Genomic DNA, 118,797 nt, shown 5'->3' with positions numbered 1-118,797 from the left:
ACGAATCCGACTGGTACCCATGAGGACTTGGGTTCGATTCCTGGCCCCGCTCAGGGCATTAAGGATCCGGCATTGCCGTGAGCTGCGGTGCAGGTCGCAGACGCAGCTCAGATCTGGCGTTGCTGTGGCTCGGATTCAGCTCAGATCTGGCTGTGGCATAGGCTGGCAGCTTTAGCTCCAATTCGACCCCTAGCCTTGGAACTTCCAGATACTGCAGGTGCAGCCCCAAGTAAAAGACAAAAGAAGGGAAAAGAAAGAAGGAGAGAGAGAGAAAGAAAAAAAGAGAAAGAAAAATGAAGAAAAGAAAGAAGACTGAGTCTTGAAATAGTGTGGAAGAGCCTGCGGATGGAATATGCCAGGCCTAGGGGAAAGCCCCCTTCCGTCTGTCCTCTTCCTCCTTGGGCCCCTGGGCTGGCTTCTCTCTCCCAGTTCTCCAAAACTCGAAATGCTGGAGTTCCCCTGGGGCTTTGCCGGGGCTTCCCTTCCTGCTTCCCATGAGCCCGGCCCTCTCCAGGAGGCCTGGTCCTGTCCAGGCCCTTGAGCCCCTGCTTCTCTCACGGTGATGCTCCCATTTTTTTTACCTCCAATCCCCATGCCTCCTCTTAGCACTTAGCAGAATCTCTAAAGCTCTGTGTATCACATTTATTTACTCCTTCCACAGATGTTTATTGAGCACGTACTGTTGGCTGGTACCCGTCCAGGCCCCGCAGACACAGCGGTTAATAAACCCAGACACAAATCCCTGCCTCTGTGGAGCTGGTATGTTAGCGAGCACAATAGACAAGAAACACATACATCGTATCAGGTAGTGTTGCAATAATGACCTGAGATAAGACTCTCGGTCTTTGTTTTCATAAGAAATCTGCAGTCATTTTATGGCCCAAAGGTGTGGGGGAGGATGAAAGTGGCGCCAATCTTCTCCCCTCCCTACCCCAAGAATCCAGAGGGTATGTATACAGTCGAGGAAGTATTGATCATAACATTATTACTAGGGCAACAGGGGATTAGATAAAGCAGTCAACCAGAATTACAGGTTTCCTGGCGCGTTTGTTTTCATAGGTTAACAGCACCGATCTCTGAAGTCTCAGAATCTTTAACAGGACCCCTTTGTTCAAAGCACACTTGCAAAGACAGGCTTCTGTTATCAGGAAACCGTACGTCTGTAATGGACACAAATGTCGACACACCTTATCACCCATAAAACACGACCGATATTCTTGAGAAAGTTCCATTTTAGCACCTGACCAAATCAAATCCGTCTACCTGGTTTTCGTTTGCAGAATGGTGTTCCACCATGGAAGCAGGGGATGTGAGACATTGCCTTCCGAACTTTCTTAGACTCCTTTTTGGTCATTAAAAAGGTTCCCGGAGTTCCCGTTGTGGCGCAGCAGAAACGAATCCAACTAGGGTCCGTGAGGACGCAGGTTCCATCCCTGGCCTCGCTCAGTGGGTTAAGGATCTGGCATGGCCATGAGCTGTGGTGTAGGTTGCAGACGAGGCTCAGATCCTGCGTTGCTGAGGCTGTGGCGTAGCCTGGCAGCCGGAGCTTCGATTCAACCCCTAAACTGGGAACTTCCATATGCTGCAGGTGCAGCCCTAAAAAGCCAATAAAGGGGGGGGGGGGTTCCTGTTTTTAAAGCAGGCTCTGGAGTTTCATTCATTAGGGCTTTTTTTTTAAGGGGGGTTCAAGGGAACCCCCCTTTTAAAAAGGGTAGAGCTCGCTTTTACTTCGTAGAAAATGGGCTGCTTTGGAATTGTTAATGGTAAAATAAGGATTATGAAGAATAGTTTTTTGGAGTTCCCTTGTGGTGCAGCAGGTTAAGGATCCAACATTGCCAGTACAGTGGCTTGAGTCACTGCTGTGGCACAGGTTTGATCCCTGGCTCCACACGCCCTGAGTGTGGCCAAACACAAAAACAAAAACAAAACGAAACAAACAAACAAAAAAAAAAAACAGTTTTTCTACATGAGACCCAAGAAGAAATGGGTCAGGGACTAGAATGATGGCCCTTAAAGTGTGGTCCCCAACCAGCAGCATCAGTGTTACCTAGGCGTTTATTAGAAATTCACATTCATGAGGACTTCCTGTCGTGGCTTAGTGGTTAACGAACCCAACTCGTATCCACGAGGATGCGGGTTCAATCCCTGGCCTTGCTCAGTGGGTTAAGGATCCGGTGTTGCCATGAACTGTGGTCTAGGTTGCAGACGCGGCTCAGATCCCACGTTGCTGTGGCTCTGGTTTCGGCCGGCGGCTACAGCTCCAATTGGACCCCTAGCCTGGGAACCTCTGTATGCTGTGGGTGCAGCTCTAAAAAAAAAAAAAAAAAAATCGCATTCTTGAGCCCTACCCCAGACCTACAGAATCAGAAACGGGTGGGGCCCAGCAATCTGGATTCAACAAACCTTCCAGATGATTCTGATACACACTAAGATTTGAGAGCTGCTGGGCTAGAGAGTGGTGGGTACCCTACAAAGAGGGTAGCTGGGGAAGGCTTCAAAGAGGGAGGTGACACTTGACTGTCTGCTTCTTTTAGAGCATAAACCTCTTGAGGGCCAGGATTTGGGGCTGTCTTGTCTGCTCTGGCCAAGGCCCGGAACGGCACCTGGCAGCCAGTAGCTGCTCGATACATGTTGAATCAGGGTATTTGACAAACAGCACCTGCCGTATGCCAGGCACTAGGCTAAAGACATTTTAACTGGCAATCTTCACAATGTGCTCTTATGATGTAGGGTGTGCGGGGCAGGGGGTGGGGGTGGGGTAGTACCTACCTAAGTTACTTGGTGGACACAGCCAAGCCGGTTCCCTGCCGATCACCCCTTCCTGGAGCCCTGAAGGCATCCCCAGCTGGCCTCTGGGGAAGTGGATATGCCCAGTCCAGTCCTTCTGAATTCTCCTCCCCGCATTCTTACCACTTCCCCTTCTCACTTCCCTTGTGCTGACCTCCCGTCCACATGCTGACCACAAAGAACCTCACTTTTAGGAAAGACGAGGGTGGTGGTGGTGCAGGCAGGATGGGCGATGAAGCAATTACCTCGATGCCCGCTCTGCCCCCACGAGGAGAGACGCGCTGAGCCCCCCACGCTCATCTCACCCTCTTTCGCACCCCCCCCCCCCCCCGCGCCGTGAGGTTGGCCATGATCTCGTCATTGTCGTAATAGAGATGGCGCATTTTACAGGGGAGAGAGACAGAGGTTCAAAGAGGTTCCAGTGACTTGCTCAAGGTCACACAGCCAGGAAGTTCAGCCTGGCTTCCATCTTCCAGGCTCCATTTCCCCTCAGTAAGAATTTGTCCAGGGAGCCGCCCTACTGAGCGCCCAAGGGTGGCTGGGCGGGGCTTGGGGTGCTGGGGATACGGTGGCAACAAACAAAACAGCCCAGAGCGAGGCAGGAGGGAGAGAGGGGAGAGGAGAGGAGGAAGCTCAGGGGCGGAGGTGGCGAGGGAGAGATCGGAGCTGAAAAGACCTGCGCGCCACCCTCCTCCCCCCCCCACCCCCCCCAACCCCTGCTGCCCTTCGCCCTCCCAGTTCCTCCTGGCCCTGGTTCCTCTTTTCCACTGACTCCAGGAGCAGGTCAGCCCACATAAAGCCAGGGCTCCTCTCCGGGGTACAGCGCTCAACATGCCCACCCAAAGGCGGGCCCCTCAGCTACTGCTGCTGCCGCTGCTGCTGCTCACCTTGCCAGCCACAGGTGAGTGGGCGGCCCCTCCCCACCCGGGCCGGCCCCGCCCCCCCCAGGGGTGCCCAGGGGCCCACGACGTCCCTGACCGTGCTCCCCCACCCTCTTGCAGGCTCAGACCCCGTACTCTGCTTCACCCAGTATGAGGAATCTTCCGGCAAGTGCAAGGGCCTCCTTGGGGGGGGTGTCAGCTTGGAAGATTGCTGTCTCAATGCTGACTACGCCTTCCAGGAGACCAGCAGCAAGTTCTGTATGCCGTGCAGGTTAGGGGGAGCCTGGGGTGTGAGGGCAGGCAGAAGGACCGGACTCTTTGAGATTGCCAAGGGTGGCTCCGAGGCCCCGATCGATCGTGGCCATATAGCTCCGGGTGTCTCAGCCTCAGCTCTGTGGACACCTGGGACCAGAGAATTCTTCTTCGTTGTGGGAGGCTGACCTGCGCGTTGCAGGATGTGCAGTCACATCTCTGGCCTCCCACTCGATGGCATTTGCAGCTTGCAACAACCAAAATGTCTCTTGGACATTACCAAACATCCCCTAGCCACTTAGAATCACCCCTGGTTGAAAACTGCCATGGCTTGCATGTATGGAGCACTTCCTGCATACTGGAAGGGTTGCGGGCAGGGTGCAGCTCAGGGATTTCTGAAGGTAGCTCAAGTCCTCTAATGCTGATGCCAGCTCCTATTGAGTGCCTACTGTATACAGACACATTGTGGGAGGGGGGGCGTTTGGGAAATTTCCAGGGCAGCTCCAGACCCCTGATTATGATGCCACATTCATGGAGCACTTCTGGAATACCAGATATATTGCATAGCCGGAGGATGTTCCTTTTTTTTTATATACCTTTTTTTTTTTTGTCTTTTTGCTATTTCTTTGGGCCGCTCCCGCGGCTTATGGAGGTTCCCAGGCTAAGGGTCGAATTGGAGCTGTAGCCCCTGGCCTACGCCAGAGCCACAGCAACGCAGGATCCGAGCCGCGTCTGCAGCCTACACCACAGCTCACGGCAACGCCAGATCCTTAACCCACTGAGCAAGGGCAGGGACCGAACCCGCAACCTCATAGTTCCTAGTCGGATTCGTTAACCACTGCGCCATGACAGGAACACCTTTTTTTATACCTTTTTAAATCAGAGTTGATTTGCAGTGTCGTGCCAATTTCAGCTGTACAGCATAGTGACCCAGTCATACATACATATACATTCTTTTCCTCATATTATTTTCCATCATGTTCCATGCCAAGAGATTGGATACAGTTCCCTGTGCTATAAGCCTGAGGATTTCTGAGTGTGGTGCTATAGAGTCTCCTAATCTTGATATCCCCTTACATGTACTGAGCCCTTTCTGTATGCTAGACCAGACATATTTTCTAACTGCTTACTGTATATCCCAGAATGAGGAGCTTGGGGATTTCTGAAGGCAGCTCCGGGCCCCTCGTCCTCAACAGGTCACATCTGTTTAGCGTTGTGCCGTGCAGGGGGCGTGGGGATAGATCTGAGCGTTTCTTTTCTTCTTTTCTTTTTTTTTTTTTTTTTTTTGGTGGCCCTCCGCGGTGGCTCAATGTGGGATCTCAGTTCCCAGACCAGGGACTGAACCTGGGGCCGCAGCGGTGAAAGTGCCTTGTCTTAACCCCTAGATCCCCCCCCGCCCCACCCAGCAGACTCCCAGATCTGGGGTGTTTCTGATGGGGTCTCTGAGCTCATTGGGATGATGCCTCCCGTTTATTAAGTACTTTGCCTGCTACCGTGCATGGTCGTGGCCTGGTGGGTTTCTGTCAGCAGTTCTGGGCCCCTAGTCCTTACATCTGTTGACTGTGTGCCTGCCACTGTCCTTGGGGGACTTCAAAGGGTAAACTCCAGGTTCCCGATCATGAAGGGAAATGATACGTAAGTATTCCCTGTGTGCCTACTTCTTCCCGTGCAATCCCCCAACATCCCTAAAAGATGGATACTCTCATGGTTCCATTCCACATGCCTTCATCCTGCATCCCACCTGTGCCTGCCCACACTCTATGGTCCCCTACCCCATCCTCGCCAGAGCCCACCAGGATGGGACGTGTGTTCTTCTCTGCAGGCCCCCACAATGGTCACCATGGTCCACATGGGCCCCCTGCTCGGTGACCTGCACCGAAGGCTCCCAGCTGCGGCACCGGCGCTGTGTAGGCTGGGGCGGGCAGTGCCCTGAGAAGGTGGAGCCGGGGACCCTCCAGTGGCAGCTGCAGGCCTGTGAGAACCAACCATGCTGTCCTGGTGAGGAGGATCTGCCAGGCGGGCGGGCCCTGGGAACAATCACAGCACAGAAGCCCTGAGGGTGGGTGTGCCCGATGCTTGTAAGGCACCAAGGAAGAGGCCACTGTGGTTGAAAGGAGAGTGGCAGGATGGGAAGTCAGAGGGGGGCTGATCCTTGTGGTCCACGGTGAGGATGTTGGCTTTTTTTTTTTTTTTGTCTTTTTAGGACCGCACTCGTGGCATATGGAAGTTCCCAGGCTAGGGGTAGAATCAGAGCTGCAGCTGCCAGCCACAGCCACAGCCACGCCGGATCCTGAACTCACTGAGCGAGGCCAGGGATCAAAGCTACCTCACAGATACTAGTTGGGTTCATTACCGCTGAGCCACGCTGGGAACTCCAGGATGTTTGGCTTTTATTCTGAGTGATGGAGTGATGTAGTGATGGCAGAGAAATGTGATCCGACTTGGGTTGTGGCAGGCCCCTCTTGCTGTTAGGAAGACAGACTGCACGTGTTGAGGAGTGAGGCCGGGGAACCCGTGTGAAAGCTACTGCAATCGTCCAGATGAGCAATGATGGATGGTGGGCCACGTGTGGCAGAAGATGTGGGGACAGGGTTAGCTGATATGGGGCACACGAGGAAGCCCAGACCCCTGAATGGCACCACCACCTCCATCTTGTCGCCCTCTTCCCTCCCACAGAGATGGGCGGCTGGTCCAGTTGGGGGCCCTGGGCACCTTGCTCTGCCACCTGCTCCAGAGGGACCCGGACTCGTCGTCGGGCATGTGATCGCCCCACTCCCAAGTGTGGGGGCCACTGCCCAGGAGAAGCACAGGAATCAGAGGACTGTGACACCCAACAGGTCTGCCCCAGTGAGTGAGGGCAACCACAGAGCAATGATTCGGGCATGCGGGGTGGGTCCAGGAGTTACAGCAGGGAACTTCCAGGGTGGGAGGACTTTAGCATGCGTGACCACACTTGGCATCTCCCCACCCCCCACCCCATCACAGCACACGGGGCCTGGGCTGCTTGGGGTCCCTGGGGCCCCTGCCAAAGCACCTGCAAAGGTGGACCCAGCGAACCTGTGGAGAGACGAAAACGCACGTGCACAGCACCTGAGCCTTCCACGAAGCCTCCCGGGAATCCCTGCTCAGGGTCAGCCTATGACCAGCGGATGTGCAGCGGCTTGCCACCCTGCCCAGGTACTTGGGGATGAGGCCTCTGACCCTCTGCTCTTAACTGAAGCACAGATGCTCTGCCATTTCAGGGGACAGAGATCTGAGACCATGTGACCATGTGACCATGGAGCTCTTTGTCTAGGGGCAGTCTGCCTCAGGGGTCTAGGGGCTGAGGGGGGCAACGGAGGTGGCCTTTCCCCTCACTTCCATCCTCCACCAACAGTGGCTGGGGGCTGGGGGCCATGGGGCGCTGTAAGTCCCTGCCCTGTGACCTGTGGCCTGGGCCAGACCCGAGAACAACGGTCGTGTGATCACCCTATGCCCCAGCACGGGGGCCCCTTCTGTGTCGGCGAAGCCTCTCGGACCCACATCTGCAACACGGCTGTGCCCTGCCCTGGTCAGCACCCCAAGATGCCTCATTTCCATGCCTAAGCCCCGCCCCCCATCTCTGCTGCTCAGTTCCTGCTATTAATACCTCATTCCTGCGTCTAATTTCTCCATTCCTGGCCCCGATGCCTTGGTTCCATCTCTGATCCCCCTTTCCCACGTCTGGTCATTCCCACTCCCACCCCAGCCCCCATTCCTTCCTCCAAGCCCTCTCGCTGGCTCCCTTCTTTGGTATGAGCCCAGCTGCCTCATCTCTGCAGTGGATGGAGAGTGGGGGCTCTGGGGAGAGTGGAGCAACTGCGTCCGCCGGGGCATAAAGCACATCAGCTGCCAGGAGATCCCAGGCCAGCAGACCCGCTCGAGGATCTGCAAAGGCCGCAAGTTTGACGGACGGCGATGTCTTGGGGAACAACAGGACATCCGGCACTGCTACAGCATCCAGCGCTGCCCCCTCAGTGAGTGGCCCCAGAGACTATGCTGTGGGGGTGGGGCAGCCCATGCCAGGGATACAGGCTTTCTGATTCTCTGCCTCGGACCCCGCGCGTCCCTGCCGCCTCTCTGTCACCATCCCACTGAGACTTCCAATTCTGATTCGGGAACCCCTCCCCTCATTGCAGAGGAAGCCTCCTGGTCCGAGTGGAGTACCTGGGGGCTGTGCATACCTCCTTGTGGCCCCAGCCCTGTCCGCACCCGCCAGCGCCTCTGCCAGCCCAAGCTCCCCAATTTCCCGTGAGTGAGGGGGGCTGCATGCCTCGGAGGGGGTCATGACATGGATGTGTCAGCGTTCAGGGTTGGAGAGTCGGCTACCCCCAACCAGGGCTTCCACCACTGGGTGCAAGGTGCCTGCCTCGCCAAGGGCCATCTCCTCGCTGCAGGAAGAGGGGAGAAACTAAAAAAGCTGAGGAAGTGGAGGTTGAAGGGAGAATCAGTAGGCTCCAGGCCCTTCACTCATTCGCTCAGCCATTCTCCCATTCACTCCATCCTTCCTGTGTCCATTTGTTCTGCTACCTCAGTTACTCAAGCTTGGATTTGCTCTTTCAGTCCCTCAGTCATTCATGTCTCCATTCACCTTCTCATTCTCTCAGTCACCCATGCCCCGAGGCACTCTAAGGCCTTTTGGGCAACAGTTGCAGAGAAGCAGAACCCAGATCCCGTGGATTCCCCCAAGGGATCCAGGTACACAGGGCCCCGAGAAAAGGCCTCCGAGGAATGGTTGGTGTGTGGAAAAGGCACCGCCATCTCAATCTGGATCCAGGAAGCTGATTGGACCTCCCTGGCAAGAAGGAGTAGGGAAAGGCTTTCCCATCGCCAGGACTGTGTGAGCATAGTAGTAGAAACAGGTGATCAGCTGCTTGAAGTGTTTCCAGGCGGCCAGGGTGGCCCAGGCATTGGAGAAGATTAAAACACTCACTCTTCCCTTCTTTATCATCAGCCCACTAGATTAAATGGCCTGTTCCCAACTTGCAGAAGGCCTGCCATCTGGCCTCTGGGAGTGGGGCTTTGGGGGGGTCTGGAAGATGAGTTAGAGGTGTTGAATGGAGGCACAAAGGACTCAACAGAGGAAGGGAGTGAATGGAGAAAGGACTGATTGAGAGACTCAGGATGGGAGTGAGTGGAGGGCTTGTTGCTTCAGGGGAGAAATAACCCAGCCAAAGACCATTCTGGACATGGGACGTAGTCTGAACAAAGTGGAAGCGAGAGCTAGAGATTGACTTGGGGGCAGGGATTTGGGCCCAACAACAAATGCCTTGAATGCCAGGGCAAGGCATTTGAGTTTTTTCCCGTGGGCATGCGGAAAGATGTAAAAAGGTTTCAGAGGTAAGACGGCTCACATCAACAAATAACAATTCCCAGCATTTACTGAATACTTACTCTGTATCAGACAGAACTCTGAGCACTTTACCTGAACCGACTCGTTTATCCTCAGCCCAGTGAGGTTATTATTCCCATTTTTCAGATGAGGGAACCTGGGGCATGATGAGGGAGATAAAGAAATTGCCCCATATCTTACAGCTAAAAAATAGTGTTGAGGGAGTTCCCGTCATGGCTCAGTGGTTAACGAATCCGACTAGGAACCATGAGGTTGCGGGTTCGATCTCTGCCCTTGCTCAGTGGGTTAAGGATCCGGCGTTGCCGTGAGCTGTGGTGTAGGTTGCAGACGCGACTCGGCTCCTGTGTTGCTGTGGCTCTGGTGTCAGCCGGCGGCTACTGCTCTGATTAGACCCCTAGCCTGGGAACCTCCATATGCCGCAGGAGCCGCCCTGGAAAAGGCAAAAAAAAAATAGTGTTGAGGGAGTTCCCTGGTGGCCTAGTGGTTAAGGATCCAGTGTTGTCACTGCTGTGGCTCATGTGGCTGCAGTGTCGAGAGATCAATACTTGGCTGGGGGAACTTCCGTATGACGTGGGCTCAGTCAAAAAAAAAAAAAAGTGTTGGGCACATAGTAGGCGCTCAGTAAGAGTTTGTTGAATGCATTCTTGCCTTTCCTGAGCTTCTCTTCTCCATTCCCCCTCTAACGCACCAGGTCCACCATTACCCCGGTCGAAGGTCAGGGTGAGAAGAATGTAACCTTCTGGGGGAAACCTTTGGTAAAGTGCGATGTGCTGCAGGGGCAGCACATGATGGTGGAGGAGAAACGGCCATGTCTACACGCACCTCCCTGCAATGAACCCTGAGGATGAGAAGCTCTAACACCTCTCTCTTCCACTCTGACTCCCTGACCTCTCAGATTTAAATAAACCAGCCTCTTCCCCAAGAGTGGGGCTGTAGCATCTTCTCGGCCAAAGAGCACCCCGCGGGCAAAGCTGCAGCGGCCTGTGGTGGAAAACAGTATTTTTCTACTATGGCCACAGTGTGACAAGAGTGAAGGCGAGTATCTGTCCCTGCCATAGCCCTGACGTCTGCCCGCAAACCCGCAGTGCCCTGAAGCACCCAGCACGTACCTCTGCAGAGCGCCGAATTACGAATTACAGGCTTCCTGATTGGCTCCCCGCCCTGGCAGGCACTTTCTGATTGGCCGGCCTGCTTGTTTTCCTTTTCCCCACCTTCTAAAACTCCCTCCCCTGGCAGATTCCGCCTCAATCCCGCAAAGTACCGCGGCAGAGGGGTAGCTGGGGTTGGCCCCCCACCGAGCGAACACCTGCACCCACCCACTCCCAACAGCCCAGCTCCAACACCGCAATTAGCGGCGACAAATAGCTCCGGGAGGCGGGGGGCGGGCTGAGAAAGTGCCTACGAGGTGCTCTGAGCCGGGACAGGGGCAAAGAGAAGCCAGAGTCAGCATCTGCCAGAGGAGCCCCAAAGACAAACCCAGACACATCCCTTTAGAGTTTGTTCATTCATTCAACACTTATTGGCATCTACTGTATACTAGAGCTAAGTCTGGGCATCAGGTGGAGGAGGATTGGTAGGAGAGGACATCTGAGCGAGGGAACAGACTAGAATGGGTGATCCTTTCATTTGAACATTGATTCAACACTTACCAACGCCTACTGTATACTAACAATAGCGCCGGACATCATGGGGGAATGGGAAGAAGAGGCAGAATGGTAGGTGTCTTCACAGTGAAGGGAACAAACCCAGGCTTTGTGCCTGGTGGTATTTTAAGACTTTCCATAGCGTGGATTCGTTTAATCTACAAGGGACACATGAGGTCAATATTATTATCCCCGCATAACCAAGGAGGAAACAGGCACAGAAAGGTAGTGGGCTGAACATTTATGAAACACCATGTCAGGAGCAGAGCTTAGGACTTTGTGCTGTGAGCGAAGGGGGGGACACCTCTGTGTGGGAGGAGACTTCCGATGGGAGATGTGTGACACCCAGAGTCTGTCAGGGTGCTCACTTCCTTGGGTCAATTCTCCCTTGTGTAAAATGGGTCAGTCGATGGGTTGGGATGAAGATGAAATTGATGAATATTTGGTTGTCTTGGGAGGCATGAGCCAAAGTGAGGGGTTCCGGTTGCCTCTACAGGGTATGAGGAAGGCATATGTTTACAAGAAAGTGGACATTTGGCTGTATGTGTGCATTATGAGGCACATATCTTTGTGTATGTGTGATATGCAGCTCTGTGGGTCTGTGCAAGAATTAAGAATGTATTGAGTATATATGGAGTGCGTGTGGAGTTAAAACCGTGTGCACCATAACAATCTGTGAGGGATGTGTGTGTGTGTGTGTGTGTGTGTGTGTGCATGCACATTAAGGTGGCACGGATATGTGTGTGTGAGTTATAAACCCATTATAAACATGGGTACAGTACTGATTACAACGATATGTCAAGGGTGTATGTTTCAGAGTCTTTGCTCATCAATGCACAACAAAGAAAAACATTCTTGGAGCCCCTGCTGTATGTTCATTCCTGCTGGAAATGAAGACAGTGCAGAGGAGCCTTACCTCTACCTCAAGGAGTTGAGACATCCCTGGGGGTGGGGGGTGAAGGGAAATCTTCATTCTTCTGTAATGAAAGAGAGAAGGAAGGAACCTTCCTGGCAGATGTCCCAGCACTCCCCCAACCCCACCCATTTTAGAGTTGGGTCAGGTGGTCATATTTACAGATGAGGAAGCCAAGTTTCAGAAGCATTAAGTCACTTTCCCAAGAGTATAGTGGAAACCCAGTTTGAACCCAGGCACTCTGACTCCAGACCTCACGGCATGACCTTGTTTAAACAGGCCAAAGATTTAATGAAGAATGTACAAATGACTAAGTAGATGATTCACTCGAAAATCCTGCAGGCAGAAGGGACTCCAAATCTGCCTACTTCTTGCCATAGCTTCTTCCACCTCCCTTGGTCCACCATCATCACTCACTATGGCCCACAAGGCCCTACTCCATCTGGTCCCTGCTAACTTCTCTGACGCCCAACTCCAGCCACAATCTCCCTCACTTGCTCTGTTCCCACAATACTGACACCTCTTTCTGGCATATTCTTTAAAAAATGCATGTATCACAAGGTGAACATGACCCTTTGGAAGTGAAGTGGAGTTCGTGGATTCTTTCATCTATAGAGTGGAAATCATATTACCCACACCATAGTATTGTTGTGAGGGTTGGGTACAATGTGTCGATAAATGATTTTGAAATGGATTTGTGTTATCACTGTAGTCAGGATTTTTTTTTTTTTTACTTGTTAGATCACCAGATGATTGTAAAAAGATATAAGTGGAAAAGCCAGAGGGAGGAGATGCATAGGGCAAGGTATGGGAATGAAAATGGACCTTTCATGCCCTCTCCCCAAATCTCCATGAGTTCCTCTATCTGGAAGCTCCATCAGGATCTTATAGGCGCTTCCACAGCCCACCTCTGCCCAGACTGTAAGAATCATTTGTTCATGTGGCAAACATTATTTGGCACCTACTTGTTGCATACCCTAGGATGGGCCTGCCTCTGCCTACGGAAAGTTCTCTGGTGCAGGGGAAGATAGCCATGGGCGTTGACAATACCAGGTGGTTATCATAGCTTTTGATTGTGTCTAGGGCAAAGGGATGGGGGTGTACAGACCAAATGTGTGTGTGTAGAAGGCTGGGGCAAGGAGATGAACACACATCAGAACTAGAGCTTCAGGATATGTGTCTGTGTGGAGATTTAGGTTTATCCATGATCATCTGTGGGTGTGTTTTGTCTGGGTGAGCATGCTCATGTGAGTTTCCCTGGGTCTCCATGTGTCTGTGTCGTGCCTAATGTACATGTGTAGGCGTATGCGCGTGAGTGTAGGCAGGCATGCCCATGAATGTTACCCTAGGCTTCTGTGTGTCTGCACAGATACCTAGATCGCTGTGTTTTCATACATGCCTCCATGTGTTTCCTTACTTTTGTGTGTGTCTATATGTACATCCGCATATGTGTCATTCCCTGTGTGCCTCCAGGCCCCTCCACCCAGGGCAAGAGTGTGCACCTGCCCAAGTGTCCACCTCCGCCTGTCTGATGCTGTCTACGTCACCCCCTCACCCATCACTCTCACTCTACCTACCTGAGCTTGTGTGGACGTGGGAAACTGATCTCCTCGCAGAGTACTGCGTATGACCCCCAGGCCTTGCCGTGAGGGAGTTATTTCTCTACTTTTGAGTTTCCGAGTGTGCCTCCATCCGTCCCCACCCCCCAAATACCTCCTGTGGTGAATATCAACACTGGAAACCGAGTATCTGCGGAGGGTCCTCCGTGTGGGTGCGAATGAATGTGAAGACCAGGATGAGGCGGGGTGGGGGGACTTGCCTGAAGCCCCGCCACCGCGACCCTCCGGACAAGCACTCACCCCGCCCCCACTCCCCAAATTGCGCATCCCCAAACGGAGGCGGGGGAGGGGAGGCGGGAATGCGGCGAGGCGCGTGCGCACTGTCGTCTTCAGCACCGCGGACAGCGCCTTCGCCCCCGCCTGCCGGCGCGCGCCACCGCCTCCCCAGCACTGAAGGCGCGCTGACGTCACTCGCCGCTCCTCCTCAAACTCCCCTTCCCGGTCTCCTTGGTCGCGTCCGCGCTGCCGCCGGCCCAGCCGGACTGCACCACACGGGGCGCGAGATAGGGGGGCACGGGCGCGACCATCCGCGCTGCGGCGGCGGCGACTGAGCGCTGCCTCAGTCTGCAGCGGGCAGCGGAAGAGTCGCGTCGCTCCTGAGAGCGCAGCTGGGCTCCTGGGCCCCGCGCGGTCCGCCCCCGCGGCTCCTGACCAGACTGCTCCTAGGACCCCCTGCCCCGCGCCGCAGCCATGAACTACCTGCGGCGCCGCCTGTCGGACAGCAACTTCATGGCCAATCTGCCAAATGGGTACATGACAGACCTGCAGCGCCCGCAGCCGCCCCCGCCGCCGCCTGCTGCCCCCAGCCCCGGAGCCACGCCCGGTCCTGGGACCGCCACTGCCGAGAGGGCCTCCTCATCCGCCCCCGTAGCCTCTCCGGCTGCCCCTAGCCCTGGGTCCTCGGGGGGCGGTGGCTTCTTCTCCTCGCTGTCCAATGCGGTCAAGCAGACCACGGCGGCCGCGGCCGCCACCTTCAGCGAGCAGGTGGGCGGCGGCTCTGGGGGCGCAGGCCGTGGGGGCGCCGCCGCCAGGGTGTTGCTGGTAATCGACGAGCCCCACACCGACTGGTAAGCCATTGCTGCAGACGTCTCCCCGCGGTTCTGGGTCCCCAGATAGTTCCATAATGAGCAATTATCCAGCGCCGCCTGTGTGCCCTGTGCCTGGCCCCCTCACCCAAACCCTTTTCCTTTAAATTATCGCGCGGAGCGCTTCCTGTGTCCTGCCCTTGCTGCGCCTGCTCCCCCCACCCCCAGGCAGGCCTTCTGGATCCGTACACGGAGCAGTTATCGGGCACCTGCTGTGTGCCTCCTTCCCCAAAGCTTTGACTTCAGTATATCCTGTGACATTCAAGAGCCTGATGTGCCTTGCACCCCCCAACCCGTGCCCCAAAGGCCTTGTCCTCTAGTGGATCTTGTGAGCATTTATCAAGTACCAGCTGTGTTCTTCAGCGGGGAGCCCTTCCTCAAGGCCTTTGACTTACATGTATTCTGTGAACATTAGTTAAGAGTTTGATATGTGTCTTGTCCCCCTCAGTCCTTGCCTTCTCTGATCTCGTGAGCCAGTATCCAGAGGGTGCTATATGCCCCACCTCAGCCCTCACCTCAGAAACCTTTAAAACTGTTTACTGGACATTGATTGAGTGCCTGCTGTGTATCCCACCCCAGCTTCTCTCCAAGAGTGTTGCTTTTAATGGATCCTGTGAGCCTTTATTGAATGCCGTCTGTGTACCCCAGTTCAGTCCCCCTCTCCATGGGCCTATTTCTCCAAAGTATCTAGGAGGAATTTAAGTGCCTGGTGTATGCCCTATCCCCAAGCCCCCTTCTCAAACATATTTTCCTCAAATCAGTTCTATGAGCATTTTTGAACCTTCTGTGTGTGACTCATCTTCAGACTCCCTGCTCCAAATCCTTTTCCTACAGTGGTTCTAGAAAGCATTTATTTGAGTGCCTATCCCCTATTCTCAAGCTACTTCTTCAAAGACCTTTCCTTTGGGGGACCCACCTAGCATTTATCAACTGCCTAGTCTGAAGGTGTGAGCCTTCTCTAAAGGCTCTTTCCTCCAGGGTATTCAGCAAGCATTTATTGAGTGCCTGCTGCTTACCCCAGACCCTCTCCCCAATACCTTTTCCTCCAGTGGCTTCAGTCTGTATGTATTGAGCACCTTCTGCATGACCCAACGTGAGACTCTCTCCATAGAGGTCTTTGCTTCCAAATAATAGTGATCAGGTATCTGCACTTGCTGTGTGCATCATTGCCACCTTTCTTTCCAAAGACCTTTTTTAAAAAAATCACTCCTGGAGCATTTGTGGTGCACCTACTGTGTGCCCGATTCTGTGCCTTCTCCATAACAGCCTTTCCTCACAAGGATGGAGTGTCAGGCTTACATAAGTCAAGTTACTGTATCCCTTTCCCCCAAAGAATTTTCCCCCAGTGGATCCAGTGATTATATGCCCACCTCTAACCTCCCTTCCCCAAAAGACCTTTTCTTTTACTGGGTCCAGTGAGCATTTAGTCATTGTCTTCCAGTTGCTCAGTTCTCATCAACTTCCCCCAAAGGCCTTTTCCTCTGGTGGCTCCTGTGAGTTTTATTTATGGAGTGCCTTCTGTGTGCTCTATACTCACATCTCCTCCCCAGAGTGCCTTTCTCCCATTGAGCATGTATGCAGTACCTGTTGTGTGTAGGGAGTAGGTTCCCCTTCTTTACTCCTAGGATGAACCTGCATCTATTATAAAACCTCTCCCCAGGGTCCTTTCCTTCAGTAAATCTAGAACCCAATTTAGAAGGGTTACCCCTTTCCCACTCCCTTCAGTATCCCTAGGAATCCCTCTCCAAATCTTAAATCCAAACCCCAAAGGGCCATTCTTCTATTTAAGCCAATAAACACATATTGAGCACCTGCTGTATAAAAGCCATTCTCATCTTCCTCTTTTCAAGCCTGGAAGTTCCTGCCCTTGTCTCAAGAACTGTCTCTCCAGGGGTCTCCTTCAGCTTAAATTTATTGAGCACCAGCTCTTTGCTGGTTAATCACCCCTCCCTCCAGGACCCCTTACCCAGCAGGCTTTTTCTCTACTCAAAGCCATTTATCCATTCTCCAGATCGCATACTTTCCATGTATAAGAGTGTGGGAGGCATTTATTAAGCACCACTATATGCTAGGAAGAACCCCCCTTCCGTTCCCTTTTTTAAAATTTTTTACAAAAGTGTTTAATTTTTAAATGTTTTATATTTTAAATTTCGGGGGGATAGTTGACTTACAATATTGAGTTAGCTTCAGGTGTACACAGTGCCCTTTCCTACTAATCCCAGCCATCCGCTGGATTCTCCATACTTTCTCCTCCACTCAGCCCCATCTATCTTTTAACGAGCACTTGTTGTCTCCTATGAAGAACTCCATATTCCAATGCCTCTTCTCCCCCTCCTGTAGCCCTAATTCTCCCTTCAACGATTTCCATCCTGCCTATTCACACTACACAATCCTAAAAGCGCATAATGCATACCTGCTGTGTTCTGGCCAGGTTCCCTCCCCCACGTAGTAGCCGTCTTCCCAACTGCCCTTTCTCCCCAATGAATCCAAAAAGCATTCATCACCTTCTCGCTTCTGTTCCAACAACCACATTCCCATCCCCATGGTAGGCTCCTTCACTCTCTTCTCCCTCCATCCATCAAGCATGAACACATGTTATAATTCCTTCACCAACACCCACTCACACAGATGCCATCTTCCTGGCTCAGTTTGCTCTGTTGAAGGCAACAACCCTTAATAGGGCCCCTGCTGTGTATTGGTAGCCACCGCCCTTTAGACATCCCTTCTCCACTCCAACCCTCTAGGCGGGTCCTTTGCTGCCTTTGCCTTCCTTCCATCAAGCATTTATTAATTACCTACTGAATACTGACAAGACCTTTCCCCTTTCCATAACCACAACTCCAGTGTTTTCCACTTTTTCTTCTAATTTGTCTGGCAAGCATTTATTAAGCACCTGCTAAATTCTTCCCTTCCGCTTCTACATCCCCAAAGCCCTCCATCATCCCAGCAGCTGCTCCAGTCTTTTCTTCCAATCTAGCAGATATTTATGTAGTGCCTACTGTAGGTGGGGTGGGGTGGACAAAGGGAGAGAGCCTGTCTGCACCAGATTCAGTGTGGGGAACAGAGACCTCTGCATCAGCCATTTGCAGACATTCAGAACCACGTAAGCTTTAGGGATTTCGGCCTGGAATAAAGGAGTTGTGCAAATCCTGTAATGGATTGTACACCTAAGTACAATCTGACGCCTTTCAAACCAAACCTCACCACTCTCATTCCTTCCTGAGTCTTGGGTGTCCTGTGTGGTTTAAAGCTGCAAATGCAGAGTCGAAACCCATCTTCTCTTTTTGCAGATAATTTAGTCCAGCTAAATTGTAATAATTTAGTCAAGCTGTGGGTCACCTATTGGCTTGTAACCAACATTTCACTTTCTTCTTGAAATGAAAATAGAAATATGATAAATGATAATAATGATACATGGAAATAGAAAATAGCATATATTGTGCATGGTAAGTAGAATTATTATTTGGCAAAACTTACTCCAATAAGAAATGTAATCAATAATGTGTACCATATATTATATATGACATACATTCTCTAATACATTTGTTATATAGTGGGTTTATAGTATATAATGCATACATAGGTATATGTTTTTCTTCATGAAATGGAATAAAATAGAACATATCAGACTCTATTATACATACTAAATGTGATTTACTGAAACTTTCATACATATATATATATATTCTAGACTTACCAATACATATGTAATATACAATATGTTATATAAGACATCCCATATTTTCTGTATAACATTATATGTGTCTTATATAATATATTATAAATATATGTATATATATATATGGTGGGTTATTATGTAAAGATGTCTATAGCGGGTTATATGTTCCTTATTGTGGCTTCTTTTCTTGGATTTATGTGGAAGCAGACCTTGAGACTCTGAGATTTGTGTGCAAATTTATCGAGAAGAGCTCTTGGGAATAACACCTGTTGCAGAGGAGGAGTGGAGGAAGCAGGATTTGGCAGAGGGAAAGGTTGAGCTGTGATGCAGCCACAACAGATGCCTCAGCCAATCATCTGGGGAGCTCTGGGGCTGGGCTGACCCTTCAGAATTGTCCCAACTGAGATGGGGGGGCCAGGCTTTTGTGTTCCTGCATCTGTCAGTCATCAGCCTCAGGGGGAGGCATAATTTTGCAAAAGGCGAATCCCTGCTGCAGAGGGTAGTTTCCAGTGAGGGACAGCACTGTGAGCCTTCAGCAGAAGATAGTCCCAGAAGCTGGGGGACAGATGCCACATGGAGGAGGGGTGTGAAGATCTGGGCGGAACACACAGTCTGTCTCCCGGACTGCTCAGATTCACTTGCTTTTTATTTTTTCCTCCTTTAATATAGAATTTATTTTTGAGAGCAGTTTCAGGATTCACTTGCCTTTTTTTTTTTTTTTTTTCTTTTTTGGCCACCCTGCAGCATATGGAGTTCCCGGGCCAGGGATCAGATCTGAGTCATAGTTGCCACCTACACCGCAGCTGTGGCAACTATGGATCCTTTAACCCACCATGCCAGATGGGGGTGGAGGTCAAACCTACTTCCTGGCACTGCAGAGACACCAGCTATCCTATTGCGCCACAGCAGGAACTCCTCACTTCTCTGAACTGCTTTTTAGAAGTAAGTTCACCCCATCTGGAAATAGCAGCATTTCCAGGATTCCACTGGTCCTATCTTCTGGGGGAAACTTGAAAGGGCACGGTTAGTCGGACAAACGACAACCTTCATTGCCACAGTTGACAAACGTGGCATAAATAAATGACACATCATTTCCTTCCTCTACGAAACATCCTGGATTCCCTCAGCTAGCACCTGTCTTGGTCTCAGTGGCTTACCTGGTGAGTGATCCATTCCCTCAGCCTTGGGGGATCCCTGAGCTCTTAGTCCCCAGGCTCTCCTCAGGCTGTGGCTGTTGGACTTGTCCATTTGCCATCAAGGTTGAGCAAGGAGTGCCCAAGCAGATCACCTGGGAGCCAAACGATTCCTCCCCACCCCTGTAGTATAGCAGCACCCCATCTCCTCCTGATGATCAGGGTCACGTGCCCCTGCCAAGATAGTGACTGCTCTTCATGTCCATTGGCATATAAAACCTGCAGTGTCCAGGTAGCACTCAAAGCTTAGAATGTCATGGGATTCTTGCCCCGTGCCCTGGTAGCAGTGCCCCCTTGGAGAACCAGGACCTCTAACCTTGCAGAGCCCTAAGGGAACAGGAAGCACACATTCCCAAAGTGGATCCCTGGGATCCATGGTAAGCTAGGCCACTCCTACTTGTGCCTCGCAACTCCCAGACTGGTGTAGCCTACGTGTTAGGAACACAGCACAAACAGTGGCCATGGACTTAGGTTGTACACTGTGTTTTGGAGGACGGTACCCCATCCTTGCACAGCATCACCCCCAAGCTGGGGTCTCAGCTGTGGCGACATCAAGTTGTTCCATCACTCTCTCAGACCAGCAGCTTCTGGGTGGTGTGTTATGTAATGTCATCAGTTGATTCCACGGTCACGGGCTTACTTTTGTACCTCCTTGGCTGTAAAGTGTGTCCTTCAGTTCAACACAGTGTTATATGGGATTCCAAATACTGGTAGATCGAATATGACGTACACCATTGGAAAATGATGCTGGCCAAGGTCCTATAGCCAGGAAAGGCATATCCACATAGAGCATATCCTGGTCAAGGCGTTCCCGTCGTGGCTCAGTGGTTAACGAACCCAACTAGCATCCATGAGGATGCAGTTTGATCCCTGGCCTCGCTTCGTGGATCAAGTATCTGGCATTGCTGTGAGCTGTGGTGTAGGTCGCAGATGTGGCTTCAGATCCCATGTTGCTATGGCTATGGTGTAGGTCGGAAGCTACAGCTCCTATTCAGCCCCTAGCCTGGGAACCTCCATATGCCATGGGTGTGGCCCTAAAAAGACAAAAGACAAAAAAAAAAGAATATCCTGGTCAAAATTAATCATTACTTGGAGTTCCTGCTGTGGCATTGTGGGTTAGGAATCTGACTGCACCAGCGAAGGTCACCACAGAGGCATGGGTTCGATCTCTGGTCCGGTAGGTTAAGGATCTGCTTTGGTGTAGTTGCAGCTGCAGCTCGGATTTCAATCCCTGGAACCTCTGGGCAGGGAACTTCCATATGCCACAGATATGACATAATCATCATCATCATCATCATCATCATCATTACTCTTTCCAGAGTGGAAGGAGCCCGGTGTAGTCAACTTGCAACAAAGTGGCTTGTTGGTCTTCTTGAGGGATTGCTGGGTCAGGGACTCAATATTGGTCTCTGGTCCTGGCAGGTTGGACACTCAGTAATAACGGCCCCACATGTAGCCTCTATCTCTGTTACTCTCGTCACTTCATACATGTGCCCATCTGCCCACACTGGGGTGGCTGATTCTAGAAGCTGGCTGCCATCATCTGGCTGAGTCATTCTCTGTACCTGGTTGCCTAGTGCCACTTTCAGGGTGGATGCTCTCTGGTGGGTGTTAACACGCAATACAAAGATCTTCACTCCTCACTCCATTTCATCTCCATTCCCCTGGGACACATTCTCATTTCTGTGTCCCAGACCCCCTTTTTCTGATCTTCCAATATTTTTTCCTTCAAGTCCTCTGACTAATCAGCCGAGCCACTTACCACTGCCAATCAGTGAACAGATACTCCAATCTCGGCTCACTTCGCTTTTCCCACAAAATAGATGACCAGGTGCAACAGCCCAAAGCTCTGCCCATCGGGGGCTTAGCCACTGTCTTTCAAGGATACTCCGAGTAGGGGTCTAGCATCGCCACTGTCCATTCTTGGCTTCCACCCACATACCAAGCCAACCCATTTATGAAACAAGCTTAGACTTTTTCTTCCTTCATCTACTGGTCGTAAGGATGCCCCTCAGTGAGCTGAGACAGGCACTGGCATGACCGTGTGGACGACACTTGCTCAGGCAGCTCGACTGGTCCTGCCTGGACTTGATCCAGGCTGTAGGCCCATCTGACTTGATCGCTTGATGGGCCAGGCAGGGCCCAGCTCATAATGGGCTCCAGGTTGTATGGTCCCTTGGTGCCCCATGGTCAAACATTGTGTCTCTCTCAGGGCCCAGTACCGCACCAGGACTTGTCTCTCTAAAGTTGTGTAATTCTCTGCTGCAGATGGCTTGGCCCTGCTCCAGAACTCCAGGGGCCTCCCACTCAGGCTTCGCATAAGCTCCACACCGCATCTTCCCCCACTGCTGACACTTCCGGCATCATGGGATCTGCCGGATCAGATGCCATGAATGACAGGACCGCTTGCACCACAGCCTGGACCTGCTCAGGCTAGCAGCCTTATGTGTCGCCTGAAATGTGTATCAGAGCAGTATTTCCCAGGTGTGAAATCTGCTTCCTCTAGAATCTGAAGAAGCCTCCTTTTAATCTTCATGGTGGGAGGTGTGAGATGCAACCCTTTGCCCTATTATCTGGAGGGGCTCTCCCGGCATGCCTTGGACCACCAAATCCCCAACAATTGTCCTAAAGTGGCAGGACCCTGAGTCTTAGTAGGATTTATCTCTCATCCTCTGGAGTGCATGTATCTTATCAAGGCAATGCGCTGACCATCTCTTGCTCCTCTTGCCCAATCAACATGATGTAATCAAGGAAGTTCCTGTTGTGGCACAGCAGAAGCAAATCCAACTAGGAACCATGAGGTTGCGGGTTCTGTCCCTAGCCTCATTCGGTGGGTGAAGGATCCAGCGTTGCCATGAGCTGTGGTGTCGGTTGCAGATGCGGCTCAGATCCTGTGTCGCTGTGGCTATGGTATAGGCTGGCTGTAGTTCTGATTTGACCCCTAGCCTGGGAACCTCCATATTGCCGCAAGTGTGGCCCTAAAAAGCAAAAAAAAAAAAAAAAAAAAAAAGATGTAATCGATCCAGTAGTCCAGCGTCATAGTCTCTTGGATGTCCAGATGGTCCATGTCCCCTTGGACTATGTTCTAACACGAGGGTGAGAAAGATAACATAGCCCTCTGGCAGGACGGTCAGTGTATGTTGTGGTCAGTCCCATGTGAGTATGAAATGTCTCTGATCCTCTCTTCTGATCAGGATAGAAGAGAATGCATTCACTAAATCAGCCACACTTGAGCTCTTATAATTTGCTCCAGCAATGACAGCATGTCCAGTACAGCAGCTTCAAATCAGAGCTGTTCCTTGGTTGAATGTGCGATAATCTACATTCTCCAGGATCCATCTAGCTTCCTCAGGGCCCATATTGGTTAATTTAGTGGAGATATGAACGGACTAACACCCCTGCCTCCTTTAGATCTTTCAGAGAGGCTCTAAATTCCACCATCACCCCTAGCATAGATAAACTGTTGTCTCTTTTTTTTTTCTTTTGCTTTTTAGGAGCACACACGTGACATATGGAAGTTCCCAGGCTAGGGGTCAAATCAGAGCTGCAGCTGCCAACCTATGCCAGAGCTACAGCAACACAGGATCCAAGCCACATCTGTGACCCACACCACAGCTCATGGCAATGCCAGATGCTTAACCCACTGACCCACTGAGCAAGGCCAGGGATCGAACCCACATCCTCATGGAGGCCAGTTGGATTCGTTACTGCTGAGCCACAACGGGAACTCCAATTCACTGCTGTCTTTGACTTACAGGGTTTGTTTGTTTGTTTGTTTGTTTGTTTGTTTTGGCTGCACCCACATCCTGTGGAACTTTCCGGGCCAGGGATCAAACCTGCGCACCACAGCAGTGTCCTGAGCCACAGCAGTGACAAATGCCGGACCTCCAACCGCTAGGCCTGCAGGGAACACCTGACTTACAGTTTTGTTCAGGGTAGGGGGAGTGTAGTTTCCAAGGTATCCATTTGGATTTCCTCACTGTAATAGCTCTTCTCCCCACAGGCCAAAGAACTCATGTAGGGGTTCTGCAAACCACAGATATATATCCCTTCCAGTTATGTATTTGTGAGCTAGGGAGGTGACCACTGGGTGGACCCACCATGGGCAGGACATAGGCCAGGACTTCATTTATGACCTTAACCTACCATGCGCCTCAGCATGGCTGCTGCCACTCTCCCCAGCCTATTCCTCATTGATCTGAGAAGGTGGGCATAGCCTCTGAGCCCTCCTATAGAATATAATCAACTGGTGGGTTTTCTGGACCTAAGTAGTGTATCTACTCTAACACGGCTGCTTCACAGGGCCCTTTGAGCCTTTCCTCCATAATCTGCCACGGAAAGCTGGCATTTCTTGGTGTGGGCTGTTTTTTTTTTTCCCCAAACTTCCCCATGTCAGCCAACCATGTCTCAGCAACATTTCCTCGAGTCCTTGCCGTGGTTTGAAGTTCTGTGTCCTGGGAGAGTGCTCCAACTCCATGTTTCCCTCCCGATACCCATTAGCCAGATTCTTCAGCTGCTGTGTCTCATTCATTTCCTTCCTTTGCTAGCTTAGAACCTCTCCAGCCGGGTCGTGCTAGGATTTGACCCTGATCATTGATCTGGTTGCCACGAGGGGAAGGGAGGTTGATTCTGAAAGGGGTAAAAGTTGCTTTTCATTCTGCTTTTTTTTTGGCTGCCCTGCAGCATATGGAGGTCCTGAGCCAGGGATCAGATCCGAGCTGCAGTTGTGACCTATGCTGCAGCAATGCCAGATCCTTAACCCACTGTGCCGGGCCATGGATCAAACCTGCATCCGGGCACTGCAGGGATGCCACCGATCCCGTTGTGCCACAGTGGGAACTCCAGAAAGGCGTCAGAGTTGTTTTTATAAGGTACATGCGTCATTCATGGCCTCTGTATTCTCTTGAAGCAGAGGGAAGGTCTGCATTCTAACAAGTGGGCTACTCCTACAGGCCCAGCGGGTTCAGGGGCATCCAAGTTCAACGTGGTACATGCCTCTTCCCAAATATCCCCATCCCAAGTCTCAGGGCCCCCACCCCGGTCCTATTAGGGCTCTGAGCATGGCATAGATGTACTGGGCCTGAGGAGTCAACCTTCCCTGAAGTTCCGCCACACTTAGAATTAAGTCCTAAGCCTGATCTTCTCCTCTGTCTCCCCTCTGGTCGCAGGAGATTGGGATTTCCTTAAGTGAAGCCAAGGACATCCTCTGCCTTTTACATTTTACTTCGACTGGCAATTGTTCACCCTGAGCATGTCATATCTTTCTTCAGCTCATCAGTGGCATTTAGCGAATAGTCCCCCAAGACGGGTTACCACTTCCCTTGGACCCCTCCAGTACCTGGGATATTTCACCAGCTGGTGCATTCCCTTCCACCCGTATCACATCACAAGTCCACTATCAGTAAAAGTCACTGCTGCTTCAAAACCCTGTGGGCCTGCCTTGTAATCCTCCCACCCAGGAGACTCAACTCCACACTGCATCTTTTCCCACCACAGCCATCTCTAGTATCATAGGATTGGCCAGATCCTATAGTTCAAGTGGCATCCTTCTTGCACCACAGCCCTGACCTGTGCTTTGTGTTGCTCCAGCATGTCGGGGGCTATCTGTGCTCCACCCCCCACAGATGATGGCTCCTTATTGCCTGCTGGCTGCTGGGTGGCCCAGCTCCAGAAAGGCAGTAGAGTCCTCTCTGTGGTTTGACTTCTCCGGCCCTCCGTTTTCGGTTGCTTCTCTGAAAACAGATTCTGAGGCCGAGATGTGCATGCACAGGCTAATTGGGGAGTGCCTCGGGGATCAAGGCCTGTAAGGAGGGCAGAGTTGAGCCAAGGGAGACGTTGGTTCACAGGGCAGTTGCATCCAAGGATCCTAGGGGGAGCTCTGAGGCTAGGATGGCCCTTCTAGAGGCCAAGCAACTGGCCTTTTGTACTCACTCCTAGACCAGATGTAAGCCAGGGGCTGCCCGAGATAGGCCTAAGCTCGGCCAAGGAAGTGCCCTGGGACAGAAGGCAGTTCTCAATGGGACACAGCTGTGACCTGCCAACACTGCTATGCAGGGTGCACTGGCCCTAAAGAGGAGAGCTGAGCAGAGCATCATAGTAGCCACTACGATTATGGTCCCAAAAGTTGGAAAAAAAATAGTGATACAGTCTACACTCATCATCCTTTTCTAAATGAAAAATGCGCAGGTCTAAGAGATTCTCTTCCAATGCCTGTGAAGCAACCCTGTCAGTGATGGAGTGGCGGTGGGGAGAGGGAGAGAGAGGAGAAAAGGGCTATGCTTGGAGTCTTTAGGGTATGTCAGTGAAATCACCAGGGCCCGGTTGTACAGTGTGTATATCAGAGACCCCAATGTTGTGGAATGGCTCCCTCCGCCTAGCCCCCTTCTTTGAGAAGCCTGATTGGGGATGAGCTGCTGTCTATGGAGAGGCCTGTCCAGTAGGAATCCTGGGCCTGGGGGAGGAGCCTAGCTGTGGATGGGCCCAGGGACAGTGACACAGCAGTTCCATGATGTCTTTCTTGCTGTCCCTACCCCTCTTCCCTCCTGTATCTGCCCCCCTTCCTCAGCTGCATTCCTCCCCACCCCCACCATTGCTGGCCCCGGCTTTTACAGAATCCCAGCCATCCGGCACCCTCAATCTGCTCCTCCTTTTTTTTTTCTTTTCTTTTTTCTTTTTCTTTCTTTCTTTCTTTTTTTTTTTTTTTCTTCTTAGGGCCACATCTGCCGCATATGGAGGTTCCCAGGTTAGGGGTCCAATTGGAGCTACAGCCACTGGCCTACGCCACAGCCACAGCAATGCAGGATCTGAGCCATGTCTGTGACCTACACCACAGCTCACGGCAATGCCAGATCCTTCACCCACGGAGCAAGGCCAGGAATAGAACCCGCATCCTCATGGATGCCAGTCGGGTTCACTAACCACTGAGCCACGAAGGGAACAACCTTCCTCTCCTTTTCCTTTTTATTCTTTTTCTTTTTTTATTAAAGTATCATCGATTTACAGGGGTGTGTCAATTTCTGCTGTACAGTATAGTGACCCAGTCATGCATATATACATATATATGCATTCTTCTTCTCATACTATCTTCCATCATCAACAACAACAATAAACCCAATTGAAAAATCCTCCTCCTTTTCTAATGGAGCTGCCCACTCATGGGTGTTGTGTCCTTCTCAGAATCCACCATGTCCTCCTTGGGATAGGGCTAGAGAGCTGAGAGATGCTTCAGGGCACAGAAACAGTCATGGGCGCTGAGACATACCTAGACACACCCCATAGATGTGTATCTCCTAAGGCTCTTTGCTGTTTACAAACCTCCATGCTTTTTTTTTTTTTTTTTTTGGTCATTTGTCTTTTTAGGGCCGCACCTGCGGCATGTGGAGGTTCCCAGGCTAGGGGTCGAATCAGAGCTGCAACTGCCGGCCTACACCACAGCCACAGCAATGCGGGATCCAAGCCGTGTCTGCGGCCTACACCACAGCTCACAGCGCACGGATCCTTAACCCACTGAACAAGGCCAGGGATCGAACCCAAAACCTGGGTTCCTGGTTGGATTCGTTAACCACTGAGCCACAATGGGAACTCCCCTCCATGCAGTTTTGAAGGATGTTGCAGTTTACAAAGCACTCCTCATTTCACAAAGCTTTTCCGAAACATTTACAACAGCAACGCAAGAGGCAGACCATACTTCGGGAAATGCCTGCTCCCTGTGTTTTGAGGGCTTATTTTATAGTTTGCAATGACCTCTGACAGTTACACACCTCCACAAGAATGACAAAAGGCATCGTTGTTCACAAAGAACTGTTGGGATTTTCAAGGTATTGCAACAAGTATAAATCACTTTCTGGTTTCTCTAGTGGCACCGAAGGGGCCAAGAGGGCAAAGGACTGGCCTGGCTTTGGTCTTCCTGAGATTTGAGCATTGACAGATGTTCTCTGCTTCTCTTCTCTAGGGCGAAATACTTCAAAGGGAAAAAGATCCATGGAGAAATTGACATTAAAGTAGAACAGGTTAGTTGGGGTGGGTGGACCTGGGAGTCCGCTGTCCAGACTGCAAACTGAGTGGTCATTTTTGTGCCATGTGAGTGAATCCCTGATTTTTTTTCCTTCGCAGGCTGAATTCTCTGATCTCAACCTCGTGGCTCATGCCAATGGTGGATTCTCCGTGGACATGGAAGTTCTTCGGAATGGGGTGAAGGTCATGCGGTGAGTATAACAAGGTTTCCTTGCTGTTATGGGAGAGCCATAAATGCTCCCTTAGTGCTGAGGAAGGATCCACACCTACCGTTCTATCCTTTGGGAACAAAAACTTTGGCACATAAAAATAGCCAAGATATGGAAACAACCTAAGTATCTATCAATGGATGAAGAAGTCACACACAGGGAGTTCCCACCATGCCTCAGCAGAAACAAAGCTGACTAGTATCCATGAGGATGCAGCTTCGATCCCTGGCCCCGCTCAGTGGTTTAAGGATCTGGCCCTTCCCTGAGCTGTGGTGTAGGCTACAGACGTGGCTTGGACCTCATGTTGCTGTGGCTGTGGCATAGGCTGGCAACTACAGCTCCAATTTAACCCCTAGCCTGCGAACATCCGTATGCTGCAAGTGTGGCCCTAAAAAGCAAAAAAACAAACAAACAAACAAAAAAACACAAAAACTCACTCACACACACATACACACACACACACTCAATGTTTTTCAGCCATGACAAAGAAGGAAATCCTGCCTTTTGTGACAACATGGATAGATCTTGAGGATATTATGCCAAGTGAGATAAATCATACAGAGAAATATTATATGATATCACTGATATGTGAAATCTAAAAGAGCCAAACTAATAGAAACAGAGAGTAGAAATTTGATAGCCAGAGGCTGGGGGAGGTGGGGGGCGGAAGAGTAGGAGAGATGTTGTTTAAGAGGACAAACTTGGGAGTTCTAGTCATGGCTCAGTGATTAACAAACCTAACCAGTATCCATGAGGATGCGGGTTCAATCCCTGGCCTTGCTCAGTGGGTCAAGGATCCTGCGTTGCTGTGGCTGTGGTGTCGGCTAGCGGCTACAGCTCTGAATCGACCCCTAGCCTGGGAACCTCCATATGCTGCAAATGCGGCCCTAAAAAGACAAAAAAAAAAAAAAAAAGGTATAAACTTCCAACTGGTAGATAAATAAGTCCTGAAGATCTAATCTGCAGTATGGTTAATATAGATAACCATATTGTATCATAATCAGCAAACCTGCTGAAAGACTGGATCTTAATTATTTCTACCATGAAAAAAGAATTGATAATCATGTACCATGATAGAGGTGCTAACTAATGCTACAATGGCAATCATATAATAATATTATGATGTATGAAATCAACATGTTATATACCTTAAAACTTACATAATATTATGTCAATTATATTCCATTTTTGGCCACACTCATCGCCTGTGGGAGGTCCTGGGCCAGGGATTGAACCCACACCACAGTAGCTACTGAGCCACAGCAGAGACACTGCTGGATCCTTAAGCCACTGTGCAATCAGGGAACTCCACAATTTTTATTTAAAAAAAAAAAGAACTTAGGCATAGAATGTAAGGAGATAGCCTCTTTTCTGCAGAAGAGCCAAGGATCCCAGTAGACCACAAGCCAACTTTTCAGTTATTAATTCAACAAACAGTTCTTAAGCATCTGCTGCATACCAGGATATATTCAATATGTTCAACTAATATTTATCGAGCACCTATTGTGTGCCAGGAGTTGTTCTACATGCTGAGGACCTGGCAGCGAACAAAACAGACCACCCCCGCCAAAACATCCCTCTGCTCTCATGAAGCTTACAGTCTACTTGGGATAGACACAGTAAACACATAAAGAATATGTAATAGTGCCAAGGAAAAAAAATAGAAGCAAAGGGATGTAGGGATGGTTGGATGGTGAAGGGTCTGCAGGCTGCTTAGGGTGGACCAGTTGTGTGAGAGGCATTTGAGGAAAGACCTGAAGGAGGTGGAGGAGTGATGCATGCAGATATCGTGGTTGAGGGGGAGATTTTTAGGTAGAGGAAATAGCCCTCTCCATAGAGGTCCTGAGACTGGAATTTATTCTGGGCAGCATCCTTTGTGGACAGTAGTAGTCTGAGAAAGCGTGACCAGGGAGCTGTCAGAGCTGCCTGGGCAAGCTGCAAGCTGACCCTGGTGAGGAGAAGAGCAGGCAGGACAGGCTTGAGGGGGTCAATGGATGAAGAAGGGATAGAACGGGCGGATGTGGTGGAGGGAAGGGCTTGTGCATGTGGCTGAGGTGAGAAACCACTATGCAGCTTCTAGGAGCTGCGGAGATTTGGAGACTTGATCTTTATGGTAAAGGTGGTGGGGAACTCTAAGGGGGGACCCTGAGCCCTTCTACCCTTGCCACCCCAGGTCTCTGAAGCCAGACTTCGTGCTGATCCGCCAGCATGCCTTCAGCATGGCGCGGAATGGAGATTACCGCAGTTTGGTCATCGGGCTGCAGTATGCTGGAATCCCCAGCGTTAACTCTTTGCATTCTGTCTACAACTTCTGTGACAAGCCCTGGGTGGTAAGTGACAGGAAGGGTGCTACTGGCAAAGGAGGCAGCTCACGAATGCCAGTGGGAGCTTGACATCACTGGGATTTGGGGGAACAGAGGAAGTTTGGAAGCCTGGAGTCCCAGCTTGGAGACTCCTTCCAGGTGAAGGATTTACTGACCTGTCTCTCCTGGCTCTCATAGTTTGCCCAGATGGTTCGGCTGCACAAGAAACTGGGGACAGAGGAATTCCCGCTAATCGATCAGACCTTCTACCCAAATCACAAAGAGATGGTGAGTCTGGGGGAAGTGGAGGGGGCAGGAGGGGAAAGTGCCATGCCGACTGCAATAGTATTGCCAGTGGATGGGTTACCAGTGTGCGCTGTTATCAGAGCACATGCATGGGGAGGGTGACCTTGCTTCGTTATAGGCTTTATTAATACTCTGAATTTACTTATGTAGTTACAAATGTGATTTAAATCATTGATCCTATTATAGTATCTATTCTCGCCAGTATTAAAAAACTGACTTCTAGGCGTTCCCATTGTGGCTCAGCAGGTTATGAACCTGACTCATATCCGCTCAGTGGGTTAAGGATGCGGTGTTGTCAGGAGCTGTGGCATAGGCTGCAGACACAAGTCAGACCTGGTGTTGCTGTGGCTGTGGCGTAGGCCAGCAGCTGCAGCTCCAATTAGACCCCTAGCCTGGGAACTTCTCTATGCCGCAGGTACAGCCTTAAGAAGCAAATAAATAAATGAATCAAGTCCTCGTTATTAACATTATCAAACTTTCCTCCTGATAGAAATGTTAACAGTGTTTCAAATTAGGCCTGCCATGGAGTTCCTGCTGTGGCACAGTGGGTTAAGGATCCTGCATTGCTGCAGCTGTGGTGGCCCCCCAAAAAAATTAGGATTGCCAATAAAAATTATCAACAGTAAAGTTTCAAATTAAATTGTATACAAATAGACAATTGGGCTACTATTACCACCCGATATAAATTATAAATTAAAACCAGTACTACAAATTATTATTATTGCTGTAAATCATGGGTACCAATGTTATAAATTAAATTATAGTTCCTAATAGAAGTTAAATAATCATTACTAGTGTCATTGAAGATTATTTCTATTATTACAAATTATTATCAACATTATAAATTATGCTCTAATACAAATAAGTTCCTTTTTGAATTACATTATACTTAATAATAGAAATTATATTATCATTACTAATATCATCAAATGGTATAACTAAGATTACAATTTATTACCAATGTTACACATTAAGATTATCAGGGAGTTCCCGTTGTGGTACAGCGGAAATGAATCCGACTAGTATACATGAGGACGCGAGTTCAATCCCTGGCCTCACTCAGTGGGTTAAGGATCCAGTGTACCAGTGTAGCCCTGAGCTGTGGTTTAGGTCGAAGAAATGGCTCAGATCCTGAGTGGCTGTGGCTGTGGTGTAGGCCGGCAACTGTAGCTCTGATTAGACCCCTAGCCTGGGAACTTCCATGTACCATGGGTATGGGCCTAAAAAAAAAGATTATCGGTGTAAGTGATTAGTACCTCTGTTGTGAATTAAGTTATAATTACTAAAAGAAATTAAAGTACTAGTATAAACATTGTAAAAAACTGTTACAAATTATTGCCAATGTTATAAATTAAGATTACTAATATAGGAGTTCCCGTCGTGGTGCAGTGGTTAACGAATCCGACTAGGAACCATGAGGTTGCGGGTTCGGTCCCTGCACTTGCTCAGTGGGTTGATGATCCGGCATTGCCGTGAGCTGTGGTGTAGGTTGCAGACGCGGCTCGGATCCCACGTTGCTGTGGCTCTGGCATAGGCCGGTGGCTACAGCTCCGATTGGACCCCTAGCCTGGGAACCTCCATGTGCTGCGGGAGCGGCCCAAGAAATAGCAAAAAAAAGACAAAAAGAAAAGATTACTAATATAAATTATGGGTACCTATGTTTTGAGCTATCTTACAGTTACTAATAGAAACCATTAGTAATATGGTTAACATTCCAATTGATATTATAAATAATTATTAATATCAAAGTTATGATTTTTTTTTTTTTTGCTGCACTTAGAGTATGCAGAAGTTCCCTGGGTCAGGGATCGAACCTGAGCCATGGCTGTAACCAAAGCCACAGCGGTGACGATGTCAGATCCTTAACCCACTGAGCCACGAGGAAACTCCAAAGTTATGATTATTGACATAGGTTAATAATGGTTATGAATCAAATTTTAGTCACAAATAGAATACCATGGTTATGAATCAAATTTTAGTCACAAATAGAAATTGAATCACTGCCATAAAATTTTATAACTAATTTTACAAGGTTTTTACAATGTTAATAAATTATGCTTACTCCTATAAATAATAATCTCCAGTTTTATGAATTAAAGTACAATTAAATATCAAATTGACCCAGCTTTACCAACTTAAACTTTCCTATTAATGTTAAAAATGCTTACTAGTATTGCAAATTATGGTCACTGATGTAAGTCAACAGTGTCATGAATTAAAATTTACTTATAGATGAAGATCAGGTATTAGTTCTTAGGAAAACAAGTTTATTCATCATTATTATTATTATTTCATATTCATTGAGAGACAGTGTAGTTGACTATGGTTAAGAACATGGACTCTGCAGTCAGAATTTCTGTGTTCTAATTCTAGCTTCACTACTGCTTAGCTTCCAAGCATAAGAAACCTTAGTTAAATGCTCTTTGCCTCACTTTTCCCATCTGTAAAATGTGGGTAATAATAGTTTCTGCCTCATAGAGTTAGTGTGAGAATTAAACTATTTAATGAATATAAAGTGGTTAGAACAGTGCATCTGGCATATATTGACTGCTAAGTGTTGATGAAGTTCCCTTCCATTTTTAATTCATTGAGTGTTTTTATCATAAAAAGATGTTGGACTTTGTCAAATACTTTTTCTGTGTTATTGATATGATCATGTGGCTTTTGTCCTTTATTCTATGATATGGTATATTATATTAATCGATGGCCACACTTGTGTTCCTGGGACAAATTCCATTTGGTCTCACATATAATCCTTTTCATATGCTGTGAGATTCAGTTTGTTAGTATTTCATGGAGAATTATGTTATCTATAATCATAAGGGATATTGGTCTATAGTTTTCTTTTGATGTCTTCATCTTTTTTTGGCATCAGGGTAATAGTAGCCTCATAGAATGAATTGGACAGTGTTCCCTCTTATTCTGTTTTTGAGAATAGTTAATGAAAGATTGGTGTTAATTTTATTTTAAAGATTTGGTGGAATTCACTGGTGAAGACATCTGGTCCTGGGGATTTCTTTGTAGGAAGGTTTTTTAAATTGTTTACTCAATCTCTTCACTTATTATAGGTCTATTCATATTTTCTATTTCTTCTTGTGACAGTTTTGGGAGCTTGTATCTTTCTAGGAATTTGTCCATTTTCTAATTTGTTGGCATAGAATTGTTCATAGTACTCTTTTATTTTCTTTTTAGGGCTACACTTGTGGCATATGGAAATTCCCAGGCTAGAGGTCAAATAGGAGCTGCTGCTGCCAGCCTACACCTCAACCATAGCAATGTGGGATCCGAGTCACATCTGTGACCTATACCACACAGCTCACAGCAATGTCAGATCCTTAACCCACTGAGTGGGCAAGGGATCAGACCTGCATCCTCATGGATACCAGTTGGGTTCATTTCTGCTGAGCCACAATAGGAACTCCCATAGTACTCTCTTATAATCCTTTTTATTTCTATAAGATTAGTGGTTATCTATTCTTTTATTTCTGATTTTAGTAATTAGTTTTCTCCTTTTTAAAATTTTAGTCTAAAGGTTTGTGAGTTTTGTTGATCTTTTCAAAGAACCAACTTTTGGTTTCATTGATTTTCCTCTATTGTTTTTTTTATTTTCAACTTCATTTATTTCCACTCTGATCTTTATTACTTCTTTCCTTCTACTTGCTCTGGTATTTATTTATTTCAGGTTTTTTTTTGTTTTGTTTTTTTGCCTAACTTCTTAAGAAGATTAGGTTATTGATTTGATATCTTTCTTTTTAGATATAGAAATTTATGACCGAATTTCCCTTTAAGCAGTTTTGATATGTTGTGTCTTCATTTTCATTCATCTCAAAGTATCTTCTAATTTCACTGGCGATTTCTTCTTTGGCCCATTGGCTATTTAGGAATGTGTTGTTTACTTTCCACATATCTGTAAATTTCCCAAATTTCTCTCTGTTATTGGTTTCTAATTTCATTCAGTTGTAGTCAGAGAACATACTTTGTATGTTTCAGACCTTTTACATTTATTGAGATTTAATTTTGTGTCTTAACATATAGTCTGTCCTAGAGAATGTTCTGTGTACACTTAAGAAGAATATGTATTCTGCTATTGCAGGAAGAAGTGTTCTATAGATGTCTGTTAGGTCTTCTTGGTTTATAGTGTTGTTCAGGTCTTTTCTTTCCTTGTTTATCCTCTGTATAGTTGTTTTATTCTTTTTTTTTGTCTTTTTGTCTTATTTATAGGGCCGCATGAACAGCATATGGAGGTTCCTAGGCTAGGGGTCCAATCGGAGCCACCGGCCTACACCAGAGCCACAGCAACACAGGATCCGAGCCACGTCTGTGACCTACACTACAGCTCACGGCAATGCTGAATCCTTACCCCACTGAGAGAGGCCAGGGATTGAACCCACGTCCCCATGGATGTCAGTTGGGTTCATTAACTGCTGAGCCACGACAGGAACTCCTGTTTTATCCATTTTTAAGTGAGATTTTGAAATCTCCAATTGTTGTTGTTGAATTGTCTGTTTCTCCCCTTTAGTTCTGCCTGTTTTTTTGTTTCTGTATATTTGGGGTTTTGTTGTTAGGTGCATATATGTTTATTGTTACTATATCTTATTGATAGGTTAAGCCTTTTATCAGTCTAAAATGTCCCATTTTATCTCTAGTAACAATTTTTGTCTTAAAGTCTATTTTATCTGATGTTTGTGTAACCGTTCCAGCTCTCTTTTGGTTACTGTTTGCATGGTAAATGTTTTTCCATTCATTTACTTTCCACTTATTTGTGTCTTTGAATCTAAAATGTGTCCCGGGTGGGCAGATATAATTGGGTCAAGTTTTTCTATTCTGCTTATCTCAGTCTTTTAATTGGAGTGTTTAATTAATTTACATTTAATGTAATTCCCTATAGGGTAGAATTTGTATTTGTAATTTTGCTATTTGTTTCTTATATCTCTTATGTCTTTTTTGTTCCTGTATTCCTCCATTAATGCATACTTTTGTGTTAAATAAATAATTTCTAGTGCACCATTTTAGTTCTCTTGATGTTTCTTTTCCATGTTTTTTTGAAAAATTATTTTCTTAGTAGCTTCTCTGAGGATTACAAGTAACAGTTTAATTTATATCACTCTCATTTGAGTTAATGCCAATATAATTTCAATAGTATTTTAAAAACTTTGCCTCTTTATAGTTTTATTCCTTCACCTCCTTTGTGGTATTATTGTCATACAAATTACATCTTTATATATCATATGGCCATGAATATAGATATAATCATTACCTGATGCAGTTGTCTTTTAAATAGGGGAGGAGGAAAAAAGCATTATAAATGAAAAAATGCATTCATACTATCTTTTATATTTATCTGTATAGTTACTTTTACAGGTGTTCTTTTTTCCTCATGTGGATTTAAGTTACTGTTCAGTGTCATTTCATTTTAGCCTGAAGGACTCTCTTAGTATTTCTTGTAGGAGAAGTGTGCTGTTGACAGATTATCTCAGTTTATGTTTATCTGTGAATGTCTTAACTTTGCCTTCATTTTTTGGCTACACCCATAGCATGCTGAAGTTCTTGGGCCAGGGATCAAACCCATACCACCACTGTAACCAGAGCCATATCAGTGACGACACCAGATCCTTAACCCACTGAGCCAGCAGGGAACCCCTCATTTTTGAAATGTAGTTTTAAAGAATATGAAATTCTTATTCCATAAGAATGGACAGTCTTTTCTTTCAGTGCTTTGACTATGTTGTCTCATTGCTTCCAAGGCTTATAATGATAAATCAGCTGTAATCTGAGAATTATTTGTATAAGTCACTTCCCTCTTACTACTTTCAAGACTCTGTCTTTGACTTTTATAAGTCTGCTTACGATGTGTCTAGATATAGATCTGTATGGGTTTATCCTACTTTTTTACAAAATTTGAGAGATTATCAGCCATTATTCCTTCAAATATTCCTTATTGCATCTTCCTCTTTCCTCTCTCCTATTGGGACTCCCAGTATGTGTGTATTGACATGCTTGATAGTGTTTCACAGGCCTCTGAGGCTCAGTTCATTTTGTTTATTTTTTTCTTTCTGTTCCTCAGATTAGATAATCTCAGTTGACCTATATTCAAATTCACAGATTCTTTTCTGTGCTAGCCCAATCTACCATTGAGCCCCTCTAGCAAATGTTTCATTTCAGTTATTGTGTTTTTCAATTCCAGAATTTTTGCATTTACTTACATTCTTATCAACAGTGCAGGAGGGTTCCCTTTTCTCCACACCCCCTCCAGCATTTGTTATTCATGGACTTATTCATGATGGCCATTCTGACTGGCGTGAGGTGGTATCTCATGGTAGTTTTGATTTGCATTTCTCTAATAATAAGCGATATTGAGCATTTTTTCATGTGCTCGTTGACCATCTGTATATCTTCCTTGGAGAAATGTCTATTCAGGTCTTTTGCCCATTTTTTTCCATTGGGTTTTTGTCTTTTTTGCTGTTGAGTTGTATAAGTTGTTTGTATATTTTATTTTATTTTATTTTGGTCTTTTTGTCTTTTTTGTTGTTGTTGTTGTTGTTGTTGTTGTTGTTGCTATTTCTTGGGCCGCTCCCGCGGCATATGGAGGTTCCCAGGCTAGGGGTTGAATCGGAGCTGTAGCCACCGGCCTACGCCAGAGCCACAGCAACGCGGGATCCGAGCCTCGTCTGCAACCTACACCACAGCTCACGGCAACGCCGGATCGTTAACCCACTGGGCAAGGGCAGGGACCGAACCCGCAACCTCATGGTTCCTAGCCGGATTCGTTAACCACTGCCCCACGACGGGAACTCCTGTTTGTATATTTTAGAGATTAAGCCCTTGTTGGTTGCGTCATTTGAAACTATTTTCTCCCATTCTGTAAGTTGTCTTTTTTTGTTTGTTTGTTTGTTTGTTTGTTTTACGGTTTCCTTTGCTGTGCAAAAGCTTGTCAGTTTGATTAGGACCCATTGGTTTATTTTTGCTTTTATTTCTGTTGCCTTGGGAGACTGACCTGAGAAAATATTTGTAAGGTTGGTGTCACAGGATGTTTCGCCTGTGTTCTCTTCTAGGAGTTTGATGGTGTCTTGTCTTATGTTTAAGTCTTTCAACCATTTTGAGTTTATTTTTGTGCATGGTGTGAAGGTGTGTTCCAGTTTCATTCATTTACATACATGTGAAATTTTAAATATTTATATGTATGAAATTATATATAATGTGTTCATACTGATACTTTTCATTCTAATCTACCACAACATATAGTTCCTTTTAGCCTTCCCCCATTCTATATTATATTTCTCTTCCCTAACATTGAGACTACCTAGCCTTCAACATTATCAATATATTTACTCATTTGCTCAATCTTACACTACAGGATTTCTAAAATACCGAAAGTATTTTTAGAATTTCAACAGCCTTACCACTGTGAAAAACAAACCTAGTAAGGTATAGCTTAAGATGTGTTTGCCCTTTTTATGTCTTTAGATGAAGATATACAGTTAAAGTACTATATTCAAATGTTACACGGTTTAGCTCATTTTGTCATTCAACATGGTGATGTTACTCATTTTATTTCAAATATAGTTTGTTTCCCTTTGTATTAAATTTTAGGCTTTTCTGAATCTATACTGATTTAATTTTATATATTTCAATGCAATATATTAGCATGATGCCAAAAGTCAAAATATTAAAAGGCACACACAGATAAAATTTTAAACCTACAGGAAATGGGTAGGTTTTCTAGGGAAACACAGTTTACCAAAATTGGCCCCATTTGAGCTTAACAGAACAATTTTCATAAAAGAAATAAAGTTATTGAGGAACTACCCCATAAAAAAGGTCAGGGCCAGATGGTTTCACAGGGGAATTCTACCAAAATGATAGAGACCAGTTAATCCCATACTACATAAATTGTTCCAAAGAATAGAAAATGAAGAGAAACTTCCATATCATTTTTTCTAAGGCAATTATAACATTGATAACAGAAAAAAGAAAAGCAAAGACCATTTTCAATCATATCAATGCAAAAATCCTAAATAAAATATTAGCAAACAAATCCAAAACTACATTAAGAAAATAATATAGCATAACCAAATAAGTAGATTTTCTTCTGGAGTTCCTGCTTTGGCTCAGTGGGTTAAGGACCTAACGTTGTCTCTATGAGGATGTGGGTTCAATCCCTGGCCTCACTTAGTAGGTTAAAGAGCTGGCGTTGCCATAAGCTGTGGCATAGGTCACAGATGCAGCTCACATCAGGTGTCGTTGAGGCTGTCGTACAGGCCAAAGCTGCAGCTCCCATTTGACCCCTAGCCAGGGAACTTCCATGTGCTGCAAGTGCGGCCAATAAAAAAAAAATTTCCACTGAGAATGCAAGGAAGGATTGTTATAAGTGATGTATAAATATAATACAAGATATTAATAGATCTGAGGAGAAAGTCATATGATTATTTTTGTAGATATTTTAAAAGCCTTTAACAAAATTCAGCCCTAATCTAAATGGGTCATTTTGATAAAATCATTCAAAAATAGAAATCAACTGATGCCTTCTTAACATGATCAAACTTGTACACCCCAGTCCTAAAGTGATCATCAAATTAATGGGACAACATGAGTTCCCTTGTGGCACAGTGGGTTAAGGATCTGATGTTGTCACTGCAGTGCCTTGGGTCATGGCCGTAGTGCAGGTTCAATCCCTGGCCCAGGCACTTCCACACGCCACAGACATGCCCTGCCCCCCGCCAAAAAAATGTCATGGGACAACACTGAAAGCATTTCCACTAAGGTCAGAAACAGGGCAAAGTGCCCACTGTCCCCACTCCTTTTCAACATTGTATTTAGAGTTATTAGACCAAAGCAGTTAGACCAAGCGGAACAATTATAGATGTAAGAATGGGTAAAGAGCTTGTAAAAATTATCTCTATTTATAGATGATATGATAGTTGACCTGGAAATCCCCCCAGAGAACCAGTAGCAAAGCTAATTCAAACAATAACGTAATTTAGTATTATAGCAGGATATAAAAACGGCATACAGAAATCAGTAGTTTTCATACCCACAAATAACAAGATAGAAGAAAAAATCCCATTTAAGGTACCAACCAAAAAAATAAAATACTTCAGGATAAATTTAACAAGGAGCGTGCAAACTTATATGAGGAAAAGTTTAAAGCACTCTTGAAAGAGTCAAAAGTTGACTTAAACAAATGGAAAGGCATTCCTTATTTGTGGGGAGGATGAAGTAACATCATAAAGATGTCAGTTCCCCTTCTCAGGTCTCTATTTTTAGTGTATAAATGTAATGTGTTGGGAGTTCCCTGGTGGTGCAGCGGGTTAAGGATGTGGTGTGTCACTGCCGTGGCTTGGATTGCTGCTGTGGCACGGGTTCAATCCTTGGCCCAGGAATTTCTGCATGCTGTGCACACGGCCAAAAAAGAAAAAAAAATGTAATGTGATCCCCAAAAATATATCCATAAGCTGTTCCCTGGAGCTGGACAAGTTGGTAGCAAAGTTCATTTGGAAAAGTAAACGTGCAAGAATAGCCAGGAAAACCCTAAAAAGAAGAGCTGTGATGGGGGGACTAGCCCTACCAGCCTACATGGAGTTTGATGCCTTTGCCAGCAAACATTTTATGAAGCTTTTCTAATTTGAGCAATATGATGCTGACACGTGAATAGACAAACTAATGGACTAAAGGGAAAAAAATCAAAAGTCTAGATAGAGATCTATGTACAAATGGAAAGTTAGTAGATGATAAGTAGCAAGCTCTGTTTTTGACGTTTGTATTCTTCAGCCATCTGAAATTGATTTTCTTTTTAGCACTCTTAGAAACATCTTATGACATGTGTTCTTTTTTTAAATTAAGGTATAGTTGATTTACAATGTTGTGCCAGTTTCTGCTGTACCTCAAAGTAATCCAGTCATACATGTACATACATTCTTTTTCTCATATTATCTTCCATCATGTTCTATCCCAAGATACTGAATAGAGTTCCTGGTGCTGTACAGTAGGACCTCATTGCTTGTCCATTCCAAATGGAATAGTTTGCATCCACTAACCCCAAACTCCCAGTCCATCCCGCTCCTCCCCGCCTCCCTCTTGGCAACCACACATCTGTTCTCTATGTCTGTGAGTCTGTTTCTGTTCTGTAGGTAGGTTCATTTGTGCCGTATTTTAGATTCCACATATCAATGATATCATATGGTATTTGTCTTTCTCTTTCTGACTTCACTTAGTATGAGAATCTCTAGCTGCATCCATGTTGCTACAAATGGCATCATGTCCTTTTTACGACTGAGTAGTATTCCATTGTACATATTACATGTGTTCTTTAACACTTCCCTCCATGCATTACGGAATGGCCATCATCACATCCATCCACTTACATAACACTGTTTTCAACATTGCAATCAAGTAGCGCTCTTGCAAAAGTCTTTATTCCATATGTTCTTTGAAATTTTCATATACCGTGGGAGATACGTAGGGATCCAGCTTCATCTTTTTCATTAGAAGCAACTCTTTTTTCCCCACTGATCTGAAATGCCACCTCTGTCCTATCCTAAAACCCCATGTATAGGGAGGGCAGGTTCAGGACTCTCTGTTCGAATCCATTGGTCACTTTCTCTATGCCTGTTTCAATGTGGTACTGTCTTAATAACTGTATTTGCTCATTATTTCCAGATATCTAGTAGGGCAGATGCACCTCCTGGCTGTTCTGTAGCTGTGCAGAGGTTATTTTTGTCAGGGACAGAAAGAACAGGACTTCAGGGGCCAGGAAGAAGACAGAGTTAATGGTGGATAATGGTGGCAGGCGGTGGCAGAAGCGTTAGACTCCCCGCAGGTCAGCTGGCCTCCCCTATTTCCTCTTTTGTCTCCAACCCCACTGTGCAACATGGAAGGGCAAAAGCTAGGCCTGGATTTGTGGGAGCAGTTCTGCCCCACCCCGTACATTGAAGCTGGGATGGCAAACACGTATCAGTACTCTGGCCGCACCACCCCATCCACTCCTGTCCAGATTGCAGACCACCAGGAATCCTCAGGGATGCTCAGCTCAGTGTCTCTAGTCACCAATGGAGTTCCTGTGTGGTTCAGTGGATTAAGGAGCCAGCGCTGTCACTGCAGTGGCTTGGGTCGCTGCTGTGGCACACGTTTGATCCCTGGCCTGGGAACTTTTGCATGCCATGAGCACAGCCAAAAAATTTTTTTAAATAAAAAATAAGTAGTCACCAGTCAGGGGTGGGGCACATGAGAGGACCTTGTTAAGCATAGTTTGGCTTCTCTTCACCCTGCCTTCCCTAGCCTGGTGATCTACTTACGTCCACTTGGTCATGTAGAGCTAGTGGGCAGGGTGCTGTGGGAATAGGGACTTCCTTCCCTTGCTACCAGCAGTCCAGGTGATTTATGGCTCAGCCAGTATTTGCAGAGGGTTCGCAATATGACAGGTGGATCCAACCCCAAGGCCCCTCTGGTCCAGTCCCTTCCCTGGGCCCAGGATTCATGGTCCTGTGCTGTGAAGAAAGGATGTTTTGAGAGCTCCTGTTATAGCTCAGTGGTTAATGAACCTGACTAGTATCCATGAGGTTGCAGATTCGATCCCTGGCCTCACTCAGCGGGTTAAGGATCTGGCGTTGCTGTGAGCTGTGGTGTAGGTCACAGATGTAGCTCGGATCCCGCATTGCTGTGGCTGTGGTGTAGGCTGGCAGCTGTAGCTCCGATTAGACCCCTAGTCTGGGAACCTCCATATGCCGTGGGTGCAGCTGTAAAAAGACAAAAAAGAAAAAGAAAAGAAAGAAAGAGGGGGTGTTTCTGGGTGAGATTCAACAGGGCCAGGGATGCAGGGATTGTGCGAAAGGGAAAGAGCAGGAGTCAGGGAGGAATTGAAGGAAGGAGCAAGGGAGGTATGTTAATAGGGTGGGGAGGCTTGCTTTTTCTCCCCCAGTTTTTTCTTTTTTCTTTTTGGCCCCCCTGTGGCATACAGAGTCCCCAGGCCAGGGATCAGATCAGAGCTGCAGTTGCGACCTACACTGCAGCTGCAGCAATGCCAGATCCTTTAACCCACTGTGCCAGGCTGGAGTTCAAACCTGCGTCCTGGCACTGCAGAGACACCAGAGATCCTGTTGCACCACAGTGGAAACTCCTTGCTTTCTTTCTTTTTTTTTTTTTTTGTCTTTTTGCTATTTCTTGGACTGCTCCCGCGGCATATGGAGGTTCCCAGGCTAGGGGTTGAATCGGAGCTGTAGCCACCGGCCTACGCCAGAGCCACAGCAACGCGGGATCCGAGCCTCGTCTGCAACCTACACCACAGCTCATGGCAACGCCGGATCGTTAACCCACTGAGCAAGGGCAGGGACCGAACCCGCAACCTCATGCTTCCTAGTCGGATTTGTTAACCACTCGCCACGACGGGAACTCCTGCTTTCTTTTTTTTAACTTATTCTTTTTTATTGAGGTAGAGTTGGTTTCCAATAGCACATTAGTTCTAGGCATACAACATAGTGATTCATGATTTTTCTAGATTATACTCCATTTATAGTTCTTATAAAATATTGGCTACATGCCCTGTGCTATACAATATATCCTTGTAGCTTATGGGAGGTTTCTTTTGAGGGGCCAATTTCTTTTTTTTTTTTTATCTTTTTAGGTCCACACCCGCGGCATATGGAGGTTCCCAGGCTAGGGGTTGAATCGGAGCCGTATCCACCAACCTATGCCACAGCCACAGCAACGCAGGATCCGAGTCACATCTGCCACCTACACCACAGCTCACGGCAATGCCAGATCCTTGACCCACTGAGCAGGGCCAGGGATCGAACCCACATCCTCATGGTTACTAGTCAGGTTCATGAACCATGAGCCACAACGGGAGCTCTGAGGGGCCAATTTCATTGAGGCAGAACAAGTTCAGAAAAGGGAACATATCATAAGTGTGCCACTCATTGAATTTTCACAAAGTGGACACATTCCTGTCGCCAACGCCAAGATCAAGAGATAGAACATGAACCAGATAGATTCCCCAGCACAGTTAGAAGTTGGTGGTCCTGGGAGGCTTGAGGGGATGGGGGAGTTGATAGCTTTCGATTGGTTTGTGAGGTTGAAGAAGGTGGAGCATCCCCAGCTCACTGTGGCTGAGCAGAAGTCTGGGTCCAAGGCCAGAGGCTATTATACAAGAGGATTCAATAGCAGATTTCAGGTGCACAGAGAAGACAGCCAAGTGCATGGCTTCATGTTCTTCTCGCCAGTGCCCAGGCAGACCAGAGTTCCTCCATGGTCACCGTACAAGGTTGGGATTCAGGTTTGCGGCTTTACGGGGGTGGCAGGCAGGTACCTGGCAGAACCCTACTACTCCACATGCTTCTTTCTCTTCATAGCTTCTGCTCCTGGAAGAGAAGGACCACAGGGGCTAAGGATGGGCAGGGGTTGGTGGGGTAGGGACTGTGAAAGGGAACAGTGGACAGCAAGTAAAGGAGGGGTAGGGAACCGAGAAGCAAGAAGAGAGGGAGGAGAGGGTGCTGGAGTGGGGAAGGGGGTAGAACATGGAGAAGGAGCAGGGGCAGGGGATCAGGAGCTGGGGTGAGGAAGTAGGAAGTGGCAAATAGAAGCAGGGAGCAGATAGAACAGGGAAGACCTGGAGCTGTGGCTGCAGGCCTCCCTGAGGGGTGCACTCAAGGCCCGTTGGCATCCTTGCCTGTGGATATTCAGGATGCCTCCCTGATATGCTCCTTCCCTGAGCCCCTTCCAAGGCTCCACTACTCAGTGCCCGTTCCCTTCCCTCCAAGAGCCTAGAGCCCATGCCATGCCCTAAGGGTCAATAAAGTGTGACCAGATGTCCCTTTGCTGGGACAGACTGTGATCCCCAAGTGGACGGGCCTAAAGATTCAGGACACTATGGAACGGGGATGGGATTTTCTGCAGTGGGCTGAAATCGGGAGTACAGTGTCCTGGGGTTGGGAGAACTTGGTGGAAGAATGCCCCAGGGAAGGGACAGAGAAGCCCAAGGATGAGGCGTCCATGCAGGGAGGGGACAGGCTGGCCAACTCATGATGAGGAATTCTCCTTGTGGATGTCACCACAGCTGTTCTTTGTGGGTGTGGAGATATATAACCATGTTGCTCTTTATATTTGAGCTCTTTCATGATGTGGAGTTTGAGGACCCCTTTCAGATGCTGATTATGAAGAAAAGGGAGAGGGACATGGGTCTGAGGAGCATTTGTGGGGCAAGGAGCTGGGGCCTTAGTATCGCATCAGTAATTTTTAGGTTTCAAAAATCCAACGGAGTTCCCTTTGTGACTCAGCAGAAATGAACCCGACTAGTATGCATGAGGATGCGGGTTCAATCCCTGGCCTCACTCAGTGGGTTAAGGGTCCAGCGTATCCGTGAGCTGCGGTGTAGGTTGCAGATGTGGCTCGGATTTCATGTTGCTGTGGCTGTGGCATAGACTGGTAGCTGTAGCTCTGATTCGACCCTTAGCCCGGGAATTGCCATATGCCATACCTGCGCCCCTAAAAAACAAAAACCAAAAACCCGACCTATTCCCTCAGCCAGAGCAAGACCAGGGACTTGTATTTTGGTGAGGAGACAGGTATGGGGAAGAGGTGAGCAGGGTGTCCTGGTGATGTGAGCTCATAGTGCCTCATGGTCTTAATGAGGATGAGTCCCGGGAATCATGCCCTAATCATTTCCTTTGGTGGGTGCTCTACAGTATAAATGGGGTTGGTCCTCAGATTTCACCACTACTGGCATAGAAGGTGTCCAAGACTGGAGAATGAGATATAGGTGTCAGTCACTGCTGATAAAAAGGAAGGACTGGTCTTACAGAAATCTACCTCTTCTTCAGTCACTGGGGAATGTGGAGAGATGTTTCAACATATGGGGTCATATATTGAGAGCTGTTCCAGTAGGAAGATTTTCCAACTAGAGATATCTAAGAATGGGGAAATGGGTCTGGGCAGTGGTGGGGGGTGGGGGGCAGTCGTCAATCAGTAAGGGCTGCATGGATGAATGGGGTTTTATAAATGGAAAATTTTTAAATGGGCTTAACAGTGAGGTAGATACTGGAATTCCCTTGTGGTACATTGGGTTAAGGATTCTGCTTTGTCATTGCTTTGGCTTAAGTTCGATCCCTAGCCGGGAAACTTGCACATGAGGTTGGTGGGGCCGAAAACAAAGTCAGTAAGGTAGATTTCGATGATGGATATTTTTGAATGGGAAGATTTGACAATGGGAACATTTTAATAGGCATAGGAATGGAGAGATATGCCAGTCGGATGCATGAATGGAAAGATTTGTCAATAGAAGTTGTCAATGAGAATTATGTCATTGAAAGGTATTTATGAATAAAGAGATTTATCAGATGAGATCATAGGAGATAGGCCAATGGATTGGGTAATTATGAAGGGAACTGTTAGTTACTGGGGTCCATCAGTGGGTGATAGATTACTCCTGGGTATTTGTGAATGGGGAGATTTGGCAGTCGGGGTCATCAATGGAGATACGTTAATGGGTTATTTATGAATAAGGAGGTAGAGCAACAGAGGTGTTTGTAAGTAGGGTATTTGTGAAATAGGGAATTTGTACAGTGAAGAGGCAGGACTTTTCGAAGGAAAGATTTACCACAGGCTTAGAGATTTGTCACCTGTAGTCTTGGCATCAGTAGAGATTTATAAATGTGATTTGTCCACAGCGAGGACTTCATAGAGGGGAATGTTATCACTGGGGCGGGGGGGGGGGGGGGTTTAGGGATTGTCCTCAGAAGTCTTTGAAAATGTTGGTATTTGGGGGACCTCCTGTCATGGCTCAGAGGTTAATGAATCTGACTAGCATCCATGAGGACGCAGGTTCGATCCCTGGCCTTGCTCAGTGGGTTAAGGATCTGGCATTGCTGTGAGCTGTGGTGTAGGTTGCAGATGCAGCCCAGATCTTGTGTTGCTGTGGCTGTGGTGTAGGCTGGTAGCTACAGCTCCGATTCACCTCCTAGCCTGGGAACCTCCACATGCCACGGGTGCAGCCCTAAAAAAAGCAAAAAGAAAAAAGTTGGTATTTTTAAGTGGAGTAATTTGCGCAGTGGGAAGCAGTGCACAAGTATCACAATAATGAGAAAAAAATAACATACGAGTGTAGTAAATATTTGTAACATCTCCAGGGGAGCTTATCAGGATCACAAATTAAACTAAGGTTTCTGGGACGCATTTAATCATTACCACTGACATTATACATTATTTCCAATATTGTAAATTATTCCTCCTGACATTACACATGATTTTCAATATTGCAAATAATTACTCATGATAAGAATGATCACTGCTAACGTTATATATTAAATTACATTTATCATACTACTACTAATTAATATTTATAAGTGCTATGTGCCAAGCACTGTTCCAGGCAATTTACATGTAAAGTCACATCATCCCTATGAATTAAGCATTCTTTTTGTGCCAACTTTACAGATGTGGAAACTGAGTCATAAAAAGGTAATGTGGGAGTTCCTTTGTGGCACAATGGGTTAAGGATCTGGCATTGTCACTGCAGCAGCTCTGGTCACTGACGTGGCATGGGTTTGATCCCTGGCTTGGGAACTTGCACAGGCTGTAGATGTGACCAAAAATAATTTTTTTTTTTGTATTTTCTAGGGCTGCACCCATGGCATATGGAGGTTCCCAGGCTAGGGGCCAAATCGGAGCTATAGCTGCTGGCCTACACCACAGCCACAGCAACGCGGGATCTGAGCACATCTTCGACCTACACCACAGCTCATGGCAACACCAGATCCTTAACCCAGTGATCAAGGCCAGGGATTGAACCTGCAACCTCATGGTTCCTAGTCGGATTCATTAACCAAGCCATGACAGGAACTCCAAAAAAAGTTTGTTTTAAAGAGGTAATAAGATTTCCCCAAGGACTCAGAGCTGGTACATGGAAGGGGCGGGGTTTAAATGCAGATGATCTAGAGTTCCAGTCCTGGCTCAGCGGAAACGAATCTGACTGGCATCCATGAGAACGCAGGTTCAATCCCTGGCCTCACTCGGTGGGTTGAGGATCCGTCATTACCGTGAGCTGTGGTGTAGGTTGCAGATGCGGCTCGGATCCTGCGTTTCTGTGGCTGTGGTGTAGGCTGGCAGCTACAGCTCCGATTCAACCCCTAGCCTGGGAGCCTCCATATGCCGTGGATGCGGCCCTAAAAAGACAAAAAAAAAATTGCAAATGATCTGACTCTAGTGTTTATGCTCTTAACCACTATACTACACTGCCGGTCTAGAAATTAAAATCACTGTTAGTAATATTACCCAGGAAGTTGTTACGAGAGCTTCATATATTTTTACCGCCCCCCCCAATACCCAGTGGGCGAATACACCCATTCATCATCCTCCAACCCTAGCACAGACCTCAGGAGGATTCTGCATAGAGACTGCGAGGCCCTTCTTTAGGGAGAAGTCCTGAAGCTCGGGTGAGGGAACAGCCAGCTTCCAGGCTACCTGTGGGGCTGGACCCCACGCATCACACCTTACAGGGCTGCCACCCCCGTGTGCTTCCGCTCAGCCATCAGAGTCTCTTGCAAGCAGAGGTTCACACACAGACACATGGAATACTGGTGGGGGGGGGAGTAACTTATTTCCCTCACTTTAGTGAAGTTTCTAGAAGAGCGATGGGGGATGTAGTGAGCCCAGGACTACAGATATCCCACCAGAAAGCCCTGCTGGGGACTGGGAGAGGTGGCCTTGGATGCTATTCTAGACTCTGTGGAAAGGGCTGCAGTAGGGCCGGCTGGTCAGCCCCACGACGCTTTTTGGTCCTGATCTACGTGGGCAGGTCGGCAGGAGAACGGCCCCCCCCACACTAGGCTCCATCCTTCTTCTGCCACTTTCTACTTCACCTTTTCCCCAGGGATTAAATAGCCAAGCACTCAGGGAACAGGCCCTGGGTTCAGGGGCCAGGGTAAGAATGTGGGAAGCTGGCACTAGCGTTTGGTGAATTGTCAAGAGCTGCCAAACTCCTGCTGGCAGCTGAGCCAATACCAACAGGGCCACCGGGGCCTAAGTCCTTGCCTTATATGTGGACCCTTCAGCATAGGCTGCCATTTGCCCCTTTTGGTGGACAGGGCTCAGATCCTCCCAGGGCATAACATAAGCAAGGTGTAGACGTTGACATAGAAATTGTTACTGGACGTATCTGTGTAGGCAACCACTGGGTGCTCAAACTCTCAAAATTCACCCATCCAGAGTTCCCATTGTGGCTCAGTGGGTTATGAACCCAGCTAGTGTCCCCGAGGATGCAAGTTTGATCTCTGGCCTCGCTCAGTGGGTTAAGGATCCGGCGTCGCTGTGAACTGTGGTGTAGATTGCAGATATAGCTTGGATCCCATGTGGCTGTGGCTGTGGTGCAGGCCGGCGGCTACAGCTCCAAGTCAACCCCTAGCCTGGGAACCTCCACATGCCGTGGGTGCGGCCCTAAAAGGAAAAAAAAATCCACGCATTCCTGGAACATACCATGGGCCCTGGGGGAACCTCCCAGGAGTGCAAAAGGACGGGCCCACAGAGGATTCAGGGGGCCATGCTCGATATCCCAAAATACCCTGGAGGAGACCTTGTTGGTAGCATCAGTGGGTAGCCTGAAGGGAATTTAGGAGGTCTTTTCCTTCAAAAAAGAAGGTGTATGTAAAGCCGATGCAGGTCGACAGGACACTTGAGCGCTCCACTGAATGTTTGTGCCAATTTGAAAGTCCAGTGCCCAGGGCCTCACTTGAGTCAGGATGTTTGGATGGTAGGGGGCAGGTACCAGGCACTGGCAAGGGCCCAGAGGAGCCTGGGCCCGGCTGTAGAAGCAGGAAGGTCTGAGGAAGGGAGTGTTTGAAGGGTCTCCCACTCAGTTTTTATGGGGGAAGAAGAACCGGGAAGGGAAGGCTCCCATCTAGAGGCCTCAGTTTTTTGGTTTTGTTTTGGGTATTTTTTGTTTGTTTGTTTTTTTAGGGCCACACCTGCTGCCTATGGAGGTTCCCAGGCTAGGGGTCCAATTGGAGCTACAGCTGCTGGCCTACACCACGGCCACAGCCACACAGGATCCCAGCCACATCTGCGAGCTACACCACAGCTCACGGCAATGCCAGATCCTTAACCCACTGAGCGAGGCCAGGGATCGAACCCGTATCCTCATGGATGCTAGTTGGGTTCATTAACTGCTGAGCCACAACAGGAACTCCTAGAGGCCTCCGTTTTGCTGAGGGGACAGCTGTGTAGGGGAAGGCGCGTGTGTTGGGGGGCGCAGTGGGGAAAGGTGGGGTGAGGCACCTGGTTGGTCCTGATTTGGAGCCTGCTCCTCTTCACTGCTGTCGACATGTCCTTCAAAGCTGGTCGGAGGAGTGAAGGGAGAGGTCGGGGAGCAGGGAGAAGGGCAGAGTTTGGGGATTTGCAGATCACACCTTCTTCCCCATCCCTCCTTTTTCCCCCAAACACCTGCTTCCAAGGAATCTCCCGCAGGCCATGGGTGGGGGACCAGGGCTACCCTTTACTTCCAGAGTCCCTGGCTGGGTTATGTTGTGAGGGGGCCTCTCAGCCTCCTGGGGAGTCTCCCCCTTTCACTCAAGTCAGACCCACAGTGCAGAACCTAAGAATGGGGACATTAACACCCCCAGGTTTGGATGGGGTAAAACGTCCTAGCTGGATGACATTGGGACAGTGCCTGAGGCAAGGAGGAAAGCTGTGTACCAATTGATAGGGCATTTGTCAATGAGCTTTTCAACTGGAGGGATTTATGAATGAGGTATTGGCCAATGAGGTAGTGATTTGGCAGCAGTGGGATAATTTCTGAACTGGAGAGCCCACGGTGCAGACAGGAGCTGCACAGTAATCTACTCAAATGTTTAAAAGTATCGAGTAGAGAGATGATCCAACGAGTCGCGGCTAATAAGGCAGGCTGAATGGTCATTACTGATGGTGCAGACACCAGCGCTAATGCCAATGGAGAGACTTATTCCCAGTGCCTCAAACTTTATGTAAAATATAAAAAAGCATCTGACACCCCCCCCAACTCCCCCCAGCCTTGGTCCCGGGGTGTTCCCCCCTCCTCCCCGGGGTCCTCAGTGGCATGAGTTTGTTCGCAGATACGATGCAGGGACACTGCCTGCTGGGTGGTAGTTCTTTATTTCATCATCTTGGAGAAAGACAGGTGGGAGCGGGAAGAGAGGTGAACACTGTGCAGGTTTCGGCTTCTGCTGGGCGCAGGATTCAGGCCACCCGGGGCCGCAAGGACTGCCAGGTGCACATTCCTGGCTCCCGGGGCATGCAGGCAAGGTGGCGGCTCTGGAAGCCCTTGTCAGAGCCTGTGAGGAGCTGGTCCGTCCACAAGCAGTGAGTGTCACTCTGCAGTTTGCAGGGGATGGATGTGCAGGGAAACACCTGGAGGAGGGGAGGGGAGGCGCATCTCTGAGGGCTTCTCCTGCCCCTGCCTCCCCTCCAGAGAAGACCTTTCCTCTCCCCAACTTTTAACATGGAGCTGCTGGGAGACTTAGTGTCACCCCAGGTGACTCAAGAACAGTCCCTCCCATCGAGGGGAACAGCCAATTGGGCTTGGCGAGATTGACAGTAATCCAGGGAAAGGATCAGTTTTCTGGAATGGTGGCGGGGGGGGCGGGGGGGAGCGGTGGAATGCGGGCAGACAGTCAGGTGGGTCTCCCTCCAGGCAGGCAGAAGAAGGAGCCGTGGGGCTCAGAGCCAGCCTCTGGGGTCAGGGCCAGCTGTCTTGAAACAGTCAGAGCAGCAGAACAGTCACAAGGGGGAGTTAGAAGGACGGGAAGCAGCCAGGAGGTCCAGGGAACAGCGAATCCCCAGGTATCAGACACAGGGCAAAGGAACAAGCAGAATGTCCAGAGGGAACAGTCTCAGATTTGGGGGAACAGCAAGAGATCAGGGACATCCCTAGGGTTTCGGGAGCAGCCTTAGGGACAAGGAATAGAGAGAGCAAGAAACAAGCCACGGTTTGGGGGAAGAGCCCAAGGACCGCCCTCCAGGTGGTGGGTAGGGTCCTGGCACTCACTGTGCATTCCTCACAGCCAGCAGCATAGATCTCGGTGAAGCCCTGGCGCTGAGCTGAGCTCAGACTGTTCCAGGGAGCCACGAAACTGCAGGTGGTGATGTGCAGGTGCCCGTTCCACAGTTGTCCTGGGTGGGAGTGAGGGTGGGGGAGAATATCAACAGGCGGCTTCTGATTGGCTGAGCCAGGGGCAGGGTGGCTCCCGATTGGTGTTCCCAGGAGTACAGACACCCCTCCCCCCCGGTGGGCAAAGCCCCAGCCTTCTGATAGGCTGAGATTGGGGCGGTTCCCATTTCAATTGGGACCCTTCCCTCAGAGCCTCGCCTCCCTTGCGGTTGCCAGGCAAAGGGCGAGAGGGCGGTGCCTCACCAGCTATGAGAAACTCCTGGCTGCGGTTCTGGGACCTGTGGAAGTATCCGCAGACGCTCTCCATGGCGGGGGTGTAGATGAACCGGATGTCAGGGGCATCCCCCAAGGCATTGAACCCTTTGAACATCTGTCAATGGATGAGGGGAAGAGTCTTTTACTGACATAACCCTCCTGCTCCACATTCTTCTCTGAAGCCTTAGAGCATCCTGAGATCACGGCTAACTGCCTCACCAAGGCTAACTGCCTCACCAAACCGGTGGCCAGAGGCTTTTATTCTGACGGGGAGGGAGATGCTGGGAACTGCTGGGGAAAGGGTAGGAGGAATAATACCTTGGTCATCTTGATCTCATAACGCTTGTACAAGGCGGTCTGGTTGAACTCTGGGGCTCCCACAAACTTGGCCCTGATGACTGCAGGAGAGAAGGGGCAGAAATGAGTCAAGTGTGTTCCTGTCGTGGCTCAGGGGAAACAAATCTGACCAGCATCCATGAGGACACAGGTTCGATCCCTGGCCTCGCTCAGTGGGTTAAGGATCCTGTGTTGCTGTGGCTGTGGCGTAGGCCAGTGGCTACAGCTCCAATTCGACCCCTAGGCTGGGAACCTCCATATGCCGCGGGTGTGGACCTAAAAAGACAAAAAAAAAAAAAAGAGAGAGAGAGAGAGAAATGAGTCAAATGCGCTGTGTGAGCCAAGAAAATAAAATAATCACAATAATGCTAGCAAAGCACATACTTAAATAGGGATTGCTGGATGCCAGACAGCACACATTTACACATGGTTTACACATTTGTAAATGGCTCCGTCTGTATATTGAATGCCTACACTTCACCAGGCACTGCTTCAAGCCCTTTTCATATATTCATCATGTGTTCATTCAACAAACATTTTGGAGCCCTTGCTCTGTGCCAGGCACTATTCTGGGTGTTAGGGACACAACAGTGAACAAAACACAGACGATCTCTTCCCTCGTGGAGCTCACATTCTAGCCAGGAGGGGACAGACTAAACACAAGCAAAATAATTAAGTGTGTGGAAGGTTAGGAGATATTCCGTGAGATGGGGAACTTCAGAGCTGAATGAGGAGGATTAGGGGTACTAAGGATCAGAGGCTCAAGCTTTGGGGTTTTTTTGTTTGTTCATTTGTTTTGTTTTGCTTTTTAGGGCCACACCTGCGGCATATGGAGGTTCCCAGGCTAGGGGTCTAATCAGGGCTGTAGCTGCACACCTACACCACAACCACAGCCACTCGGGATCCGAGCTGCGTCTGCGACCTACACCACAGCTCACGGCAATGCCAGATCCTTAACCCACTGAGCAAGGCCAGGGATCGAACCCGCACCCTCATGGTTCCTAGTCGGATTCGTTTCCACTGCGCCACGACGGGAGCTCCAGGGGCTCACGTTTTGAACAGGGTGGTCAGAGAAGGCCACCCTGAGAAGGTGACATTTAAAGCAGCCACCCACGTGGAGACTGGCGAGGACGACTGGCCAGTACAAAGGCCCTGAGGTGGGGAGAGGGCCTGGAGTAATCAAGAAAGCGTGCGGATGCCGGAGCGGCTAAAGCAAGAGTCAGCGTGGGGCAAAGTGGATTTGTTCTGGAGGCAGGCACCACAGTGAACGCCCCTGGGGACTGAGGGAAACCGGAGCACAGGGTGTCTGGGCAGGATGGGAACACTCACCCAGGTCGGAGCTGCAGAAGGCCGTCTGTGGGTGGGGTGGGACGCAGGTACAGGCTCGGCTGGGGGCAGTCAGCCACAGCAGCAGCAGGATGCCAGAGGCCAGGGGTGCAAAGGGGGCCATGATCTGTTCTGCGGGGGTGGGGAGGAGGGTTCAGAGGGCCCCCAGCCCAGCCAATCCACAGACCTGGGCAGGCCTTGCACCCCATCCTACCCTTGCCCCGCAACACGGGGTTGAAGAGTTTGGGAACTTTAAGGGCCTTTTGGATTTGAGCGCCCAGGGGAGTTTAGGGGGCCAGGGTCTGGGGTGGTAGAGTTTAGGGGTTGTGGAATTTGAGGGGATCAAGGGGAACTGGGTGAGTGGGGAGTTCTGGGATTGTAGTGTTTGCAGGAAAAGGAGGGCTGGGGGAGTTGGAGGATTTAAGGATATTGAAGACGTTGGAAGGTTGAGGAGCTGGGATGAGGAATTTGGAGTTTGGGGGAAAGTGGGGCGTCTGGGGTTGTGCATACTGAGAGGTCGAGGAGGCGAGGGAAGTTGGGGAGTTTGGAGGGGAAGGGGGGTTTAGGGAGTGGAGCCTGAAGGATTAGGGAGCAGAGGAAGCATTGAGGTTTAGGAAGTTGAAGATTTAGGAGCCTTGGCAAGTTTAGAGAGCTTCAGGGGTTTGGGTGGGGGGACCAGAAAGGAATTTAAGGGAGTTGGCAGCATGGGAGGCATCTGTGACATTAGGGGCTCCTGGGTTTGCGGGAGCTGGGGATGGATGTCAGGGCTTCAAAGGAGTTTCGAGTGTCAGGACTGGGGGAGCAGTTCCAGACACCCCCACCCCAGCCACCCTCTTCCCCTGGACCAGCCTAGGGTCCCGGTACCCGCTGGCCAGCCTGAGCGGCCGAGAATCTGGCAGGAAAGCTCCAGCCCGGTTCCAGGCCTCGCGGGCCGCCTCAGCCCCTGCTTACCTCTGGTGTAGCTTCTCTGGACGCTGAGTCTGTGGCGATGGCGGCAGGGCCTGAGCAGCGGAGGATAAATGTCCACGGCGAGGGGCGGGGTGGCAGCGGGAAGGGAAACCACAGGCCTCCAGGCTTCCTGGATGCATTACTCATCCGCCCACCATCCGTGAGGCCAAGGGGCGGGCCGGGGCTGCCGAAAAGGAGATGCGCCCTCCCTCTCCCCCCTCCCCCCAAGCCTCACCCTGACCACCCCTCCCCCATCTCCACGTCAGGCACCGGCCGGATTCCACTCCGTGCAATGCCCGAAAGTCTCCCAAGTCTGTCCCATCGATCGCCCCCATCTCCCAAACTCCCTGTGGCTGAAGCCTGAATTAGTGCATTCCTTCAATAAACGTTTCTTGGGCGGGGGAAGGCAGAAAGCAAATTAAGTAGAAGCAGTGGAGGGAGATGGGGCAGGTGAATGGTGGAGAGATACAAAGTGGGGAAACTGAAGCACAGAGAGGTTACATGATTTCTCCAAGGCCACTCAGGGGCAGGACTGGGATTTGAGCTCAGGTGGCCTGGAGCCAGAGCCCGGGCCCTACCCCTTCTCACAGAATACACAGGCAAATAGCACTTATATAGCACCAAGTGTGGCCCGGGCTCTCAGCATCATTTATCTCACTTAGAGCGCACTCTAAGCCTCTGAGATGGGTACCAGTATTATTCCCATTTTAGAGATGAGACGTAAATGAAATGAACCTTCACGGGATGACAGGGCACAGCTGGAATTGGAAGCCAGGGTAACTGGCACCAGGATCTTAACCCAGGCGTGGCAGAGTCCTGGCAAGCGGGAAAAGTCGCCGGTGAATTAATGAGCATTGGGGTGGGGGGGAGTCGAATGGTGGTGAAAGAGGCTAGTGAGTCAGTAGAAAACTCATCCCCTCCCATCCTGCCCTACCCCTTCCCCACCAATCCTCCCACGCCCCTGGTGGAGGGCGGGGTGAAGCAATCCCTGCCCACCAGCTTCCAGATGCTGCCTGAATCTTCCCTGGGGTCCTGGGAAAGGGCTCTGAGGGCGGATCAACATCCTTAGTTAGTTCGGGGAAGACAAACCAATAATAATGATGATGGTAGGGATGCTAACAGCCACTTACGGAGCACTGACTGCCTACTGCACCCTGAAGCCTGCGTGTGATTCTCTCATCCAGTCTCCATCCCCCCCCCCCCCGCCCCCGCCCCAGCCGATTAAGCTTGATGAACTCAGGGAGGTTAGCCCCAGTCGACACCAACAGCAAGATCACCGCTGCAGGAACTACCGCCCGCACTGCGGAGTGCTTACTGCGCATCAAGCACCTCTCTAAAATCTTCGTACTTTATCTGTCGGTCAATGCCGAAGACTTCCTCGGTAATTAATATCGGCTCACCTAGGGATGTTAAACCCATAATAATAACAGTGCCCACCACTTTTTGAGGAGGGAGGCTTCCTGTGTGCCAGATGCTGCGCTAAGCATCTTTCCCAAAATGCCCAGTGTGTTCCTCACGCCGTCTGGGAGTGCGTTCATGTTGTCATCACACAAGATGAGCAAACCGAGACACACAAAGGGGTCGAGTGACCTGCCCAGGAATGGCAGGGAAGAAATGACTCTGTTGTGGGGCGGCGGCGGAGGGGGGGGGACCAGATAAGAGGGAAGGGAAGTCAACCAAGAATTTGGAGAAGCTGGTTGTGAAAGTGGGGAGTGAGAGTGAATGAGACGGGGGCTGAGTAAGTCAGTGGTGGGGCAAAGGGAGAAGTGAGGGCAGGGAAAGTCCTGCCGCGGCCCCCCACTGAACCCTGCTTCTGACACCAGCTCTGTAACTCTGAAACCCGAGTCAGCACGGTTTTGCGGCCTGTCTACACGTGGGGGGTGGGGAGTCTGGGTTATCGTGCAGGTTTGGAAACTGGTGGGGTTTCGTGGAGGGGTATCTAGCTGTATGGCCATCTGGGAAGCTGGATGCGTGGGGGGGCATGTGGGGTCCAGCTGGGTGTGCAGGGGGGGCGTTACCAGGCAATTCCCCCTCCCCACAACGAGTGCTTGGACCTGAGGGTGCCCTTTGTACAGATCAGGAAACTGAGGCGCCGAGAGGGTTCAGTGGCCCTCCTGGGGTCGCACAAGGCCTTAGGAAGAGGAGAGGCCAAGATTCAAACCTGGGGCTCACCACGGGATCCCAGTGTTCAGAGCTTCCTGGACGCACACATGTGCGGACACACAAATACACATACACATACACACAGTGTGGTGTTCAGGCTCACGTCCAGAGGAAACCAAGAGGGTTGCTGAAAAGGGCCCGAAAACCTCACGGTGTGTACCTGTGCGCTTGGGCACAGCTCCCCGCTGTCTCCGCCTCTGTGCATGCCTTTAGGTGATGTGTGCCTCTCTGTGTGTCAGGTGTGTGTGCTTGCGTGTGTACTCAAGGGTTCTGGGCAGCCCAGTGTGTTTTGTGTTGCTTCTGGAGTCGTGCCTTCCTCTGTACCGCGCGTCTGGGCATGCATGTAATTGAGGGATGTGCTGTCACCTCTGTAAGCTGTGTGCGCGCCTGCGTTACGTCACTTGCAGCGTCTGCCTCGTTCTCGCTGGAACGCTACCTGGAGGCTCCCAGGAACAACTTGGCGCCCGTCAGCACCCCATCCTGACGCCAGTCATTTGTGAAAGGAGGGAAGTCGGGGGGGGGGGCGGGGGGGAGCAGAGGGAGGGTGAGACCTGAAGGTCAGTCGGTCACTGGGTCACCCTGACCCCACGGGTTTCCTGTGCCTGTCGGGAACCAGGAACCGCTGCCGCCCCAGCAGCCCCTCCCGGAACGCCATCCTCTACCCGGTCGCCTGTGGGCACAGCGGAGGGAGGGCATGACCTTGCACATGCATCCCCTCCATGGTGGGGCTGGGGTCGGCCCACCGGGTCCCCTCTACCCCGCCAAGGAGACTTGTATCCCCATGCCTGAATGGGTGTGAGTGTGTGCGCACGCACACACCCTGGGGTGTTGTCCATATACTTAGGAGGTTGTGGGTGTCTCTGGTTGTGTGCATGCCTCTCCATTGGTATATACAGCAAGGCACTTTGTGTGTGTGTGTGTGTGCGTGCGCGTGTGCGCACACGCGCGCCCTTGTGCGCCCAGGGGTGTGGTGTGAGTCTCTGTGTCGTGAGTCTCGGTGGTTGTGTGAATGCCTAGAAGTGTGTGTGCCTCTGTATGCAGCGTGGGTCCTTCTGTTTGTCGTGCCCATGCCCAGGAGGGTTGCATGTGTATCTGTGAATCTTGAATATGTGCCCACTTCTGTTGTGTGTGCCTGTGAGAGTTGTGTGTGTCTCTGCATTCTGTGGCTGTGCCTCTGAGGGTTGTTCGTGTGGCATGGGTAAACCCTTCACATTGTGGGTCCCTCTGTTTTGTGGATTTGGGTGAGAGGAAGGCTGTGTGTATGCCTGTGCCCCAAAATGTTGATTGCGTGGCTGTGAGTGCTGAGTATGTGCTGCGGGGCTGGCTGACTGTGTGGGTCTCTGTGCAGCCAGAGAGCAAGGCGCACTCTGGAGCCTGTGTTGGTGGTGGGTCTTTCTTAATTTTTTTAAAAAAGTATAGTTGATTTAGAATGTTGTGCCAGTTTCTGCTGTACATTTAGAACGGTGGTGGGTCTTTTCGTCACTTGGGTCTCAGCGGGCGTGGGAACCTCTGGTGTGGCTGTGCAGATCTGAATTCTGAGGGTTTGTGTGTCTGGCTGAGGGGTCCAGTTGCTACATGCTCACCACCACACCCCCACGCGCACATTTGCACACATTCACTTCTTTATCATCCATTCACTGTAAAAACAAACTTTCCCTTTTCCGGAAAAGTCCCCCACCCTTACCCCCTGCCTCTGCCCAGGAAAGCAGAGGCGGGAAGTCTGGAACTTGGGGGTGGTGGAGGGAGGGACAGGCAGGCAGGGCTCTGGGTTCGATCCTGGGCTCAGAGGTGCTGTGGGAACCCCAGCTGCTGACTCCTTATCTCTGACCCACCTTTTCTGGGAAAGTGGCTCCTGCTGGATGAGCTCCCCCCCCAAGCACCACCCACACTCCGGGCGGTTGGCCCTGCCCCCCCCCCCTTGACCAGGCTCTGCCTTTCCACCCTACCAGCTCAGCAGCACAACGTACCCTGTGGTTGTGAAGATGGGGCATGCGCACTCTGGGATGGGCAAGGTAAGACCCCCGGTGGGGTGTGTATGTGTGTCTTCGTAAATGATGCATGCCCCTGGCATTGTGCGGATGTAAGTCCAGGCAGACCTTGTCTTACTGCACTTCGCTTTATTGCGTTTCACAGGCACTGCATTTTTTACACATTGAAGGTTTGTGGCAACCCTGTGTTGGCAGGTGATGGTTAGCATCTTTTAGCAATAAAGCATTTCAATTAAGGTGTATACATTATTTTCTTTTAGACATTTAGATGTCTCACACACTTATAGAATACAGTATAAACATAACTTTTATATGTACTGGGAAAGCAAAAAATTCATGTGACTTGCCTTATTGTGACCTCCACTTATTGTGGTGGTCTGGGACGGAACCCACAATATCTTGGAGAAGGTACACCTGTAGAGATGCATTGTGCATTCAGCACACACACAGTAATTCTGTATGATTGTATGTCCTGGGGTGTCTTTATCTATGATTTTTTCCTCATGTTCTTAGATTTTGTTGGCCCAATTTTCTATCATGCGTTCAGCCAGTTTTGTATGTCTTGTTATTTTGTGAGTGTATCCAGCATTGCGTCTATATATAGGCAGGCCTCTGTATTAAACACACATGCATCATTTTTTTTTTTCCCCGCTTCTCAGGGCCGCACGTGTGGCATATGGAAGTTCCCAGGCTAGGGGTCGAAGTGGAGCTGCAGCTGCCAGCCCACACCACAGCCACAGCCACACCAAATGTGAGCTGGGTCTGCGACCTACACTACAGTTCACAGCAATGCGGGATCCTTAACCCACTGAGTGAGGCCAGGGATCAAACCCCCATCCTCATGGATACAAGTCACGTTCCTTACCACTCAGCCACAATGGGAACTCCACACACTACATCGTCTTTTATGTTCAAGGGTCTCAGGGTCCTGCATACTGTCCATCCATCTGATTTTTTTTTTTTTTGTCTTTTCGCCTTTCCTGGGGCTGCTCCTGCGGCATATGGAGGTTCCCAGGCTAGGGATCTAATCAGAGCTGTAGCCACCGGCCTACACCAGAGCCACAGCAACGCTGGATCCGAGCTGCATTTGCACCCTATACCATAGCTCATGGCAACGCTGGATCCTTAACCCACTGAGCAAGGGCAGGGACCGAACCTGCAACCTCATGGTTCCTAGTCGGATTCGTTAATCACTGAGTGACGACGGGAACTCCCATCCATCTGATTTTGTCTCTGTGTCAATAGAAAGCAGACTTGAGGGAGTTCCCCTTGCGGCTCAGGGGCTACAAACCCAACTCGTATCCATGAGGATGTGGGTTCGATCCCTGGCCTTGCTTGGTGGGTTAAGGATCCGGCGTTGCCGTGAGCTGTGGTGTAGATCACAGATGTGGCTCGGATCCCGCATGGCTGTGGCTGTGGTGTAGGCCAGCAGCTGTAGCTCCGATTGGACCCCTAGCCTGAGAACCTCCATATGCCGCTGGTGCGGCCCTAAAAAGCAAAAAAAGAAAAAAAGAAAAAGAAAGCTTGAAATTTGTATGTTTGCATGTGTCCATGATTCTGTACGTTTATATATTGTGTGTCCAACTGATTTTGTGTCTGGGTGCTGATACGCATATATGCACACAATTTCCCCACAGCTTTATTGAGATAGAATTCACATGCCATACAACTTGCCCATTTAAACAATTCTAGATAACCATTTTTAGTGTATTCAAAGAATCATACACACCCGATTTGGTGTCTGTGTGTACGTGTGAAAACCAGGAGACCCACAATTAACACATGCTTGAGTGCCTTGGGGTGGCCACCAGATTTTTATGCTTTCAGCTCGCCTGTGTCATGTGCCCCAGGGTGACCCTGCTACCCATTGCTGCTCCATCCTGACCACGCCCTGCCCCCTGCCCTGCCCCGCACAGGTCAAGGTGGACAACCAGCATGACTTCCAGGACATCGCAAGTGTCGTGGCTCTGACCAAGACATATGCCACTGCCGAGCCCTTCATTGATGCCAAATACGATGTGCGTGTCCAGAAGATTGGGCAGAACTACAAGGCCTACATGTAAGTGGAGAGACCAGGGTCTGCGTAGAGGACCCCTGCCCGGCCTTGTGTGGCCCAGTCCCCCCTGAGCCTGTCTCCCCTTGTTCTCCAGGAGGACGTCGGTGTCAGGAAACTGGAAGACCAACACCGGCTCTGCGATGCTTGAGCAGATTGCCATGTCTGACAGGTGGGCGGCCTGAACTGGGGCAGGCGGGGAGGAGGAGAGTGGAAGCGTGGCCGCCTGCATCAGGCACTGACAGGCTTCCTTGCCTCGTGTCTTGGCAGGTACAAGCTGTGGGTGGACACGTGCTCGGAGATCTTTGGGGGACTGGACATCTGTGCAGTGGAAGCGTTGCATGGCAAGGACGGAAGGGATCACATCATTGAGGTGGGAGCCCCCGGAATTGGTGGGGGCACAGAGGGGGGAGCAGGTGCAGGGCAGCAACACTCTGTCAACTGTGAAGCACGCCAGGGCCAAAAGGCCCTGCGAGAATGGCAAGATGTTTAGCAAAGTGCCTGGTGAACTAGGACACTCTTGGCAAATGGCAAAAGACTGAGTAAACTCTCAGCTGCTCTGTGAGTTGGGACATCCTTAGTGAAGAACAAAACACTTGTTAAATTGTAATGTCCTCTAGAAACTGAGACTTCTTGGTAAATGACCAAGCGCTTAGTAATCCTTAAAGTGTTCTGTGAACTGACAGGTCCTTGGCCAACAGCAAAGTACTTTGTAAGCTATGAAGAATTTTACAAGAGTTCCTGTTGTGGCGCAGCAGAAACGAATCCAACTAGGGACCATGAGGTGGCGGATTCGATCCCTGGCCTCGCTCAGTGGGTTAAGGATCTGGCGTTGCCGTGAGCTGTGGTGTAGGTCGCAGACATGGCTCGGATCTTGCATTGCTGTGGCTGTGGCGTAGGCCAGCAGCTGTAGCTCTGTAGCCTGGCAACTTCCAAAGAATCTTACAAAGAGTAGTGGTTGACATGAAAACATTCTGGAAACAAGTATTTTAGGAAGGTACAGCTTGGTGAATAGCAAAGAGCTTTATAATTTTTTTTTTTTTTAAGAGCTCTGTAAACTGGGAAGTCCTTGTTGTTGAAACAAGGCACTTTCAAAATTCTAAAGCTCTTTCTAAGGAGCAGCGCCCCATGTAAAACCGTAAAGCAATTTGTAAACTGTAAGATACCTTGAAATCTGGAGTGCTTGGTAAGTGGTGGTGCTTGCACATGGCAGAGCATCTTGTAAACAGTGGTGCCCTTTGCCAGGCACTTTCTAAAGTAAAACACGCTGTATATGCAACCGTCCTTTGGAGAGGGCCAGGAGCTTTGTAAACTGTAAAGTACCACATAAATTACAAAGTTCTTTGTAAAGGACAAAGCACCTAGCAAACTATGAAGCACTGACTGGCAAACTTGTTCCATCAAGGGGCAGACAGTTCGTATTTTCGGCTTTGTAGGCCACTGCAGTCTCTGTTGTGGCTCAATTCTACAGAAGCAGCCACAGACAATAAAAAAAAAAAAAGTACGGGTGGCTATGTTCCCATGAAACTTGGTGTATGGAAGCTTTGAAATTTCAGTGTCATATCATTTTCACATGTCATGAAATCCTTTGATTTTTTTTTTCCCCCAACCATTAGCAAATGTAATAGCCATCCCTGGCTCAGGTTGCAGGGGCGGGGGTGGGAGGAACTGACAGAAACAGGTGCCGGGCAGGATCTGGGCAGCGGTTGGGGGGTGCTCATTTGCCCACCCCTGCTGGTCCCATCCAAAACTGTACAAGATGAGCCCTCCTCACGCTGCATAATCGCCGCCTCTCGAACTGAAGCTGGTTTTCTGGGCAGCTGCCAGTCGTGCCTTTTCCCAACTTAAAGCACTTTGTCGTCCGTCGGTCACCCTCACATGCACTTCCTGCTTCTCTCCTCACTGGATCCCTTCTCCCCCAGGTGGTGGGCTCCTCTATGCCGCTCATCGGAGACCACCAGGATGAGGACAAGCAGCTCATCGTGGAGCTCGTGGTCAACAAGATGGCCCAGGCCCTGCCCCGGCAGCGGCAGCGGGATGCCTCCCCCGGCCGGGGCTCCCACAGCCAGGTCAGGCCCCTGGCTCTGGCCCTCGGGGGCTAGTGGCGGGGGCTAGTGGCGGGCAGGCCAGCCCTTGGTCATGCTGATAATCAGCAGGCTGAGGGGATCGCCAGCCCTGACACCCCGGGGTCACGGCAATTACTATTTAAACACTTGATACGGAGCTGCTACCCTGACTTCCCTGAGTGCCTCCTGACCCCTCCCCTGGGAAGGAGTCCCCCACCCCACAACCTGCCAGCCCCTCAGCTCAGCGGGCCCCGCCGCCGCAAATGTGGCAACACCCAGCACACAGGGAACCCGTGTCATTCTGATTGGCTGATGCTGCGCCGGCTGGTAACTATTTTTAACCTTTACTGCTCCACTCCTCTGCCGCAGACGCCGTCCCCAGGGGCCCTGCCCTTGGGCCGCCAGACCTCCCAGCAGCCCGCGGGGCCCCCGGCTCAGCAGCGACCCCCACCGCAGGGTAAGTGGGGGGCCGGCCACCAGGCCCCCCGCCCCGATCGTCCCGGCATCCCCCCACCCCCGGCCCCCACCTCTCACTTGCTCGCTCTCACGTGTGCCCTCTCTCTGTCCCTCAGGCGGCCCTCCACAGCCGGGCCCAGGCCCTCAACGCCAGGGACCCCCGTTGCAGCAGCGCCCGACCCCGCAGGGCCAGCAGCACCTTTCAGGCCTTGGACCCCCAGCCGGCAGCCCCCTGCCCCAGCGCCTACCAAGTCCCACATCAGCGCCCCAGCAGCCTGCATCCCAGGCCACCCAGCTGACCCAGGGTCAAGGCCGCCAATCCCGGCCAGTGGCGGGAGGACCCGGGGCACCTCCAGCAGCTCGCCCGCCCGCCTCCCCATCTCCCCAGCGCCAGGCGGGCCCGCCACAGGCTACTCGGCAGACATCTGTCTCTGGTCAGGCTCCACCAAAGGCCTCGGGGGCTCCACCGGGTGGTCAGCAGCGCCAGGGCCCACCCCAGAAACCCCCAGGCCCCGCCGGCCCCACACGCCAGGCCAGCCAGGCGGGTCCCATGCCCCGCACTGGGCCACCCACCACGCAGCAGCCGCGACCCAGTGGCCCAGGCCCTGCTGGACGTCCCACCAAGCCACAGCTGGCGCAGAAACCTAGCCAGGACGTGCCACCGCCTGCTGCTGCTGCCGCTGCTGCTGCTGCTGCTGCTGCTGCCGGGGGACCCCCACACCCCCAGCTCAAGTAAGGGGACCCCACAGCAGCCTTTGCCTCACTGCTCACAAAACGGGCTTCTGCACCACCAGGAGGGCAGCCCCAGTGCCCAGGCTGCTCAGCACCAGATCCCGTAACAGGGGTCCGGAGAGCTCGCTCTCCAGTTCCAGTCGGGGCCAGACCCCTCCCAGCTCGAGGAGGCGCCTGCCCTCCATCACAGAGATCTGGCGCCAGACTCCCAGAGAAGTCCCCCAACACACACACACACACACACTCTTTCAGTTCAGACTCCAAATCCCCCCAGCCAGACTCCCAGAGAAGCCCCCCAACACACACACACACTCTTTCAGTTCAGACTCCAAATCCCCCCAGCCAGACTCCCAGAGAAGCCCCCCAACACACACACACACACACACACACTCTTTCAGTTCAGACTCCAAATCCCCCCAGCCAGACTCCCAGAGAAGCCCCCCAACACACACTCTTTCAGTTCAGACTCTGCCCAGGAGGCCCTGGGAAAATCCCCCCAGCCCCTCGAGACCCCCCTCAGATGCCTTGCTGACCTTCCTCCAGTACTCCCCTGCCCCACCTGAATCCCCCCATCTGCACCCCCACACTCCTCGCGCCCCCCCCCCCCCCCATGGTCCTCCTATGTTACTCCGCCTCCTCCCGTCCAGGCTCCCTTCTCATCCGCCCCTAAATGCTCTCGGTCCATCTCAGTTTCTCCCCAGATCACACCGAGCATCCTCTCTGCCGCTTCTGGCCCATTCCAGACCGCCTTCCTTAGCTCAGAAGGTCCTCCCTGCCCCCCTCCCGACCGCGCCCCCTTACACTTGTCCCCTTCCAGCCTGTTCTGGGTCCAAGCCCCACCCCGCCCGCTTTTTGGACACCTCGGCCTTAGCCTGGACACCTCCCTGCTCATCATGTCACCTTTCTATCAAACTCCTCGCAGTCTAGCCTAGAATCTCAAGAGAAGATTCAGCCCAGGATGCTTCCCATCAATCCCGGGCTTCTTCACCTCGGACTCAGGTCCGCCCAGCCTGGCCCAGGCCTCCCCCACTCCTCCTGAGAGTCCGGCAGGGTCCAGGCCCTTGCTGGTGGGGGGGTGGGGGTGGGGGGCGTCACAGGCACAGCCCCAGGACCAGAGGGGCAGGGCTGGGGCCGGGCCTGGGGTAACGTTGTGTTTCTCTCCCCTTCCTCCCTTCCTCTTCACCCCCTTCCTCCCACGCCTCCACCTTGTTTCTCTCTAGCAAATCCCAGTCTCTGACCAATGCCTTCAACCTTCCAGAGCCAGCCCCGCCCAGGCCCAGCCTTAGCCAGGACGAGGTGAAAGCTGAGACCATCCGCAGCCTGAGGAAGTCTTTCGCCAGCCTCTTCTCCGACTGATACCCCACCCCGAGAGCCCCCACTTCCCTGGGCAGCCCCCGTCTGGGCCCTGAATCCATTTCTCACTTTTGGAGTCTCACCCCTTGAGAAACCCGCTCCTGGATCGCCCAGACCCCTCTTCTCACTCCTCAGAAAGCCCGAGTCCCTGGGGAAACCTCGCTCCTGGTCCTAAGTCCACTTCTCACATTCGGAATGCCCATGTCCTTTCAAAAGCCCCCTCCCGCTCACCCCAAGCCCTACTTCTCAGTTTGAGAACCTCAGCATTCCTGAAGACGTCCACTCCCGGTCCCCCCGCCCCCGAGTGCGTTTTCCTTCCTGGAAGCGCCCAAACTCCAGGCAACCCCTCCTGGAGCCCTGAAATTCCTGGAAAACCCCACTCCTGGTCACAGATGTCTCCAGCACACCTTGTTCCCCATCAGAATTTCCCCAATCCTTAAAATCCTTAAGAAACCCCTCCCTCTGAGACCCCCTCTGTGACCTCCCACTGCGGGAGATCCAGCTCTTCAAATGCCCCTGCCCAGCCCCACAAGGATTTCCCTTGGACACCAACCCCCAACCCCCGGCCACCCTACTCAACACACTGGGAGCTCCTCCCACTGCTAGGACCCCTCGGTGCCCCAGGGACCCTAGCCCCACTTTCCTGCTTCTGACAGCTGTCTTTAAATATGCAAATCCCACCCAACCTCCCAGAATCCTTTGCACACAGCGGGCCAGTGGTCCCCCACTTGCCCACCTTTGCCGTGGTGTCTGTGTCTGTGACTGACGTGGCCTCCTCTCGTGCCGTGCTTGGCATATGTGGTCCTCGTTCATCGTGCCGCCTGTGGTGATGCGTGCAGTGGCGCTGTTTGTGTGGTCCGCACCTACCCCCAATCTCCACTCCTTGCCTGGACTCACCCTCACCCCTCAGCGGCTCTGAACCCCATGAGAAGAGTCGGGAAACAAAATAAACAAGCAAAGGCCCAGCAGAATTCTGTGCTTCTTGGTGAAGAAACAGGGGAGTCCTTGAATGGTGAGGGAGAGACAGAGGGGACCCCCCCAAATCCACACGGGGCGCTGGGGACCCCAAAATCCAGTGGAAGGCACATCAGGCACAAATTCCAGAGAGGCTCGGAGTGGAATCCCTGCCACAAATCCCAGCCATTGGAGATGGAGGAGCCCCTGAATTTATAAGTATCCCCAAAGCCAAGAACAAACCCAATTATGGAGGAGGCAGGGGTCCCAGTCTTTGGGGGGTTCCCCAATTCCAGAGAAACTGGAAAAGTACATGGGGACCCCCTCATCTCCCAGGGCGGGGATGGGGGATCCTGAGGCAGTATCAGGGCAGAGACAGAACATTGATTGGTTGGTGGGCAGGGCTCCTTGGCGTGGCAGGCTGAGATTGGCTCCCTGGTGGCTGGGGGTGGGGCCTAAGGCACAAGGCGGGCTGCGCTGAGTAGGCAGGCAGGCAACTCATCAGCCTGGGTTCGGTGCAAGGAGGGTTCGGAGGCACTCCGCTCAATCTTGGGGAGTGACCGCTGCAGCAGCTCAATCGTGGCCAGGATCTGGGGGCAGGGGTGGGTCAGGAGGGGTGTCCAGAGCCTCATGGCCACTCCGGCAACCCCAGGCCCCAGCCTAATGGGGAAACCACACACACACACACACACACACACACACACAACCTGTACACCTTGGAGCCCTGGAGAGAGAGAGAGAGACACACACACACACACACACACACACTTGTACACCTTGGAGCCCTGAAGAGACACACACACACACACGTACACCTTGGAGCCCTGGAGAGACACACACACACACACCTTGGAGCCCTGAAGACACACAGTTCACATTCACACCTCAAGAGCCTTCCTCCTCAGAAGCTCCCTCCCCAGGTAGTCCAGCCCTCCTCCTTGGCCCACCTGGGGGAAGAGGGGTCGCTCCTCCCGCTGGAACTTGAGGCAGTCAGACAGCAGGCGCCGCATGGCCTTGGGGCAGTTGCTGGAGATTTTGCTGAGGTCCGGGGACAGATAGCCACGGCCCACCATGAAGATAATCTGGGGGGGGAAGGGCCAGAGTGGAGTGACCCAGGGATCGAAGCTGAGAAGCCCAGGAAAATCTGGGTCTTGAGGGACTTAGGGGGCTCCTTTTTGGAGAACTGGGGCATTCTGGGTATGGGAGCCCAGAGGATGGTGGGTATCTTGTGGAGCTAAGGATTCTGGGTCTCTGAGGACTCGGAGGGATTCTCTGCTGACAGAACCGAGGGATTTAAGCTTGGGGGAAGTCGGGGATTTAAGTGTCCAGGGCCCAGAGGATTAAGGGCTCCACAGGTTTCGAGGGTGCTCAGGGGCCTGGAAAGCATGGAGTCTGGGGGAAACACGAAGTTCTGGGCTTGGAAGGACCAAAAGGACTCTAGCCCTCAGGAGCTTGTCTTTCCCTGGAGGACTATGGCTCCACGTGGCCTGGCGGATTTCAGGTGCACAGGACCCAAAGACTATTGGTACCTGGAGCCTAGAGAACCCTGGGTTTCTGACCCAGGGTCTGAGTGATTCCAGGGCTTGAACCTGGAGAACCCTGAGTCTGGGGCCTAGAGCACTGTGGCTTCCAGGACCCCCGCCTGCCAGATACCCATGGCCTGAATGGTTGTGGGTATCTGAGGATTTTAGAAGCACAAAGGGATTGTTTCTGGAAGAAATGGGAGTCTGGCCTTTGGGGATGTTTGGGAATTTTGAGCACCCAGGCCAGACCACTGTGCATCTGGACTCTGGGAGCTGGGGGGGCCCAGGGCAATTCTGGGTATGGGAGACCCAGAGGATTCTAGGAATTCTCAGCCCAGAAAACATGGGGTCTCCTGATCTGTGCGGAGGAGATGTGAGGTTTGGAGGCTGAGGGGATGCCCCGGCGTGGGCGATGGCAGGTGAGGTGCGGGGCTCACCTGGTCACGGCTGCCAATGTGGCTGTAAGGCAGCGAGCCGGTCATGAGCTCGTAGAGCACCACCCCATAGGCATAGACGTCAGACTGGAAGCTGTAGGGGTTTGGGTCCTGCATTCGGATCACCTCAGCCGCCTTCAAGAGGCCAGACCAGGCAGGAGGAACAGGAGGTCAGCAAAAGATTGGCCGGGAGGCCCAGATCCCACTCACCACACCGGGTGTAACGCACAGCCACATGCCCTGGGGCGAAACGTGAGCTGTCCAGACACACCCACACTTGGCCCAGGTATCCCTGTCCCCACTTGGCCTCCCACATCCTCGCCAGCCACCCATGTCCCCACGTGCCCCTACTCTAGCCAGGCCCAACTCACCATCCACAGCACGGAGCCCGAGGGCTGCTCCAAGGGCTGGGCCCCACTCCACCGCGTCTTCACTGTGGCCAGGCCGAAGTCCCCGATCTTCACCGTGAGGCCCTCGTGTAGGAAGATGTCCGCCGGGGTCAAGGATCACCACTGCGACTCACCCCGACTGATGCCTCCGCACCAGTCACACCGCTCCCCTGACCAGAAGCCCCCCAGGGTCACACAGACTAGCCACGATCTGGACTTGGGTGGGGAGCTCCAATTAATGTCCCCCACGCTTGCCCCCTCACTCCCCACCCCCCCCGCATCACTTCCTGACCAGGAAGCTCCTCTAATGGCACCGACACCCACCACGCCTGCAACACGGATCAGGAACTCCCCATAATGCCCTCCACAACGGCCACCCCGCAGACCCTGACCAGGGTCCCCAGAGGACAGCACTGGAACTGGCCACCACTCTGACTCCTGTGACCCAGAGACCGCCCCCCCATTAGAGGCCCCTCGCCAGCTCCAGCTCTGGCACCTGGCAAAGGGAAATGCCACCTGAGTGCCCCTTCTGTTCGCCCCCAGAAAGCCTCCCCGTAAGAGCCACCCCTCCAAGCCCTCCTGTTTGATGCCCCCAACCCCAGCCCTTACACAGGGGCAGCTGGATACTGTTAGACTTGAGATCTCGGTGAATGATGTTCTTGGCATGGAGGTAGCTGTGGGGGGTAGAAGCAGAGGGCGGATTGTCTGGAGGCCACCTCATCTCCCCACTCCAGCAACCGCCCCCCCCCGACCCCTCCCTAGTGCCCGGGCCAGGCCGCTCACTCCATGCCCTGGGCAGTCTGCCGGGCCACATCGATGAGCTGAACCATGTCGAAGCGTGTGTCGGCCACGTGCAGGTGGTGGTACAGACTGGAGCCCTCGCACCACTGTGTGATGATGGCAAAGCCGGGCCGGGTCATGAAGCCCATGAACAGCAAGATGTTGACATGCCGCGTCTTCCTGCAGGCAGGGCGGGCGGCATCAGGGCAGGGAGGGCAAACGGCAACTTCCCGAGCATCGAGCATCGGGAAGGGCGCTGTCCACCACTCCTTCTGTCGTCATTCCCACCCTGTCTTTTGGGAGGCTCAGGGCCAGACTGTGGCCAGATTCAAGGCACTTGTGAGTGATGTTTGCTGGGCTATGATTCCAACCTGGGGGCTCACGCCCGGAGCTTCCTCATCCAAGTCTCCCAACAAAAGCAGGAGGGAGGGATTACCGCCCCCACCCCCACCCCGACCCCCTACTGACCAGGAGCGAGTTCATCACAACACCTGCCACCCCTCTGACCCTGACCATGACCTGAGCCTGTGACCATGTGATGAGGTAAGATGAGGAAGTGGACTAGCAACCTTCTCCAGCGATGTATCAACATAATATTGATATGTGCTGGGTAAAAATATCAGTGGGAGCGCCTGATGAGGTGCAATGGGATTGGCGGCAGCGCTGCAACACGGGGACGCAGGTTCGATCCCTGGCCTGACACAGTGAGTTAAGGATCTGGCGTGGCCAAAGCTGTGGTATAGGTTGCAACAGTGGCTTGGATCTGATCCCTGCCCTGGGAACTCCATATGCCGCAGGGCAGCCGAAAAAGAAAATAAAAAATCAGGGACGTGTGATCATATCCTGTTAATCATGACAGGCTTAGAGATAAAAGAGCTTGGGGTTTGGACTCAGATTAGATCCCATGTTCCAATCCTGGCTTCCCCAGGTACTCACTGTGCAATCTCAGGGAGGACAAGTAACCTCTCTGTGCCTTGTTTTCCCCAGCTAAGACTCCGTGATAATTATATGAGCTACCCAACAGGGGTATTGGGAGGAGAATGTTGAATAAATAACCTGTATGGTGCTTAGAACAGCCGAACACAAGCGAGCACCCTGACAATGCCACTGTCCTTGCTGCTATCGCTACTGGGTAGCTGGGACTACCTCACAGAAACCCTGTCCTGTATGAACAGAGCCACCCTCATTTAGAAGAAAACCTTCACTCCTCATAGAAGCATTAACTACAGTTACATTGGTGACATAAACACAAGGAACATCAAGGATGCTGCACGATTTGCTCACATCAGAGTGGATAACCATGCTCTTTACAGCAGTCAGGTTATGGTTTCCTTTTTTTTTTTTTTTTTTTTGTCCTTTGTCTTTTTTTTTAGGGCTGCACCCGCAGCATATGGAGGTTCCCAGGCTAGGGGTCGAATCCGAGCTGTAGCCGCTGGCCTGCGCCAGAGCCACAGCAACGCAGGATCCGAGCCGTGTCTGCAACCTACACCACAGCACATGGCAACACCGGATCCTTAACTGAGCAAGGCCAAGGATCGAACCCGCAACCTCATGGTTCCTAGTTGGATTCGTTTCCCCTGCCAAGACAGGAACGCCTTGATTTTTTTTTCTTTCCTTTTTTGGCCACCTCACAGCATATGGAGTTCCTGGGCTGGGGATCAGCTCCGAGCCGCAGTTGTGACCTACACAGCACCTGCAGCAACAGTGGATCCTTTAACCCACTGTGCTTGGCCGGGGATCGAACCTGTGTCCTGGAGCTGCAGAGACGCTGCTAATCCCGTTGTGCCACAGCGGGAATGCCTCAATATATTTTTTTTGGCTGCACCTATGGCACACAGAAGTTCCCGGGCCAGGGATCTAACCTGTGCCATGGCAGCAACATTGCCAGATCCTTAACCCACTGAGCCACTGGGGAGCTCCTCGATATTAACGCAGGGCAAATTCCCAGCCTGCTCAAATCACTGCCATCTCACAGAGAGGAGCAGAGACTGAAAGTTTTCTTACTGTGGCCTCCACTGTGAGGCTGAGTATGAAAACTGCCCAAGGAAGTATGATGATAACATCCACTCTGTAACATAAATGTGCCCACTTGTCCAGGGAAAGCCGACACCAGCAACCCCAGGGCGGGTGGTAACTAGGGTGGCCAAACGGGAGCACCAGGGTTTCTCAGCACGAATGAACTAATACAGTATTAATGATGCACTAAGTGGAGCAATGACATTCATTTACTGGCCCAGGAGTCCATTATGGTTCTGATTATGCCTCTAATACTGGCCTTTGAGGTACGGTACTGCTGGAATTAATAACAAGGATGCAACGCAATAACCATACTCATGAGGCAGGACAAGCCCAGGAGAGGGAAGGATGCCAGCCGGCCTGGTGATGCGGTTAACTCGAATTACGCTGTTACTATAAGGACACGCAATGACGTTACTGATGGCCTGTGGCCATACCCATTTCACAGCGGGCAAACGGAAAAGACCCACACTTTGGAGGCAGAGCCGCTGACGAATATCAGTCGTTACCTCCGCACGGACAAGATCGTGAGAGGTTCTCTAAACACACCCGCTTCCCCGAGGGGAAAGGGACTTCCCTGATAGAGAAACGGCTTACGGCCGTGGTTAGGACACAACACAGACCTGGTGTGTGGGGGGGTGTCTGCCGGAAGGGCCCCCAGCTCGGCCCTTCCCCAGAGGGGCACCGAGGCCGTGCCCGCCGCCCTCGCCCCCCAGCCGCACACGCGGGCCATCTCACCTGAGCACCTGCATCTCGTTCTTGAAGGCCTGGGCCTGCTCGGCTGTGGGCTGGGCCACCTTGAGCACCTTCACGGCCACATCGCCATGCCACCGCCCGCGAAACACGGTGCCAAACGAGCCCGTCCCGATCCTCTTCAGCAGCTGCACCTCACTGGGGGGCACCTCCCAGTAATAGCCCGAGTCCCGGTACCCCAGATTCTTCTGTGGGCCACATGGGTGGCATCTCAGGGGCCCGCCCACGCCCCTTGTCACCTCGGCCAGCGGTGCCCCCACCAAAGGTGCCCCCTGGGGCTTACCACTTTCTTCTTGTCGTCGGCCAAGGACTTCCGCTCCCGCTGCTCGGATGGCGACTTGGAATGTGGGGACTTCCTCCCCGAGGACACGCTGGCCGGGCTGGGGCTCCCCCTGGGGGCTCCGTCGCCACCACCTCTATTACCAGCAGCTGCAGGTGTGGAGAGGCGGTGAGTGGCCCCGGGCGGGACGGGGGTCAGGGGGGCTCGGTCGGGGTGCGGGCGGTGGGGGGCGGGGGGGGCACTCACCATCAGTGTTGAAACTCTGGGCAGTGAGCTGGAAGAAGAGGGCCGGGAGTCAGAGAGAGGACGTGGAGGACCACGGGGGCGGCCCTCCCCTCTGCCCGGTGCTCCCCCCCGGTGACCGCCCGCCTCGACACCAACCTGGACCAGGCCGGAGTCCATGGGGGCGGTGGTGCTGACCATGTGGACGTTGGGGGTGGACGTGGAGCGGATGCGCTGCAGGGGGGCATTGGCCGGGGCAGGGAAGGGGAAGTGCTCAGGGTCGCGGTGCTGGGTGCAGGAGCTGGCAGGGGAAAGGCTGTGAAATCACTGTCGAGGGAATGAGAGAACCAGCAGAGCAGCCCCCTGCCCCGTCCTGAGTGTGTGTTTAGCTCACACGGCGTCAGTGTCCACTGTGATTATACTACTATTCGTCTGTTCAAGAAGCGCTGACTGCGTGCCTGCCCCGTGCCAGATACCACTCTAGGTAGTGGAAGGAAAGCTATGGGCCCAACAAATAAAGGTTCTTGCCCTCATGGGGCTGACTGCAGCAGGGAGAGGGAGACATGAAAAATAAAGAATATTTAGGAGTTCCATCGTGGCTCAGCGGAAACCAATCCGAAGCGTCTCCATGAGGACGCGGGTTCAATCCCTGGCCGCCTTGCTCAGGGGGTTGAGGATCCGGCGTTGCCATGAGCTGTGGTACAGGTTGCAGATGCGGCTCGGATCCCGCGTGGCTGTGGCTGTGGCAGAGGCTGGCGGCTACAGCGCCGATTCGACCCCCAGCCTGGGAACTTCCATATGCTACGGGGGTGGCCCTAAAAAGCAAAAAAAAAAAAAAAAAAATTTAACGTGATCAATTGTGACAGGTGCAATAAAGCAAAAAATAAAGCAACATATGGTGACAGAAAGTGTCACTGGTTGTGTCAGGAAAGGCTTCTCGGAGCAGGTGACATTTGAGCAAAGACTTAAAGGAGGGACAGCCGGCCGCACAGAGAGTCGGGGGCAGAGCAATATATAATATCATATAACTGCCTGTACTATTCAAATTTGTATGCACCATATAATGTACAGTATGTTCTCTATGTTAAAATGGCAATGCTTCAATATCCATATAATAATATTCTATCTGATACACCCATTCAAGTATGTTATACATGATATATATCATACATAATGTTTCAAAATATTTAATGCTCCCTCCCTATCCTGAAATGCAATTAGAGATAATTAATTCACATAGGCCCCAAATTAAAAATCCCTAACTTTACAATTTTACAGATTACATAAAGTTTGGTGTTCAACGTCATATAAAAACATTACAAATATGACACACAATACAATGGCATAAAGACATCATACAGACGCTATAAAATATATAGGCATATAAAATGCGTATTATATAAGCTTAGGATATATTAAGGCAATAATATACTTTGATATTGAAATACTAGAGTATAATACTTAACACAAAGGAGAAGTGAAAAGGAATTTATGGTAAAATAACATGTATTTTAAAATGGAAGGGCCTGAGCATGTTTATACTGGAAGAATTAATGAGGTGGTTAGTATACACATATTTAACAATAAGAACTTATTATCTTGTACCAGATCTTCTTGTAAGCACTGGACATGCCTTTTGTCTTTTTTGCCATTTCTTGGGCAGCTCCTGCAGCATATGGAGGTTCCCAGGCTAGGGGTCCAATCGGAGCTGGAGCCGCCGGCCTACACCACAGCCACAGCAACGCGGGATCCAAGCTGCATCTGTGACCTACACCCTGGCTCATGGCAATGCTGGATCCTTAACACACGGAGCAAGGCCAGGGAACGAACCCGCCACCTCATGGTTCCTAGTCGGATTCATTAACCACTGTGCCACGACGGGAACTCCGTAAGCACTGGACATGTCTTAACTCATTTACTCCTCACCAGACCCCCGTGTGATCAAAGTGTCACTTTCCCCTCTTTACAGATGAGAAAACTAAGGCCCAGAAAGATTAGGTGACTTGCCCAAGGTCCCACAGCTCCATGCCCTCAACCCCACTTGTAGGTGCTCAATAAATCTTCATCAAGTAAACAAATGAATAAAGTATGGCTTGTGGTCCACAGGGGCCTCCAGATCTTTTTCTCCTGACAATAGCCCTTTGGCTAAGGCATCCCCTACCTGGGACCCTGAGGGGTTAGCGGCTCATTCAGGGGGCGGTTCGAGGGAGTCTCATGCTGTCTGGAGCCTCCGGACAAATCCTGGACACTGTGGTAGAACCTTGAGGGCATTGAGGGTGTAAAGCGAGGGAAGATGGGTCAGCTGGCTGTACGAGCCTTGTGGCTGGGCCTCTGTCCTCCCCACCCCACCTGCCCACCCACCCCAGGCCAGGCTCACTGTCGGCGATTGGTACTCATGTCGACACAAACTGTGGGGACCTTGGAGGAACAATGCTGGTGGAACTTGTATCCACAGGTTTGGCAGCGGAAGCCATGGAACAGAAACTTAAGGCAGAAGTCACAAAAGGCCAGGCTGAAGAATGTCTTCCGTACCTGCCGCCACAGAGCAGAGATGGTTGATGCCTGGTCAGAGACCCTCCCGCCACGTGCACGGTCTGCCCCTGCTCTCTACCCTGCACTCACAAAATTGTGCATGGTCAGGGGGACATCTTCGAGGACCTCCACAATGAGCTCCTCGCCATCCAGGGGGGCAATGGCCGTGTCCCAGGCGGTGACTGTCTTTCGCCTGCAGAAGGCATGGAAGGGAGTGAGCGGGACGGTGGACAGGGGCCATGGGGGAGAATGGAACCCCCAAAAGTCCCTCCAAGCCCACCATCCATGGAGTAACAGGTGACATGTGTCATGCTCACGAGGGCAGCTCTAGGAATCAGTACTATGCTTTCCCCCATTCTGCACATGAGGAAATAGGCTCAGGGGGACGAAGTGACTCGTCCAAAGCCACAAGGGATTGGGAGGGGCAGGACAGCGGGAAGAGTCCTTGCTCTTCTCTTAACCACACAATGAGGAGCAAATGAGACAGTGAAGAAACAACTAAATCTCCGAAGTGCTGAGCCAGCAGCTGGTGAGGCACTGAAATACCAAATAAAAAGCAAAGCAAAGTGGGAGTTCCTGCTGTGGTGCGACGGGATCAGCAGTGTCTCTGAAGCACCGGGATGCAGGTTTGATCCCTGGCCCGGCACCATGGGCTAAAGATCCGGCTTTGTGGCAACTGTGGCGTAGGTCGCAAAGGCAGCTCAGATCTGATCCCTGGCCCGGGAACTCCACATGCCTCAGGGCAGCCAAAAAAGAAAAAATAAATTACTTAATTTTTTTTTAAAAAAAGCGGAGTTCCTGTTGTGGCTCAGTGGTAACGAACCCGACGAATAATCCACGAGGACGAGGGTTCGATCCCTGGCCTTGCGCAGTGGGTTAAGGATCCAGCAGTGCCGTGAGCAGTGGTGTAGGTGACAGACGCAGCTTGGATGCGGCACTCCTGTGGCTGTGGTGTAGGCCGGCAGCTGTAGCTCCGATTGGACCCCTAGCCTGGGAACCTCCATATGCCACGGGTGCGGCCCTAAAAAGCAACAAACAAACAAACCCAAAGTTAAGGAGCCCTAAAGCAGAGGAATAAATGGAGGGCGAGCAAGGCCCACACCGCAGATGGAGAATGAGGAAACGGAGGAAGGAGAGAGCGGACAACCTGTTGAAATAACGAAAAAACAAAACAGATGCAGTCCGGGAGGAGATGATGACTTGAGTCCCAAGAAGAAAATGAGCTACTGACCTTATGGGCCCGCGAGCAGATGAAGGGATGAGGCAAAGGCTAGTTGGAGTCACTGAATGAAGGGAAGAAGGCTACGGGAGATGATGCCACAGCAGCGTGGAGGAGTCGGATGACTCCGGGATGGGATGGAAGGCTGGGCCCCCAGCAGGGGGTGGGGGGGTGCCACGCTTACCCCTTGATGAGCCGGTAGACCACGCAGCAATCCTGATTGAGACCTCGCACCTTGAGGGCCTTGTCCAGAGAGTCGTAGACACTCATGCCATCCCGGACAGTCACCTGCGTGTGCGCACAGATGTGAGGAGTCGGTGCCCCACGGGGTCCCCAGCCCTCGGCAAAGGCGTGCTCCCAGCCCCTGTCACCTTTCTGATCCACGATGTCCAACCGGGTCCCTGCCCACCCCTGGCCAGCTTTGCTCCCGTCAGACTCACCACCGTGCGCTGCTTGTTGGGCAGGTACACTTTGACGGTGCCCACTGCCCGGGACGGCTCGGCCCCGTTGGCAGGGGGGCCCCGTGGTGGCTCCATGGAGCCTAGGACTTTGTCAAGACGGGCTCAGGTGGGGCTGGGCAGGTGCCATGGGGCTCCTGGAAGACAGAGGCGGAATGCAGTGGTCCGGGAACAATTGTTAGGAAGCAAAGTGGCAGAGGACAAAAAAACATTCAGTCCCCAGGGGGAGGCTCCACGTCTCCCCCTGTAGCCTAATACCCACACAGCTCAAGGGATCCAGTTCTTCCTTGGCCCAGCCCCTCCTGTTGTTTGTCTCACCCTTAAGTGCCAAGGTCTCCATTTCACTGCATAGGGCGGGGTGGGGTGGGGGTTAGGACATAAAGAGAGGCAGCACACACTGTCCTGGAGGCCACAGGAGCACAAGAAGTCTCTGGGCTGGGGACTAACGGGGAAGTCAGCACGCACTGCACTGGGGCGTGTCAGGTACATAATGGACATGAACAGGCTGTCCTGGCTTTCTCATGGAGGAGGGGTTACCAGATACTGTGGGGTGGGAGGACTCACAGACAGGGTGCCCTGAGTTTGGGAGAAAGGGGCATTGCACCAAACAATGTTCTTAAGGGCGCCGGGGGCACCCCAAAGCCCTTGGGGTGTAATGATGGTAGACTCACGGACCCTGTGTTAGGTGGCAAATGGCAGTCACCAGACTGTGATGGGGGGTTCACAGAGGCTCCGCAGACACAATGCTGAAGGGAGATGTGTTAGGGAATCACCAGGGACCGTAAAGGGGAGAAGAGCGGATAATGGGGGAAAGGAGGGACATGGAGCATCACCAGACCTGGTCGAGGTGAGAGGTACAAGGAGGTAAAGTGGGGGTGGGGTGGAGGGCACTCTAAACTCTCCCTGACAACGAAGGAAGGGCTCACAGACATACCACTGCTGCTACTGGAAGGAGGCTGGGAGTGGTTAAAGAGGAGTAAGGGGTGGGAGATCCTCAAACATTCTCCTAGTGGGTTGGACATTGATCCAGAATAAGAAAAGCGAGGAGTGAGCCCCGTCTTCATGCACTCCCCATTGCTGGTAAGAAAGTCTTCCCCTAACCTTAGAGAGATTAAGAGGGACTCCAAGCAAGACACACCACAACCCCAGCCCCATATACGGCCTGGCCCTGCCCACCGAGAGCCTTTCAGCTCTGCGCAGGCGCGCTGCTACACGCGACGGGCGAAACCATCCCCCGCAGCCTTGCACCCCTATTCCAGTCTACCCCCCCTCCCCGTGCTGTCGACGATGGTCTCGCCCCGGGTCAAACCACTCCTCCGGTTCCGGGCAGGGGGCGCCAAGGCCCGGGCGCAGCCATCCCGGAGCTGAGCTTTCGGTCCCGGCTCCTTACTCGTGCCCGGCGGTCGCTCCAGAAACCGAACCCTGCCGGGCCCGCCCTCACCTGTCACGCCGCTACAGCCGCCGCCGCCTCCATCTTGGGCCTCTCTTCTTGTTTCCTCACAGAGTCCGCCTCCACCGCCCCTCGGACTTTGGCCATTGGCTCCGCTGGACTCGGCCCTCCATTCTTATTGGATCAGGGTCACGCCTGTCAAGGCAGGACCCGCGGAATGTGGGTCGTGTTCCGGATTAGGAGGGGCTGCCTGAAACGTCAGGGTCTAGGGCAAATTCGCACGTCCGGGCTCGCGCAGGCGCAGTTGGGAAAAGACCTGCGTGCCATGGGCTTTAACCCCAATCGTGCCATGATGGAATCAAGCAGAGCTATTTTTGTGGGGAGGGGAGGGTCACTAGGGGCTGACTTTAGGAGTTTCCGAATCTGAACGGGGAATCCTTAAGGGCCCTTTTTCACTCCAGTGACCCTGTGCCCAACTACTCATTTGGGACTTTTCTGTGTCTCAGTTTTACCGTCTTTGAAATGGGTTGGAATCAGAAAAAAAATCTCTGCAGCGTTTTCCGGTTCTAGGAGACTGTAATCATAACCTTTGATAAGAGTGCGTCTCTGGTGTGGCCAGGGCAGGGGGGTCTGGCCCTAGGAGTGATGGCCTGCTTGCTGTTTGGGGAGGCTTCCTTTAGGAATGGAGTTGATAAGGATTTTCAAAGACTAATCAGGGATGGTCAGGTGAAGAGGGGAGGGAAGTGCGAACCTGAGATGGAGGCATAACTGCAGGGAAGCGTGTGTACGGTAAACACAAAGTCTTTTTTTAAAGTTTACTTTTCCCTGGTGTCACAAGTGAAAGAGACTCGCCATCCTCCTTTTTCTTATTTTCTTTAGAAAACTCGTAAAATTTTTCTCTGTCCCTTGGAGAGGTCTGAAACTCTTTAAAAAAGCTAAATAGGCTTCCTGCCAGTTTTACAGCTCAGGAATGCTGTTCTTAAGGTCCTGGGAGCCAGGTCTTTGAAATGCAAAGGTAAACAGCGATTGGGCCTTATCTCCACCTGCGTAGGAATTTGACCTGGGCGGCTGGCTCCAAGTCATCACCTGCTTGTCAAAGAGATATGCGTTTTATTTTTCCTTTGCCTAAAGGCAGATGGCTACCCCAATTACCAGGTGAATTTGAGAGGAACTGTGTGTAGCGAGTGGTGCTGTCAAGTTCTGAAGACAAGTTATCATCTATCTTTAAGACCATGTAGGTCATGGGTTGTATCTGCCTGACTCTATGAAAGGAGGAGATTTCTTTCTCGGAAATCTCTTTAGTGAATTGCTTGTGATGCCCCTCATAATGCTTATTCGATAATAAACCTATTCCGTTCTTCGCTACCTTTGTGGAAAGGATTTGCTGGGTTGGCATGGGATTTATTTGTAATGATTTCCCCAACAGTATGAACCGCCTATTGTGTTTGAAGTGCATACCTTCTCCCATTAGGAGCCTCGGCATTCCTCTGCAACGAAATGGGAAAAGATCAAAGAAAGGGCATTAGGTAAGGGGGCCTCAACACGCTTCAACTTGTATTTATTGAGGGTGTTCTCTGTCTATAAAGAGAAAGACAAAAGTACAGCTCAATGGGCTGTCATATTAACCTCCATTTCCCATGGCCCCTTGTCGGATCCTCACCATTCGATGGCTGAAATGTTAAAAACTGACAGGACCACCTATTGATGAGAATGTGGAGCAACTTAAATCTTCACCTGTTGCTCTTGGGAGTATAAAATGGTACATTCACATTGGAAACAGTTTGGCAGCTTCATAGAAAATAAAACATAGGCGTCCCCATTGTGGCTCAGCGGTAACGAACCCAACGAGGATCCATGAGAATGCGGGTTCCATCCCTGGCCTTGCTCAGTGGGTTAAGGATCCGGCATTGCCGTGAGCTGTGGTGTAGGTCACAGACACAGCTCAAATCTGGCTTTGCTGTGGCTGTGGTAGCTGCAGCTTTGATTTGACCCCTAGCCTGGGAACTTCCATATGCCTCACCTGCAGCCTGAAAAATAATAATAAAAAATGTAAAACACAGACATACCATGCAATCCAGCAATCTCACTCCTAGGGATATACTCCCCCCAAATGCAAACATATGTCCAATGGTGTGCTGGTAAATGTTTACCAATTAGCTCTCCAATTTGTAGCTGTAGCGTTTGCCAGCTATGGTGCAAATACTCCTATCATGGCTTATTTCAAACCGTGTATGACTATGACGTCACTAAATCAAAGTTAAGAAGAGATTTGCAAAATTGGCTCTGGTGAGCCAGGCACAGCATGCTACTGCAGTACATGCACTCAAAAACTTGTACTCAAATGTTCATAAGAGCTTTATTCATAATAGCAAAAAAACCTGGAAACATCCCAGAAATCCACTAACCTAAGAATTGAACAAGAAACACAACAATGGGGTCCAGGAATACCACTTAGCAAATGACAGGGACAAACTACCTCACTTTTTTTTTTTTTTTTTGATTTTGCCTTTTCTAGGGCCGCTTCCCACGGCATATGGAGGTTCCCAGGCTAGGGGTCCAATCAGAGCTGTAGCCGCCGGCCTACGCCAGAGCCGCGTCTGCAACCTACACCACAGCTCACGGCAACGCCAGATCCTTAACCCACTGAGCGAGGCCATGGATCGAACCCGCAACCTCATGGTTCCTAGTCGGATTTGTTAACCACTGTGCCATGACGGGAACTCCAACATCACAAATCTTATGAGCTCCTAGACATGAGGTGGGGTGAAAGAGGCAAGACACGGAAGAGAGAGACTATCATTCCATTTGTATGACATTCTAAGCCAGGAAAAATAATCTGCAGTGAAGGAAATCAAATGAGTTGTTGTCTTGGGGGAGAATGATTGGGAACAGCACCAAGGAACTTTTGGAGTTGATGGGGCTGTTCAGTGTGCATTTGCCAAAATTTATTGAAACTCTCTATTGAAATATGCATATTTTATTGTATGTGAAATATACCTTGATTTAGAAATGCATGGCAAAAAAAATGGCTTCAAACACAATCCTAAACTTTCGATTTCTTATAAATTATTATTATTTTTTTTTCTTTTTAGGGCCACACCTTCCGCATATATGTGTTCCCAGGCTAGGGGCTGAATTGGAGCTGCAGTTGCCAGCCTACGCCACAGCCACAGCCACAGTGATTTGGGACCTGAGCCGCCTCTGTGACCTGTGCTGCAGCTCATGGCGCCAGATCCTTAACCCACTTGAGCGAGGCCAGGGATCAACCCCACACCCTCATGGTATTAGTTGGGTTCTTAACCCACTGAACCACAACGGGAACTCCAGATTTTTTATAAATTCTTATTGGCCCTGAAAAGCACAAACAAACAAACAACAACAACAAAAACACCTCGGAGTGAGAGGCTTGTAAAGAAATGGGGTACTACAAGAAAAAAAATTTTTTTGTCTTTTGTAGGGCCACATCCAGGGCATATGGAGGTTCCCAGGCTAGGGGCAGAATCAGAACTGTAGCCGTCGGCCTACACCAGAGCCACAGCAACATCAGATCCGAGCCCTGTCTGCGACCTACACCACAGCTCACGGCAACACCGGATCCACCGAACCCACTGTTCAAGGCCAGGGATCAAACCAGCGTCCTGATGGATGCCAGTCAGATTTGTTTCTGCTGAGCCAGGAGGGGGACTCCAATTTTTTTTTTTTTAATTTTAAAAAAGGAATAATTTCACGGGTGAGGGGAGTGTATTTTAAATTTAAATTCATTTAAATATTATTTAATTTGCTTAAAAACTTTAATTTCGAGGCAGTATTTGAAGACAGATTTCTGGCCCCGCTGCACAGCATTGACAAAAAGATGAACAAAATCCCAGGGCAAGCTTACTGCACAGGTGCTGTGTGGGAAGAGGGATGGAGGGTGGAGAGTGGGTAAGGCTCGCTCAAGAGCGCTCCTTTCTCTCCAAGGACTCACAAACTCACTCCAAACACATCCCAACTAACAGGACACCAGCCCTCACAGGTACCTGACAAGCCATGAAGTCCATTAAAGTGATTTGGATTTTTTAGCAGCATCATCATCACATTAAAATCATCAGAAGCACCATGTATTAAAGCAAAAATGTGAACCTAAACTAGCTGATTATGGTTTTCGGACATCACCCTTGAAATTATCCACCTAGAAACTTTAAAAGATTTCGAACTGGCTGTTGGTTTTTGTTACTGTTTATTTTTTATTATTTTTAAAATTAAAGTATCGTTGATTTACAAAATCAACCTTTGTAATTTTGTCTTTTTTTTTTTTTTGGCCTTTTCTAGGGCCGCTCCCAAGGCATATGGAGGTTCCCAGGCTAGGGGTCGAATCAGAGCTTTAGCTGCCGGCCTACACCACAGCCACACCAACGTGGGATCTGAGCCGCATCTGCAACCTACACCACAGCTCACGGCAACGCCGGATCCTTCACCCACTGAGCAAGGCCAGGGATCGAACCCACAACCTCAGGGTTCCTAGTCAGATTCGTTAACCACTGTGCCAAGACAGGAACTCCAGGAACTCCTTACTTTTAAGTACTGAGAAAGAAAGGGTCTAGAAACAGTCAAATCTGAAGTTTTCACCGACTTCTGTTGTAAGGGTACCCATTTTACAGCTGAGCAAATTGAGTTTCAGGCTGCCTTTACTGAACAGAAGAGAGAGAGCTCCAGGAATTCAAGTTTGGTCAAACAAACAAATAAAACCTGTTGAACAAAGATGCAAGCCGGGGGGCACTGACTTAAGGAATCTTGGATGTACCCCTGCAGTCTTGCGTGACTGAGGCTCCCCTCTGACACCTGCCACTCCCATTTCCCAAGGCCAGTGCCTTCTCTTGCCCCTGTGGCCGCCTGGAGAATGCCACCTCTGAGACCCCATGGCACCGCCTCCCTCAGCAGCCCATTGAGGGAGAGACACTGCTTTGTGCTGAGGAACAGTCCAAGACTTAGCTGGGCACCCCAGGGTCCTAATTGAGCACCCTCCACTATTTGCTCCTTTAGGCCGCCACGGTCATCTGCAAGGAGCCACTCTGGGCGCCAAGCCTCCGTGAGATCAGCCAATGGCAATGTAGTAGAGGGCGGGCTTTGGGATGCGGCGGGCATTGATAGGCTCTACCTCACCGCGCGCGTTTACCAGTGAAAAGAGAGCGGACAACCAGATTCCAGGAGCCACTGGCAGACCAATAGCCACGCAAAGGAGATGGGCTTTGGGCCGTCCCAGCCAATGGGAGGTGGCGCGGGCCTGAGGCTTGCTACAAACCAGCAATTTAATGTTAATGCTACTTTTTCTTTTCTGTTTTTTTTTGTTTGTTTGTTTTTGTTTTTGTTTTTTGTTTTTTTTTAATGGCTGCACCCGTAGCAAGTGGATGTTCCTGGGCCAGGGGTTGAATCCGAGCCCCGCTGCGACCTAGGTATCCTTTAACCCACTGTGGCCTGGCTGGCTATTGAACCAGCACAGTAGTAATGCAATTGTAATTGTTCCATCTAAAACAGAGTATGGACGTTTCCACTTCTGAATATTCCTTAACTAGATTTTTAATATACAACCTCGGGATCAGAAGTGTAGGAAATTTACAAGTGAAGCGAAGCACTGCTTGTAACATTAATATTCCTAGGAGTTCCCGTCGTGGCTCAGTGGTTAATGAATCCGACTAGGAACCATGAGGTTGCGGGTTCGGTCCCTGCCCTTGCTCAGTGGGTTGATGATCCGGCATTGCCATGAGCTGTGGTGTAGGTTGCAGACGCGGCTCGGATCCCACGTTGCTGTGGCTCTGGCATAGGCTGGTGGCTACTGCTCCGATTGGACCCCTCGCCTGGGAACCTCCATATGCCCCGGGAGCAGCCCAAGAAATGGCAAAAAAATAATAATAATAATAAATTAAAAATAAATAAAAAATTAAAAAGGATACAATGAACTTCTTTGCAGAACAGATACTGACTCACAGACTCTGAAAAACTTAGGGTTACTAAAGGGGACAGGTTGGAGGGGAGGGGTGGGCTGGGGGGGTTTGGAGCGGAAATGCTATAAAATTGGGTTATGATCATTGTACAACTATAAATATAAAATTTATTGAGTTAAAAAAACAAAGCAACAATATGAAAATATTGTCATAGCAATAGGGATAGTCAAGCAAAGGGATCTGTATAAACCTACAAACTGATCAGTGGAGCCATCTTTGAGATGCCATACACCTCTGGCTCTGTCCCGTAGCTCCCTTGGTAGGCAGTGCAACTCCATATGATCAGCAATTTTTTTCTAAATTTCTAATTAATTAATTAAACTAACCAAAGGCAGTTTCCCCAAAGGAAGTGATTCTGACATATCTGCTTTTTTTAAAAAAATCAGAAACGTATTTGGTAACTCTCTCAGGGTTAGCATATTTCTTCCGAGCATGTGTCTACTGACCCACAGGCCCATCCAAGGTGAAAAAAAAAAAGTTTTAATATCTACTGGTTTACTTCACACATATTCAATAAATTTTTATTCAATGTGTAAAACCATTGTAAATGAGATTGCAGGTAAATATACCTGAAATAAATTTTCATTATTTCTGGATCAATGACACACGTGAGGTCTTTGCTATGTCATTCTTGATATAATATATGTATTATATTGAGTCCTTTGTATATATAAAAATTTCTCACTGTTTTTGTGCCACCCCTATACATGTTGTGTACCATCATGTGGTATGAGAAAATCAACTCTGAAGTTCTCCAGAACGCCTAAGGAATTCATCATTTGTCTAGTTAAAGTGCGTGCATATCCCCACGTCCTGCTATGTAACTATGTGACCTTGGACGAAATGTTTCCTTTCTCCATGTCTCAGTATCCTTATCTTTAATTTTTTTTTTTTTTTTTTGTCTTTTTAGGGCCGAACCCACAGCATATGGAGGTTTCCAGGCTAGGGCTTGAATTGGAGATGAAGCTGCTGGCCTACACCACAGCCACAGCAATGCCAGGTCCGAGCTGTGTCTGCGACCTACACCACCACTCATGGCAAAGCTGGATCCTTCACCCACTGAGCGAGGCCAGGGATCGAACCCAAGTCCTCATGGATGCTAGTCAGATTCGTTTCCACTGAGCTGTGATGGGAACTCCCTTTAATATATATATACATTTTTTTTTGTCTTTTTGCCATTTTCTTGGGCTGCTCCCACAGCACATGGAGGTTCCCAGGCTAGGGGTCCAATTGGAGCTGTAGCCACTGGAAAATGCCAGAGCCACAGCAACGCGGGATCCGAGCCATGTCTGTAACCTACACCACAGCTCACGGCAACGCCAGATCTTAACCCACTGAGCAAGGCCGGGGATCAAACCCGCAACCTCATGGTTCCCAGTCGGATTCATTAACCACTGCGCCACGACGGGAACTCCTTTAATATATTTTTTAAAGTATTTCCGTCATAGCGTTGTTGTGAGATGCTGTGAATTAATCTATATCAAACTTTACACCGTTCCTGATACCTAGTGGCTATGCAGTAATTGTTAACTATTCCTATTATCATTATATTAACCACTGATTTGCTTTTTTTCTTTTCCTTTTTTTTTTGTCTTTTTTGTCTTTGTAGGGCCGCACCCTCGGCGTATCGAGGTTCCCAGGCGAGGGGTCTCATCAGAGCTGTAGCCACCGGCCTACACCACAGCCACAGCCGTACCAGATCTGAGCCGCGTCTGCAAGCTACTCCACAGCTCACAACATCAGATCCTTAATGCACAGAGCGAGGCCAGGGATCGAACCCACAACCTCATGGTTCTTAGTTGGATTTGTTTCTGCTGTGCCAGGACGGGAACTCCACTGATGTTATTAAAGTATCAAAGCAAAGATCTATGTCTCTTGGCAGAACTTGATGTATGATTCAAGTTCAAGGACCCTGACAGGATTTCAAGAGATTAAACATCCCAAAGAATCCAATCTGAAGGTTAGTTTATTTCAGAAGGCTCGGTGCCAGCACTGACAGATCTTTTAGCAATTCTGGTGGCCTGCAGGTGCCCAGCTCAGCCAGGGCTATGGCCTTGAGAAGCGCTGATGCTTTCTTTCTCTTCCCTCTCCTTTTCTCAGACACCCTAGAAAGTTCCCTGGTTCCAGGAGTTTATCAAAATGGGTATCAGATTTCATGAAATGCTTTTCTGCATCTATTTAGATGATCATGTGTTTTTCTTTATTTCTCTCTCTCTTTTTTTCCTTTTTACAGCTCCACTTGTGGCATATGGAAGTTCCCAGGCTAGGGGCTGAATCAGAGCTGCAGCTGCCAGCCTGCACCACAGCCACAGCAATGCCGGATCATTAACCCACTAAGAGGCCAGGGATCAAACCCACATCCTCACAGACACGATGTCGGGTTCTTAACCCACTGAGCAACAGTGAGAACTCCTCTTTTAACCTATTTCTGTTTTCATATTTAAATTGTTTCTTGGAGTTCCCGTTGTGGCTCAGTGGTTATCGAATCCGACTAGGAACCATGAGGTTGCGGGTTCGGTCCCTGCCCTTGCTCAGTGGGTTAAGGATCCATGTTGGCATGAGCTGTGGTGTAGGTCACAGACGCGGCTCGGATCCTGCGTTGCTGTGGCTCTGGCGTAGGCCGGTGGCTACAGCTCCGACTAGACCCCTAGCCTAGGAGCCTCCACATGCCGTGAGAGAGGCCCTAGAAAAGACAATAAAATAAAATAAAAAATAAACAAATAGTGTTTCTTTAGGGCAGTACCTGATGTATATGGAGGTTCTCAGGCTAGGGGTTGAATCGCAGCTACAGCTGCCGGCCTACACCACAGCCACAGCAACACCAGATCTGAGCTACATCTGTGACCTACACCACAGCTCACGGCAAGGCTGGATCCTTAACCCACTGAGTGAGGCCAGGGATCGGCAAGGCTGGATCCTTAACCCACTGAGTGAGGCCAGGGATCGAACTTACATCCTCATGGTTACTAGTTGGGTTCACTACAGCTGAGCCACAACGGGAACTCCCCAATTATCTTTTAAAGAGCTTTAAATATACAAAATCTAGTATATTTACCTGTGTAGTTACCACTTCCAGGGCTCTTCATTCCTTTGTGTAGGTTTTTTTTTTTTTTTTTTGTCTTTTTGCTATTTCTTGGGCCGCTCCCACGGCATATGGAGGTTCCCAGGCTAGGGGTCCAATCGGAGCTGTAGCCACCGGCCTACGCCAGAGCCATAGCAACGCAGGATCTGAGCCGCGTCTGCAACCTACACCACAGCTCACGACAATGCCAGATCCTTAACCCACTGAGCAAGGGCAGGGACCAAACCTGCAACCTCATGGTTCCTAGTCAGATTCGTTAACCACTGCGCCACGATGGGAACTCCATTTGTGTAGGTTCTGATTTCTGTTTGGTACCATTTGCCTTCTGCCTGAAGGACATTCTGTAACATTTCTCATACTGCAGGCCTGCTAGTGATTAATTCTCTCAGCTCCTCTGTATCTGAAAGCGCTTTTATTTCTCTCTCTCTCTCTTTTTGTCTTTTTTTTAGGGCCATACCCATGGCACATGGAGGTTCCCAGGCTAGGGGTTGAATCGGAGCTACAGCTGCCAGGCCACACCACAGCCACAGCAACACAGGATCCAAACCATGTCTGCGACCTACACCACAGCTCACAGCAATGCCAGATCCTTAACCCTTAACCCACCAAGCAAGACCAGGGATCGAACTCGCATCCTCACAGATGCTAGTCGGGTTAGTTAACTGCTGAGCCACGACAGGAACTCATCTTTTTTTTTTTTTTTTCCTCTCTTTTTTGGCTGCAAGGATTGAACTCATACCACAGCAGCAACCCGAGATGCTGCAGTGACAGTGCTGGATCCTTAACCCGCTGAGCCACAACAGAACTCCTCTCCTATTTTTAAAGTTAAGTTTTTTTAAAAAACTTTTAATCTTGAAGTAATTGTAGATTCGCATGCTGTTGTAGAAAATAATACAGAGACATCCGTGTATCCTTTTCCAAATTTCTCCCAGTGGGAACATCTTGCAAAACTATAGTATATGCTCATGACCAGGACATTTTCTCAATGTAAGGAGTCTATTAAACTTCATCTCATTCTTTGGTCCAAATCACAGGGCTCGCCTTGTTTAAGTCCCGTATCTCAGGGGTTACTGTCCTTCATTGCCCAATGTCAAGTGTCTTAAGAAGCCATTGTTTCATTTATACTGCCTGGGATTTTTTTGGTTCTTTCGGATGGGATGTTACTTCATCTTGGCTGGAAGCAGAAGCGTCATTTCCAGTGTCATTTCCTTAATGACTCCACACAATCCCCCAAACCAAGACTTCGCATGCTTTTTTCAAAATAATGATACAATTCTGGCCAAAGTCTCTTTAAAAACTGCTGTTTCCCTGAAACTTTGCGGGTTTTTTTTTTTTTTCCACATTGGCAAGAGAAGTTTCACTACACACAGCATCCTCCCTTTTGAGAAAGCCTGTCGGGTATTCCTGGGTTTAATTCTAGGTTAGCAGTTAAAGGCTTGATATAGAAACAGTCTAGGTATGCAAAACCCTTCAGCACAATATTTCTGTCAATCAACTATCCTACAGGAAACATAAATACCTTCAGGCATAGAGAGAATATTCTCAGAGCTTTTGGAAAAAATGTTTACTATGCTGTGGAGTTCCAGCCTTAGCTTTAAGTGTGTGTGTGTGTGTGTGTGTGTGTGTGTGTGTGTGTGTGTGTGTGTGTGTCTTTTCTAGGGCCGCACCCGCAGCATATGGAGGTTCCCAAGCTAGGGGTCTAATCAGAGCTGTAGCTTCCGGCCTACACCAGGGCCACAGCAATGCCAGATCCCAACCTTGTCTGCGACCTACACCACAGCTCACGGCAACGCCGGATCCTTAACCCACTGAGCAAGGGCAGGGATCGAACCTACAACCTCATGGTTCCTAGTTGGCTTCGTTAACTCCTAGCTTTAATATTTAAAGAGATTTTACCAATATATTTATGGGGAAAAAGTATTGATCCCTAGCCTGGGAACCTCCATATGCTGCAGGTACAGCCCTAAAAAGACAAAAAAAAAAAAATTCACATGTTGAGGCCCTAACCCCCCAAGTGTGCTATATTTAGAGATGCAGCCACTAAGGAAGTAATTACAGCTAAAAGACATCCTAAGGATGGGGCCCTGATCTGATGGATTAGTGTCTTTATAAGAAGAGACACCAAAGAGTGCTCCTGATCTATCTGTCTCCCTCTCTCCAGCTCCATTGCTCTGTGTCACTTTCTCTTTCGTTCTCTCCCTCCTTCCCTCCCTTCCTCCCTCTTTTTTTTTTTTTTTTTTTTGGTCTTTTTAGGGCCGCACCCACAGCATATGGAAGTTTCCAGGCTAGGGGTTGAATCGGAGCTGTAGCCGCTGGCCTATGCTACAGCCACAGCCACGCCGGATCCAAGCCATGTCTGCAACCTACACCACAGCTGATGGCAACACCAGATCCTTAACCCACTGAGCAAGGCCAGGGGTCGAACCTGCAACCTCATGATTCCTAGTTGGATTCGTTTCTACTGCAACGTGATGGCAACTCCTCCCTCTCTCTTTCTTTCTTTCTTTTTTTTTTTTTAGGTCCACACCTGTGGCATATGGAAATTGCCAGGCTAGGGGTGGAATCAGAGCTACAGCCACAGCAATGCTGGATCCGAGCCATGTCTTCAACCCACACCACAGCTCCCGGCAATGCCAGATCCTTAACCCACTGAGTGAGACCAGGGATCGCATCCTCATGGATCCTAGTCAGGATCGTTATGGCTGAGCCATGACAGCAACTCCCCTTCCTCCCTCTCTTCAACCCTCTCTTTTCCCTTCACGAAGAAGTCAAGCGAGAACACAGTGCGATGGCAGCTACCTATAAGCCAAGATCAAAGGTCTCAGAATGAAATTTACTTTGCCAGCAGCTTGATCTTGGCCTTCCCGCTTCCAGCACCGTGAGAAATAAATTTCTGTTGTTTGTCACCCTCGCCTGTGGTATTTTGTTATGGCAACTCCAGAAGCTAAATACACCATATTTCTTGTTCAAGGATAAGGATCTGGGAACATTCTTTCCTCCAGATTACACAACATTTTTGTCTCCGATTCGTGTTCTCAACAACTATGTGAGCAAAGATGATGTTAGCAAAGGGGATGGAAGGAAAAATATTCAAAATGTCTTATCAGTGTTCTCTTGGGAAACCACAAAAAAATAACAGTTTTTGGCTGTTACTCACAAATGCACGCTTATTTGAAAATCTGTACAATGTCATTGATGATGCCTAATTTTCCAGTCTAAATGTCATTTTATCTCATGGGCAGCCTTTTCCAATGCAAAAGGAAAAAGACGCATCTTAAGGCATTAATGGAGAATGAAGTGCCCAAAGTTGGGATGAGTCTAGGCAGAGGCTGGCAGAGATGAAGTTGGGGGCAAGTGAGAAGAATCAGACCCCCTTTCTCTCCTCCCTGGTCCTAAAGATGAGGAGGATGAACTTGCCAGGGACAGGATGAAGGGGCCTAGACTAGCCTGTCACAGCAGGGCCTAGCCCAGCCCTCTTAACCCTGGGTTCACTCCTTTATTCCCAATCTTGCTCCTAAAACAATGCAGTTTGCAATGTAATATTAGAAGAAATTTTAGGCGTTCCCATCGTGGCACAGTGGTTACCAAATCCGACTAGGAACCATGAGGTTGCGGGTTCCATCCCTGGCCTTGCTCAGTGGGTTAAGGATCCAATGTTGCCATGAGCTGTGGTGTAGGTTGCAGGTGCAGCTCAGATCTGGTGTAGCTGTGGCTCTGGCGTAGGCCAGTGGCTACAGCTCCGACTTGACCCCTAGCCTGGGAATCTCCATATGCTCCATTTTTCATGCTAAAAATGGTGACAATGCTTCTAAGAATGTTGTAGAATTGGAGTTCCCACTGTGGATCAGTGCATTAAGGACATGACATACTGTCTGTAAAGATGCCAGTTCCATCTCTGGTCTCACTCAGTGGGTTAAGGATCCAGCATTGTCGCAAGCCACTGTGTAGGATGTAAATGTGACTCAGATCTGGTGTTGCCACAGCTGTGGCTTAAGCTGGCATCTGTGGCTCCAATTTGACCTCTAGCCTGGGAACTTCCACATGCCACGGGTATGGCTGTAAAAAGGAAAAAAAAAAAAAAAAGAATGTTGTAGAGGGGTGAATTTTTTGGTTTTTGGTTTTGGCCATGCCTATGGAATGTGAAAGTCCCTGGGCCAGGGATCAAACCCACACAACAGCAGAGACCTGAGCCACAGCAGCGACAACACTGAGTCCTTAACGGCGAGGCCATCAGGGAACTCCCAAAGGTGAAGGTTCTTTAACCTTTTTTCCCCCTTTTTAGGGCCACTCCTGTGGTGTATGAGGGTTCCCAGGCTAGGGGGTGAATCACAGCTGCAGCTGCCGGCCTACACCACAGACACAGCAACACCAGATCGGAGCCACGTCTGTGACCTACACCACAGTTCATGGCAATTCCGGATCCTTAACTCACTGAACGGGGCCAGGGATTGAACCCACATCCTCTTGGATACTAGTCAGGCTCGTTTCCACTGAGCCACAATGGGAACTCCCAACCTTTTTTTTTTTTTTTTTTGTAATTTCAGGCTCCCATGAGAAATTGTACTTCCTAGTTCTGAAGAGCAATGTTGGCACTCTTAGCCCCTAGAACATTTAGATCCTTCTGTAACGCATCATCACATAATGCTTTGTGGTCACTGTCTACCTGTTTCTCTCTCTCTCTCTGTGTCTCCCTCCTTCTCTTTTTTTTTTTTTCATGCAAGTTATTTTCTATCTTAAAGTTTGAAGGCTCTTAAAACCAGCAATTGCTAAACTAGTAACCTTTACTGTACCAAGTATTTCCTATGGTGCAAGCCCCTATAGTGGCACAGTTGAAAGATTTCAACAGAAACCTGGTCATTTATAATGCACCAAAAATTTCTATTTCAGAAAGATTGGGGGCTTTTTGTGGAGAATAGGGATAAATTAGGAGTTTGGGTTTAGCAGATACACACTACGATACATAAAATAGAGAACCAACAAGGACCTACTGTACAGCACAGGGAACTCTACTCAATATTCTGTAATAACCTATGTAGGAAAAGAATCTGAAAAAGAATATAGGTAGATAGATAGATATCTGAATCACTTTGCTGTACATCTGAAACTAACACATTGTAAAAAGATGCAAATATTTTTCTCTGATAGCAAAGGTTTCTGTTCAAATTAATCTTAAAATTTTTGTCACACTAATATATCAGGGGAGTTCCCGTCTTGGCTCAGTGGTTAACGAACCTGACTAGCATCCATGAGGATGCAGGTTCGATCCCTGGCATCGCTTGGTGGGTGAAGGATCCGGCGTTGCCATGAGCTCTGGTGTAGGTCACAGATGCAGCTTGGATCCCAAGTTGCTGTGGCTGTGGTGTAGGCTGGCGGCTACAGCTCCGATTCGACCCCTAGCCTGGGAACCTCCATATGCCGCAGGTGCAGCCCTAAAAAGACAAAATAAATAAATAAAGTACCAGAAACACAAAGGGAGTTCCCTTGTGGCTCAGTGAGTAAAGGATCCAGCATTGTGGCTCAAGTTGCTGCTGTGGTGAGGGTTCAATCTTGGCCCAGGAATTTCCACATGCCATGGATACAGCCAAAAAGAAAGAAAAAAAGAAAGAAGAAAGAAAGAAAGAAAGAAAGACAGACAGACAGAAAGACAGAAAGACAGAAAGACAGAAAGAAAAGCTAAGATGATTAAAAAAACCCATTTCATCCTCAATGAGTTTTAATTCAGACAAAATCCTTGTATTTTTAGAGCATCACTGTTTCTTTTCTTTTCTCTCTCTCTTTGCAATTAATGCGCAGGTTTAACACAAGAATCTGAGTGCCTTAGTATTTGTGCAAACTTCAATTTGTCCAGAAATTGAAATCAAAGCTGAGTTAAAGGATTTTCGTTCCATTTATATGGTCCAAATGCATATGTTTCACAGTAGGCTTAAGCTTTGCACCTTGAGGTGTATCACAGACATAGGCTTTTTAATTATGTTCTATACAGAAGGTTGTCGAACCCACAGACCTTGAAGCTAAAGACTCATCCATCTGATAAGGTAATTGCAATGTGTGTCATTTCCTTTAAAATCTAAAATACGGCACATATGAACCTATCTACAAAACAGAAACAGACTCAGGGAGATAGAGAACAGACTTATGGTTGCTGGGGGCAGCAGGAGGGTGGGGAGGAAGCGGGATGGATGGAGAGTTTGGGGTTGGTGGATGCAAACTCTTCCATTTAGGATGGATAAGCAATGAGCTCCTACTGTACAGCACAGGGAACTATATCCAGTCTCTTGGGATAGACCATGATGGAAGATAATATGAGAAAAAGAATGTGTGTGTGTGTATGAATATATGTGTATATATGACTGGATCACTATGCTGTACAGCAGAAATTGACACAACCCTGTAAATCCATGATACTCTAATAGAAAAAAACCCGACAGCATGGGCAGCAAGAGAGGTATTGGGAGTGGGGTTCTCTAACACACAGGCCCTGTGATGAGGTTTAGCATTCAGACTGTTTATCTGGAAATATTCTTGGTATCAGTGCAAGCGGAAAGGAAGCGGAGAGGCCAGACTGGACAGACAAACAGATCAAGTTGTTACATGCAGTCCCTAGGATAGCCTTGGCTGATCACACAGGAAAGCTCTGGAGATGGGTGGCCCATCAGAGACTTTTTCCGAGCTGGGCTGAAGGAGCCAGGCCTTTATCCTGCCACATGGGTCCGTGCCTGGGTGTGCACCACGCTGGGAAGACATGCCTTGTCGGAGGAGCCTCTCTGATGCTGGAGGAATCCCTGAAGGGACTGATGGTTTAGGACTGTGCCCCCAGCGTTCCCAGTGGCTGGGGCCATGAGTCCCTGCTTGAGAGGGCATGTAGGTACCACATCAGAGTGTCCACTATTGATGGGTTGGGTTTTTTTTCCCTAGCTTTATTGAAGTATTACTGACAAATAAGATTATACGTATTTAAGGAATTCCTGTCTTGGCACAGCAGAAATGAATCTGACTGGGAACCCTGAGGTTGCAGGTTTGATCCCTGGCCTCGCTCAGTGGGGTAAGGATCCGGCGTTGCTGTGAGCTGTGGTGTGGGTGGCAGACGCGGCTCGGATCCCCTGTTGCTGTGGCTGTGGCTGTGGTGTAGGCTGGCGGCTGTAGCTCTGATTAGACCCCTAGCCTGGGAACCTCCATATGCCATGGGTGTGGCCCTAAAAAGCAAAAAAAAAAAAAAAAAAAATTACATGTATTTAAGATGTAAAACACTACTCTTTGATACATCTATACATTATAAACGATTACAAGGAATTCCTCTCTTGGCTCAGCGGGTTAAGAACCCAACTAGTATCCATGAGGATGAGGGTTCGATCCCTGGCCTCGCTCAGCGGGTTAAGGATCTGGCCGTGAGCTGTGGTGTAGGTTGCAGACGTGGCTCAGATCCCGAGTTGCTGTGGCTGTGGTGTAGGCTGGTGGCTACAGCTCCGATTCGACCCCTAGCCTGGGAATCTCCATATGCCGGGGAAGCGGCCCAAGAAATGGCAGAAAGACAAAAAAAAAAAAAAAAGACTTAATATAAAGCTACATTAATTAAGACAGTGTGGTATGGGTGAAAGCATAAACAAATTGATCAAAGGAATAGAATAGATAGAGAGCTAGCCCAGAAATAAACCCTATGCAAATATAGTCAATTGATCTTGAGTAAAGGCAAGTCAATGGAGAAAGGATAGTCTTTGCAACAAATGATGCTGGAACAATTGGACATCGATATGATTAACAATGTTCAGCGACATCCTTACTTATTTTCTGCCTGCTGGATCCGTCACTCACTGGTAAAAAGGGTATTAAAGTCTCAATTATAATCATGGATTTGTCTATTTCTCCTTATAGTTCTAGCAGTTTTTACCTCATGTGTCTTGATGCTCTGTTGTTCAGAACTTTCCCACAATAAGGATATCTTCCCAGAGAATTGACTCCTTTATTTTTATGTAATGTCCCTCTTTGCCCCAGACAAATTTTTGTGCCCCTTCGTCCATTTCAACTGAAGTTAATATAGATAGCTCCTTCAGCTTTCTTCCGAATAGTGTTATCTTTTTCCACCCCTATACTTTTAATCTGTATGTATCTTTATATTTTATTTTATTTTTTTGTCTTTTTAGGGCTGCACCTGCAGCATAGGGAAGGTCCCAGGCTAGGGGTCAAATTGGAGGTGCAGCTGCCAGCCTACACCACAGCCACAGCAATGCCAGATCCGAGCCACGACTGTGACCTACACCACAGCTCGCAGCAATGCTAGATCCTTAACCCACTGGTTGGGGCCAGGGATCAAACCCATGTCCTCATGGATACTGGTCGGGTTGATTACTATTGAGCTACCATGGGAACTTCCTGTATCTTTATATTTTAAATGAGTTTGTTTTAGACAACATACAGTTGAGTGTTGTTTTTTTTTTTTCTTCCATTCTGACATTCTGTCTTGTAATTGTAATTGGTATATTTAGACCATTCCTATAAAAATGATAGTTTGCAATTTTTGTATTTGTTGAACTTGTTATTCATTTCTTTTTATTTCTTTTTCTTTATCTCTCTTTTTATTATTTTTTATTTATTTTTTATTTATATTTTTTTTAGCTTTTTAGGGCCTCACCTGCAGCATATAGAGGTTTCCAGGCTAGGGGTTGAATTGGAGCTGTAGCTGCTGGCCAATGCCACAGCCACAGCAACATGGGATCTGAGCCGCATCTGCGACCTACACCACAGGTGACGGCAATGCCGGATCCTTAACCCACTGAGTGAGGCCAGGGATTGAACCTGGTCCTCATGGATACTAGTCAGATTTGTTTCTGCTGAGCCACAACAGGAACTCCTTCATTTCTTTTTTAAAAAAGATTCCCTTCATTTTTTGGCCCCTTTGGTTTTGTTTGGGTAATTCTCAGCCATTATTATCTCAAATATTTCTTCAGCTCCTTTATTCTCCTTCTGGTATTCCGATTACATTTCTCTTACATCTTTCATAATCGTCCTACAGGTATTGGATATTTTGTTTTTCTCATTCTTTCTTTCTCTTTGCATTTCAGTTTGGGAAGTTTCTACTGACCTATCTTCAAGCTCACTGATTCTTTCCTGGGTCCTGTCCTGTCTGCTGATCGGTGCATCAAAGGCATTCATTTCTGTTGTAGTCTTTCTGATTTCTAACATTTCCTTTTGATTTTTTCTAGAGTTTTTATCCCTCTGCTTACAGTACCCATCTGTCCTTGCATATTGTCCACTTTTTCCAGGAGAGTACTTAGCACATTATCAGAGTAGTTTTAAATTCTTAGTTGGATCATTCCAAATCTGTGCCATATCTGAGTCTAGTTTTACTGCTTGTTTTGACCATGTTTTTTTCTTGCCTTTTAGCAAGCTTTGTAATTTTTTGTCAAAAGCCATACATGGGAGTTCCTGTCGTGGCTCAGGGGTGGACGAATCCAACTAGGAACCATGAGGTTGCAGGTTCAATCCCTGGCCTCGCTCAGTGTGTTAAGGATCCAGCATTGCCATGTGCTTCGGTGTAGGTCGCAGACGTGGCTCGGATCCCGAGCTGCTGTGGCTGTAGCTTAGGCCGGTGGCTACAGCTCTGATTGGACCCCTAGCCTGGGAACCTCCATAGGCTGTGGGTGTGGCCTTAGAAAAGACAAAAAAAAAAAGCCATACATGATCTATTGGGATAATAGAAACTGAGGTAGATTGGCCTTCAGTGTGAGGTTTTTTGGTTGATCTGGCTAGGACCTAAGCTGTGTTTACAGTTTGTTGTAGCTTGAAGTTTCAGAGGCTCAATTTCCTATGGTGTCCTTGTTTTATCTCCCCTGTTGTCTTTGTGCTTCCCTAGAAACTTCTCCTTAAATGGAGACTAAGGCTTGGAGTTTTTCAACTTTATCCACTGCCATTATACAGGAACCCTGCTGATGTGGTGGTTAGGTGTTGGAGAAACATACTATAATCATATGATCACGTCTCTGTCTTTTAGTGACCCTATGCCCCGGGCCTGTGACATACACAAGTGTTTCTCAGCCCCCCTCCCCCCTTAGTTGAATCAGAAAGCTAGGAGGGGACCAAAGTTGGGTAATTTCCCTTCCTCCAAGTTGGATAAGGCTCTGGCAAAGTCTTTTCCGTTGTAGGGCCGCTCTTTGCTATGGGATTAACATTATGGGAGAATATTCATGGAAAAACATTCTGGGATTGTTTCTGAATGGTTACTTTTTCCCCTTCCCTGGTTTACACAAAGGGATTTTTCTCCAAGCCTCACGGCGAAAATCTGATGGGTTATCTAGAGGTAAAAACCCACCTAAATGTGGAGGTCTTCCCCGTTAGACTGAGTTCCCCAAAGTTTTTATATATATATATATATATATACATAATGATTTTTATTTTTTTCCATTGTAGCTGGTTTACAGTGCTCTGTCAATTTTCTACTGTACAGCATGGTGACCCAGCTACACATACATGTATACATTCTTTTTTCTCACATTATTATGCTCCATCACCAAAAGTTTTTTTTTAACTTTTTATTTATTTATTTATTTACTTGTCTTTTTGCTATTTCTTTGGGCTGCTCCCGCGGCATATGGAGGTTCCCAGGCTAGGTAGGGGTCGAATCGGAACTGTAGCCACTGGCCTACACCAGAGCCACAGCAACGCAGGATCCGAGCCGCGTCTGCAACCTACACCAGAGTTCACAGCAACGCCGGATCGTTAACCCACTGAGCAAGGGCAGGGACCGAACCCGCAACCTCATGGTTCTTAGTCGGATTCGTTAACCACTGCACCACGACAGGAACTCCAACCAAAAGTTTTTAATCCTCAAGCTGTCCACCCTCCGTCTCCAGCAATTCAGTGAAGTTACCATTTAAACTTTCCTACTCTTTATTGGCTCCAGTGGCTTCTGCTTCAGGTAAACTGACCTGAATTCTCTATCTTCATGGGTCTCTCCAGTTTAGAGGGCAGGAGTTTGTCCTGTGACTTCAGTTCTCTGATGGCGGAGCTAAGAAAAGTCATTGATTTTCAGTTTGATCAACTTTTTTCTTGTTGTGAGTATGAGAGACATTTTCCAGCTCTTATAATTTGGAGTGGCTATAGTTTTACTATGACTGAAAGTCAGCAAAAACTTCCTGGTGACTGAGTGTAATTATCATTGCCCTATGTGGTTTTTGTTTGTTTGTTTGTTTGTTTTGTCTTTTTGCCATTTCTTGGGCCGCTCCCAAGGCACATGAAGGTTCCCAGGCTAGGGGTCAAATTGGAGCTGTAGCCGCCAGCCTACGCCAGAGCCACAGCAACTCGGGATCTGAGCCGCATCTGCAACCTACACCACAGCTCACGGCAACACCGGATCCTTAACCCACCAAGCAAGGCCAGGGATCGAACCCGAAACCTCATGGTTCCTAGTCAGATTCGCTAACCACTGCGCCACGACGGGAACTCCCTCTATGTGTTCTGATGATGGATAGCTGATATTTGGATGAATACTAAAATATGAAGTCATATAAAATGTTTATATTATTACACATACATTTCCTATAGTTTATTTTCCTTCATTTTAGCAAAGATACTAAAAATCAAGATTTTATGAAATCTCAGTTGGATTGACAGTAATGAATTGAAGGATTGAAAATAAAATGCAATTGAAATGTGTACAAAATTTTATGTATATTCCATCCCAATATCAATTAAATGAAATAAAAAAGAAAATTTTTTTCACCTTTCAAATTATTTGATTCAGAAGTTCCCTTGTGGCACAACAGGTTAAGGATCTGATGTTGCTGCAGCTGCAGGGTGAGTTCAGTCCCTGGCCCAGGAACTTCCTTCCACACACCATGGGTATGGCCAAAAAATAAAAAACAAAAATAAAGTAATTTGATTCAAAGCTACACAATATTAACTGTTAAAAGGAAAATGTAAATTACAATTGGCAAATTATTTTAACGTGGATAAAAATCTTGGTTTGTTAATTTCATTCGCCACTAAAAGGAACTCCGGGAAGGGGAAACAAATGAAGTTGGAACATCTTGTTGTGCAATTAAGTAGGGATGTGCTCAAACAATGACGGAAACAGGTCCAAAGGACAAAAAAGGCAGCTTGCAGGGACTCCCGCTGGCCAAATATGGGATCATTTGAGTAAATGTGGGATCATATGAACAAACATGGGATTATACGAGCATCAAAAAGTAGATGCTCAGAGTTCCCGTCGTGGTGCAGCAGAAACAAATCCGACTGGGAACCATGAGATTTTGGGTTTGATCCCTGGCCTTGCTCAGTGGGTTAAGGAACTGGCGTTGCCGTGAGCTGTGGTATAGGTCGCAGATGTGGCTGGGATCTGGTGTTGCTGTGGCTCTGGCATAGGCTGGCAGCAACAGCTCTGATTCAACTCCTAGTCTGGGAAACTCCATATGCTGTGGGTGCGACCCTAAAAGGACAAAAGACAAAAAAAAAAAAAATAGATGCTTATGGGAGTTCTCTTGGGGCTAAGCAGGTTAAGAATCTGGTGCTCACTGCAGTGGCTTGGGTCCCTGCTGTGGTGCAGGTTCAATCCCTGGCCAAGGAACTTGCAAATGCCACAGGTATAGCCAAAAATAGATACTTATGATAATAGATAATGATCAGTTTAATAAAATAAGAATCCATGCTTATATATGGATTCATATATATATATAAAATCATATACGTTGTGTGTGTGTGTGTGTGTGTGTGTGTTATCTTAGTCTCTTTGGGCTGCTCAAAATAATACCACAGGGAGTTCCTATTGTGGCTCAGTGGAAACGAATCTGACTAGCATCCATGAGGATGCAGGTTCCACCCCCGGCCTCACTCAGTGGGTGAAGGATCCAGCATTGCCATGAGCTGTGGTGTAGGTTGCAGATGCGGTTCTGATCTCATGTTGCTGTGGCTGTGGCATAGGCTGGCAGCTACAGCTCCGATTCGACCCCTAGCCTGGGAACGTCCTAATAATAATAATAATAATAATAACAATAATAACAATAATACCACAGACTGGGTGGCTTAGAAAGAACAGACACAAATCTCTCACAATTCTAGAGACTGAAAGTCCAAGATTAGAGTGCCAGCCTGGTTGGGTTCTGGTGAAGGCCTTCTTTTTCTTCTTTTTCTTCTTCTTCTTTTTTTTTTTTTTTGTCTTTTTAGGACCACAGGCATGGCATTTGGAAGTTGCCAGGCTAGGGCTCAAATCGGAGCTGCAGCCATGTCAGATCCTTAACCCACTGAGTGAGGCCAGGGATTGAACCTGCATCCTCATAGATACTAGTCGAGTTCCTTACCACTGAGCCACAATGGGAACTCCTGGCGAAGGCCTTCTTGTGGGTTACAGATGCCCCCTTCTCTCTTTGGCCTCATTTGGTGGAAGGGAAGAGGAGCTCACTGGGATCTCTTTTGTTCCATTCGTTAGGTCTCCACCCTCATAACCTAATCACCCCAAAGCCCCTCACCTCCTAATACCATCACATTGGGTGTTAGGTTTTCAGCATACGAATTTTTTTTTTTTTTTTTTGCTTTTTAGGGCGACACTTGTGGCATATGGAGGTTCCCAGACTAGGGGTCAAATTAGAGCCACATCTTCTACCTACACCACAGCTCACGGCAACACCAGATTCTGAACCCACTGAGCGAGGCCAGGGATTGAACTTGCATCCTTATGGTTACTAGTCAGATTCGTTTCCACTGCACCACAAAGGGAACTCCAGCAGCATATGAATTTTGAGGGATGCAAACATTCAATCTACACCAGGTGCCTTACATTAGAAAGCCATTATTAAATGCAGAAAAACATGATCGAGGTAGCAGGTCATCATTGTCCACCACTCTTTTTTTTTTTTGTCTTTTTGCCTTTTCTAGGGCCGCTCCCACGGCATATGGAGGTTCCCAGGCTAGGAGTCGAATCGGAGCTGTAGCCGCCAGTCTACACCACAGCCACAGCAACATGGGATCCGAGCAGCGTCTGCAACCTACACCACAGCTCATGGCAACGCCAGGTCCTTAACCCACTGAGCGAGGCCAGGGATCGAACCTGCAACCTCATGGTTCCTAGTCGGATTCGTTAACCACTGCACCACGACAGGAACTCCGTGTCCACCATTCTTGATTTAGGCAAGACTAATCAATGAATACTAAATGGGAGAGGAGGCGTTTGAGTCTACAAAGTATCCTGTTCATCATCAAAGTGCCTCTGTACAAGATATTTATTAATTAGGGAGAGAGAAACAGTAACTTTACAATAAAGAAATCTGGCAACTATTACTTTACCCACATGATCAAAGCTAATACCGCAACACATCTATTGTTCCAGATTAAAAGTGACTAGGCGTTCCCGTCCGTGCTTCAGCTGTTAACAAACCTGGCTAGCACCCATGAGGACACGGGTTCAATCCCTGGCCTCCCTTGGTGGGTTAAGGACCCAGCATTGCCGTGGGCTGTGGTGTAGGTTGCAGATGCAGCTCGGGTCCCGCGTTGCTGTGGCTCTGGCATAGGCTGGCGGCTACAGCTCCAATTGGATCCTGGGAACCTCCATATGCCACAGATGCGACCCTAAAAAGACAAAATAAAATAAATAAAAGTGACTAAAAAGAATGTGACAATTAAATGCAACGTATAATTTTGGATTGTATCCTGGACCAGGGAAAAAATTGCTTTGAAAGGCATTATTAGGAAAACTGGGCAAGTGTGAATAAGGATTTAGATTAGATTACATTTGTATCAATGTTAAATTTCCTGGATTTGATCATTGAATTGTGATTTCGTACAAGAATGCGCTTGTTAATAGGAGATACACTCCGAAGTATTTGATACAATTTTTCATATCTGTATTTATTCATATTGTATTGAAACTAAACGTACGATTTCAAGGCCGGTTATTATTGCTTATAGGAATAATGACATCAGTTTCCCTTTGTCCCAATTCCTCCCCCTTCTGGGGCAGAGCAATAAGAGCTGGAGGGACAGACCTGCAACCCAGGGGGTTGGGCCACAAGACTCCTGTAGTTAGAACCAAAGTTAGAAATCTCGGAGCTTATTTCAGAATAGAACAGCTGCCCGCCCACTTCCCTTCTGAGAGAGGGAGAGAAAACCCATTGCTCCACAGTTCCATTCCTTTAGCGTCCTCTGGAATGTAAACAACTGGCTCTGGGTTTCATCTCACTTTTAACTATAAACACATACCTTTGGGATGGCAAAATTCTCCCTATCATCTCTTACTATCTCATCAGCCCTTAGTATCCAAGGCTTGTCTTTCAGCCCAAATTTCTTTGCTCAGAAAACCCCAACTATGCAGAAACATGGGAATATTTTCTTTATGGATCCGTAGTATTTAAGGATAAGTGGAAATCATGCCTGAAATATTATATATTATACATGTGTGTGTGTGTATGTATATATATATATATATATGGAGAGGGGGTGGAAAAAAGAGAAGAATAAAGCAAATGGGATAAAATATTAACAAGCGAGGAACCTGGATGAAAGATATACAGGAGCTCTTTGCACTATTCTTTTTTTTTTTTTTTTTTTTTTGGTCTTTGGGGGCCACACCCGTGGCATATGGAGGTTCCCAGGCTAGGGGTGGAATTGGAGCTGTAGCCGCCAGCCTACACCACAGCCACAGCAACGTAGGATCTGAGCCATGCCTGTGACCTACACCACAGCTCATGGCAACGCCAGGTCCTTAACCCACTGAGTGAGGCCAGGGATTGAACCCGTGTCCTCATGGATGCTAGTCAGGTTCGTTAACCACTGAACCACGACGGGAACTCCTCTTTGCACTATTCTTACAAGTTTTCTGTTAAGTTTGAAATCCTTTCAAAATAAACATTTAAAATGTAAAATAGAAAACGAACTTATGTCCATTTTGGGGAAAGGGGGAGCAGGAGGGATAAATTAGGAGTATGGGATTAACAGATATAAACTACTATACATAAAATAAAAAGGAAACAAAGGTTTACTGTATAGAACAGGGAACTATATTTAAGATCTTGGGGGTTTTTTTGTTTTTTTGTTTGTTTGTTTAGTTTTATTTATTTATTTATTTTTAGAGCCGCATGTGTGACATACGGAAGTTCCTGGGCTAGGGGCTGAATCAGAGCTGCCCCTGCTGGCCTACACCACAGCCACAGCAACACAGGTCACAGGCATGGCTCAGATCCTACGTTGCTGTGGCTGTGGTGTAGGCTGGCGGCTACAGATCCAAGCCGCGTCTGCAGCCTACACCACAGCTCACCACAACACTGGATCCTTAACCCTCTGACTGAGGCCAGGGATCGAACCCTCATCCTCATGGGCTCTAGTCGGATTCGTTACTGCTGATCCACAATGGAAGTCCTAGATTCAATGCCTTGTAATAACCTATAATGGAAAAGAATCTGAAACATACACTATACCTCAGTTTTTTACAAAGTAAAATAAAATATGGTGGGAAAGAGAAGAAGGACCTCATCTTGGAGCTAGAGAATACTTACAAACCTCCTTAATCTGTAAGTACAGTCCACTTACACGTAACACAGGGTTTCCAGGTCAGCAGCTTTGGCTCAAGGCTTTCCTGGACCTTCCTTCCTGATGCCGGCAGTTCAGCAAATGACCTGGTGGTCTCTGTGAGGAGTCTGATTAGGGCATCCATCCAAGGATGCTGAGGAGGCCAAGGATACTGCCAAGGAGGCAGATGCCAGTCGCAGTTGGGAGAGAGAAGATCTCCCTGAATAATTGGAGAGTGAAATCTAAAAAATAAAACAAATGAATGAGTATGACTGGGTCACTTTGCTGTACCCAGAAATTGACAGAACCTTGTAAATCAACTATAATATTTTTTTTTTGTCTTTTTCAGGGCTGTGCTGATGGCATGTGGAAGTTCCCAGGCTAGAGGTTGAATAGGAGCTGTAGCCATTGGCCTACGCCACAGCCACAGCCACGAGGGATCCGAGCCGTGTCTTCGATCTACGCCACAGCTCACGGCAATGCGGGATCCTTAACCCACTGAGCGAGGCCAGGGATGGAACCTACATCCTCATGGATACTAGTCAGATTCACTTCCGCTGAGCCACGATGGGAACTCCAAATCAACTATAATAATTAAAAAATAATAATAATAAAAATATAAAATAAAACAAATGAATGAATATAGCAAACCAGAAACAGACACACACCCAGTGGTTACTAGTGAGGAGAGGGAAGGGAGGAGGGGCAAGATGGTAGGAGATTGAGGGATACAAACTACTATGTATAAAATAAGCCACAAGGATATGTTACACAGCACAGGGAAATATAGCTATTATTTTATCATAACTTTGAATGGAATACAATTTATACAAATATGGAATCACTGGAGTCCTCTGGTGGCCCAGCAGTTAAGGACTGGGTGTTGGCACTGCTGTGGCTCAGGTCACTGCCAATGGCACAGGTTCAATCCCTGGCCCAGGAACTTTTTTTTTTTAGGGCCACACCCTTGGCATATGGAGGTTCCCAGTCTAGGGGTTGAATCGGAGCTACAGCTGCCAGCCTACACCACAGCCACAGCAATGCGGGATCTGAGCCTCGTCTGTGACCTACACCATAACCCACGGCAATGCCAGATTCTCAACCCACTGAGTGAGGCCAGGGCTTGAACCTGCGTCCTCATGGATCCTAGTCAGATTCGTTTCCACTGAGCCATGATAGGAACTCCTGTTTGGAATCTTTTTGACAAGCATTATTTACTTCCTGTCTCTTGCTTTTTCACTCTTCTATGTTTGCTCTCTTCGAAAATAGAACAGTCAAAACAAAAGAACTGCACAAACTGTAAAATCTGGGAAATAAAAGAATGTAGCAAAATCAGCCACAACCTCTTCATTAATAACCATTGTTTACCACTGTGATGTGTTTCTTTTTATTGTCTTTTTCCTGAGCATTTATGTTATTATGTCTGTATATCCTTCAAATGCATTTTAAGAGGAGAATAGGAACCTTAGGGGACTAAAAGCTGCCATATAGAATACTTGCACAGTTATTCACATAATGGGAATGGATACTTTTCCAAGCCCCTGGTTATTCTTAGAAGCCATTTCTTCTGCCTCCTTGATTAAAAGGAAATGCAGACACCATCTGTTGTTCCCTGAACAGCTGTAAGTGGAACCTGATAGCCCCGTGGGCGGAGTGTGGGAGGCAAGAGCCCTCATTCCTGATTCCCTAACTGGCTTCTGCAGTGTCTTCTATGTACGCCTGATTTGTGGCCAAGAACACAGGGCCCTCTGCTGGGCTATGTGCAAAATGTCATCCAGGGAACTTTCTGGAAGGAAACGAGCCATGGCGAATGCAGAGAAAAAAAATTCTGAGGACCAAAGAAAATGGCCAAGAATACATTTGATTTTGTATGTAATTTGGAAACTGCTCGGAAGATATAATGAAATGGAATCATGAAATGGAAAGCTCATTTTTCCTCTCCTTTTTGTTAGCAACACCTGGGAGGTATTGATGTGTTAAGTTTATTTTTAAAAGCTAATTACTAAAATGATGCATTTCATCATCACTCTGGAAAGCTAAAGTATGTCATTTTCAACATCCATAACTTTATTTATTTATTCATTTTTAGGGCTGCACTCTCGACATATGAAGGATCCAGGCTAGGGGTCCAATCGGAGCTACAGCGGCCGGCCTACACCACAGCCACAGCCACACGGGATCTGAGCCACATCTGCAACCTACACCACAGCTCACGGCAACGCCGGATCCTTAACCCACTGAGCGAGGCCAGGGATCGAACCCGTGTCCTCATGGATGCTAGTCAGGTTCACTAACTGCTGAGCCACGACGGGAACTCCTAGGTGCTCGGCAACTCTTTGATAAGAATCTGTAGGCATTGTAGGTGTTGGTGTAGGCTTACTCTTTGCTCCTCCTATTGCCCAGTTAGTTAAGATATTAAACAAAAGAGAAGAATGCAAAAGAATACATTATAGAGTTCCACATAATAAGATATTTATACATTCATTAAAACAAAGGCACTGATTTGGAAGGATGCCTTTATTTTATTGCCAAGTGAATAAAAATCAGTTGCAGAGCAATAGCATTCGCTGATCTCATTTTCTGTTAAAAAAACTATGTTGGTATAAGAATAGCAAAATGTTCAGATGCACACACAATTACATTTTCAGGAGGCTTAATTTATCAATTTTTTTTCTTCCATGACATCTGACATGTCAATTATAAAAATATTCACCCTTGTTTTAATTTAACACTTTCGAGGGTTTTTTTCCCCTTAGTTTTCGTTCTTTTTCTTTTCTTTTTTAACATTTAAAGCCTCTAACCAGATGGAATTTCCTTTTTGGTATAAGGAGAGGACAGAGACCAAGTGTTCATTTTTGTTTTCCCCAAGTAACTTTAAAAAAAATTTTTTTTTGGCCATGCCCACGGCATGCAGAAGTTCCCGGGCCAGGGATCAAACCTTCTCCACAGCAGTGACAAGGCCAGGCCCTTAACCTGCTAGGCCACCAGGGAACTCCACCCGAATAACTACTAGATACCCTAGAAATATTGGAAAATTATGTCAATTTGTCAGGAAAATGCTATATATGGAAAATGGAAACTTTTAATGAAAGAAAATTTTCAGGAGTTCCCGTCGTAGCGCAGTGGTTAACGAATCCAACTAGGAACCATGAGGTTGCGGGTTTGATCCCTGCCCTCGCTCAGTGGGTTAACGATCCTGCATTGCCGTGAGCTGTGGTGTAGGTTGCAGACGCGGCTCGGATCCCGCGTTGCTGTGGCTCTGGCGTAGGCCGGTGGCTACAGCTCCGATTGGACCCCTAGCCTGGGAACCTCCATATGCCGCGGGAGCGGCCCAAGAAATAGCAACAACAACAACAAAAAGACAAAAGACAAAAAAAAAAAAGAAAATTTTCAGAACATTTTAAAATCTGAGGTTTTATAGGTAGTGAGATACAGAGAAAGAAAATGCCGGAGTTCCCGTCGTGGCTCAGTGGTTAACGAATCCGACTAGGAACCATGAGGTTGCGGGTTCGGTCCCTGCCCTTGCTCAGTGGGTTAAGGATCCGGCATTGCCGTGAACTGTGGTGTAGGTTGCAGACGCGGCTCGGATCCCACGTTGCTGTGGCTCTGGCGTAGGCTGGCGGCTACAGCTCCGATTGGACCCCTAGCCTGGGAACCTCCATATGCCACACGGGAGTGGCCCTAGAAATAGCAAAAAGACAAAAAAAAAAGAACTTAAAAAAAAAAAAAGAAAATGCCAAAGAACAGGTAATTAAAATAATCACTACTAAAAATAGAACCACATTAGGACATTACTTAATAGGGAAAAGCCATAGCACCTGAAAATCATGATGCATGCTATTTTGACATTAAAATTTCCAAGTTAGGGAGTTCTCTTGTGGTTTAGCGGGTTAAGGATCCAGCATTGTCATTGCAGCAGCTAGGATCACTGGTGTGGCACAGGTTTGATCCCTAGCTCTGAAACTTCCGTATGCCCTGGGTGTGGCGAAAAAAAAAAAAAAAAAAAAAAAAAAAGGAAAAGAAAATAAAGCTCCAAGTTGCTAGGGAAGAAAAGGCTTTCATTGCCTTTATCTTAAGTTTATAACAGAAGAGTTGTTTAAAATAATTAATAGTACAATAAAATTTTGTTCTCAGGCTTTGAGCCAACAGAATGTAAGGCAGCTAACTGAAATGTGTGTTTGCTTTACCCATTTGCTGGGTAAAACAATATTGTTGGACATACACCACTCACAAAAAATGAAATCAAAATGGATTAAAGACCTAAGACCTGGAGTTCCCGTCGAGGCTCAGCAGTTAACGAACCCAACTAGCATCCGTGAGGACGTGGGTTCGATCCCTGGCCTCACTCAGTGAGTTGAGGATCCGGCGTTGCTGTGAGCTGTGGGGTAGGTTGCAGACGTGGCTTGGATCCTGCGTTGTTGTGGCCGTGGTGTAGGCTGGTGGCTACAGCTCCGATTGGACCTCTAGCCTGGGAAGCTTTATATGCTGTGGGCGCAGCCCTAAAAAGCAAAAACAAACAAACAAAAATTTGAAAATCAATTTATACCATCACATCAACAGAAGAAAAATCATATGATCATATCAACTGAGAAAGAAAAGACATTTAAGAAAATAAGAGAGAGAGATTAGCTCAAGCTGGGAAAGAGGATCTGCAAGAAACCTATAGCTAACATCATACCTAGTGGTGAGATGCTGAATTTGTAATTACTCGTTGAAGCACTTTTTTATGCTGGCTGCTTTAAAATCCTTGAACGATAACTCCAATATATGATTTATTTCAGTGCTGAATGTCTTCCCGTTCAAGTTGTGGATTTTCCTGGTTCTTGGTGTAATAAATGATTCTTTTTTTTTATTGTATCCAGAGCATTTTTTTTTTTTTTTTTGCTTTTTACAGCAACACCAGATCTGAGCGGTATCTGTGACCCATACACAGCTCACGGCAATGCCACTGGCTCTTTAACCCACTGATGGAGGCCAGGGATCAAGCCCGCATCCTCATGGATACTAGTTGGGTTCGAAACCCACTGAGCCACAACGGGAGCTACCTATAGTGTGAGATTCATTCTCTCTCTTTCTTTCCTTCCTTCTTCCCTTCCTTCCTTTTATGGCAGCACCTGTGACAAGTGTAAGTTCCCAGACTAGAGGTCAAATCAGAGCTACAACTGAGGCCTACGCCACAGCCACAGCAACACCGGATCTGAGTTGCACCTGCGATCCATGCCACGGCTTGCAGCAACACTGGCTCCTTAATCCACTGAACGAGGCCAGGGATCGAACTCATCCTCACAGAGACAATGTCGGGTTCTTAACCCACTGAGCCACAATGGGAACTCCTATAGTGTGAGATTTAACCTTATTTTTTTTTCAACCAGTGATCACCCTGTTGATACATGGCACACAGAGGGCAGGATAGGTGTGGATCAACTTCCGGCTGGGCCCTTGGGATGCCAGCCCAGCAAAGGTAGATGAACAGTGACTCAAACGGCCTCCGTGTAGGTGGATGGGATGGAAACTCATCTTCCCCCTCCGTCTGCTGACAGCTTCCCAGCAATATTAGGGCACAGACTGGCATCATTCCTTACTTCTATGTGGGGGTGTAAGCTCACTTGCCTGCTGGGTCCTGCTGACACCAAAGGTGAGGGGAATGAGGAATCCTGATTAGAACTAACCAGTACTGCTTTGTTTCGACTGTGGGGCGGAGGCTCAGTTCACTTCCTCCTGCTGAGGGGTGGGGGTGGAACATCAGCTCCCTGCTCTCCTGCTGAAACCTGGGGAGTGTGTGGAGGGTGTTGGTTTTTCCATTGGTGTCTGGCTGGGTAGGGCTGATGTTATCTAAAGGCTTTTCTGTTAGGCCACCCTTTGCCCTGACCTTTGGCTAAAGGAAACAGACTTTCCCTGTAGCTTTTTTTTTTTTTTTTTTGGTCTGTGCCTGTTGGCAGCTCCAGATTTGAAGCTGCTGGAGCCCCTTGATTTATGAGCAGCAATAAGGAAGCTGAGCATCACCCCCATGCAAATATACTGTTTTGCTCCAATAAAATACTTGGAAAGCTGGGAAAAAAAAAAAAAAGATGCTGAGGATATTCACTGCTGTGTTATTCCTCAAGTCCTGAGGTCCGTAGACCACCTACCTTCTTTCCACCTTCCAGAGTCTTCCTAGTTTGTTTGTTCTGTGCAGGGGGGTTTAGTTGTAAGAGGGGGGGACTTGGGAGGAACGGGCTACTCCGTTCTGACCGAAACAGGAAGTCCTTATTATTTATTTGGGGGCTCAAACTCTCCAAATTTGACCCCTTCAAGCTGGCCTCCTGTGTCATTCTGATATATCCCCGTTATTCTCAGAGCAATTCATTGCTTTTTGGTGCGAGATGGGCCAAGCTCGTCTTGTTCTTTCCCCCTGCTCCAGCCAGCCATAGAATAAGCCACTTCTCCAAAGGGCCCTGTATCCTTCACCAGGGGTACAGTGGTATTTAGAAACCACTAATGATGGGAGCTAGCAGGTAATTTCCTTATCCCTCTGGGGCTCCAACACGCAGCTTTTCCTGAATGAAGATGTGTGAAGAGCAAGGTAAGATGCGCCTTTCATCACAGTAAATGCTTCTTTTGCATCACCTGAGGTCCCCACCACGCGCTCCAGTCACCCTGGCATCGGTCGCTACTAAGGTTTGGATTTGGCTTTGCAGGGTGAGCTTGCACTTGGCCAATTACGGACAAAGCTAGCGGGCTGAACCAATGAACGCCTGAGTTTGCCGCGGACCGGGCGGAGCTTAAGTGATGAGCAAGGAGACCGCTCGCGGGATTGGTGCATTCCTGTTTCGCCGGATCTGAGAGCTCGCAGTCTTGTCAAGTCACTGCTGGGTATTGGGCCCGGAGGGAGCGGACTGGGAGCCGCCTGGAACTGGCTCCCGCCGGGGGCGCTCTGTCGCGCTCTCTAGCATCTTCCTCTCTCTTGGTCCCTCTACTCTCCTTCTCTCCCAGCCTCTCGATCTCCGGCATCTCTGCAGGCAGTCCCCAGCCCCTCCTTTCCAGGTCGCCTTCCCCGATTCCCCGCCCTGTCGAGACCAGGGGCGCCTCTCATTGGTGTGGCTGGCGCCCTGGCAACTGGCTGGGGCGCGTAGAGCGGGGCCTCCTGGGAGGCACCTTCTTGGCACGCGTTCCCTTGACAACAGGGGCGGGGCTTGTGGGGATCTGTAGTGAGATGCGGGAACCGTGAGTGACTCCTTGTCTTTTAGTTATTAAATGGGAGAGTATTGAGGGCTTACTAAGTGCCCCCGCCATGTAAGCAGCGGATACAAGTCCGGTCCTTTAAAACTTCATGAAATCTTATGTAATTACCCACATTTTCTTTTCTTTTTAAGCTTTATTGAGGTATAATTGATATGTAAAGAAATGCACCTTTTTTTGGGGGGGGTGTCTTTTTATGGCCCACCTGGGGCATATGGAGGTTCCCAGGCTAGGGGTCTAATCGGAGCTGTAGCCACCGGCCTATGCTACAGCCACAGCAACGCGGGATCCGAGCCGAGTCTTCGACCTACACCACAGCTCAAGGCAACGCCAGATCCCTAACCCACTGAGCGAGGCCAGGGATCAAACCCCCAACCTCATGGTTCCTAGTTGGATTCGTTAACCACTGCACCACGGCGGGAACTCCCCAACCCCCAAATTTTCCACTTGCCCCTTTTTAATCATTCCCTTCTGCGCCTCCCTGTCCCCACAACCCCCCAGGCAACCACTGACCTGTTTTCTGTCACCATAGCTTAGATTTTCTAGAATTTTTTATAAATGGAATCATACAATATAAACTCTTTTTTTTTGGTAACTTCTTTCATGCAGCAGTATCATTTTGCGATTTCTCAGTGTCCTATATCTCGGTATGAATTCCTTTGTATTGCTGAGTCTGTATTCCATTGTCTGGCCCAGTTTGTTTATTCATTCACCTAGCCTTTGGGGTCATTTCCAGGTTGGGCTGTTACAAATAAAGTTGCTGTGAACATCTGTGTGCCAAATGATAGGTCATACTTTTATTGCTCTGATCATTCTTGTGAGTTAACCTATAAGACTTAGCATTTGAAGGACAATAGCTAGTTTATTTATAACATCTATTTAAAAACCAATTTTTTTTTTTTTTTTGCTTTTTAGGGCTGAAGCCGTGGCATACGGAAGTTCCCAGGCTAGGGGTGTGGGATGAGTTTAAATGAGGTCACGAAGATGGGCTCTAATCCCATACATATACATATACATATATATATATATATATATATATATACACACACACACACACACACACACACACACACACACATATACACACATACATAAATATATATATATAGAAAGATCTTGTCACCTTATATGCCAGTCCTCTCCACTCCCTTCCCCATCTTTCTCCTCTGGTACTAGCACCCAAATAACCCTAAAAGGTAGGTGCTCCTAACCCAGAAGTTGAATTCTCCCCCCCCCCCAATATTCCAAGAAACAGCAAGACTTGTCCATTTTACAGCCACGAATGAATTGTGCTCTAGTCCCTCCTTTTCATCTGTCCCTCCCCAGCTCTAGTTCAAGTCCTAGGCACCTAACCTATCCTCTCCCTCTGTTCTGGGCTGAATTCTGTTCCTCAAAACTTAAACATATCAGTACTAACACGCAGAGCCTCAGAATGTGACCTTATTGGCAGATAGGGTCTTTACGGAGGTCATCAAATTTAAATGAGGTCACGAAGGTGGGCTCTAATCCCATATGATGTCCCTATTAAAAAAGGGTCCTTGGAGTTCCCGTTGTGGTGCAGTGCAAATGAATCCGACTAGGAACCATGAGGTTGCGGGTTCGATCCCTGGCTTGCTCCGTGGGTTAAGGATCCAGTGTGGACGTGAGCTGTGGTGTAGGTTGCAGATGCGGCTGGGATATGGCCTTGCTGTGGCTGTGGTGTAGGCCGGCAGCTATAGCTCTGATGAGACCCCTACCCTGGGAACCTCCATATGCCAGGGATGCAGCCTCAAAACACAAAAAAGGAGGGTCCTTACAAAAAGGGGAGATTTGAACACAGAGACACGCACACAGGGAGAACACCACATGAAGATAAAGCCAGAGGTCAAGTTGATGCTTCTACAACCTAAGGAATGCCAAAGATTGCCAGCAAAGTCCCAGAAGCAAGAGGCATGGAAACGATTCTCCCTCAAAAGAACCAACCCTGCTGACACCTTTATCTTATACTTCTAGCCTCTGAGACAATAAATTTCTGTTGATAAGCACCCCCTTTGTGGTGCTTTGTTAGAGCAGCCCCGGGACACCATCCCTCCCTTCTCTTTGGGATCCCTGTCCTATTTACTGTCAATAGCGCAGCCGATGGAATTGTTGCCGAAACTCGGCTTCTGTCTACTGGTGCCGAATAGAAATACCGAGACAGAGTTTGGGGTGAAGGAGGCAAAAATAGCCTTTATTGCTTTGCCAGGCAAAGGATGACACATAAGGCTAATGCCTTGCCCTCCTTTGCGGAACAAGTGCAGGGAGTTTTATAGCATAAAAAGAGAAAAACAGGGTCTCTCTCTCTCTTTTTTTTTTGTCTTTTCTTTTTTTAGGGCCATACCTGCGGCATATGAGGTTCCCAGGCCTAGCAATCAGAGCTGTTGCTGCCGGCCTACGCCACAGCCACAGCAAGGCCAGATCCAAGCCGCGTCTGTGACCTACACCACAGCTCACGTCCACACTGGATCCTTAACCCACGGAGCGAGGCCAGGGATCGAACCCGCAACCTCATGGTTCCTAGTCGGATTCATTTCCGCTGCGCCATGACGGGAACTCCCAGAAAAACAGGGTTTCAGATCAGGATTGGGAACAGGACTGAGACAAAGATGCATTCTTCTTTCTTTGGGGGAATCTTGGTCATCCACGCTGTCAGGAGATCTGGGCACAATCATGATGGTCTTTTGGGGTTACTGCCTAGAATAACAGTACTTGTGAAAAGGGCATATGGATCATAGATTAGCACAAACTAGGAAAGCTCCTGTAAAACATCATGTACTAATAATCTTTAACCCACAGACAGTTGTGCTCAGGGTGCCTGCGCTTTAGCTTACAGGTGATTGTGTTTAGGGTGTGATCAAATGAGGAAGAAGCACAAGGAAGAGCTCCAAGCTATTCAATTTTAAAGTGTTCACTTTTGCAGTTCCCGTCGTGGCACAGTGGTTAACGAATCCGACTAGGAACCATGAGGTTTTGGGTTCTATCCCTGGCCTCGCTCAGTGGGTCAAGGATCCGGCGTTGCCGTGAGCTGTGGTGTAGGTTGCAGACGTGGCTTGGATCCCGTGTGGCTGTGGCTGTGGTGTCGGCCGGCAGCTACAGCTCTGATTAGACCCCTGGCCTGGGAACCTCCATATGCTGTGGGTGCGGCCCTGGAAAAGACAAAAAAGAAAAAGAAAGAAAGAAAATACCGAGTTTTGAAGGAATAAGCACTAACCAATGGGAGTTCCCTGGTGGCCTAGCAGTTAAGGACTTGGCATTGTCACTGCTGTGGTGCAGCTTCAATGCTTGGCCCAGAAACTCCCCAATGCTACAGGCACATCCAAAAAAAAAAGAAAGAAAGAAAGAAAAAAGAATGAGTCAACAGAGGAAAGCAGGGAGGAATTCACAGACAGAAATAACCGCAGGAATAAAGGCCAGGGGCAGGAACCGGCACTCGATAGTCAAGAGGTGGCAAGGCAGCAAAAGGCTGAGGTAGGAGAGCAGGAGGGTTGGAAAGATGGGGCATTTGGGGATAGGAGGGGCCAAGTATGAATAGCCTTGAATAACCAGAGAAGAGGGATTACTAGGCCCAAGGGTGTCGTAACCCTCCTTAAAATTTCTTACTCATCTGCCAAGCAAATGTTCATTTCTTTCCAAGTGAGTTTTCTATTCCAAGCCTGCATATCTTCAGTACTGAGTATCATCATATCTCATTAATGCTACTTTGATATATGAAAATGATTTTTTTCTATTGTCTCCACTTTTTTTTTTTTTTTTTTTTAGGGCCGCACTTGCTGCATATGGAAGGTCCCAGGCTAGGGGTTGAATCAGAGCTGCAACTGCCAGTCTACACCACAGCCACAGCAATGCAGGATCCAAGTCGCATCTGCAACCTGCCCCACAGCTCACAGCAACGCTGGATCCTTAACTCACTGAGCGAGGCCAGAGATCGAACCCGCGTCCTCATGGATGCTAGTCAGGTTCATTACCACTGAGCCACAATGGGAACTCCAGGACCTTTCTTTTTGATTGGGGGGAGCTGAGTAGGGAAGAAGCAAGGAGAGAGGCCCCACGGACCGGCCTGGCCCTGCACTCTGGGGGCTGTGGTCACTCCCAAGGGGGGTCAGAAAGACCCAGAGCCAGTTACAGTGGAGGCACACCTGACAGAGGTGAGAGCTCAGACTTGGATCTCCTCCAAGCCATGCTGGGCTCTGAACTCTGGGCATAGCAGCACCAGAAGCTTCCAGCGAGGCAGGATCTCCTCCCCTCCCAGCCCGGGACAATCCGCTGGACCACAGGAGAAGGAAGCAACCAACTTTGGGGCACGTTCCTCTTCCTGGCAGAGGTACCTGGCTTCCAGGATTGGGCAGGTACTGACTTGGGGGCCTTAATCCTCCAGCTCACCCACAGCTGACCTGCCTCTGCCCGTGAACCTTTCACCCCGGTTCCCCTCAGATGGAGCCATGGTTACTTGTGGCACAAGGCACCGACTCCATCGTACTGTCAGCGAGAGGACAGATCTACTGGACCTCCAGCTCCTGGAGGAGACAATTGCTCTTTTTCCTGGAGCATGCTTCCAGAACAAGTCGCAGGGGGGCTCACGCAGTAGACACTAAGTACATGATGCTAAAGAAATGTCTCTGGAATATGGACCCTCACCCTTGAACACCCCCCTTGCATTATAAGCCATGATTTTGGAGTGGGAGGTGCCCCAGCCTGGAAGGTGTTTGGGGGGGCAGATTATGGTGGATGTCAGACCCTCTCTGGGATGCCCCCCACTTACACTCCACTGAAGAGATGCTGAAATTAATTCCACTCCTGGGCATAGATTTGAAAAAAGCACACTGATTCAAAAAGAGGGGTTCCCATTGTAGCTCAGGGGTAATGAACCTGACTAGTCCATGGGGATTCGGGTTCAATCCCTGGCTCTGCTCAGTGGGTTAAGGATCTGGTGGTGTCATGAGCTGTACGGTAGGTCACAGACTTGGCTTGGAACTGGTGTTGCCGGGGCTGTGGTGTAGGTCAGCAGCTGTAGCTTGGATTTGACCCCTAGCCTGGGAACTTCCATATGCAGTGGGTGCGGCCCTAAAAAAAAAAAAACCAACTAATTCAAAAAGATACTTGTGCCCCAATGTTCATAGCAGTATTGTTTACAATTGCCAAGACATGGAAACAACCTAAGTATCCATCAATAGATGAATGGATAAAGAAGGTGTGAGTGTGTGTGTAATGGAATACTACTCAGCCATGAAAAGAATGAAATCTTGCCATTTGCAGCCACTTGGATGGACTTGGAAGGCATGATGCTAAGCAAAACAGGTCGGACAGAGAAAGACAAACACTACGATATCATTTATATGTAGAATTTTAAAAAATACAGCAGGAGTTCCCGTCGTGGTGCAGTGGTTAACGAATCCGACTAGGAACCATGAGGTTGCGGGTTCGGTCCCTGCCCTTGCTCAGTGGGTTAAGGATCCGGCGTTGCCGTGAGCTGTGGTGTAGGCTGCAGACACGGCTCGGATCCTGCGTTGCTGTGGCTCTGGCGTAGGCCGGTGGCTACAGCTCTGATTGGACCCCTAGCCTGGGAACCTCCATATGCCACGGGAGCGGCCCAAGAAATAGCAAAAAGACAAAAAAAAAATACAGCAAACTAGTGAAAATAACAAAAAAGAAGCAGATTCACAGATATAGAGAACAAACTATGTTACCAGTGGGGAGAGGGAAGGGAGGAGGGGCAAAATAGGGGTAGGGGGCTAAGCAGTACAAACTATTAGGTATAAAATAAGCTATGAGGATAGATTGTACAACATGGGAAAATAGTCAATATTTTTTTTTTTCTTTTTAGGGCTGCACCTGCTGCTGCATATGGAGGTTCCTGGGCTGGGGGTAGAATCAGAGCTGCAGCTGCTTGCCTGCGCCACAGCCACAGCAACGCCAAATCCGAGCCACATCTGCAAACTACACTGCAGCTTGTAGCAACACCGCATCCTTAACTCACTGACCGAGGTCAGGGATGGAACCCACAGCCTCACAGACACTATGTTGGGTTTTTAACCTGCTGAGCCACAGCGTGATCTCTAGCCAGTATCTTTCTTTTTCTATATTTTTTTTTCGTCTTTTTAGGGCTGCACCTCTGGCGCATGGAAGTTCCCAGGCTAGGGCTCAAATTGGAGCTGTAGCCCCCTGCCTACATCACAGCCACAGCAATGCCAGATCTGAGCCACATCTGCGACCTACACCACAGCTCACGGCAACGCCGGATCCTTAACCCACTGAACGAGGCCAGGAATCGAACCTGCATCCTCATGGATACTAGTCAGATTTGTTTCCACTGAGCCAGGACAGGAACTCCACCACTATCTTATAATAACTACAAATGGAGTATAACCTTCAAAAATTGTGAAACACTATGTTGTACACCTGAAACATATTCTATATCGATACTTCAATAAAAAAATAAACAGTTTAAAAAAGAGAGAGATGCTGTGGTTACTGGAACATCATGGGTGAATCCAGAGGAAGGGCTGGACCAGAGACTTCAGAACCCACCCTCAGCCTCCATCTCCTCTGAAAGGTCTCCCCTCTCTTTGCTTCCTTCCTCCTTCTCTGGCTCCTCCTGTGTCTTTCTCTTCCCTCTCTCTCTCCTTCTCTTCTCTCTCTTTCACCTTCTGTATCCATTCTTTCCTCCCTCCCTCTTTCCTCTCCTCTTCCTTTTTTTGGTTAATTTTTTAAATTTTTGTCTTCTTTTTCCTTTTTAGGGCCGCCCCCACCGCATATGGAGGTTCCCAGGCTAGGGATCCAGTCCCAGCTACAGCTGCTGGCCTCCGCCACAGCCACACCAGATCTGAGCTGCGTTTGCAACCTACACCACAGCTCAAGGCAATGCCGGATCCCTCACCCACTGAGCGAGGCCAGGAATCGAACCTGCAACCTCATGCATCCTAGCCGGATTCGTTTCCGCTGCACCACGACGGGAACGCCTCCTCTTCCTTCTCCACCCTCTTCTGTCCCCCCTCCTCTAGACCCTATTCTTTCTCCTTCTCTATCCCTTCCTTCCTTCCTCCCTCCCACACATCCATCCTCCTTCTGGCCTTTCTAAGGAAGGGATCAGCCTCCTTGGACAAAGCGTGAGCCGGGGTGGGGCGCCCGGGGCCGGGGGGTCGAGGCCCCTGCATCCTCCGCCTCCTGTTTCCCGACACCCACCTCACCCCCTGGCTTGTAAACCCTCATGCCAGGGTGAGATTTATTCTGGGAAGAAGAGGCGGTTGGCTGAAGTTGAGCTGGACAGGGGGAGTTGGGAGGCTGCCGAGGTTGGGGGGAGCACTGGGGTAGGGGGGTGAGGATCTGGGAGAGGACAGGCCAGAGCCACCCCCACCCCCACCCCCAACCTCCACCCCCCCTACCCTCACCCCCAACCCCTACTCCCCCACCCTCACCCCCACCCCCCTACCCTCACTCCCCACCCTCCATCCCTCACTCTCACCCCCACCCCCCAACCCCCTGCCCCAGCCCAGCAACCTTCTCCCTGGGGGGGCACCCTTGAATGACAGAAGGGTGTGTCGGCCTGGCTAACTTAGTCATCGCCTGTGCTTCCTGGCTTCCAGAAACCCTTTCCAGAGCTGAAAAGGGCCTGACAGCCCTCTGGAACCTCGCCAGGAGCCCCGAACAAGGCCTTCCTCCTGGCCGACACCCACAGAGAGCACCCATGGGCCTGCTTTCTGACAGAACTCACCCCAGGGAGGGGAAAGCTGGCAACCTAGCACTTATGTGACACCTGCTGTATGCCGGGCATCACGCTGGCTGCTTTCCTCTAGCCTAATTTCAAGTTCATAGGACGCTTACAGGGCCACGGGTGTACCAACCTTTCAACACCCCTTGCCTTAATTCAACTCTTTATCCACTTTCACCTGGATCATGCTTTTCATTTTCCTAAACTGTTCTTGGATTCCAGACTTCAGTTTATTTGTCTTTATAGATCGAGTTACAAGATTTCAAACTTTATTCAAACACACCAGTGGCAACAAAGAACGCCA

At 49.1% G+C, this 118,797-nt stretch overlaps 4 protein-coding genes across 7 annotated transcripts; 2 read left to right on the top strand and 2 right to left on the bottom strand.

The window, feature by feature from the left end:
* Positions 1–3,509: 3,509 nt before the first annotated feature.
* Positions 3,510–10,215, top strand: CFP (complement factor properdin). Its single transcript, XM_047765724.1, has 9 exons — positions 3,510–3,688; positions 3,789–3,939; positions 5,743–5,918; positions 6,597–6,767; positions 6,906–7,097; positions 7,297–7,470; positions 7,721–7,915; positions 8,078–8,189; positions 9,983–10,215. The coding sequence occupies exons 1-9, from the start codon at positions 3,619–3,621 to the stop codon at positions 10,131–10,133; spliced, it is 1,392 nt and encodes a 463-aa protein (XP_047621680.1). The 5' UTR covers positions 3,510–3,618; the 3' UTR covers positions 10,134–10,215.
* Positions 10,216–14,027: 3,812 nt separating this feature from the next.
* On the top strand, positions 14,028–66,022 carry SYN1 (synapsin I). Of its 4 annotated transcripts, none has more exons than XM_047765703.1 (13): positions 14,028–14,533; positions 27,375–27,432; positions 27,536–27,627; positions 29,819–29,975; positions 30,147–30,236; positions 58,356–58,418; positions 60,311–60,453; positions 60,545–60,619; positions 60,718–60,820; positions 62,370–62,516; positions 62,883–62,970; positions 63,086–63,701; positions 64,960–66,022. In XM_047765703.1, exons 1-13 carry the CDS (start codon positions 14,157–14,159, stop codon positions 64,985–64,987), a joined length of 2,037 nt encoding a protein of 678 aa, XP_047621659.1. In that variant the 5' UTR covers positions 14,028–14,156; the 3' UTR covers positions 64,988–66,022. The 4 variants fall into 4 exon arrangements, with proteins under 4 accessions (XP_047621659.1, XP_047621658.1, XP_047621660.1 ...); XM_047765702.1 differs by having other exon boundaries at positions 64,922–66,022; XM_047765704.1 differs by having other exon boundaries at positions 14,045–14,533; positions 63,086–63,403.
* On the bottom strand, positions 50,345–54,406 carry TIMP1 (TIMP metallopeptidase inhibitor 1). The gene is made up of 6 exons (XM_047765732.1): positions 54,247–54,406; positions 53,299–53,427; positions 51,952–52,031; positions 51,622–51,748; positions 51,256–51,380; positions 50,345–50,618 (listed from the first exon to the last, which is right to left on the bottom strand). Exons 2-6 carry the CDS (start codon positions 53,417–53,419, stop codon positions 50,448–50,450), a joined length of 624 nt encoding a protein of 207 aa, XP_047621688.1. The 5' UTR covers positions 53,420–53,427; positions 54,247–54,406; the 3' UTR covers positions 50,345–50,447.
* ARAF (A-Raf proto-oncogene, serine/threonine kinase) lies at positions 66,021–78,117 on the bottom strand. The gene is made up of 16 exons (XM_047765708.1): positions 78,056–78,117; positions 76,597–76,751; positions 76,341–76,444; positions 75,028–75,130; positions 74,783–74,937; positions 74,567–74,665; positions 72,565–72,706; positions 72,430–72,457; positions 72,187–72,332; positions 71,889–72,091; positions 69,138–69,314; positions 68,982–69,028; positions 68,337–68,455; positions 67,969–68,100; positions 66,956–67,090; positions 66,021–66,598 (listed from the first exon to the last, which is right to left on the bottom strand). The coding sequence occupies exons 2-16, from the start codon at positions 76,690–76,692 to the stop codon at positions 66,464–66,466; spliced, it is 1,821 nt and encodes a 606-aa protein (XP_047621664.1). The 5' UTR covers positions 76,693–76,751; positions 78,056–78,117; the 3' UTR covers positions 66,021–66,463.
* Positions 78,118–118,797: the final 40,680 nt, after the last annotated feature.

This window comes from Phacochoerus africanus, chromosome X (genome assembly GCF_016906955.1).
Source record: "Phacochoerus africanus isolate WHEZ1 chromosome X, ROS_Pafr_v1, whole genome shotgun sequence".
Taxonomy (NCBI): domain Eukaryota; kingdom Metazoa; phylum Chordata; class Mammalia; order Artiodactyla; family Suidae; genus Phacochoerus; species Phacochoerus africanus.
Note: the sequence above shows the minus strand (reverse complement) of the source record. Positions and strands in the feature narration are given on the sequence as shown.

Bases quoted from the DNA above. Each gene is read 5' to 3' on its own strand.
- CFP (XM_047765724.1), top strand. From the start codon at position 3,619: ATGCCCACCCAAAGGCGGGCCCCTCAGCTACTGCTGCTGCCGCTGCTG. The intron at 5,919-6,596 runs GTGAGGAGGATC...TCCCTCCCACAG, and splicing joins GAACCAACCATGCTGTCCTG to AGATGGGCGGCTGGTCCAGT. The intron at 7,098-7,296 runs GTACTTGGGGAT...CTCCACCAACAG, and splicing joins CGGCTTGCCACCCTGCCCAG to TGGCTGGGGGCTGGGGGCCA.
- SYN1 (XM_047765702.1), top strand. From the start codon at position 14,157: ATGAACTACCTGCGGCGCCGCCTGTCGGACAGCAACTTCATGGCCAAT. The intron at 14,534-27,374 runs GTAAGCCATTGC...TCTCTTCTCTAG, and splicing joins GACGAGCCCCACACCGACTG to GGCGAAATACTTCAAAGGGA. The intron at 60,821-62,369 runs GTGGGAGCCCCC...CTTCTCCCCCAG, and splicing joins GAAGGGATCACATCATTGAG to GTGGTGGGCTCCTCTATGCC.
- TIMP1 (XM_047765732.1), bottom strand. From the start codon at position 53,419: ATGGCCCCCTTTGCACCCCTGGCCTCTGGCATCCTGCTGCTGCTGTGG. The intron at 51,749-51,951 runs GTATTATTCCTC...ATCCATTGACAG, and splicing joins ATGAGATCAAGATGACCAAG to ATGTTCAAAGGGTTCAATGC. The intron at 51,381-51,621 runs GTGAGGCACCGC...ACTCCCACCCAG, and splicing joins CCAGGAGTTTCTCATAGCTG to GACAACTGTGGAACGGGCAC.
- ARAF (XM_047765708.1), bottom strand. From the start codon at position 76,692: ATGGAGCCACCACGGGGCCCCCCTGCCAACGGGGCCGAGCCGTCCCGG. The intron at 69,315-71,888 runs GTGAGATGGCCC...CCCTGCCTGCAG, and splicing joins AACGAGATGCAGGTGCTCAG to GAAGACGCGGCATGTCAACA. The intron at 68,456-68,981 runs GTATCCAGCTGC...TGACCCCGGCGG, and splicing joins CCGAGATCTCAAGTCTAACA to ACATCTTCCTACACGAGGGC.